Source organism: Numida meleagris, chromosome 3 (assembly GCF_002078875.1).
Source record: "Numida meleagris isolate 19003 breed g44 Domestic line chromosome 3, NumMel1.0, whole genome shotgun sequence".
Lineage (NCBI taxonomy): Eukaryota > Metazoa > Chordata > Aves > Galliformes > Numididae > Numida > Numida meleagris.
In genome coordinates this window covers 91613033-91757211 of record NC_034411.1, presented here as the reverse complement: position 1 = coordinate 91757211, position 144179 = coordinate 91613033, and the positions used below count along the sequence as shown (strand labels likewise).

The 144179-nt window shown below is 38.8% G+C and overlaps 1 protein-coding gene across 1 annotated transcript; it reads left to right on the top strand.

Moving 5' to 3' along the window:
• Window positions 30253-138771, top strand: DLGAP2 (DLG associated protein 2). Its single transcript, XM_021392508.1, has 11 exons — window positions 30253-30319; window positions 45273-46342; window positions 63291-63502; window positions 78580-78727; window positions 82361-82580; window positions 101971-102314; window positions 112784-112869; window positions 114092-114507; window positions 123300-123391; window positions 128919-129071; window positions 131408-138771. The coding sequence occupies exons 2-11, from the start codon at window positions 45341-45343 to the stop codon at window positions 131624-131626; spliced, it is 2892 nt and encodes a 963-aa protein (XP_021248183.1). The 5' UTR covers window positions 30253-30319; window positions 45273-45340; the 3' UTR covers window positions 131627-138771.

Genomic DNA, 144179 nt, shown 5'->3' with positions numbered 1-144179 from the left:
ACAGAACTCACTTGGATTTGTTTGGCAAATAAATAGAAGTTGGAGTTTGGGAAATTTTTTTCTGTCTGTCATCCTCAAAGAAGTAAACCCTCTTTTCCCTAACGACTGATATGAGTGTTCTGCCTGGGGAATAGGTTGGAGGGAAATGCGTTTTTCAGTCTTGTTCCTTTCCTGAATTCAGTGACTAATATATTTAACCCTTTTCAAGTTGTTAGTCTGTAACAGCACAGCCTTCAGCAAGACAGCTCACCTCTGAGGGCCTGGGTGGATATCACTGTAGTATCGAGGGAAAGAAAAATGACTTTTTTTTTTTTTTTAAGTCTGCTCTAGTCAGCTGAAGTTCTTTAAAGCTGACATATCACCTGCTGTAGCAACTTGTCCAGCAAGAGCCTAGAGACCTCCTGTTTGCGATTTCAACCAGTTAACTGTGTTTTGCAGCTGGCTGCACACTGCTGGGCTTTGTAAGCATAGCCCGGAGAAATCAAATGTTAGTCTCTATTTCTGAAAGGTTAAAGCAAATAGTGGAAACTGAAGGTAGGGCTGTTTCATGGAGAGATGATTTTACTGTCGATATCCTCTTTGTCGCTAAGTGTAGGGACAGATTCTCAAATGGCATGCCCCAGCAGGAGGCTGGCCAGCTCAGCACTGCAGGTTGTGGGTGTCACCTTTCCTTCCTCTGTGCTTGCCTCCAGCAGTGGGTCAGAGGGGTGGGAGGAGTGCGGGACGCTGCCAGCCTCTCCATTCATATGCATTTAAGTGTGTTACTTTCCATTTATGGTCTCTGGTATCATTATGACTGGACACTTTTAGGAACTTTTATCTGATAAATGTTTGCTTCAGTCTTGTAAGATTGCTATGGAAATTCTGGAAAGTTCGATGCTAACTTTGTGCAGAATAGGGGCAGAAATCTCTAGTGCTGAAATATTGGCCCACTCTCCCATGCAAGGACAACAGGCCTTCTGGCTTCCTTAAGTATGGATCTCATAACAATGAAGGCCTGATTGTACTTCTTTGACATTATGCTAATGAAATGCATTACTTTAAAATTAATTCTATAATACAGTGCAAGTGTGTGGATCACTGAATAATTCCAATAGGACAAAATCACCTATCAGAGCCAATCTATTAATTTCCATCTCTTTATAACTAAGAATAAGATCTTTTTCTATTATTTTATTCTTTGATTACACCTCCATTTCATCTTGTAGAGAAGGACAAAATTTAATATTGCTCCTTAGATTTGAATTTAAATACAGATATGAGCTGGCTTAATTATTCATCGGTGCATATGACTAAACCATATAATACCTTCCAAATCAATTAAAAGATAGCTAGCACTGTCAAAGCAACTTGGGAAAATATAATGGGTGGAAAATAAGAATAAGGATATAGTGGTTGGCCCATAGAGCTTCTCTTGCTGTTTTGCATGCCCATTTTTACAGATAGCAGAGAATGCAGAGAACACCAGATGATATCATGGATACAGGAAGTATGCTGTCCCATCCAGGGACTGTGTCATGAATGGCTGGGTTTTCCCAGAGAGATAATGTGAGTTTTAAGATCTCTGCACTGACACTGCAGGCATGTAAAATTTTTAATTCCACTTTTTTTTTTTTTTTTAAATGAAGGAACAGGTATATAAAAGCTATGTATGTTTTTACATGAAAGGTTATATTCAGACAGATCACAATTTGCCTTCCATGTCCACAACCTCAGCTGGCACACAAGCTATATAATCCCCCAAAATTACTTTGTCTATCTACTCTGTTTGACAGTGGCACAAATAAACACTCACTATTTGGTCTTAAACGATGACCATTCAAAAAGCTGCAAAAAATAGTGGGGAGGGAGTGAAAGAAAGACAAAGAGATTGATTATCTCGTTCACATTTTTTAACTAGCAATTGCACACTGCTTTGGTGTCATTAGGTTTAGTAAGTCTAAGGAGAAAGTGACCTTCATGTATTTGTACATGTTTCTCTGGTGTCTCTTCAGCATGACAAGATTTATTGTAATGCTGAAGGATGAAATTCAGCAGAATCTTTTGTTGCTAATTAATTGTAAATGTTCCTCTGCAAATTCTGTCTTTTTTTTGGGCACAGGAAGGATTCTACCTGATTCTTGTTGCTATGCAAACAAATAGAACAAGATTGAAAAGACCCTGCAAGTCTCATTGAAATAGCATGGTTAAAGCACCGATACAAGGTGTCTTTGTATGAGGTAAAAAAATGTGAATTAATTGAGGTAACAGTTAATTCTGCTTCAGTGGACATTTCAGCCATGAATCTCCAGGGAAATTCAGTCCACAAAAGAGGCAGAATCAGCTACAAATGAGGTTTGGCTTTTTACTGTGCTTTTGAAAAGACTGAAACACAACCCCAGGTCCATGGCAGCCGGTGTGCTCGCGACTCATGCGGGTTTTACATACTGCAGCATGCTGCCATTCAGAAACAAATTAAATAAATAATGTGCAAACCCCAGCTTCTCTCCATGGCAACTGCTGCATCGCTCGAGCCTTGTGCCACCTCCTCAACAACTGCACATGGGGAAATAAGCCAGCGCCAGCACAGAGGAAAAATAATGAGAGTTTTACAGAACCTGCCGGGGCTGTCTGTCATGGGCTTTGCGTAGACTTCTAGGGCTGTATTATTAAACTCTGCTTCAGTATGTTTTGTAGGGTTGTTCTAGCTTGTCCTCGCTGCAGAATGGGAGCTGATTGAGTGGCCAGTGGGAGAAGTGGAGCCCAACTGGTGCAGCTCCTTCTGCCCATCAGCAGCCGTGTGCCGCAGCCTCACCCCACTGCAGATCTCATGGGCAGGGAGGAAGGACTGACTGCTCTGGATCCTCCTGGGATGCAAGCACCAGGTTGCTCCAGCAGTTCTTCCCAAGGGCAGACTTGCACACTGCACTTGAGACTAAGCCATAGTCACCAAATGATAAAGGAGGCTGTTGGCAGCAGGTAACATGGATCCTTGAGCTGTATTCAATTGTCAGCAGAGCTTGTCTTCTTTCACTGAGTCCATTTTAGCATGTAAAATGAGTCAGAATAATTGGCTGAACTCCTCCTGCTCCAGTCAGGGCCACCACATCCATGCTTCCCCAAAAGAAGGGACCCAGAATAGAGCCAGTTTCTGCCTAGTGAGGTGCTGGTTGGGAAGCATTCAGGCCATGCTGGAAACAAGTAGATGCCATAATGTCTGTGTGGTATATATATGGGCTATGCTTTTTCTTTTAACTGTTTTGCACTTTGAGCAGAGACACTGAAGAGATGTTGGCGAAATGGGGCATTCAGCGCACTGATTTGGGTAGGAGCAGGCTGCAGCCATGTGACAGTCCTCTATCAAACTTTTGGTCTTACCTCAGAATGTGGTTCTTAGCGTGTTTCTGATATTTTTATGTTTTAATGAGAAAGGGATTAAATATCATGGTACCTCCTGCATGAGCAGGGATCAAATTTCATGACCTGCAACTCGATTGCCCTTCAGATCTAATGGGTTACTCTGTGAAAACATTCTGAATATTCCTCATGATTAGTTTTTAGAGTCCTGGCACCATGTCAGAAATGGGAACTCTATACTGTAGACATGGTACAGTATCAATATACAGACACTGTATGCGTCTACTGAATAAGCATGCGTAAGTGAATGAAGTGAACACTTTTATTTACCCACTTTTCTATAGCCCATTACAAGAATGTCATGAGTAACTGTTCTAAATCCATTTCATATTATCAGAAGTATTATTCTGGTACCTTCTACTTTCTTTTCAGGCACGCATTTTGTGACACTTTGCCAATGTGCTGCTTAGAGACTTAATGACTTACTAGCATTGTGGCAGCCAGCAATAGTTGGTTATTTAGAGAACTAAAGGAAGGGAGTGGAAAAAGCAAAACTTTCTCCTTTTTGTTACATGTGAGTTGACTGTAGATGTCTTTGTGGAATGCTTTCTTACCATATCAACAGGTCAATTTGCCAGGAGAATGCCCTAGTCACTGGATTAGAGAGACATACTTCATGGGTCAGTGGATTCTTAATTATTTAAAGAAGATGGAACAGCTCCAGCTGGAGAGAAAATACCATTAGCCTGGTGGTTAGGATACTCAGCTGTCACTGAGAGATGCAGAGTCAAGTCCCCACATCAGGGCAAGCAGAGTATAGGCACTGTGCTGGGCATCTGACCATTTGCCTTTTGGCTGTTCTCTAATAGCAGCGTTTACATCTCATGTTCCTCATGACCAATTCTGAAATGTTTTGATTTGGCTCCAATGAAGATTAAAATTAAGATGCAAATCTCATTTCAAAAACGTTGTTTATGAGGAAGAAGGGGCTGCCTAGCTAGGCTTCCCGACCCAGTGTTCAGAAAGAGTTTTAGGTGATTTTTTTTTTTAAATGAACATAGAAATCTGGTAGATTTAGTCAGTTGAGCTTATTAAGGGAGTGCAAGTGTGTACATGTGTGGCTGAAAGAATGGGAGAGTGGGAGGGATTAAAGAAAATAAAACATGGTGGGGGAGAATAGACAGAAATGCCACTTTACTGATGCCATTGTCTATCAGCCTTTTTGGAATCTTTCTCATTTTAGAGGAATGTCCTCAGAGCTGAAAGATCTCTATATCCCATTTCCTATTGCCAAACCTTGAATAGTGTTGCTCTTCTACCATTCCTTGTGTTGGAGATGCCCTGTCACACTTAGGGACAGCCAAGAGCTTTTCTTCTTTTCTGGAACATCTGAAGACTCAAGTAAAGTGGCAGCCTGCTTGGGAAACAGAGGCAACAGCTGAAGACAGTATTTAAATGTCTTTTTGTTATTAACATGAGCTATTCAATGGTTTCTGGTCATAGCTGGATGGTATTTTTTTACATGTAATCAGGTACATGAGGTACTCTTAATACAGCCATTTTAGAAAGCTGTGCTATTTCAGGCTTATTTAGGCTGTGTATTTTTCGGGCTGGCTATGACAGCTCTGTGCTACAGCAAAACTCTTGAAAATTTTCCTAAAATAATTTCTTGTGGAATCAGAAAATATCAAGATAACGCATAATCACGGAGAAGCTTTAGAGATGTGTGTAATACCAGACTCAAGATGTGAACTCTTTTCCTTTGATTAGAGTGAGGACCACATATACACGACTCATGGACTTTGGTAAAGAATTGTATTTTTATGCCCAAAGGTGGATTTGACCCTTCAAAACATAGTTTATGTGTGTATCCTCAGATGGTTCCTGGAAATGGCTGTAATGGGTGCACTACAGAGATGAGTGCAAAAGCGCCAAACCACTTCAAAGGGTAGTACTCTTTGAAGTAGTCAGCAAAGGCTAATCACCTTATCAAAATTTGAGGTGACACATTGAAGTAGTCATTTGGATGCTACATCCAGATAATAAATGTTCAGAATGAGACTTATTCTGTGTGTCTGTCCTACTCTGATATTTTTGCCAATCATGTACACCTCCTGAGCCCCTGGTACTTGTGAAAGTGGTTATGTTGTAAGTGCTGGTTGCAGAGCAGCCATTCCAGGCTACCACCTTGTGTGCTTTACTTGGTACACCTGCAGCAATGCAGAAATGTTGTGTGAAGCTGACAGAGTCAGTTGTTGGCTCTGGGTCTAAAAGAGTGTTTTCCAGATAGGCACAGTCTTGCTGTGTTCTTCTCCAGGGCAAATGAAAGCTGCTTGAATGTGGCTAATGGTCTCCATCCTGACCCTCAGCTAATTTACCCTCCTTTGCAACCACCTTATTAGCTCAGACTCATCACCATGCTAATTGCTTTTTGTATCTTACAATCATAAGCTATGCAGGATGGACAAGTGAACATGTCTGCTTGTAAATAACTCTTCAGACACTGAACTTTTCCGACGGCAATGTGACTGAGACACAACCGCTTCTGAAGCCCAACTGTCTGCTCTCATTTTTCTATAGAGGTCTGAATTCTGTGCATCTCGGATAGGATGTGGAAGTGAACTGGGATACAGAATTATCTTAAGTTTTCCTCTGCCACTTTTTAATCTCAGTGGAAAGCATCCCAACTCTCCAGTTTCCATTTGGCATTAAATTGTTTTGTGTGTTTTGTCTATTGAAATAGAGAAATAAGTATGGACTGCTTGTCTATGAATTTCAACTCTCTCATTGCTTTAATAGTTCTTTTCAGTTTACAGCTTGTCTGAATAGTGTCCTAACCAGTGACTTAGGAGACCTGATTCTTAAAGTAGTGTGTTGCATTACTTTAAGCAAAAACCAACTTTCTTTACTGTTTCCCAGATCATGAAATGTGAATAATGACCCCAGCTACCACATTAAGCATTCTGACAAGTACTGATGCACTGATGAAGGGAGGTACATACTGAGAGAAGTGTTATTATAACCATCATTTTTTTCTTGATTCTCTGGACAATAATTGTTGGGTAATATTTAGTGCATCCTAAGTGTTACGATAGGAAACTTTATAGATGTGTTGAGCAGTCTCACAGTGCATTGGGAATAGAATTTGAGGGAGTAGATTAAATAGGTGAACAAATGCATCTCCTTGAGTCTCCTGAGGGGGTCTGACTACTTCCTACTCACTACCTAGTACAGTACGTTCTAAATGAACAAAAGTAATAAAAAGATCTTTGGTTCTGAGGGTGCATTAGAGATAGCAGCATGGATGATAGATGAGAGAGGAATATAAAATTTAAGTCTTTGGACTCTTGCCTAGATAGGCTTTCCTTAGACAGATAGGCAGGATTTATATTATATATGCGTGTAATCAGACAAAATTTGAGATCCTCTTGTAAATCTAGCCCTGAAAGTGACTTCTCTGAGTATGAAATAGATCTTTGTCAAAATGATTACTTGAATTCTCATGTCTGTATGAGTGCCATAACAAGGATCTGAACCAAATTTCTTTTCAGAAATGACTAAGTATAAGCAAACACATGAACTTCATGTGCATAATATAAATACACAGAGTTGTGCACAGAGAAGTAGGCAGCAAATCATGACTGTAGAAATAGATACTGTTGCACAGAAGGTTTCTGAGGACCTTTTTCATCTCTTGCTTTCGGTTTTGTATTTTTATCAGAGAAGAAAAGGCAAGAAACAAAAACAAAGAATTGGAGGGTACATTTTGGAACAGTGTGTAATTTAGCACAGCTTACCTTTATCTCCACGTTCATAATGTTTTTCACATGCTAAAGCATTATTTTTGGTGAAAAGGAAAAAGAAAATCTAATAAATGAAGGTTGGGAAGAGGAGTGGGAGAATTGCCTGATTTCTTCAGCAGTAGTTTGGTAACAGCTGTAGCACAGCTGAGTTCTCATAAGTGTAGTGGGGAAAGGCTACATTTGTAGAGTATTTATCTTATGTTGTTCTTCAGGCTCTGAATATTATCTAAGTGGTTTGTGCCAAATGTAATAAAATAACCAGCATTCTCATTATAGAAAGCATAAATTGCTGAAGGCAAATATATTATGAGGGAAACTGTCAATATGATAATCATGCACTACTGTCACTAAATAGCATAAAATATATGTATTTATGAATGTGATAACTCTGTAGAGCATTTACTGATGGAATAACTGGGAGAGTGTCCATTGGGAATATTTTATTCTTTTTGTCATTTTTTTATTGCTGCATAGCCTATGGAGATTAGACATTACACTGTATTTGAAAAGTATTATAAATAGGTCAGAATGCCACTATTTGCCCAGCCACAGTCAGACACATGTAATAATATCATCTTAGGAATTACAAAATCATTTAAGCAATAAATTAACTTGCAGTTCAAGGGAAATGAAAATCAGTCAGTGTAAGCTGGGCCTTTGTTAAAAGTATAAAGTCATCTGGTTTTACTAATGAAATGCATGCTTCTCATATATAAATCTTTTAAATGAGTTGGGTGATAGTCATCAAAGAAATACTGGCTAAAATCATTTTAGCAGTTTAATAGTAACAAGTAGTTAGCTTGCGCACATCTGCATTTCAGAAGTAACTAATTATGAAAATCATTACAATAAGGTATTAAAAAACAGCACTTGTGTGCTATGAATAACTTGGGCTTTGGTATCTCCATCAGGAATACTTCCTAACTAGAAGGATTAAGACATAGTTAAGCAATCTGCCATTTCTTAATTTCAGTGTTGCTTGCAAAGAACATGATGCAATTATTATATGCTAAATAAAATAATGCATTAGAAATAAATTTCCCCACACAGAAAGTCTAGGGAAGAAGGATAGGACTGTAAGGTGGAAGGAAGAAACAGAGAGCAGGAAAGGTAAGGACTCCAAGTTCTTCTTGGCTATTGTCAACGAATGAGTTCTGTGTTTTTCATGTTACACTCCTAGCAACCAGGAAGGAATCTGCAATGAAAATATTGAAAAAGAGAAATTAGACTTTCCATCCTGACCAAAAGGGAGAGAGAAGAGGGAGGTACATAAAGGGTCCTGCCTCCCCCCTGCTTTTGTTCCTAGGCATTGATAGGATCTGGAATATGCTTCAGGCCACGTTTTTAATGAGAGACACACCTTGGTTGATCTATGCACGCTAACCTGCCTGCCTTTACCATTAGCCAAGATGTTGGAGCAGTGGAGAAGGAAAGAGATTTCAGCTATAAATTTAAACAGTGCTTTGTTAACTTTCTGTTTTTCAACTTCACTTATGATATCGAAATAAAGAACATTATTCTGCTTTTCTAATGCCCATATGTTTTGAATGATGTTAGGTAATGATGGCAAACAAGAAAGTCTTGAGCAGAACTCATTTCAGAATTAAAATGTCAGTGCTAGATGTTCATGCTCCCACTATAATCTGTGAAGGTCTCACTGGTAAAGCCTCAGCTCACACTGAAGAATCCACTGACCATACTGAATAAATCTCTTTCGGGTATATGGCAACTCAGATGCCTAGCACACATGTAGACACCTGCATCAAATATTCAATTAGGAATTAGGTTGCCCCCATAAATCTTCAAAAAAAAAAAAAAAAAAAAAAAAGGAGCGTGACAGCTGGGTGTTAAGAAATTGAATGCCTTGATAGAACAGAGTCAAGTGGCTGTCAGGGCCATTTATTGCCCTTTAACATTCAGGCAAGGAGTGGATACTGTGGCTACATACGTACAAGTGAGCTATACATCCCCAGGAAGGGTTCTAAGCAGTGCTAAGTAGCAAAAGCAAAAAGCATGTCATAGATCAATGTAAAAATGTATCCCTATAACTAGGTAAGACACCAGAGCCTGGAAATGTCCCTTGTAATTGTTTAATTCGTGACTGAAGTTACAGCTTGTAGACAGCACTTCTTAGCTGCATAACTTGCAGGCTGTTCCTTTCTATCCATTGTGATACAGCTGCCCTGGAAGAGTGTTGCAGTGCTGCGAATGAAATATAGTGATTTGGTTATTGCTGAAGGTAAATAAATAAATAATCAGGCACAGATCCAAGAAAACAGGGAATAAGGTTCATCTTCCCACAGCTTGTGATGATGACTCAGTGTTGGTACAATGATGCAACGTTTCTCAGGATTTTCTAGTAACACACACAGAACAAGTAGTACGGGAAGATGAATGGTGTCATGGAAACAGAATTTAGATATTGCCTTGAGCAAGATGGTAGGGTAGTGTAGGACTAACAAAAGCATATATAATAATTATGTTAAATATAATCTAAATGTGAATGATTCTTACATGAAAACAGAAGTTAATACCTTATTGCAAGCTTATTTTCTAAATGTAAACAACAAAAATCAGCCCCCCAAAAGATGTAGCACACAGAACACAAAATATGAGATTCTGACTTCATAGTGACACATATCCTGGCTTTTAGAGGTAACTCGTGTTTTTTGAACTGTATTTGATTATGTGCTCCAGTCTGCTCTATTCCCATTACTTTCACTGTAGGAATAAAACAGCTATAAGGATGCTGAAAATCTCTCTTATCGCTGACTTCAGTGCAAACTGAAACTATGACAGCAGATAAAAAAACAAATTCAAATGATTCTATGTCACCTAGTCAAAGGTGAACAACTAGCTTTTATAGTAAAAAATGGGTTTGGTGAATAGCAACAATTTTTTAATTGTTACCCTTCTCTTAAAATTACTTCAACTTAAGTGAAAAGCAGATCATTATTTCTTTGTTTTGCACACAACTTTTACCCCGATTGTTGAAATGTTGCAACTACCAACAGATTTAAGTGTTTACATACAGCACTGAGTCTTCACATGGCACTATCTTGATTACCAAGTTAATCTCTTCCTATATTTTTAAAAATCTTACAGCCTTACTGATCTGTGAATAGCATCACTTTGGTGATAAAAGAAATTCTATAACTAAAAGAATTAAACTACTTTTGAATTAGGTGTCACATTTTGTCAGGATGCTCAGTAGTACACTACCATGTGGTTTAGGATTTAGGACACAGAAATGGAAACGCAGTGCATCATTTGCTTTGGGTTATATTTTATAAATATTATATTTGCAACCATTATATTTATGAGCTTGTGAACTGGAGAGGGGCAGGCAGAGCTCAGCAATGTGCAAGGGCAGGAGCTGTCTGGGTCTGTCAGAGCAGTACAAGGACAGGTGGATGTATGCCTTTCCATGACTGTCACTTGACTCCGTATCCTCAGCGCTGCTTTCAGTGGGCCCATTGAACCCACTTGGGTGAGGAAGGCTTGAATACAGTCAAAAATAGAAACTCAGGAGCCGTCTTTGAAGAGTACAGCTGTATTTAATGTTACAGAGATTGAGCAGCTGAGGCAGAAAGACTTGCCCAAGGTTTAAAATCAAACCAGCAGCAAAAACAGCAATTAGGACCCACAAGTTCCTGATTCACAGTTTTCACTTATTTTCCCATGTGCTGCCACTTCTCCATTCCTTTTTTTTTTTCTTTTCCTTTTTTCCTTCTTTTCAAGTAAGATAACTGCAATTACGAATTTTAATTCATCTCCCTTTGAATGACCAAGGCACAAGAGCCTCAACATGCACTGGAAAGCATGGCCAGTGGTACTAGCCTGGCTCTTGAAAATTGAGAATAGGATAGTGAGAATAGGATACATACAGTTTTACATATTAAAATGAAATATTTATCAAAGGAAATTTGGGGAAAAGGAGGCTGAAAGGTCAATTTTTCCATTATAGTCTAGCAGCAGAAAGGACAGCACAGATCTTCAGAGACTGGCTGAGGCAAAAATACTGCTTCATGCCTGGCAATCCTGTAGACTTTTCATTTATTCCATCAAACGGTGTCCTGTTGCTGTTCAACCTCTGCTCCACTGACATTCAAGTCCATGAGCCATGCTTCACATTTTCTACTTATTGTTTTTCCTTTCATTAATTCTTCATGCTTATAGGTGTGCCATTCTTTTTTGCATTCTCAACAGGGTTCTTTGGAAGTAAACTGTTTGCACAGTAAATTATTATGTAGCTTTTCAGCTGTCCAATTCACTATCCATAGATGATCTCTTTTTAAAAGATGTTGTGGAAATCTTCTACCCATTCCTATCTGATAGAAGTTGAAACTTTTTGGCAATTTCTAGCACCCATTTTGCAGCCAGTGGTCTGCATAAAATCCTGCAAAATGTTTTTTGCAATTCTCTAGTTGCTCAACCATAAATAACTTAAGTCTTCATATTTTTATTCGTTTGTCTTCTGTCTGTCCTTTCCTTGCATTTTGGTCTTTGTCATGGTCTTATAATTGTTTTTAGGAATGAAAGAACACCTCAGCATGAAGAAAGAGGTCTTTTATCATGAAATTCTCTTCTAATAACTACAGCAGTGTTCCCTGTTTCTTGGATTTCCCTTCATGTATTTCTGTAACTTACAGAGCACAAATAACTTTTTTTTTTATCTTACCTTCAAGATTTTGTAGTTCTCCTTGTCCTTTTTATTTGCAAAGAGGTGAACTCCCAAACCTTGCATCTTGCTCCTTGTGCACTGAACACCTTACACATGTAGAAAATCAGTTCCCTGTTACAAATGTGTCACTCTCCAAGAAGCAGAACCAGAGTGAGAAAGTTTGCAGTGCAAACATGGTGGTATTCAGAAAGCAAAACAAACCCAAATTCAAGGTCTTTTACTATAGAGGAACCTGTATGAATAATGAAAAGGAGTTATCAATAGGAATACCAGAAAAATAGGGGGAAAATACTAAAATGAGGAAGCCAAAAAGGCCTTGTAAAAGGGCAACATTTCGTCTCAAATAGAAAAAAATTGTTATAGCAGAAATAGGCCTCAAACAGATGGTGACTCAGATTAAGGGATATTCTGGAACATAGTGAGGCCTGAGAAAGCAGCAATGGAAAAGATACATTGCTTGTCTGGTGCGTCATTTCTAATGTAGAATATTATCCCTGAAGTTTATTTTCCCATTGACGTAGTTACTCAGAAAACAATTTAAGCAAAGTTTTTAAGTTTTGAAAAGTTGTTTCCTGTTTTTGCTTTGTTTTGCTTTGCTTTGTTTTTCTTACAAGGTTGGCATTGCCTAGAGAAATAAGAAAGCTGGCATATCTGCAGTCAAAAGTTTCAGGACTCCAGCCATTTAGTAAACTAAATTCTATTTTTATTGCTAAGAAGAAAATCAAAAAGCAGGTGATAACACCACCTACTACAACTTTGTAACCCACACAGAGCCACCAAAATGCAAACCAATTCACATTAATTCAGCAAACAGAAGTCATTGCCAACTGAAAACAATGACAGGTTCTGTTTGGCCAAAAACATTATTTTGTGGACTTGGTAGAATATTGAAACTAAAACAGACTTGAAACTGTTTAAAAACAAATAAATAAGCTTATCTATTAGTTTTTAGAAGTTACTATTTTACTTCAAAATGTTCAACTGATTATTGAATTGAGAATTCTTCACTATTGTTTGGCTTTTAATAATTTAAAGGGACTTTTTAACTAGTCATCAAGATAAATGAATTGGAATATAAATAAGACCCTCTGTTCCTTGTGCTGGGGTGGATTAGTTACCTATGTGTCCTAGCACATGACTGTCCATTTGTATTTACTTCTTGACTTTGTGAAAAGAGATGGAGAACACTGCATTATGCTGTGATACAGGGTTTTTATTATATGGACTGAAGAGGTAAACTGATGTCTCAATCAAGCTCTAAGGTATCAGTCTTCAGATTCTGCTCAAAGAACAATCATTTCAAAGTTCTTGAATTATTAGACTTATACCATTTCCTTTTAGAAGACATCTTTATTTGAATTCTGCATTACTCTCTGCCTTCTTTTTCTAGGTATATTTTTTGGCAAAAAATGGCAAAAAAAAAATTGTGATTTTTCAGATGGAAACATTTTACCAGCCTGGGCAGTTCCCATGTCGAGCCAGTCTCAGAGCTGCAGATGCCACCTGGTGGCTCTCTGGGCTGCAGAGGGAGAGATCCAAGAGAAAATTTCTTTCCTCTGCTGAGTTCCATTGGGATCAGTATATCTCCCCAGAATATTTGGACTCCAGTGAACAGGAACCAGAAAGTGCTGGTGTTAGCCAGCTTCCTTTCTGGTTTTGCCATGAAGGCTTGGCCTCATCCAAGTTCTCAATCAGTATGAAGTTTTTAATCTTTGGCATCCGTTCATGAACTACATTTCACTGCATATGCTATACTTTTAAAATACTCCCCGTACAAATGTTTGCCTTTCATCCATTCCAACTAATCCAGACAAAATATTACTCCATTTATTTTGCTGGTATTAACGTTTTCTCACCAGTGGCATGAACATAGACAATGATTGTAATAAACATACTGACTTTTGGGGTATATTGATACTTCATGTCATAGGAGACTCAGAATGATGAAATGGATGTGAGATTAATGGGGAGAAACAAACTACAGTGTTGATAGCTTATGAGAAAGTCTTGAACATCTTTAGATAAATAAACACTGATATAAAAAAAGCATTTTAAATGCCAGAGAATGTTAATTACTTACAGTTTAATGAGGAAATTAATTAAGGCACAGCATAAGTACAAAGTAAGAATGACTGTTGTTTTTCTCAGCAGATAATTGATAGCTTTGAAATACTGAGAAAAGCCAAGCTTGAGATGTAAGGCCTATTATTTCATTTAGAGGTGAGTTGTGGGCATGTATTGAAGAGAAAGTTAACTTCAAAAAGAAATCAGCAAGAAGAATTAAGAGCTGTAAGAAATATGATATGTTTAAACAAATCTAAGAAGGAAGTCAGTGAATTACATGGTACATTCAGTGAAATCCCAGCAATGAAAGTAGGCTGGGTGATCCAGGTGATGAAAGACCCTTCCAAAATCTTCTCAGAGTTTAGCTTCCTATTTTTTGACCTTATTGCCAGGGAAAGTGGAAAAGATGCACAGTATATGACATGAATTATCACCATCAGGAAAAATGCATTCTTGGCCAAAAAAAATGGGATAGCTGTGGGAAAAGCTAAGGATCAGGGAGTCTGCAGCAATTTTATGCATATCCTAAAATATTGGATATCTTAAACATTTCGGATGGGAAGGGATCTCAGTGTGGTGCTCCTGCTCAGTATGCTGTCTAGCGATTTTTACACTTTGCATTTGGCAAGCAAGCAGTAGGTTTCTTCCACTGTATGTGGAAAATTTATGTCTCATAAACTGCTGAACTGCGATGTAAGAAAGTTTTTGTTTTCAATCAGATATTTTCCTTTATGTAGATGTATGTTATTTCTCCTAATTATGGTCAAATACATGGAAGAAAGGGAGGGGGAAACATCCAAGGGGAGCATCAGAGGCTACTCGTGAAAGAGTCTCAGAGATAGTTTATAATAAAATAATAAAAACAATAAAACAACAAATTACAGTATTTTTCATGAATTACAGACTGAGATGTGGAAAAAATAGATATTTTTATTCATACTTGTAACAACTTGTACATCATGTAAGTACAATTGTTCTACTAAGAGATACTAGTAAAATGTCTAGCGCTAAATACTCCTACATAGATATACTGCAGATTTGGAAGATTAGTACTTGTAAATCGTAAACCAAAGATAAGCAAATAACGAAACACAGACTGAGCTTCAACTTGAAGATACGGTGTCAGTTCTACACTTGTGGGTTCTTTTACTGCAGTTTTGCGTGTTATTTATACACTTTAGTTGGCATTTGGGGAAGGAGAGATGCGTTGCTAAGTGGATAAACAAACGAAAATGGAGAAGTTTGAGAAACTTCTGGATCTGCTCCACGTGTTCAAAACATCAATACCATAACTTAGCAAATGGCAAAGCAAGTCCTGTTATACTGCTCTGGATATTATTATCCCTGGGCATATTTATACTGCAATCAGATGTGATTTGTATTGATTAGTTCTGCAGATTGGTTGATGTAGTGAGCTCCCGTACTGTTGGCAACAAAGCTGTCATTATTTAGGGTTCACTTAAGGTTTTACCAGGGACTCTGTGTATGTTCTTGGTCACTGAGGCCTGAGTTATTAATGCTTAGCAGCTTTTGATTTCTAACCAGTTTAAAGTTACGTGTGCTGTAGTTATTCTTAGTAAAAAGATGTATGATACTGGGCAAGTGTGTGCACGTGTGTCAGAGCAGAGGGCTGAAGGAGGTGGATGTAAGCAGTTAACCATATATGGGAAACGGAAAGCTACAAAAATGAGTTTGAGAGCAGAGGAGGCCTTGCCTTCTCTATTTGAGAGTAACATTTAGTGTGCTTTTATACCAATGAAAGCATTCCATTGAGATATGTTCACCTTTTATCCGTAAATAAGAAAGCATTTTGTGTTCTCCACATCCTTGGATAAAAGACCCTTTCTCCCTACATTTTATAGAATGAACTGTAAAATAACATCCTTGTATTTGTGCATTTTGGTGATGCAAGTAGTGCAGAGGATATGCAAACCGCTGCTGATCTTATTTGGAGGTCTGAACATTTGTTTTGCACTGTACTGAACAGAAAGCAGCTCTCCACTGTCACAGGACTTGTCATGATTGCATGATTTGCAGCATTGCAACAACACTGTGATGGGCTGAATCCAGCCAGCAGCCAAACACCCACACAGCTGCTTGCTCACTCCCCTTTCCCGGAGGATGGGGAGAAAATGGAAGGAAGGCAGACTCAGGGGTCAAGATAACAACAGTTCAATAGGTAAAGCAAAAGCTGCATCTGCAAACAGCGCAGGAATAGAAATTCATTCCCTTCCCATTGGCAAGCTGGTGTCCAGCCACTCCCTGGAAAGCAGGGTCTTAACCCCCTTAATGGTTTCTTGGGAAGAGAAACACCATAACTATGATTGTCCCCCTTCCTTCTCCTGTCTCTGATCTTTTATTGCCAAGTGTGATGTCATATTGTGTAGAAGATATCTCTGGTGAGTTTGGGTCATCAGTCCTGGCTGTTACCCTTTCCATAAGAGGGAAAAGAGAAAGCCTTGACTGAGTTCAAGCACCATTTAGCAACAGTCAAAACACTGGTGAGATATCACCACTCCCTTGCCCACAAATGCAAAAAGCACAGCACTACATGGACTGGCATGAAGAAGGTTAATTTCATCCTAGCCAGATTCATCCAGTACAAACTGAAGCTTCTCATCTTTTTTTAAATTTTTTAATTTCTATTTTGTTTTGTTTTGTTGTGTTTTTAATAACAAATAGAAGAGGGATATGGCCAATGTTGGCAGTATGGAAAGCCCAAATACAGTCTTCTGTTCTGCATACTTTTTATATAGGCAGATTCTGCACCTAGGATGGGGCAGCTCTGGATATATGTACAGACTGAGGGGCAAGGGCTGCAAGCAGCCCTATCAAAAGGGATCTGGGGGTTCTGGTTGGCAGCAATTTGAATCTGAGCTAGATGTGTGCCCTGGCAGCCCAAAGAGCCCACTGTACCCTAGGGTACCCAAGGCACAGCACTGCAGCTGGGTGAGGGGAAGGGTTGTCCTGCTCTGCTTTGTGCTGTGCAGCCTTACCTCAAGCACTAGGTACAGGTTTGGGTGCCTCAATATACGAAATATAAGACAATAGAGAACATCCAAAGGAGGGCTTCAAAGATGGGGAGGGGCTGCCCAGAGAAACTGTGGATACCCCATCCCTGGAGGTGCCCAAGGCTAGACTGGATGGGGCCCTGGGCAGCCTGATCTGGTGGGTGGAAGCACTGCCCATGGCAGGGGGTTGGAATTAGGCAGTCTCTTTAAGTTCCCTTCCAACATAAGCCATTCTATGATTCCCCAGGGCAGTGGTCATGGCACCAAGCCTGCCAGAATTTAAAAAGCATTTGGTCAGCATTCTCAGACATAAGGTTTGAATTTTGGGTGGTCCTATGTGGAGCCATGAGTCAGACTCAGTGATCCTTGTGAGTCCCTTCCGATTCAGGATATTCTATGATTCTATGATTCTGTTCTGTGATTCTGTTTTCTTGACTTTACTTGACTTTTGACCGTCTCCATCATCCTCTGTCTGTTTTAATAAATATTTACTCATTTAAGCTAATTGGAATAGCACCAACAGAAGCAACTAAGGAAAGATCAAGGCCAGAGCATCAGGATACTTTAAGCACTTGATCAGAGTGTGAGGAGCTTGCTGTCTCACAGCAGACCTGACGCAGGTAAAGTAACAGTTGACAGCTCATTTTGTGAGACTGAACCAGTGTCAAAATTAGCAAGTTCTTCTAAGGCAAATTTCCTTCTCTCTTAAGCTGGAGAGGAAGCCTTCATCAAAGTTTATACATTCTTACAAAAACGTAGGTTTCAAAGTGTTGTTATTTTCTAATAGCAAAAAGAGAATTATTCCATTGAGGAATAAGTCATGTAAAATTTCCTCAGGAAATCCAAGAAAATGGGATGTATACAATCAGGCATATTCAGAAGTTACGTTTTGAATAACAAACTGCAACTGTTGATTGTGTGTACAAGAGAACAAGCACAGAGAATAGCTCTGATCCCATGCACTCATGTCCTGTGGGAGGTGATTCCATATTTAAGAACAATGGATGCACTCCTCAGGTTTAACTTGCTAAACACTTTCAATGTTAGAAACTGATGGCTGGGAAGTCATTGATACATGCTGTTTATCAGGATGATTTTATTATTCTGTACTTAGTTTTAGCTAAACACTGTCATGTCCTTCCTGCTATATGTAAATACAGAGTGTGTTTTCAGCGGCTTTGGCATTTTGCTTTGGTCTGACTCAAAATAAAGTTTAACTAACTGAAGGTCTTGTATGAAAAGACTGCATAATTCAACTCAAATTAGCTTTTTGCTTAGAGTCCAGAGAATGAATACAAAAAGTTATATTACTTTCAAAATAAAGTCATTAGTAGTCATTAAAGCAGTAGTCAAATTCAGACGGCATTACAGCTGCATAAAAAAAAAAAAAAAAAAAAGGAACTGGAAATCAAACATTACTGCTAATCACTGCTATTGTCCTGAAAGAGCAGAAATTAAGCACAGATTTAAACCTATTTGAAATCCCATTACCGGGAGACCACATTGCTAGAAATGTGGAGGTCTTATTCATGGATTTCTATTGAACAAAAACAGCTTTGCATTCTGAAACACTCACAAATGTCCTTAAGAGATACCAGAATGACAGCCTAGGACCCATATCCAATTACATGAGTGAATAATGGGTATGTGAAGACAAAATTCCCAGTAGCGTCTTGCTGATGTGACTTGACTCTGATGGAGTGTCACATGGAGAGCTGACAGGTTATTTTATTCCCCTTACCCTTTCATTTTGAGACAACAAAGAGTAGGTGAAATTTTTTTTAGTGATGGACACTTCTCCTGTGGGAATTGACAGAGTTCTCTAATTCATTTTCAACCAATGAGTTTGCCACTACCAGCCTGGGCTTGATTTGAGCAATGCACCAGAAATGAAAATCTCAATTTTCAATTTGCAGCTCCCTGACCTTTCTTGTGGCCCTATTTATGGCTTTGAATAAACAAAGATAGGGAGAACTAAAATGGGCCCAAAAGCAATCACTTGTTTTCCTTTTATAATGTGAGCATGAAGGCTCTCCCACAAGCCTTTCTTCTTCTTCCCCTGAAAGGAGTCTCTTTTAAAGCAGCCATGGCTCATGCTGCTCATATACTGTTACTTTATCTAACATCCCAGAAAAAAGAAATTATTTATGGATGTCCTAAACAGTTATTAAAGATTGCAATGCAAAGATACTATGTTAAGGTGATAATACTGTCCAAAATATAGCCATAAATTCAATGATGTGGTAGTTTCCTGCATATTTTGTCCATGACTACCAGATTGAAATGGTGGCCCTGCCACACCGTTGGGTTACTGTAGCTTAGTGAGGGTTCATGTGTCTGCTGAGCATTGGTAGCTGAACTTCTTTTCACTGTTACACTATGAGAAAAATGAGCTAATTCCGGGTACTTTTACCCACACGTTATAGCTGAACTAATTTGGCTTCAGAGGAAGGTGGATAGGTACACCAGCAGAGCTGAAATGCTCAGGCATATTAAACCACCAGAATTTGATCGAATGTCTAAGCCTATATGATTGAACACTGTTTATCTTGAGTTTGTCAGCTGTGTGAGCTTCTCCAAAGAACAAGATGAGTATATTCCTGACCATGCATTGTTCCCTGGGCAGGAAAGGGCTGTATGGATGTCTGCCAAAAGTACTTTTGGTCTATTGCATGTATAGGGAGTAAAAAAGAGCCCAGGAATGTGCAAAATGTCTATGCCCTTTCCGTGCAGCAGCTGAAACATAAATGCAGATAGGGAAGAGAACTGGATAAGTACCATCTTTGCTGAGAGAGAAAATGTTTGTATTCAGATTCTCAGTTATTTTTTAACTAATCATGATAGTCTGGCTTCACGTCACTTTGCTTTCAACCCTCAGATGAGGAGGGGAGGTGAAGAGCCCAGCCACCCAACATGTCTCTTAGTCCCAGGCATGAAATGATTCTCCCTCACCTTTGTTTCTGTTTGCATCATTGGAAAAGTCCAAATAACCCAGGAGCAGCAGAGGTTGTAGCCAAGTGTCACAACCAACAAACAGAAAGGTCCACCTCAGCCCTGGTATAATTGGTTGTAAAATGCATGTCAGCATGTCTGTGTATGCTAAGTGATCACAGAAATACTTCCTATATATTACGCAGTTTCTAGAGCAACCAGAGAGAACCTGAGGAGGCTTGTACCCACTGTGTGGAGTGCTAAACAAATGCATTAGTGAGAAAGCTCACCCTGTGGAAGCTGGCAGAAGCCTTTTCTTTGTAAAGTGCAACCTTCCTGAAGCTGGAACATTTATGGATCAGTTTCAAACAAATCCCATCTATAAGTAAAAATGAGGGGGGGAAAAAAAGATTTTCAGTTGTTGAAATGCCTGTTTTAATGTTTTTAAAAGTTCCATTTTTCCAGTGTGAATGTGTGTTGCTTCTGGTTTCCTTTAACTTGTGAAAAATGTTTAGCCTGTATGGAAATATTTTAAAAATACAGAAGTTTCTTTAATTTGAGACTTTAATTTGGAAATTTTATTAATTTTAAATTGATTCTAAGCTGGGATTTTTTAATTTGCATTTGAAAATTGCTGTGGGAAGGAGAAGCAGTTTCTTTGCTGTTTCTAATTACTTGCAGTTCTTCATTAAAGACCTTGTGATATAAACAACTAGAACAGAGCCTGTAGTTGAGAGCGCACACACGTGCACAAGGTATTCAGGTGAGCCTTAACCAGTGATGTGTTACTTGTACTTAAGTAGTATTGCAGCTGAAGTTACAAGTAAATTAAAAAGATCAGGAGAAGTAGAATGGAAAGTGAGCTGGTTAAAGATGAGAAAGACGAAAGAAAGCAACACTTCCATCACATGACCACTGCAGGAATGAGGGGTGAAAATAATGGCCAAGTGCTTGGAAAAGACAGTAAGTTTCAGGGACGTGCTTGAGCTGCTGATTATAACTTCTGCAATATCCACAGGACACTGAAAATAGAGGACAAAGAAATGTGGCGTTGTGATCCTTCAGATTTTGCCCGCCAGTTGCTCCAGACCTGTGGTTCTTTCTAGGAAGAAATCTTGCTTTGGTTTCTGTTATTTTTTAGAGGAAAAAAATCCTCATTTAAAAGATGCTGGCATTCTGTGTCTGCTTAAATTGCCAAAAGAAGCTGCGTATTACAGTTTATGTAATCATATTTACTAAATAAAAAGCCACGAGCTGTCAATCATACCACCCCAGCACTTATGTGTTCACAGAAGCCCTCACCAAAATTGGCTTGTGTAGGAATGAATGTAGGAATGAATACATTTCAGCCCTCCCTCTGCTCTCCTTTCAACCCTTCACATAGAGGAAAACCCATACTCCCGCCTCTGGTATTATAGAGCTTCATCATCTAATGTCAAAAGGCCTTATTGAGGGTTTTCACAGCTGAAGCTACTGATAGCTAATTTCAGTTTTCAGTGGAAGTGCTGACTGTGCCCTCACATCCCAGCAGTCAAAGGTTTTTCATGCTAAATGTCTCCCACGTTGGTGAACTGTGATGGTTCCACCCTGATGGGCAGCTGAGCTCCACCACACCGCTCTCACTCCCTATCCTCAAAGGAAGAGTGGAAGAAAATATGATTAAGAGCTCGAGGGTTGAGTTAAGGACCCTATCTTCACTGGAAAAACAGTCAGCATAGGGAGATTAATGTAGTGTATTGCCTATTACTGATAGACTAGAGAACTAAACGCAAATCAAAATCACCTTCTCACCATTCACTCTCTTCTACCTCCTCTCACAGTGATGCAGGGAACAGAGAGTGGGGGCTGCAGTCAGCCCATAATGCTTCATCTCTGCCTCTCCTCCACGGCCACTCTCTGCCCCAGCTCCACATGGGATCCCTCCCATGGGATGCCATCCTTCCCCAGCTGATGGCGCATGGGCTTCCCACAGGCTGCAGCTCCCCCAGCCTTCCTGCCCCACCACCGCCTCTCTCCTCGGGCTGCAGCTCTGGCCCAGGCTGCTGCTGCGGGGAGTATCCATGGGCTGCATCCTACAGGCCTCATCCACTGCTGCTCCGTGGGCTCCTCTGTGGCTGCACGGGGAGATCTACTCTGCACAGATGCACAGGCAAGGCCTGCTCCTCTGTGGGCCTCTGCTGGGCTGTAGGGAACTTCTGCTCTGCACCTGGAGCGCCTTCTGCACTGACCTCAGTGCCTGCAGAGCTACTTCTCTCCCTCAGCTGCTGCTGCACAGCAGCTTTCCCTTCCTTAAATCTGCTCTCCCAGAGCACACCCAGCTCACTCATGGCTCAGCTCTGGCAGTGGTGGGTCCCTGTTGGAGAAGCTGGAGCTCTGCTCTGGCATGGGGTGGTACTGGGCTCTGCTCAGAGTCCTCTCCTGCAGCCCCCTGCTACCAAAACAAAGCTGTAAAAACAGAATACCAGCTACTAATATTTGTTGGATATCTGATTTGATTTTTACCAAGCAGTCAAGTAAATGTAGTATGAGCAAAATTGCTTCTCTAGATTTAGCTTGAAAATAGGAAGCTTATAGAAAGCATGCTCTGGAAAACATAATTTTACTTTGGATATCTCAGTCATTATTAAGAAGAGTCTTAAAGAAATGCTTTTCATTAAAATGCATTTGAAAAATGCATTATATATAATTTTACATTAAAAAGACTAATTTTTGCATCTGCAGGGGTTTCTTTCTAAATGTCCATTGCATCTTCTATGCATATGCAGAAGATAAAAATAAGTTCACTAAATACTGACATCTGTCCATTACAACAAAGATCCTGTATTTTCATATCACAAACCAGGAAAACTCAGGGACATTTTTTTTTTGCTAAGAGAGGTATCAGCCAAATTTTGTGACTTGTACATTCTTCTCTCACTTCTGGACCTTGTTCTACGCTTTGTCCTAGCATTCTTCCTCACTTTGGTCTCTTTAAAGTATGTTTTCTTTTCCGTTTCTATTCAATTTCTTGAGGCTTTTTAATAAACTCAATAAGCCCTTCACCTGTCTGACACTGCAGTGAAGCCTTAGCAGCTGTGCCAAATCATCCAAACTGTGGTCCTGACCTCCATTTTCTATTTACTCTCTGCAAGTGCTCAAGAAATGCTTCTTGGACCTCTTCAGGTACCCACAGTGGAGGCAGCTGCAAGTCTTTCCAAGAGCTCTCATAGCGGGTGGAAGACAAGTGCATACAAAAGGCAGTAGTTTCATTTAACTAGGGGTAAGAAAAAGAGAATGGATTTTCAAGGACTGTATCAGGAAGAGCTACAGATTTTTTGAAGATATTCAGAAGTCAGGCTCACAGAATAAGGGTCTTTATTTGCAGCTATTAACTGACACATTGTTTAAGTTTCATACTTTTTTTATATATAAGATTTGGCATTTCTCTCACAGTTCCTGAAAAGCAGTAAAGGGAAATGGCTCATTCAGGAGCTTGACACAGCCTTCCAGCTGTGAAAAATCAGGTAAGAAAGGGCTTTTAGGAATTTTCTAGGCTGTTTGAAGTGCATGATCACACAGAGCTGTGTCTGGCTCTCTCTTTTTGCTTCCAGACATTTGTTAATTTTGATAAAGAGAGATACAGTTATTTAACTGAGTTAGTCATTAAAATTCCGGAATGACTGAAAAATGAACCTGCTCTAATGCTCCACAGCATCATCCCACACCTTTTTACATTTATTGGTTGAAGATGGGCAGGGAAGATGGGGAGGAACTTGCAGATCTCTGGGGTAACAGGGATAAGGCAGCTCAGAAGGCTCCTTGCAAGGAGCAAAATGAATCTGGCTGACTCGGAAAAGGCTGCAGTGAGGAACCAAAGACTTTCAGGGTGACCACCCAATATTGCAAAGACAACCCAGGTTTTGTGGATGATTTTCAGCTGCCAAAAGCCAGGAGGAGAGAGTTGGTGCTGCCAAGACTAAGATGACCCCTGACAGTTACTGTGATCCCCTGCAATATATTTCATTTTACGCTTTTTCAGAGATAAGACCACAGGGATGCTGCCAGCTTCCTTGATTTAATAGGCTGTGTGCCTGGCTAGTTTCTCTGACAGCTGAAGCCTGGTTTCACAGTCCTGCTCTCTGGCACTGTGTTACATAAAAGAGGACAGATTCGATGAAAGCAAGAGACCGGGAATTCCTCAGTCCTGTTCTTCTGGAGGTGGCGGGGGAGGACTGATTGTCTGGTTTGAGCAGTCTTGTTAGTAGCCTGTGCTAAGTAAAATGCCTGGATTCTTCAATATTTATTAGAGCAATATATAAGAAAAATGTGTTTGTGTTTGGGAAGTCAAACAAGTTGTGTCTCTTGGGTACAACTTAATATGAATAATGAATTCTCTGAGTTATGAAATGGACAGATGAAAATATTAAGAAAAAAATAATAAAAAATAAGAAACAAAGCAGAGAAGTACATCACGCCTCTAGAAAAACCCATACCATAAAGCCATTTGCATTTCTGGCATTTGTGTCTGAAAATGACATAGCTGAGCAACAAAAATATACAGGGAATAGTGAGAAGGATGATGAAAGATTTAGAATGACTTCGCAATGATAAAATACTAAACAGATTGATTCCTCAGCTTGAAAAGGAGATGGCTGAAGCAGGGACATGACTGATGTCTACACAATTATAAATGATATAGACAAAGTGAATAGGGATCAATGATGCATTATTTTTCACCATAGAAGAACTAGGGGCACATAATTAAGTTATTGGGCATCCTGATAAACAAACAAAAAGGAAATTCTTTTTCAAATAGCACATAATTAAATTGTGAGGTGCATTGGCACAGGATGCAGTGCAGGCTATCAGTATAAATGGGCTCAGAGAAGATTAGATGAATCCATAGAGGATAGATCCATTGGTGGCTATTAAGAACGATGATCTAGAATAAACTTCCATCTCAGGATGTCCCTTAAGCGCTGATTGCAGGAACTTGGAAGGGTTTTCTAGGCAATCTGTGTATGTGCCCTGTTCTTATGCTGTTTTCTGTAGCATCTACTTTGGGCTAGCGCTGGAGCCAGTTCTGGTATGAATGGATCTTTGCTGGATCCATTAGGGACACTTTTGTGTGTAAGAAAAAAATAGGAATAACAGGAAAAAAAAATTAAAAAGAGGCAGTGATGAGAAAAAATGAAAGAATTTAAACAATGAATTCTACTTATTGTTACTGCTTTTCACACGTGTCTTCCAAAGGAAGCCTCAATAACCTTAAATAGCCTAAGATCATCTTTATTCTTTACTTCAGTCAGAAGTGCTTCTGTGTATTTACTGCTTACCAGCATACTTATCAAATTAATGCACAAGAGTATTTTGCTGTTTAACAGTACTGCCACATGGACTGCATCTTTAGCAGTCAGTAAAATAGCGGCAAGACAGAGGCCCAAGAAATAGGGGGTTGATTATTTATAATTTTTGTTAGAGACCCCTGTCTTAGTTTTGACCTTGGGCAACTAATTTACAATCTCCCAAATAATTCCCAAGCTTCACTGGGGAGTTAAAACCAGTTTGGTTGGAGTTCTGGAATATATGACGGAACCATGCCAGCTGGCCTCATGGCTAGAGAATGGGCCTCCCCCATGCCTAATTTACTACATAGGTGTTGTAGTAAAGATTAGATGTGAACTCTTAAGAGACTGGCCTGGAAGAGACTTGCCACAAGTGAGTATGGCCACCCGGGGATGGTCCGAGCTAGTCCAATTAGTCGTCTTCCGGGAGATAACATAACAAAGGAAAATCCATGGAGGCAATTCTCCTAGGTCATTAGCATAATGACAGTTCTCAGTGATACATACCCTGTAGCTGACTAGGAATGTCTTTGCTTAGGATCAAAGGACACCTATAAGAAATGCTTTAATTGGATAGCAGATAAGTGGATTTTGAGTTACAGCAGGTATCTTTTCTAGGTATCTAGGTATCTCTAGTCTAACAGGTGATCTGGTTTTCTGTGATTGTGGAGTGTTACAGTGCAAGTCCTCTATTCATACTCTGGATGCATTTTATGTTTGGTTATTATGTGATCAAATGAAGTTGCACCTGCTGTTTAATCCAGACATTTTAGTGCCTCTGTTTTTTGTCATGCATTGTCGCAGTTAATATGCCAGGTGCTGCTTTAAAACAGAAATAAAAGAACAGTTACAATAGGAAGCTTACAGGCTGAAAGAAAAGCACACCGAAAAAAAGATCAGTGGGAGGTCCACAGAAGCCCAATAACAAATTAAAATCCAATAAATGGAGGAGTTCAATATCAGTTGTAGTTCTGCCTTACTCTCATATAGAGATGGAAAAGGCAGTTAATTGACTATAAATCTTGCTTATATTATCCTTTTAAAAAGGTGAGCAGCCAACCCATTGAGACTGATGCCTCTTCTGGGTTTGGAAGGGTTATGGAAGAAATATATTTTGGAGATGGAAACAGCATGCCTGTTTATTGAGGGCAGAAAGAATGCATAAGAAATGAGGGCCAACATAGAGACATATCTTGGTGCAAGACTTGGGAGGTGAAGAAAAATAATTTAAACTAATACATCGGGCTTAGAGAGCAGACTGAAAGGTTAAAACTGAGATGATAAAATTTGATGGATGGATAAGGCTGAAGAAAAGAAGTGATAGCAGATGGTTTCCGCGCAGTGCCTGTCAAGATACTCACTTAGAACACAGGAAAATGAAAGGGTACAGGATAGAAGAGACAATATCTTTGTTAGCTCATACAGAAATTTCACTTTCCTGACCCAAAACTCCAAGTAATATCCTACTGACCTACAGTCATGTACCAAGCACAGCTCAGGCACAATGAAAAATTGACCCCAAGAGATCAACTGCATCTCCTTTACCCAGATCTAACATGAATGTAATTCTATGGCCTTCAGCAGTTTTATTTTGGACTTACATTGTATTTCAACCTATTCTCTACACACACACAAAAAAAAAGCAGATAGAAGAACCTAAGGCTGCCTCTGTGCTTGATAACTCATTGGAAACATGCTGCACTGCAATGGCACTCAGTCATCCCCACCACACTCCCTTGCTCCTTCAGTCTATGCCAATGAGCACTTCCCCAGGCCATGTCTCTTCAGCAGGGTGAGAAAAAGCTGGAGCCAAGGCACATTCCTAACAGAGAGACAGCCTGTTCTGAGGACAAAAGCTGATCTCAGGCACTGACCCATTTCATTTCTCACTGTAGTTGTAGCAGCCTCGGGGTTGAATAAGCAGTCTGGGTCTGTCAGGCTTCCAGCTCTGCCATGTCTCCTGATATTCTGAAGCTTAAGTCAAGAGCTGCAGCTGTGAAAGCTTCCTATCACAGTCTCGAGTGTTGTCTGCAGTGTTGCACTGGAATGCAAGACAAATCCATCAAGGTTTTCAGAAAGAAAAGGAGATATTAGATGTAAATGGCAGTTTGCGCTCTCTTCTTTATGCAGATCACAGCATCATTTTACTATACATTCAGCTTTCACAGAATCAAATGTCTCTGCATTTTTAAAGCCTATCATTTTTTGTCAGTCTTGTGAGTTCTATTGAGAGTGAAGACATTCCCTACTATTTTTCAGTTTCAGTTTCAGAGACAGCTTTTTGATGCAGATGGTGTACATGTAGAAGGGATTTTAGCTAGTAATTGTGTTCCTGGTCTGGGCTATGCGCTTTTTACATTGTCTGAAACTGCAAATTGTAAATCATCCTAATTTTGTAATCTCATCATTCTTTGCTATTCATTGTCAGTCAAAACACTCCATACTATGACTATCATTTTCCTATGTGTTCGATGGTGTAAAACTTTCTATCAGCAGGGCCACCTTGAGCAATAGGCAAGCTGAAATACTACTGATCTATGAAACAGAAGGGGTGAATGAAATAAAATGAAAGCGCACATTTTATGGCACATGAATTATAGCATGCAGGAGAATTTTGTGATAATGTGACTGGCTTCATTGCCATGAGATGTGAAGGTTACTGTAGTGCTTGTGAGTGAAAGTTACACTTTTCATTACCATAGTCTGTAATAAGAATGGTAATTCCTAGGAAAAACAGTAAGCTGAACAAACAAAAACCATGTATGTCTATTGTTAAAGGAATAATATGACTTTGAAGTACAGTTCAACCTCACACAGAGATTGTCTTTGTAATACTGAAATAGCCACTGAGACTTCAGATTAATTTATGCTTCATAAGAGCAGAATACAAAAATTAAATCTCTTCAAGGGCTGAAGGTACTGACAGTAGCCTTTTGAGAAGATAGTCTAAACATCAAATTAGTGATATGAATAGGTATAGTCATAAAGTATAAAGAAATAAGAAGTCTTCAATTTAGGACTTACTTTCAGTTTAGGAAGTAAGCTAATCACTGAGAGCTACTCAAATCCATCATGCAGACTCTTTTTTTTTTTTCCGAAACACATCAAACCTGTAAATGTCTGTTCTACTTTATCCTATCCCTAAAATTTTAGTCTAGACTTCATAGAATTGTAGAATGGCTTAAGTTGGAAGGGAGTTTAAAAATCATCTAGTTCCAGCCTCATGCCATGTGCAGGGTTGCCACCCACCAGACTAGGCTGCCCAAGGCACCATCCAACCTGGTCTTGAGCACCTCAGGGATGGGGTATCCACAGCTTCTCTGGGCAGCCTGGGCCTGGGCCTCACTGCCCCTTTCCTATCCTTATATGCCCATGTAAAATGTTGGTCTGCTTACTGTAGACTTGGACAGTGTTTGTGAGAATAATGCTGACATCTTACATGGGAGAAATAATGTTATGCATTTTGTTTTCTTCAGATCATTCTATAAGTGTTCCTGAATACATGTACATGATGTAACTTTGGAATCAATCCAAAACTATTCTTTTTCAAAAAATACAAAACTACTGTATCAACATAAAGCTTCTTTATTGAAAGTTATAAGTGAAACCTAGTAATTTACATGAATTTAAAGAATCCTTCAGAATATTTTTAGTTTTAACTTTCATTTGCTTCGTTACCCCTGTGCAGCCAAATTAGGGGATGCACATATGAGTTATACAATATAGCCAGATCATGTGAGCAAAGTCTCCATGGAAACTGCCTAATTTGTGCTTTTATTTAATTAGTGTTGTCCATTACCTCTCTAAATTAAGTTTAATTTGAATTCATATGCCAGTCATTTTAAAATTATGTATGACTTTTTATCCATCACTTAACGAGATCTCTAGTAGGCTGCATTTTAGCAGAGTGAGTTTATTTAACAAGTGAGTCTATAAACAAGATGTTTGTTTGACAGATCAGTTTTTCCAACTTTCTTGGCATCTTCAGGACTTGTTTTCAATGCAATATCTATGCATCCCATTAGTATCTATTGTATACTCTTAACCTCAGGAATTGTCTAAACCAGGAATAATATTTTGAGTGTCTACATGAATGTATTCAGTCATTTTCCTTACTGTGACATAATTGGTAAGAAGACAAATAAAAGTGCAAGACCAAGAAATGTACAAAATGCATTTGTATTTGTTAAATAGAGCAATAAAACAAGCAAAATGCTGTGTCTTAAGCTGAACCACAAAAACTGTTGTATCTGATACAGGTACTGAGGTACTCAAGAAAAATTTGAGTTGGTTCCAGCTTGCAGGCTTGTCTACCTGAAAGTTAGGAATCATCAATCCTCAGTTGTGCACAACCGAAACAAGATCTGCAATACCCGATTTTGCCTTTCTCTGAAAAATTGCTGTTGAACACATAGCGATGGACTAGGGAGTGCTCCATTCTTTTGCTCTTTTGAAGTGTCTATACTTGTAACACAGGCAGTTCACAGTACAGCGAACGGCTGCTTGTACTCAGAACAACTTCCATCTAGCTAAGATACCAAGAAATATGAATAGTAGGGCAAAAACATTAAAAACAGCGTTATCAGAGCTCCAAATTGCAGGATTGAATAGGTGGTGAATGAAAGGTAGAAAAAGTAGCCTGAGAATCATGAGTGACATTATTGTCATCAGAACTCGGAGGTACTAACAGTACAACTGGAGGACTGATAACAGTCATTCTTCCTGAAATAAACATACATTTAAAAGACAAAAAAATACCAAAAAACACCTACAAAACCAGCCAACCAAAAACACAAAAGCAAAAGAATTCAGTGTGACTAAGCAAAGTTGAAAAGAACTACATAAGAGATGTTTAAAAGGTACTTATGTATATTATGACCCTAGTGATGTGGAAAAGTCTGGCAATATTTTTTCTTAAAGTTTAAAAACCACTAGAACAAACGGCAAAAGAAAGAGTAAATACTGCAGGTAGCAGCACATGAACAGAGATACTGCATGGTAAGAGGTATCACTGGGATGTGAAAACCAGCATAGAGTTTATGTCTGGGTATGTAGAAATATCAGCGTTGTTAAATAGCTACTTTGTTTCTGTCTTTTCAGAAGACGAGGGTGGCGATCTGCTCAAGTCGAGCTTCAGTTTTCCAGGGACGCCAGAGGAGGAGATAGGTACAGATGTCATCTCTCAGATAACTTGCTCTGCTTGTGCACCCCGAGGCTGGGTGCAGCCGTGGGGGGGGCAGGAGGCTGCTCTGCCTCACAGCCTTCCCCTGCCACAAAACCCACAGCGAGCACGGCACCACACGTGTTCATGAGAGTGGCCACAAACCTCTCAGCCCAGTAATTCCAGGGATTTCTCACCTGCTGCATCAGGTTAGAGAATCTGAAGCAAAAAACGTCAGATCTGGCAGCCAAGAATTCAAAAGAAGGTGTTCAAGGAAATTATCAGCCTTCCTTCTTTTGTTGTTTTCTTTTTATCTCTACCCTCCAGACAACATAATAATTACAGAAAGAGTTTTTAACGTCACCTCTTAAATTTAAAAAATAACTGCAGCAAAAAGAAATCAGAAACCCATAGAGCTCATGAATGAAATCATGATGCATCCCAAAGCTATTACTAAAACACCCCACTGGCTTCACTGTGTCCAGATAAATGCTTCATATGTTGTGCAAAATGGAGTTTTTGTTCACAGAATTTCATTCAGCTTGTCGTTGTTTTATGTGAAATCCATCAAAATGTTGTTTTATGTGCAATTGCTTTATGTGGTTATTTTTGGAATAGAAATATGGAAAGTGTTTTTTGTGTGTTTGCTAGTTAAAACTCCCTTCATTCAAAATGAGCACACATTTTAGAACATAGTAGTTTTTCTCTTGTTATGCATATGCTTGTATTAATACATTACAACAGGTTATTTTGCATATTTCGATATGTTTGTATTTGAAAGCAGTGGTATAAACCTTAATATTGCATGTTGATAGGAAGATAAGCCATAGTTGCTATATTAAAGGGAAAAAAAACAGCTTGAAGAAGGAGCATGAATTCAGGCAGGGAAAACCATCATGTTTAAATAAACTCTTAGAACAGGATTTTGTGAAACACTTCATGTTGCCATGACTCAGTTACACTCAAGTCAAGGTTTTCTGTATACCTTCATTGTAAAAATATTCCTATTGGTCTTGTTTATCCACTTAATATTGAAAACTAAGAGACAAAAAATGTTTGGATTATGTTCCAAAGATTGGACTGAAGTATATGTTAAGGAAGACACTGGAGATCCTTTAGTTTAGTTTCCCAGTTTCTGCCTAAATTGTAATTGTGTAAGAGAGAAGATGTAATTAAATGTGAGGCTCCATAGGAATCTCAGAGGTCAGTGCTATAGATAAATCATGGAAAGAAGGACATCTCTTGGTGTTACTGGATATGTATTTATTTTTGCCCAGCTGCCCCATTTCACAGCACATAGGAAGGAGTTCAGATACCTTGGGACAGAATTCATTGCATCTAACAGCTGGAAAGTAAGTTCAGATGTAAATGTCTAAACTAGATATCTAGATTTCCTTTAGAGTCAATGAAGACTTTTCTAGGATGTAGCAAATTTGACCTATTTTAGAAGTTTAGCTTAGGATGAGATGAATCATGCCCTAGAAGTATGTCAAAACTGTTCTCCTTCCCATTTGGTTGAGAAAGAACTGAACAACTTCTAAAGACGGAGCAAATGACATGTAAGTCAGTGACATTAAATGTTAGGTGTCTACAGGAGTAAGGAGCTTCATATGAAATAGATAATCAAAGATTAACACAAATGGGTATAATAAACTGATCAATTATCTAGCACCCCAATTATGAAGAAGGTAGGGGTGAGTCAATACAAATGAGGAAAAGGAAAGTAAAAAACAAGAATAAAGTCTCAATCATTCTACAAAAAGAAACTAAACTGCTTTGGAAAACTTCGGTTATTTCTGGCTGGAGGACAGAAAAATGGTAATAAAATCAATGAAAGATCTATCCTTGCCCCTAGATTTTGAGTCCCTTTTGGAGCCCTCCATAAGTATCAAAATTTGCTAGATAATGCATGGAGAGAGGTGCATGCCCATAGTATTTCTGGAAGGAAATCCTGTTCTCCTCACTCAACTGTGAAACTGTAGATGCCCAAAACAGGTAGACCAGATCCATCAGATGCGTAAAAACATGTGATATCCCCTTCTCCCTTTTAGAGAACTTCTGTAAGAAAAGAAAAAAAAAGGAAAAGGAACATACTATGGAAGGTAGAAATTGTGAGGACTTCTATGAAAGCTTTAGAATAGTTAGCAAAGTTCAGTGTAAATAAAACTAGCCATGCTGTTGATGAACACCTTTGCAGACAGCTGGGATGTAGTTGTCTGTCTGTCTCTTGATGTTGCTCCTGAACACTTGAATTCAAACCCATGATCTGAACATAAATTACAGACCAAGCTACAAACTATTAGATCTTTCTCAGCCTCAACTTTTTCTTGCTGTTGCACATGTATAAAGATAAGCATTAATTGGAGAGATGTCTGAATGTGGGTGATTAATCTAGTCACTGAGCTATGGAACTGGTTCCTCTCTCTTTATCCCAGTGGCTATTTAATTTTTGTATGAATATCCTCTATCTGAAGGACTGCTTGAGGCATCCACTCTTCAAAAGAACAAAAAAAGGGCTTCCCATGAGAAGTACAATAATTGTCCCAAGTCAAGGCACAATAGAGACAATATTACTTATGGTAGCCCTAACTGCAGGATCATTCATTATTTTAGACTCTCATACCTGATCAGTGTCCCAAGGAGCTTCAAGTTACTATCTTACTGGTATTGAAAGATCTCTGGCTTCAGGCCCTTATTTGTAAAATGGATTTAATGTTTCCTACCGAGGTTTCTGGGCTTTGGTGGGAATTAATTCATGTTTGCATAGTATTTCACTGGAGTGAAAGTGCTGAATAATCACTAAATAATATTAATACAATGATCCCCTGCCTTAACTGGGAAAAGATATCAAGGGATGGGGCTGATCTCAACTGTTACATTATTGATTCTGTAAAAGAGCTCATTAGTTAATGCAGGAAGAAGAGTGATGAATTCTTTTAAAAGAGCTTGCCCAAGCATTCGTAGTCTTTTCTCAAGAAGCATTTCACAGCTTTTCCATTACCATTTCTTTAACGGAGATCAGGGTAAGCATTTTCATGACTACAAGTTTACACTCACACCAAATATTCTGAGAGAAGCAATCTGATAAAGGTAGCGGAACATAATAAAAGGAACAAAAGATCTGGCATGCATGGATTCAAGCTGCTTACTCTGAATCACTGAGCATGTAAACTGGATTTCTTCCAGAACCAAGCTTTATTCCATCAAGTAGTTATACAATCTGAACAATGTCATGTATAGAACTACTCTTTTCTGTACAAACTCAAAGCGTTCGCAATCATTCCCTTCAGGCATATGCAGAGTAAAGCAACAATTTGCTTTGGGTGTGTCGAAAACAAATAGCACAATTTTAGCAAGAAGCATATGGAAAATGAGCTATGTTTAAATGGCATTCAGTTAGGAAATTTAAAAAAAAGAGCACTTGAATACAGAAGATGGGATGAATTTTTCTTAAAATACAGATTTTAATAGATGCGCACAGTAAAGAGGGAAAAGAGATTATTGAAAAAATGTTTTGACTCCTTTTATGGGCAAGAAAGGCATTTATTTTACCACAGTTAAACACTTAGCAGCTCCCAATGTTTTACAAAGAAATAAAATTTGCATTAAAGAATTTTGTTTCAATAAATTTCTGTTTTGTCTTCAAGAAAGGAAGGAATATTGAGTTGATGTTAAGTAAAAGGTTAAAACTTGTTAAATGAGTTGCAGTTGCTAATAATGCTCTTAATCTACCCCAAATGCAAGGTAAAATGCAAGGGAATTTAAAAGCAGGTTAGAAAAATATATTTTTGTTTCACAGTAGTTGCAATCGTGCTTTTGATTAATTGGTGTGGTTCAAGTGCGAGACAGTAACTCATAGTTATTCAATCACTTTTGATTGCATGATCATGCCTTTATGACCTTATGCGTTGAAAGGAAAAAAGGATATAGCCATTTATGAAACACACAAAGAAACAAAAATGCCTCACTTTCCAGTTTGTCTGTCTTTCCACCTAATTATCCAGCCTTCCTCAGTGCAGTCAGTGTCTGTTTTTTTTTTTTTTTTTAAGGCTCCAGCATACTCCTAAATAATTCCATTTCAGATCCTTGCTTTTCCTGTATCTAGAAGGTGTAGTGCAGTGCAGAAATTCACGGATATGATGAAACTTGTCAGAAAACAAATTCTAAACTTTAAATACCCTATAGTTATGTTTGAGAGCTGATCTGTGAATCACTTGCATTCATAGAACAGAATCATATCATATGTCCTGAGCATCATATAAAATCTTACTAACTATTGTGCATTTTAACTATAGGCTTTTGGGAATAAAGGCTTGCAAACAACCTAGAGACCAGAAGCTGTTTGTAAAAACTAAACTCATAATGTTAGATAACTCTGCAAAAATCCCATTAGGCCCAAGGTCAATTCACAAACACGAAAAGATCTTTGTAAGGATGTAAGATTAATCAAGTGGGTTATTTGCTATGAATTATTCATCCATTTCTACTACTGAATACAAAGGGGGTTACGCATTTGCTACTTTGTCAAAAAGGACAATATTTTTGGTCTAAATGAGTCATGTATTCAGACAGGGCTGGCCAGATGAGAAGGCTCTAAAGTTCAGTAGCAGAGGAAATATATTTTTCCATACAGAAACTTTGTGCCATTGTTAGACCACATCTGGAATACTACTTCCAGTATCTGCACTGGAACAAATGAAAGATCTTTCCAAGGAAAAGAGGGAGAGGATGTGGAGAGAAGGTGAAACAGCTTTAGTTATGCTTCACTCTTGGATTGTGGGATGTTAGCAAAGGAGGAACTTTTTTCTCTTCCACATGCCCTGGTGAGTTCTGTGACAGCTGGATACATAGCTGATCCTCAGCACTTACTTCCCTATAGGAAGCGGAAAAGCTCCAATGGAGATGAGAGACGGACTCATTTCAATGCTTTGCCATGCTTGCCTTCTCCACTAAGTGTCTTCATTGCATTGTCTCCTTTTAACAGGATCAAACGTACAGCCTTTGAAATGTATTCCCATGATGGGCAGCTTTCATGATGTAAAAGTCTCCATGCTCTGCCTCCATGCTCATTACAGGCTGCTCAGACTCTGGAGAACAGTTCAGACTGGCAAAGCCCAAGTGGTGTAGGTACTTCCAGCATGGATGTGCATGGCCATGGCAGTCTCACCGTGCCAGCCATCGATTCAGTCGGTCTTCATTCATAATGGGCAGTGACTGTAGCAGGATCAGCACCCCCAGATGTTGCTAATGCAGTCCAGATTTTCAGTAGTGAGTTCAGTTTTCACTTTTTATCACAACTTTCTTCTGCAATTCTGTTTCATTTTTGCATATTTCTACAAAGTCATTTTCTCATTATAAGAACATGCTATGATGTTCTGTGTCAGATTTGTCAGGGGTGCATGGTACTTACACCACCACCTGGTCCCAGGAGCAGGGTTCACCTTTTGACCCGTCATCTGGGTGCTGACGGTTGGAGGAAAAGACCACGAATGTTTTCATTCTTTCTCACAGACCCCAGATAGAGCTCAGCCAGATAGAAAAAGAGACAGCACCCTGATTTGAAAAATTCCCAGTCTGAAGGTTATGGAAAGAGGGAGATTGTCTGCCTGTTACTATGGCAACATGTTTAAAAGGGAACATGTCACCAGGCTGCTGTTTCTTCCTGCACCCCATAGGAAAATCAGGATGAGACCTCCTCCATCTCAGTGGGTTGAGCAGAGCAGAAAAGTTCACAATACAATGGCGAAACAGCAAGAGGCAGCACCAAGGGGGTGCAGCAAAGCAGATAATGATGAACTCCTAAAAGTAAAAGAAATAATTGTTTTGGGTCACACCAACCATGAAATGTTGAAATTTTTGGTGAATCAAAAGGCTGCAAAGAACTGATGCTGAAACAAGTGACAAAATCAAATCATTTTCTTCAGTTCTGACAATGTAAAGATTTTATTGAATCCTTTTTAAAAAAAAATTGGAAGGTATTTTGAAGTAGAAGGGTATTTTAAATTGAACAGTCGTATGATCTCTGGCAATAATCAGTGCTTCTGAAAATTAATACTTCGGTTATTTCTTTCTCAAAAGCACTCAACAAAACAAGTCTTTAAAACATGCCCATTTTTATGGAATAACAAATATTTCTGCACAGACATAGAAACATAAGTTCTTGCAGTTCACTTAGTATTACAGAGACTGGTAAATGTCCTGTATCATGAATCATCATAAATAAAGTGCAAATTACGAGGAATTTCAGAAACAACAAACAAAAAGAAAAAAAAAAAAAGAAAAAAAAAAAAAGGAAGAAGCTCATAAATGCCAGCATTCTTTCTGATCTTTATTTTTCTTCTAATAATCAATGAAAAATATGTCTTACTAGTAAAGAAACCTCAGAGATTTGGTAGTTTGGTTCAGCTGAATAGTTGGTTCAAGTGGTTTGGATCCTTGGGACTAAATCTTGGTCCCACTGACATCCATGGCAGGATTCCAGCTGGTTTCACCCCTCCATTCCATCCTCTTCCCAAATGGAGACCCTTCCAGGCTTCTTGTACATTTATTCCATTCCAGCATGAGTTGGGACTTCTATGATACAATCCTGATTAGAGGTGATCCTCTTCAAGTGACAAGATTAGTTGGTAAACTGAATAAGAACTTTTCCTAGCAAATGTTTAGGATTAATTCCAGTTAATCCATTAATTCCATTAATTCCTAGTGGAGTTAATGGGAGATCTATCATTGCCATCAGCGTGACAAGGATTTCCCCTTATTGTGTGTAGATTCTTCTCTAAATCTTTGAGCTCTACTACCCAATTACTTTAGTTCTCTTTAATTGCTGAGGTACAGCAAAACAATTGTTACAGTCTGATGAGAAAATGGTTGCACTTTTGATGGTAGCAGGGGAATCTGATTGTCTCCTGTATTTGACCTGATAGCTACAAGCAGCAACATTTTCTCCTTTGGGAAATGAGTCCATAAAGTCAGGTAGAAGAAGGATCAAAAGAAGTTTAGTAGTGTTAGGCTGGCTTTTCTGGTCTGTATTTGGAATCATCACCAATTTTCTTATAGCCAATTATTAAATAATAGTCATATGAAGAAGCCAGATTGACTACATACTGCTGCATTTTTCCAGACTACAGGATAATGCTTACATATTGGTTAGTTTAGGTTCTGATATTTTATATTTTTGTCAACAGCTTCACTAAGCAGACAGAGTCTGTGAGAAAATGTCAGTAATAAGTCATTTTGTGGACTTAACTCTGTCACAGTGCTGTTGTCAATGTGGCTAGCAGTGATGTACTTTGAACCCCAAAAGCCCTGTGCAGAGCTGTATGTTACATAAATATTAGTGTTACAACATCATACACTTCAAAGCAATGGAAATTAATTTAGCATCACCCTGAGGGCTCCTTGCATCCCTCCACTTTAACCCCTGGAGCTTCTTGCAATTCCTGCATTGTCTCTCTGGGATTTCCGTCCTGTTCCTTGTTGTGGTCTGGGAGCAACACTGTGCCTCATTTCTCCCATACAAGCCATGGTGCCCATTCTTCCACCTATAAGATGTGGGGATGGTGTCACTCCGTGCTTCCTGTCTTTCCACATTTCTCCTTTTTCACAAATGATATGCTCAGTTCTCTGTGCTAAGAAGTCTGTGTTTTAACCCTGTTTCAGCATGCCGCAGGTCACAGCCTTCCCCAGTGACTGGTACTTTTTCTCCACTGTTGTGTATTTTCCCTCCCAGTGCGTCCCACCTTGTGTTCCAAAATTCAGTATCTCCCCCCTCAATCCTTCCACCTCCATCATATCAAAGATCCCATTCTCACTCATGGGCAGCATTACTGTGCACTCCTTTCCTATACACCCTTATTTATCTCAGAATTAAATATTTTGTGATGTTGGATTGCCAATCTACTAATCTCTGTTTGAAAGATGGATGGAGCTGAAATAAGAGAATTGTTGTACTGAAGGATATAATTGGGTACCATCAAATGTTTGTTCCACCTGCAGGTATCTGCATCAGCACTCAAAACTCCGGATGTACTAAGTAAATGGCATCACTCCATATGCTCCTTACTTTTCCCTTTGGGTTTTCTGACTTTGCTCCAAATTAGTATGTTCTGGTCACTGATGCTGTTTTAGGAATAGAATTTGCATGCCCATTTTTATCTAACACAGGAGTTATAAAAAACTTCTTATCCTTGGACATTATTCATCATGTAGTTGCACTGAATTAGCTTGGGCTGTCAAATCATTTTCCATTTTTTAGCATTAGACATGTGCTTCAGATCACCTACCTTTAGATATTTATGTTGTAGTTTTCCGCATCGGAACCTGTCACCCACAGCTTTCCCTGTAGTCAGCAGAGATAAATATGTACTTGAAGGATGGCATTCATCCGACATTTTTGAGACATATACTTTAGACTGAGATGAATCATGCTGTTTTCTCACATTCTCAAATAAAACCACATCCAGATGGCCTATTTGCAATAACCCTTGGCCCATGCTATTCCTGAAATTGTATCTGTGTTTTGGTTGGAAAAGTCTGATTTACATTGTCCGAAACTACAGTGGCAACAGTTTAACTTTGGACTGATAACCTCCTTGACTTCTTTTTAGTCTACTAGTATAAGTGCTGCCACGTACACCTATCATAAAGAGCACTCAGGATACTGAATAGACAGGCATTTATTTTTCAGGCTTGTGTCGGGTGCTTAAGTGTCAGAACAAGACAGGAATTCAAATGCAGCCCATGACTGTGTTTGTTTGATAGCCTTGGGCATTTCGGTGCTTGGCTTTATGTCCTCAGAACTGCCTGTTTCTCTCCTTTGAGTGCACAGGGAGATTGGATGCATAGATGACCTTGTTGTGATAGCCTTGATAGAGCTGATTATCTATTTTTGAGGAAATGCTACCCCTCAAACTTCAATATTTCAAGTAAGCAGCCTGAGGTGTTAGATGGGAATTCGTAGATAGGTAGCACTGCGTATGGTGCAAATGCATCAAGTCGGTGTAACAGAAAATATAAGCCTTCTTCAAAAGCTGGAAGTTAAAGGCAGGTAATCATCCAATCTTTCAATTTTAATGTAAATTTTGTATAAGGTATTGTGCTACATAGATAGGTTAGAAATCTCTTGAGATTAGAATAGCAGGTTAAGGCGCTTCAGAATTTCTTCCTTGCTCTTGATGGGTTAGTTAGTCTACTCAATCTCTGAAGAGATTCCTTTTCAAGGTTACAATAAAGCAGAGAGAAATGTCACAAGTTAATGAGGATACAGTACTGGTTACTGCAGTCCTTGGACAGACAAACATCCAGCAAAAACATTTCATAGAAGCATTTGTAATACCTATATATTATATATTATCTATATATTATCTATATATTATCTATATATTATATACTTAATTGATTAATTTACTTGCATTCATAACATTCAATATTTCTATTAGCTATAGGCTAGGCTGTGAAGGTATTTTTTCTTAATACATTGCAGTACTAATTAAACTTCACAGTGCAGCAGTCTGGTTTTCTATACCACATCTTTTCCAGTGCTAGATTGGGTATTCCTTTTCACAATGCATTTTATTGCTTACACCATCCAAATGAGCTGCTGCTTCTCCAATGAAAACAGCAAAAATATTTCAGATAGGTAAGCAGCTTACCAAAGGGCTTAGAAGCTTAAAGCAATTTAAACTAATTTCAGAATAAAAAGAAGTGTTTTGCAAAAAAAAAAAAAGAAAAAAAAAAAAGGAAAAAAGCAGAAATCAGGAACCATTTAGTAGTTCCAGGTATTACTGTTGTGCTCCAAAAGCTTACTTTCAGTGCATAACAGATAAAAAGACTTATACAAAAAATAACTTGTGGAAAAATGCACTTATTCTGAATGTCAGAGATTTCCAATGCTCTTCCATTGATTCCCTTTAGCAAAGAGCAGTGTTCCAGGAACTCAGAGATGCACAACCTTGATTTTTCATTGTTTAAAGGTTTTTGGCCCTTTTATCGTAGCACATTCATACTCAGTCTAAGTCATCATTTCAAACAATATTCTTGGTCATTGCACCTCGCTTTTTCCCCTTAATGCTGACTGACACAAGAAGCTTGAATGCTTTAAAAACTGTGACCAGTCCCTGAAGACAGGGAAACTAACATCTGCTTGGAATATGAGAGCAGCTGTTTTAGCATCAAGAAGTACAAAAGAATAACCAGGAAAAAATAAAAAAAAAAGCAGAAAAGGACAGAGCATAGCAGAGAAAGAGCTGCAATAGATGGGAAAGGATGCAGGGGTCCTTGCAACTGTCAAGGTTAAAGACTGACTTATATCTGCACAGTAGTTTCTGGAAATAAGAGTTTTAAGGGACTTTCAGGATTTTGGAATTACCGGATTCTCCCTGATTTGCCAGTCTATGTCTTGGTCTAGGTTCCACGTAGTCTTTATGTGCTGGCCAAATATCCACTGAAAACAATAGAAAGATTCCATTTAGCTTCGAAGGAACCTAAAAAGAGAAGGCATTGCTGTACCCACCTGTATTTTTTTTCTGATTCCATTCATCTGACCACATGGGGTTCTACTTGCTTGTTCTTCTGTCTCTGTTCAGTAATTTGGTTCTGATGGTGGCATTTTCTCTTAGGGACTAGACATTAGTAGTCTCAATTACTTTGATATTTTTAGAGTATTATTGGATACTTCTGGCATTAGTTATTTTTTATACAAAATTTTATGATCTCAACTTTCTCTTTAAACATTTCAGGAGAACAAAAACAACACAAACATTAATATTGTTTTTGTGAATCAACTGAGCTCTGGGCATTGACCATAGGCACATTTCTAGCCCCCTCCAAATGCTTGAAAAGCATGTTAGCTTAATCAAATTTCAAGCTAGCACATTTTTCTTTGTATTTCTGGCAGGCTAAGAGCTAGCACATGGTCAATTACACTCTGATCTGCTATCATACAGTAATTCATTCAGCCATAGCTCAACTGTTTCATTGAGCCCTGAAACAGACCTCCCCAAAAAACTTGAATGAATAGTGCAAAGCACAGGTGACTTGACCAATATGTCTATAAGGCAAAATTCTGAAAATTTTATGGAAGCCTATAAGAAAAAGTAGTCATGCCTTTGACATTGAGCAGGTTTGATATCCCAAGCAGAGCCCGAATGTAGAAGATACACGTGTAGTAATCTGGGACTTTACTAAGTATCACTTCATCAGTGACATTGATGACAGGCTCAAGTGCACCGTCAGCAAGTTTTCCAATGGCACCAAGATGAGCGGTGCGGTTGACATGTCAGAAGGAAGGGATGCCATCCAGAGGGACCTCAACAAACTTGAAAGGTGGGCCTGTGTGAACCTTATGATGTTCAACATAGCAAAGTACAAGGTTTTGCACTTGGGTCGGTGTAATCCCTGGTATGTATACAGACTGGGAGAAGAACTCCTTGAGAGTAGCCCTGCAGAGAAGGACCTGAGGGTCCTGGTGGATGAAAAACTGAACATGAGCCACCAGTGTGTTCTTGCAGCTCAGAAGACCAATGGTATCCTGGGCTCCATGAGAAGAGGGGTGGCCAGCAGGGACAGGGAGGTGATTGTCCCTCTCTACTCTGCCCTCGTGAGGCCCCATCTGGAGTACTGCATCCAGGTCTGGGGCCCCCAATACAGGAAAGATGTGGAGCTGTTGGAGAGGGTCCAGAGGAGGGCCACAAAGATGATCAGAAGGCTGGAGCACCTCCCCTACAAAGACAGACTGAGGGAGCTGGACTTGTTCAGAAGAGAAGGCTGCAAGGACACCTCTTTGCAGCCTTCCAGCATTTAAAAGAGGATTATAAACAGGAGGGAAATCAACTTTTTACAAGGGAAGACAGGGATAGGACAAGGAGGAATGGTTTTAAGCTCAAGGAAGGAAGGTTTAGATTAGATGTCAGGGGGAAGTTCTTTACAGAGAGAATGGTGAGGTGCTGGAACAAGCCGCCCAGAGAGGTTGTGGATGCTCCGTCCCTGGAGGTGTTCAAGGCCAGGTTGGGTGGGGCCTTGAGCAGCCTGGGTCTAGCACCAGATCTGGAGGATGGTGGCCCAGCCTGTGGCAGAGAGGTTGGAACTTGGTGATCCTCAGGGTCCCTTCCAACCGAAGCTATTCTATGATTCTGTGATTCTGTGATACTCTCCCTGGCAGATTTAAATGGGAAAATTACTTTTGGAAAATGCCCCTTTTTTAGTTCAGTTTTTAATTACTTTGATTATGCTTATTAAATGCCTATAGCAGTTTCTAGTTTCTGTATTTCAAAAAAAAAAAAAAAATTAGAAACTCCTTGAGGCATATACAGTGAAATGTCTGTAGAAGCAACATACGGAAAAATGCATTTTTTCTATAGTTACACTGAGCTTGAGTCATAGGGAGCCATGAAAGATGGAAAAGCTGTTGTTACATTACCCACTGCAAGCAAATCAGGCCATCTTATATTCCTAGGGATATATCAGGATGAAAACATTTGAAGCTTTCTGAGCTGTGTTAGATGGTGTGTGAGGCCAAAAGAAATCACCAAGAACTAGCAGTTTTGTTCTATGGAACATGTTTAAATGAGATTCTTCCTCCTGGCTCTTTCTTTTCTTTTGCATGTCTTTCTTTTTTTGTTGTTTTTCTTTGTTGGTGGTTTTTTTTTTTTTTTTTTTTTGGAGGGGGGGGGATTGTTTTGTTTTGTTTTGTTTTGAAATGCTTTGGCAAGAGTTACCATCATTCATAGATATTCAAGATATTAATGAAAAGGCTTGGGGAGGGCACTTGCTGTTGTGCCTCTGTTTGATGGAAGAATTTCCATCCACCTCCCTTTGACTCATACAACTACGAAATGAAAACCAGCAAATCCACAGGCATTTTGAAAAACATTGCTTCTATTCCAGTTCTCTTTCCTGTAAAATGAGAACAGTGAGAACAGTGCCTTCTATGTCTCATGAGACTGTAAGAACTAGTGCAGTAATTTCTGTCAGGTGCTTTGGAAACCCTTTATGAGAAGCACAGTCTAAGTTCAACATGTGGACCATTATTATTCCCTTGATAATGTTTGGTAATATGCTGGGTTAAGTGCCATTAATTACAATGCTACTTATGTGGCGGAATCCCAATACACTGTTATAATTTACTGCTTTGTCTATATATAGTTGAACTTTTAATTGGATAATCAAAATTATGTTATTTCCTTTTTGTAACTTCATTTATGAGGGGTATTATAAGCTAAATAGCACAACAGGTTGAGTAATGAACAGTAATAAATTTTTATTTTAATGTGAAATCCAAAAAACTAAATTAAAAAAAAAAGTTATAAAAACAAAATAGAAGCAGAAAAGGATACATACACACAGGTATCAGCTTCATGCCATGATAAAATGTAGAGGTAACATCTGGACACAAGACCATCTTTTATTTTAGTGCAGCAGCACCGCACCCAGGATGAAGAATATTTTATTGTTTATTAGTTTAATCCTACAGTAATTTTAAAACATTACGTGGAGCTCTATTAAAATTAAGATGTAATAAAATTAACTAAGCATCTACTACTATGGGAAATTTAGAACACTGAGTTATAAGACTGCTGATGCTAAAGACCTGCAAAACTTGCTTTCTCTATTGAAGGTATTATAACATTTATTAATTGGAAAAAAAATAGATATTAATTTGTTTCAGGACAATATGCAGGCATTCAGTTTTCACCAGAAGTGGGAATATGATACAGACACCTCTCAAAGTGCTCTTGCTTACTGTGTTATCTCTAGAGGCTGACAATCCGTGTCAGATTATGTTGCTATATGTAATAAATGCGTATTCTCTGGCTTCCATTTTGGACCAGGCCTTCAGCTTCTTTGTATCAGGCTACTGTGCAAGATGACTTAGGATTTTTAGAGCATATTTGCAGAGACTGTTGGGTTGTAAGCATAAACACATATGTATCTGTCTGATCCTATAAAGAACTGTCATGCATCCTATATCTTTGTCTGATTTTGAATTATTGTTTAAATTAGCTGAAATTGAAAAACTGTTTGATTATTTGTTTGTAGCATTTGACAGCTGCTAGAAATTGCATGAAAGAAAAAGATATCAAAGGCTTGAGTGTCAAAATCTTTACTTACAAGCTACGTTTATTGAGTAATCGTGCGTGTTTAATAACCACCACTTAAAGCATATGACCCACAGGAACAAACAATTGATTGTATAATAACCAGTAGCTTCTACCTAACAATATTTGTTCTATCAGGAATAACAGAGGGGTTTAGAATATTTATTTTTTAATTTGGACATCAGAGGAAAAAAATGGCCTAATAGAGAAGATAGTATGTATACAGAAATAGTGATAACTAGAACTATTGTATGTATAACTAGAGATCTGGACCAGTGATAACAGATGTTCAAATAGTATGAAATGCTTATTCATAAAACACTTAATGATACAAAAATTAAGCTTGATTTCAGCATGTTCATATTCTTTTTCTTTGTGCTTTTTCTTTGTGTTTATGAACAGTGAAATTGAGATCCTGAAGATGGGATTCATTTAAGAAAATGAAGTTGAGTGTAATAAGAAAATGACTTTATCTTTAGATTGAGATATCCAACTGAGAAACCCCAGAAATAGAAACGAGACCCATATAGTTTAAATGACTAGCCACAAAGCGTGACATATGAATTCCAAATATCAAATCATAAACTGAATACTTGAATGTATCTGTTAAATGTATTTGAGTAAATTTGCATAATGAATAACTTCATAAAATTGTGGAGCTGCAGGAAGGAAGCTGCATTCACCTCATAAATTGCTTGCAGTGAATAATGTTAATGTTTTAAAATGGTGAACGAAATCCCATGGACAACGAGACTTTCCATCTAGTTTATAGAGAAAAATAGTTTAGTTTTTCAGTATGCTTGGATTTTTCAAGTTAATCCTTTAATCAGATAAATAACATGGGTTTTATGTGTTTTCCTGACAGACCAGCAGTACTCATGGTCGCCTTCTCACCACTTCAATGAAGAAAGATACTCTCCTGCTTCGAGGAATATGAAAGGATTATCTGGCAGTCGCAACCAACCACAGTTATGTTCAGCTCATACTTGTGGCTTAGCATCCCCTGAAGATTGTGAACATACCCACGACCATATCCACCATGGGCAGGAACCAAGGCAATCGTATCTTCTCAGCCCCACGGAGAGTTGCCCGATGGACCACCATCGTTGCTCACCGCGCAGCTCCATTCATTCTGAATGCATGATGATGCCCATGGTAATGGGCGATCACATGTCAAGTAGCACTTTCCCCAGAATGCACTACAGCTCACATTACGACACAAGAGACGACTGCGCCATGTCTCACGGTAACCCTAAGATTAACCGCATTCCTGCAAACCTTTTGGACCAGTTTGAAAAACAACTTCCTCTTCACCGGGATGGGTTTCACACTTTACAGTACCAGAGGACCTCAACAGCTGCAGAACAACGCAGTGAGAGCCCAGGAAGAATACGCCATCTCGTTCATTCAGTCCAGAAACTTTTTACTAAATCTCATTCTCTGGAAGGATCATCCAAGGGCAATGTTAATGGAACAAAGGGAGACAGTCGAGGGGATGACCATCATCATGGGCACCATTCCAAGCATAGCAAAAGGAGTAAAAGTAAGGAGCGAAAACCAGAAACCAAGCATAAATCTGGAATGAGCAGTTGGTGGAGCTCTGATGACAATTTGGACAGTGATAGCACTTATCGAACCCCTAGTGTGGTAAATAGGCACCATGCAGATCATATATCCCACTGCTACCCTGAGGCGCTCCAGGGACATTTTGGGGATCTGTCATTGAAGACTTCCAAAAGTAACAATGACGTGAAGTGTTCAGCTTGTGAAGGGCTAGCAATGACCCCTGATAGTAAATATATGAAAAGGAGTTCTTGGTCCACACTTACAGTAAGTCAGGCTAAAGAAGCTTATCGCAAATCATCACTGAACTTAGATAAGCCTCTGGTTCATCAGGAAATCAAACCTTCCTTGAGGCCATGCCATTACCTTCAGGTAAGAAGATTTTCTTAACATTTTTAATGGAAAAAGCAACACAGTTGAGGCACAAAGTCATCGTAAAAATGCAGAAGTCATGTTTGTGTCTCTCATAAGATTATCTGTGTCTCACCTAATGCAGACGTTCCATTACAGTGAGAAAACTCTCGCTTTAGTCTTTGTTTATAGGGCATAGACCAAAAAATAAATAAAGGAGATGTGATATAAATTAGTCTAAGGTCAGAGAATTTGTTGTCATCTTCAGAGTTCATGCTGCATGTCCCAATTAAAATCCAGATGTCAGACTAAAGAAGAGGCAGTTCTGCCAGCAGTGTGGGGCTGGAGATAATGTGTCAAGTACAACTGTAAATGAGTGATTTTAAAAGAAGGTGATGTGGAATCCTATTTTTGTGTTAATTTATTCATTTCTCCAGGTTGTTTAAATAACAAGAGAATACATTTACTGGCATACTCAATTACTTTGTCTTGATGATGATTACTCACAAAGTTCCTTTTAGTGACTGGGTCAGTCAAAATCATATTAGAGCTGAGCTTCTTTTGAAATCATACTATAAGCTATCCTTGTTAAAAATTACAGAAATACCTTGGGAAGATAGGTATTTCAGTCCTAGCACTCAGACGACTTCACTCTTGTTTTCTCTAGCAGCTCTCACTTTCTCCTACATTTAAACTCTTAGACATGTTGCTTGCTGCCATTTGCAACCTCGGAATCATGCTGGTGTAGCCGTTTATGATGCTGCACAATGATCTGGATCCTGAAGAGATAAACATTTAAAAAGTAGTTCAAAAATATTTCTTTTTGGATATTTACACCACTTACATGGCGTAGATACAGCACAGTACCATGACAAGTACGATTAGCACCTCAGGGCATATGGCAAACTGCACTGGGAGCAGTGTAGAAAGAAGGAGCAGCTGGGAGGGGAACTTCTTTAGCTGCCATTGCCACTGGAAAAAATATATTATACAAATATTCCCTTTGGTAATTTTTCCAAGTACAGCCTGCAAAGCCAAAGTTGTTCTGAGTACTTTCTTTTTAATTTCTTTTTAATGAACTTTCTCCAGTATTTAACTGGTTCTCACATCAATGCAGGCAAATTTCCTCTCCAGATTTATGTATTTAGAGATCTCCAGTTCCTATGGGCTCTGCAGAAGCCAGCAGACACAGACTGCTGCCTACTTCTGTGTGGAACTCTTCCCTCTGAGCAATAGGGGACCAATAGTAATGAGTCACACTTGAAGGGACAGATCTTTTGAAATACATATGCAGCCATCCAGGATCAATCTTCGTACTGAAAGAAGGAAAGTTCCTCACTGAAGAGAAAGGAAAATAAGTAAGTTGCAACCTTCATAGCATTTTGATGCAAATTGGTTCCCATTTAGTCTGACAGCTGTGATATTGTTTCATATCCAAGTACAGTTCTCATGCATGTAAAATGATCTGCCCTTCCCTGGATGTTTTAATCTAGTTCAATGAGCCAGAACTGGAAGTGCATCCTGTGCAGAGACCTCCACTTCTGTATGTATTATAAAATCAGGAATATGGCTCTGACATTAAGAAGTAGTTTAGGTTTCATGGGCTTTTTCCTTACCATGACATGCTCATACTTCCACTCAGAGAACTCTACGTCTTCTGTATCTCTGTTGGGTTTCTTGCTTTCCTTTTCATCACATTTCAGCTCAAACAATTATGTGATTCTATGTTTCCTTGTTGTTGTTTTTTTTTTAGTTTCACTTTTACAACAAATTTTCTCCTTGCAGAAGCCACTATTTTTCACTCATCATGAACCCTGCCCTTACTTCAAGTCTCTATCAGCATCCTCGAGTGAATGTGAAACATGGAGTTCACACATTAACTTCATTACTGCTGAGTTTTGGGTCAAGCCCAGTGGCAGGCCTAGGAAACAGGAAAACATTTTTTTTTTTACTTTTTTTTTCAGAAGTCTTTATTTTATGCTTTTGGTGAATCAGGAACAACTGCTGGAAAGAAGTTTCATCCAGAAATTAGGAAGGTTTGTTAACTGATAGGTTCATCCAGTTTAAAATCTAGAAGATATGAATTTAAATTTTTGCTGCACCAGAGACTTCCTCTGTGATCTTTGGCTTTAAGCTTCTTTAAAAATGGGATAGTAACCATTCTCTAATTCACAGAGATGCTATAATGGCAATCTGTCTAGACTTAAGCGCTCAGTTACTACAATAAAGAATTTATAGCTGTGTCCAAAGCAATAATACAAGGAATTATATATCATGAATATTTTCTCTGCAAAATTTTCAAATAAAATATATGTTCTGTAGAATCTGTATTCAGAACATGGATATCTTTCAGATTGATTGGCTTGCTTATTCACTAGACCAGGGTCAGCAAACAAATGAAGGGACCCCATTCTGTCAACACTGTAGCTAAATGCAAGGGTTTGAAACTTCTCCTTTGAGGGTTGCTGCACTGTCACAATGTAATCATTAAGACCAGGGATATAAATCCCATTATTAGCTCTGCTGTGAACTTTCTCTCTGACCCAGGAAATGTAATTTGTTAATCAGCACAGATTTCAATGAATCTGTCTGCAAAACCAAGGAAGGATGTTTAATTTTTTTTTACAGCAGAGAAGGAAGCATCACTAAATAATGACTGGATGAAAATAATCACTAGGTTGAGAAATTGAGGAAGGTAGAGAAATGTCTCAGGATCCCTAGCCAGGAGAGTTTACTGCCTCACTCCACAATATCTGGAAATGAAAGTGTTCAAGGGATTATGAAGTTCACTGTACAGCAGCAGTTTCCCTGAGGTGCATAAGTGAGCAGATAAGTGTGAAACCCTCAGGTCTTTGTTGGATCCTTGTGTTTATAGAATTACAGCACATGTCATTAAAAGGCATTTCTCATTAGTAATGTCAGCTGGATCTGAGCCACTTTTCTATCCAGTGGCCTTATTTTTTTCTTTCTACACCCATATCAAATATTGCTACTTGCTTTTTCCACTGGAGAGGTTTGGCAAACATTGTCTCAAACTGGAAGTGCATGGCATTGCCTTAGGCCTGTACTTGAAACCACATTCAGTCTGTCTTGCTCTGAGCTTCCATTTTCTCTTCCATAGTAATTACTGAGCTGTAATTTCCTTAAAACCAAACCTTTAAAACTAGGGAAATTGCTTTCTAAGAAGTGAGCTTCTATTGGATTCACAGATGACTGAAAACAGGAGAAAGAAGATGGTAAAAGCATCTGTGCATTATATGCTTGAGTCATGTCCTAGACCAGAAAGCAGGCATTTCTTTAACCTGTTAAAGCTCCAAGCCTTGTCTCTGTCTCTCTCTTAGGGTTTCTTACATTCCTGCTCTGCAGACCTTGTAGCTGGAGGGCTTCTGCTCAGAGAGTGTCCTGGTCCAAGTTAGGGGTGGTTCATGTGGACATATATATGGTCATACTGCTCTCCACACCACCCTGGCCATTTCACTTATTCCAGTGTGGCTGGAATAGTCCTAAGGTGGCCAGTTTAAGAGAACTAAATTGGTAGACATAAAGCTGTATGAAACCGATTATTGTTGTGATCTAAAACTATGCATTACCAGACCAGACTTACGTCACTCCTGCTACAGTGGAGAAGGCAGTGGGGACAAGTGGGAGCCACTTTGAGCTCCAGCTAGCTGCTAAACCACCTTAGCTGTAATGTGAACCCAGACCAGCTGGCTAGCACAGCAGTCAGTTCAAGAGCAGAGAGCAGTAATTTTGTAACTGAATACTGATAGCATTTATTAAATTCCTGTGAATGATTAGCAAGTTTTACCCGTGGGCCTTCAATTTCAGTTTTGAATGCAGACAAACTGAGCTACAAATGCATTTCTGGGCACCAAACGTTTCTGTCATCTCACTCCATGGGCAGAATAATCCATGGAGGTCACACACACATTTTAAGCGTACTTTTGTGAAGCTTTAAGTGTAGTGGCTGTTACTGTTCTCCATGTCATTTTAATTTGAATGTAAAATATGTAAGAAAAAAGATAAATGACTTTTGAGCTCTCTTTTATCTTCATTGGTTGTTATGGCTAATTAGGTTCAACACATACATAGTGTGATGACAGATTAATTTTAACTTGACATGAGTGAGGAGCCAAGATTTTCAACAGAAAAAAAAAGTGTATGAACTATATAGCTTTATAAAACTTATGAATACAAAAGTGTTCCTTATAGTTTCCAGGGCTGAAATACCTGTGAATGTTAGTTGAAGAAAACTAATTCCTATAATAAAGCCAAAACACAGCCAAGAGCATAGCAGTTACCATCACTGAAGTTCTGGAGCACAGTGCTACATGTCCCTGATTAATATTCCTCCCTCAGCCATTCAACAGCCTGTGAAGCAGCAAGCAATCAAGGTAAACATACCACAAGGTACAGTGAGTGAGTCAGCAGTGAAGAAGAAAATAGCATGTTGTTCTAAAAATGGCTTCAGCCCACTCCTGTCTTCCTACTGCATTTAAGTACTAGCGTCACCCATTACAGCACTGGGACTGCTAAGCATGTGGGTAATAATGTCAGCTGTGTACTCCACAGAATGAAAGAAAAGCTCAAGTTGGTCTCTTTAAAAAGAAAAAGGAAAAAAAAAAACAGCAGTTTCAACAAGGCTCTTTGCTGGTTTAAGCTATGCCTATATGGAGAAGAGTTTTGAGGACAAGCTAATGGAGCAATAGGCATTAAGCTCTCAGTTGCATTTTTCCAGGAACTCATCTGGGGAGAAGGCATAGTCCCATGAACTCAATTGCTGCTCTGGAGAGGCATTTGCTGCTCTACACTCCTCCCCTGGTGTGCGAGGATGGATTTGAACCCAGTGCACCTTTCTCAGCACTTTATCTTTGTGAAACGAGACTGTGTCTGTAGGCCCAACATAGCACCCATATATGAGCTACAAAAATGACATCCAATACTCCACCTGCCAAAGCTAGCAGTTTTGATACTAATGTCCGAGCCAGTATCACCCACGCTGCCTTCACTACGATTTATGACCAGACTAACTGGGCTGTTTCCACAGCAAAAAAGGTTGTGTGGATTGCAGAGCAGTCTGCATCCTCAGCCAGCATGGACATGTGCTGAGCTGTTTGCCTCTCTACAGCCCAGTACTGTCCCACAGGGATGTCTCATCTAGCCTGGTGCCTTCCCAAAGCAGGAATGGAGCGTGTGCCCGAGTGGGCTGCATTACATGCTCCCCAAGCAGGCAAAAAAACAACCAACAATAACATTTGGTCATTGATGGTGTAAAGTTCTGACTAAACGGTTGTCTTAGACTACAGATGTCTTAAATTACTGTAGCAATCAGTGATACAACAGTGCACTTGCCTTCATGTCTACGTACTAGGAAGTTCATATTGACTTGAATGAATTGCTGAAGCTTCTTTTTCTGAACAAGAATAGAAAGATCTCAGAGTTAGTATTTGTTAGCAGCCAAAACAAAGCCCTTCTACTGCAGAAACATCAAGGCTGGGAGCAGAAAAGGGAGGCCGTGATCCCACTGCCCTTTAATCAGGCAGAATTGTCCTCCTTTAAAATGTTAGTGCTGTGTGCTGCCAAACTGTTTTTTGACATTAACCTCAGCAAAGCTGAAGGCTGACCTTTGTAGTTGCTACCCAAAGGTGCTGCTGAAGAAATTTCCAGCCAGAAGTTAATATTTTATACACCTGGGCCAGTCGCATCTGTCAAATGAGAGTGCAGGCTTGGGGCCGTACTGACTGCACGCTCTCTTACGCTGCTGGTGGATGCCTTGGGCACACCTGGCTCCTCTCCTGGGAAGCCAGTACGAGTTTTCTTGCAAGAAGGTAACTACAAAAAAGGTGAAGTATTCATAAATATTGCTTTGACTTTTTTTCCACCTGGTGCTGTACTTATAGGTTAGTTGTTGTGGTTTTCTTTTCAAGTGGAGTTGCGTGTGTGCTTAAATGGCTGAAGGCCCATGTGGACAACGTCCCTACTAGGGGAAGTGATCTTTTTGAAAGTGTGCAGATAACTAAGTATCACCTAGTATCTAGACAGGATGAAAACCCTCATTTCATTCTGTACTCTGAATAATCGCAGTCATTTGGAGTTAGCTGCACAAAACACTTAAAGTTATAATGAGAAAAATGGATGAAAAACGTGTTTTATATATCCTTTAAAATTATTAACGTTTTAAAGACATGACAATTTTTTTTTTTCACTAGTAGCATTTTAACAAATAGGAAAAAATTAAAAAGTATCATTTTCTGCTTAGATTAAAAAAGGCACTGTTTACTACAGATCTTTTAGGTCAGGCCTGAGGATGCTGCCTTTTGCGTTCTTCTTGCATATCCAGCTCTATAGTTGCTCTGCAATGTCTGCAGTCTGTGGTTTTGGGGATGCCATGTGTTTTAAGTATGTAGGGAGCACCTCTCCTTTCCTTTATGGGCATTTTGTCTCTCACTCCATACTTCAGTGACAATGAGTTGTGTATTGTTTTTGCCCACAGGTAACAATAAGGTAACAACTCAACTCTGAATCTCCCTTTGAATGGTGGTAAAGGCAAAGACATTTGCAGAGGGATCTGGAGGTGATTTTGACTTGCAGCGTAGAGATGCTGCATTGCATGGACTGATGATACTTTATCTTTCTACTTCTGACTGTGGCTGGAAAAGGACATAGTAGTAGGAACATGAACCTCACACTGTGGTAGTCCGTGTCTCCCACACCTTCACTGGTCATAAAAAAAACAGGCTGTATGCTGCGAAAGTCAATGCTGGTGTCACCAAGTCTAGTGCATAGCTTTCCAAGTTAGCAGAAAATCAGGCCTCTTTTCCCAGAGCCCCTTAGGTGCAGTGGATGTACTTTATGGCTCCACCTGAAGGCCCTTCCAGGCCTCTTCTGCTTTAAGCAGTAGCTAAGAGGTAGCTTCACAACAGGGGACTTCTGTTTTTCTTACTTCTGCCTCACATTAATAGGGAAGATACAGTAGGTATCCCACAAATTAGGCATTATCACATATATATAAGCTTTGCACCTGCATACAGGTTTTTCTACATGAATATCAATGTTGTTTGGACTTCTCAGTCTAGGATAAAGGGAAAAGACAGAATTTACCCAGGATAGAAGAAATATCCACAGGCAGTCCTGCAGCTCTCAGGAGAGGTTAGCTTCCAGTCAGATTTTCCTCAGCTCTGCTTAACGTCTGACAAAATTGAAACAACAAAATATAAGACCTTTTAATTCTTCTTCCTGGCGCCTGTGGTCTTTAAAGCCATGTAGAACAAATAATACATAACCGGCCCATAATTCTACAGTGCTATAGTTTTGTGCTGAAATGATACAGCTGAAATACTGTATCATTCCTTTACCCCCCAAATATTCACAACTGTTATTTACAATTTAGTTTATTAGTTGTTGTAAATTCAACTCAGAGTTTTTTCCTTTTCTGTAATTTTTCTTCACTGTGCTGAGCAGATAGCTGATCTCCTTCCATTCTGCAGATATATTTCACTTAACTTAGTCTGCTTTTTCTACTTTTCCCAAAAGCATCTATCAGTAAAATTTGTAGTTAGCTTCAGTTGCTGTGGTTCTCTGGACCTTCTCTGCTTCCCTGTTTGCAGGTGTATTCCTGGCTCCCTTTCATCTGTGAATGATGAGCTGCAATCCAGTGTAGGTCTTTTAGCAATTTGATGCTTAGTTTTATTGGTTTTAGCAGAATTTGCATTGTAGTTCAGTTAATTCAATTCACAGAGAAAGATGTAAAGGAAACGGTGGCGATGAGCTGGCCCAATAAGGCAAGGAGAGAGAAAAACAAATTTGGGGTTGTGACTATGGTAAATTAACTGGCAGAAATGCTGCATTTTTTTCAGAAGTGTGAGAAGTTCCAAGTTTCTGTCTTTGGTGCTTCTGTAGCCTGTGCATTATTGAAACACTTGCTCCCTTAGACTGCATCCATACTAACAAAATCACCATCAGCAAGTTTGCTGATGACACGCAGCTATGTAGTGCCGTTGACACCCCTGAGGGATGGGATGCAATCCAGAGGTGGTGAGGCACTGGAGCAGGTTGCCCAGAGAGGTGGTGGATGCCCCATCTCTGGAGACACACAAGGCCAGGCTGGATGGGGCTCTGAGCAACCTGCTCTAGCTGTAGGACTCCCTATTCACTGCAGGGGGGTTGGACCAGATGGCCTTTAAAGGTCCCTTCTAACTCAAGTGAGTCTATGATTCTAAACTGAATAGTATTAGAAAAAGTTCCTTGGCATTGCATCCTGATTATCTATACTGTTGTGTTATTCAGCCTCTCAGGCACTGTTTTGATCCCAGCCAGCTAGTATTTCCCTAAACGGCTCCTGGGTACAGATCGGGACATACTGCAGATCAGAGACCATTCTGAGAAGTCACACTGCTTTGGAGGCAAAGATTGCAAAGCAGCATGGATGTGTGGCACTGCAGGCTAGTTTGGCCTCCAGAGAAGACAGTAGGTCTTCACCCTAAAGTAATCATCATACCATTTTTATTCTCTCTCTAGTACTGATGACTGTGCAGCAGCACAGCAAGTTGTAGCACCTCACCAGTTCAGATGAAAAATTTATTATTCTTGTTAGGGTTGTTTTCCAACCGGTACTCTAAGTCACTTTACAATTACTGGGATTGCTGAATAAAAGAAAAGCTGAATATTGGTTAAGGAAAACCTGTCCAGTTTACACTGATGGTAGTATATTTTTAATCAGCTTAGGCTGACCATGAGGCAGCATCCTGAGTCATTTACAAAAGAAAGTACAAAGTTGATCAGAACCTAGGCTTCTTGGTTGAATTCCTACTGTTTTTATGTCTTAGATTAACAGGCTGTGTCTATGTTCTCATTTAAGCACAAGCCAAGTCCTCCCTTCAGTCCAAGCTAATCTCATATTTATGATATTGGCGAGCTCCAGGCTTAGCAAGGAAAAATCATTTATAGTGAGGACAAGCTCACTGCTGACATCTGACTGCACCTTGGTTCACTGTGCTAGCATGGTGCAAGTCCAGAAGATCCCAGAGGGAACCAGCAATGTATCATAGGATTTGTGCAGTATAACATTTGCAGCTAGCTGAATGGCAAGTCTCTTTGTGGGCTGTACAAACAGTGTGTCATGAGGTGGGCATTTCCCCCCATTCCTGAAAACAATATAAACAAAGCCAGACTGTCCTCACAACCATGAGCTTGAGCAGTGGGCCCAGGTGAATCTCATGAGGTTCAAGAAATCCAAGTGCAGGGTCTTGCACCTGGGTTGAGGCAATACTATGAGCGCAAGCTGGGGGATGAAAGGATTGAGTGCAGCCCTGCTGAAAAGGATATAGGAGTACTGGTGGATGGGAAGCTGGACATGAGCCAACAATGTGCCCTCACAGCCCAGAAAAGCCAACTCTATCCTGGGCTGCATCGAAAGAAGTGTGGTCAGCAGGTTGAAGGAGGTGATCCTGCCCCCTCTGCTCTGCACTGGTGAGGCTTCACCTGAATTCAGATATGGAGTCCTCAGTACAGGAGAGGCACAGACCTGCTGGAGTGCATCCAGAGGAGGGCCACAAAAATGATCCAAGGGATGGAACACCTCTCCTACGAGGGTAAGCTGAGAGAGCTGGGACTGTTCAGCCTGGAGAAGAGAAGACTCCAAGGTGTCCTGATAGTGGCCTTTCAGTGTCTAAAGGGGAGCTACAAGAAAGAAGGGGACAGACTCTTTATCAGGGTCTGTTATGATAGAACAAGGGGAAATGGTTTCAAGCTTAAAGAGGGTAGATTTAGATTTAGGTTGGACATAAAGAAAAAGTCTTTTACAGTGAGAGCGGTGAGGCACTGGAACAGGTTGCCCAGTGATGTGGTGATTTCCTGTCCCTAGAGACTTTCAAGACAAGGCTGGATCAGGCCCTTGGCAACCTGATCTAGCTGTCGTGTCCCTGTTTATTGCAGGGGAGTTAGGCTAGATGACCTTTAAAGATCCCTTCCAACTCTAAGGATTCTATGATTTAACTATCCTTAGGTTACAGATTGCATAGTTGCTGGAAAATGAGTCAGGAAAACTATTGCTGTTTTTTTTTTTTTTTTTTTGGGGGGGGGGAGAGGCAGGGGGTGTGATAAGTATTACTTTAATGAAAAGAACACTGTTTTCTAGAAAGTAAAAAAGCAGTGACCAAACAATCCTGAATACGCTGCATCTAAGTCTTCTCATCAAAGACAGGAACTTTGAGTGGGGTCGCCTGTGGAAAAACTAAAATCAGGCAGTAAAGAACACTGGCACTGTTGTTCCTGTTTGAACACTTTCCAGCTAGAATATTATGTTTATGTTTTGTGATGTGCATGAGTGTTGAGTATCCATCGATTCCCAGATTCCTGAATTAAGTTTTATTGTTTTCAACCCATTGTAAGGCCTACATTGTTTAGTATCTATGTGATATTCTTCATCTTCCTGTCGTACTGTGGTTATTCATATCAAAGCCTGGAGAGAATTGCTGGCAAGACAGAGACATCTTGCATTCTCAGATTAGGTCCTGCCTTGATCCTGATGTTGACTGACTTGTGGAGGATGCTGAAAGAACTCTCTGTACTTCGGAGTTGTCAAGACGTTCAGGGAGTAGGGGGTGGCATATGAAAATTAAAGCTAATTAAGAGGATTGGCATTGTTAGTGGTGAGGAGGAGTCCCTGACATATTTTGTAGAAATTCTTGAATGGCTCCACTGTATAATTTGTATTCTTTCAAAAATGAATCAGCACATTAAAAAAACAAAATACAGGAAATGTAGATTAAAATGTGTACTGAGAATGGCGTTGAGATGCAAGCACAAGGTTAGCTAATGAGAAAACAAAGCTTTATTTTTAGATAATGTGCTCTTACATCCTGTAAAAACCAGTAGGGTTTAGCATCCACAGCTAGTAGAATGTCATTAATTTCAGAAGAAAATTCTAGTAATTAGTCAGAGTTCCTTCTTCAGTGAAGTTTTTGAAAACATAGATCCAACTCTCATTATAATATCAAGAAAACTCTTACCATGCTAAATACATTTCAGTCTGCCTTGCAAGATTTTCATCTGTTTTCACCTGTTTACAGCTGTGCACAGAGACTGTTCTTCTAAGGCTCCTCAAAGAAGAATTTATTTGAGAGAAAATCTCCTATCTACATTTCAGATTTTGTCCTGTTTTTGGTCATCTTGAAAGCATAAAATTACAATTACGTATCAGTTACGTGATGTTTCCTATCTTACCCTTCTTTCTATCATCTATAGTCTAATTTCGTGCACAGACAGCTTCTAGTAAAATGTGAAATTTATATTACTAAAATAAGATTTAGGTCAAAATGAATATTTCAGTGCATTTTAGATCTGCGTGCTAATTAAATTTCACAGGACTCCTCTGAAGTAGGTAATTCTCATTTTAACCTTTGAAAATGAGAAATACAAAGAAGTGATAGTCGGCTCCGTCAGCTGGAGCCATATATTTAGAAGTGTTTCATTTTAGATAATAAAACAATATGCCAGATTTTAAGCAGATCAGCAGTTCAGTGGTGGAACACCTTTAAAACTTTCGGCACTGGGAGCAAATGCCACGGAAGTGGGTGTAACAGCAGGGGCAGATCTATTTTGACAGGCCAGTGGCAGTTGCTGGTTTGACTTCTTAAGCTAAATCTTAAACTAAGATCATGATACTTGAATTAACTGTAGTCAGATTCCAGAAGAATGTATAATTCATTGATTCTTCAGGTTTTGACATCAGTATTCTTTAAAATTCAAGGTTGAGTATTCTGAATGCCAACACTGGTGCCTGAATGGGAGCCTACATTACCTTTCTCTGTTTAGATATAAGGAAACATTCTTCTACTGCAAGCATGGTCAAATGTTGGAACAAGTTGCCTGGAGAGTTTTTGGAGTCTCCATTCTTAGCAAAACCCGTCTGGACTACCTGCTGTACCTGACGCTACCTTGACAAGGAGGCTGGATTAGAGACCTCTGAGGACCCTTCTAAACTCAGCAATTCTATGATTCCAGAAGTTTGGTGAATTCATTCTTGTTTTCTGCATAAATGTACTTCTGTTTACATATGGAGAACGTGTCCAATTTGAGAATTGCAGCACACTTACTGCAGAAGCCCAATCAGGGGTCTGAAGGCAAGCCTCCTTCAGCCCTTATCTTCTGATAGATGTAAGCTAAGCAAAAGTAAGACACACCAACACAGAAGACTTCAGACAAAACACAAGGGTAATGGTTATTTTTCTAGAACAGGGAAACTGAAAAACTGTAGTCTAGAATACTCACTGTTAAGATCTGAGTTCAGTTTCTTCCTGAGCATGCCTTGCAAGATGTGGGTTCAAACACATTTTCCCAGTTCCCCAAAGAGCATTCTGAGCAGTGATTGATAAGGCAGCTTAGAATTAGGGCATTTCTTTCTTTCTTCAAATTCACCACAATTTTAATGCAAAAACTCTTGCGCATGAAGTTCATGTGAGTGTTTGGCTCAGGACTATAACTAAGGTCCCTTTTTACAAGGTAATTGCCTGGGTCATGATTGCTGCAACACACCCTTTCTTGTACGCTAAGTCCTCTTCTATCCAGCCCTTCCTAGGAATTTAAGGCATTTTACAGGGGGGAAAAAAAAAGTCTGAATTTGATTTTCAGAAGATAGGTTCTAAATAGGAAACAACAAAAGGATCTTATTGCTGCCTGTAACTGGATGCTATAAAGAAGAAAGATTTTAGATTTTTTTCTTTGTACTCTGACTTCTGATTGACTAACTAAAAGGACCTTTTGATTCCTTTTGGATACTACTATGAAGGAGCTAATTCTCCTAGATGCTTTTTTTTCTGGCAAATTCAGGCTCCTACCTAAGGTTCTGGAGTTCACTTCTAGGATCTGCTGCATAAAATGTAATAAGGTAAGTTTTAGGTACCAGGTGCCAGACGTCGGTAACAAACCAAGGATAACACTGTGAATCAGAATCAGAACAATTAAGAAATCCCACATTTCCTGAACATCCTTTTGCTCCTCACATCAACAGTGCATTAAATCTGTGAAAAACACTCGTGATTTTCTTCAGTATTTATAATGAAATCAGCAGCCAGTGACAAAATTAAAGGAAAAGATCTAGACCTTGTCAGTTCGTTGTTCTTACAACAGGAAATTCATATGGTAATATGCAGTCTAACTCCTCTGTGGATAAAAACTGCATACACAAGAATTCATGTTAACGTCTAGAACAGAAGGAAGACTTTTTTTCGACGTTATAAATATCAGCACTCATTCCTATATGCAAGTAGATAATTAGGGTAATTATTCCCAATTAGCAGCTGCAAACCCTGCAGATGGGAATTTCAGGGGCTGGTAACCATTGTAAGAAAGTATTTCTGCATGCTGTAAAGCACTTTTCATATTTTGGAAAATATATGTATAATGACCCTCACACTTGCTGTAAAACATTTTTGTTAATGCTTCAGTTTAAAGAAAACTCTTTCCGGTACTATTTCCTGAACTATTATAGTACTACTTTTCTTTAAAGCTGTAGTGCAGCCTGAGATTGCCAGGATTTTTCTGAATATTTAACCCATCAGTTAAAGTCATCGATGAACCAGTGCTGGTCAAACTGGGACTTGGATTTTACTTCTGTTCTTGCACCATGAGGACAAACAATGTCAATGGCCCTTAATTGCTTTTGAAGACAGCAGATGGACTCCAGCTGTTTTCATAGGCTGTGTATGAAACCTGAGAGAACATGCTGTGACACTTCCTTGCCGGGCTTCAGAGCCATCTCCCCTTTGCTTGTTGGGTTCTGCTCCTTTGTATGGCACAACAGTGAAAAAAAGCATACCTATTTTAATTGTATATAATGTTTCTATTTCGATAACAGGGTTCTGTGATAGTCAGCTGGTTATTCTGGTTGTAACAGGATTCTTGGTGTGTCTGTGTGTGCAGTGAGTATGTGACAAGCACAAATGGAGTGGGGATTCTCTGGTTCTTGTCTTTCTTCGGAATTCATTTAAGTTACGAACTCAGAAAGTATAAGAAATGTAATTAGCAAAAACAGTAACGCATGTAACTCTAAGATTTTATAAAGCTTTTTAATGTGAAAAACCAGATATCTTCTCTTTTAAAATAAGCTTTCACTTCCAAGAAACAACTAAGCTTGTGTGTATTCCTTTATCCTTATCCTATCCTTATCTCTTCCTTATCTAGTTATTTGAACATGGAATTTCAGTCAAAAAATGTTGGCAAAGTAGTTATTTTTGTATGAGTAACTAAAAAATCCTGATCAATGTCTTCTTAAAATTTCAATTTAATTATATTTGAGCTAAAAAAGAGAAAAAATCAAGCCAAAATAATTGTTCTATGAAAAAGTTATGTTTTTTGAACAAGAGTATTAAAACTGTAATAATTCAGCTTCAATACAGAAAATTACCCAGTGTACCTTGTTCATCTAGGTGTCCATTAAAAATTTTTCAGCATTTGGAGCTTGTTTTTAGCTTTGCTGACATATAAGTAATAAAGAGTGTTTAGAAGTGAGAGCCTGTTCACGTGATTTCCATTAATTTTTTGTAATATAACTTTCTAATTCTGATTTTTACATTTAATTGTACTGCCAGTTGTGGATAATAAGGCTTAAAATATTTATACTGTACATTTTAGAGGTCTAACTACTACAAGTATTACTACCTCTTAATTTTCACAGAATCCCAAAAATCTTTCCTCCTACATACATTTTGTATACTAGGTTTTAGAAAAGGAATGAGGAGGATGTGTCACATTTAGAGATTTTAAGTTTGGAAAAATTTTTCATGCTATTCCTCCAACCACCATCCAAAGCTGAATCATAATTAAGGTTTCATAGACTCTTAGAATTAAGGTTTGTTTCTTTGCATGATCTAAGCCATAATTCATTTGGATTCATGCTCCATCCTGTTACTTCATATAACTCATAATAATTTATTTCTCTGATATTTCCCTCTAACATTTTCTGTTCTTTGTGATCTGATTCATCTTTCTCACTGACTGCATCTTCAGTATCTTTTTCTCTCCTGAGCTTGTTTATTTAATATCTCTGTCTTTACTTGTTCACCCTCTTTTAAAATTTCATTTCCTCCCTATTCCCTTTTTGGGACTCAAAGCACCACTCCAGTTCACCTGTTGTGTGGCTAATTCATGTATCTTGAAAGGCAGCAAAGATGACAGGGAGATCATGTTAGTTCTTTAAATCTGAACTCCAATCCTGCTGAAATCAATGGGAACATTTACTGCAGCTCCACAGTGAACTCTGTCTGTAGGTCTCAAAAATATTTGACTTGAAAGTCTTTATCTGGCATCTTGCTTTGCAGAAACTCCTTAATATATGTTTAACTTGAAGTTCTGATTTGTAGTGTGTTGGTAAATAATGCCGTTGTACTATGTAATGTATAGGAAGTCATTATGCTGATAAAGGATTTGATGCTGCCACGTGCATCAACCCTGGTCTCCTGAAGTGTTCTGTCGCATCTTTCTTTTTAACTATAAATCCTTATAATGGATTTCAGTGAGTTGCTTATATCGTTTAAGCAAATCACAGACCTCTGGAGATCATTGAGCCCAACCTCTCCTGCTAAAGCAGGTTCACCATAATAAGTCACACAGGAAAGTGTCCGAGTGAGTTTGAACATCTTCAAAGAAGGAGCCTCCACAGCCTCTCTGGGGAGCTTGTTCCTGTGCTCTGTCACCTTCAAAGTAAAGAAAGTCTTCCTCATGTACATATAGACCTTCCTCTGTTCCAAATTGTGCCCGTTGCTCCTTGTCACTGTTCTGGGCACTGCTGAAAAGAGCCTGATCCCAGTCACTTACCTTTAGATATTTGTAAGCATTGATGAGATCCTCTCTCAGCCTTCTCATCTCCAGGCTGAAAAGTTCCAGATCTCTCAGCCTTTCCGCATTTGAAAGATGCTCCAGGGTCCTCATCATCTTTGTGGCCCTCTGCTGGACCCTCTTTAGAACTTCCCTGTCTTTCTTGAATTGGGGAGCCCAGAACTGGACACAGTACTCTAAACGTGGCTTCAGCAGGGCAGAGCAGAGGGGGAGGATCACCTCCCTCCACCTGCTGGCCATGCTCTTTTCAATGCACCCTAGGATGCCGTTGCCCTTCTTGGCTTCAAGGGCACACTGCTGGCTCATGGCCAACCTGTTGTCCACTGGGACACCCAGGTCCTTATCTGCAGAGCTCCCTTCCAGTGGGTCAGCCCCTAACCTGTACAGAAGCATGCTTGCTGAGTTTATATGCAAGTTTTTAAACAAGGCTGGTTTTTCTGGAAATTGAAAATACTACTCCTGTTCAATTCTCTGTTAGTTTGTAGTACAGACACATATCTGTATTCTACAAATGTATCATCTGACCATTAGATTTACTATTTGAAAAACTACCCCAACTGTATGAAAGCAGCTCCAGCTTCAATGCATTAATAACTGGCTGCATTCCTGATATGTTACAGTCTCTATGAAGTATTTAGCAGTTGCTAAATTAAAAAAAAAAATAGTTTGCCACATTTGCTTTTTTTTCTTTTTCAGAAGTTTGTCCTTAATCAGAATACTATCCATTTATGCATAAATCATGGCTTAGCTTAATTTAGAAACTCAGTGAGTTTTCTGTCTGAGACATACGATCAGCATGCCGTTCATCAGCTGAAAATCTGCATGCAAACTTTTAAGACGTTAAGATTTCCTGCAATTTAGAGCATACCTACATATAGACCTTTGCAGCAAAACACACAAGCAATGACTTGATCGTTTCTAAGGTTCTAACAGTGATAAAGTTAAAATTTCCCATCCTGAAATTGAAAGTAAGTTCCCAAATCATTTGTGGCCCTTAGAAATTTCTTTCTAGGTGATCTTTTTCTGAAGAATAAAAACTTTACAGCTTCTCTGTGTAAAATGGAAAATGGAAGGAAGTATTTAAATATATGAAAACAACTCACGTTTTGCATTTGTGTTTGATGATCTCCATTAGGTACCTCAGGATGAATGGGGAGGATACCCTGCCGGTGGGAAAGACGAAGAGATTCCCTGCAGAAGAATGAGAAGCGGGAGCTATATTAAGGCTATGGGAGATGAAGAAAGTGGAGACTCTGATACTAGCCCCAAGACATCACCAAAATTAGCAGTTCGACCCGAGTCATTATTAAAATCCATTGGACAGAGACCACTGGGAGACCATCAAAAGTAAGTTTTATTACACCATGTTATAACCCTTTCTGAAAATTTCCATGAGTAGATAATTTTTCTTTGTGTCTTATTGATAGTGATCAGTCTTCGTAAGAAAAGAATATACTGTAGGTAAAAAGCTAACTTTGTCTTACTTCGTTTTAAATTAGCTACAGTTTCTCTTCATTAGTGGATGAAAAACTGCTGTCTTCCTCCATTTGTGTAACCATCTTGTGCACCGTCTTGTCAGTACAGTACTTTCTCTATGTATCAGAGAAATTGTATCATACTCATTTAACACTTTGTGGATGGTTTGGTTCGACTGCTTTTTTGTTGTTACTTTTTGTTGTTGGTGGTATTTCGTTTTGCTTTGTTTTGTGCTTTTTTCTTCATTCATAGTACCTTTAATATGACCTATTAAAAAACTAATGCAATTTTAAAAACTATAGGAAAACATGTTGTATGTTTATCTTTATTTTCTCTTCAACCTTTCAATGTATCATTTTTTAAGTAAACTGTAATTCTTCTTTAGAAGACGATTGGAAAGTGGTAACCACATTTGAAATGTGCTTCTGTTAGTGCGGCTGGGTGTTTCTCACAGCTTAGAAAGTTGATCTTTTTGCCTGGGAGAAATACATAAAAAGAAGAAATGAAGAGTGAAACCTTTGATTGTTGTTTATTGTTCTCTTGATAATACCATGCATAGTATAGCATAGTGACTCATCCTTTCATAAAATAAAATGAAACAAAACAGAAACCTTAGGCAAAAAAATACTTTTGGCTTAATTAGATTGCATTATTTAGCTTGCAATCTAGAAGAAAAGCACCAGCTTTCCCTGCTACTGAAGAGAACAGTTGTTTTGTACAGTTTCTTATGCAATTCTATAGCTTCTATTCAGATGCATACAGAACAATGTTTGCACTGTGAGATGCTGTAAGATTTCTGAGATACTATGAAACAAGAGTGCTCTGATGAAATTTAGTCAGAACAACTTAAGGCATCACAAAGAATGCAAAAGTCCTGTGTTTAGGCAACTGAGCCAAATTCTGAATGTGAATCTGAAGGATTTGCTAAAATAGCTCCACTGGTGAGACTGTGGCCTATAATGTAAGTACTGCTGTCAGACCTGTACCTGGTTGATTTCCAAAGGTCAAAATATGCGAGCTTAAAGGTAGTGGCTGGAATTGACATTCAAATCTGTTATACCCATAGTTGTCATATCTGGGCTAAATTTTGATGTTGAGGCACGCTGGTTATATTGACTGGTTTAGTCAGGGTTTCTCAAGGTCTCTGGGAAACAAAGAGAGTGGTCAGTGCGTCAGTGGGTGAGTAGAGGTCTTTCAGGATAAGAAGCCCATAATTTTTCAGCAGTGGCAGAGCCTTATTTTCCGAATTCCTCTGAGTTGGATTTTCTTGTAAATGGCTGTGAAAGCTGTGGGTCCTGCAAAAGGTCAGATATCCCAGAGGGATAAACTGTACTAAGGGAGAGTGATCTAAAGTCCAGGGCATGCTAAGAGTGACCCTTCTGAAGGCAATGGGCAAAGGGGAGGTAGTCAGCTTTCACACATTGACAAGCTGTATTTCTTCTAGTAAATTAAACAGTGCCAGAGCAGAGGCATAAGCACAGAAACCTGATCACGTGGGTGACCAAGTTTTAGAGTGGTCTCCACCAGATTTGTCATTTGGGCCTATGAGTGCTGCCTCAACTAGTGCTGAGACATGGTCTGGGTGGTGGTGTAGCCCCGGGATCACTCCCAGAAGGCAGTTTGGATGCAGTCATCCTATTTTGAAGGGTAAAAGAGTATTACAATGTGGTTATGGCTGGACAATGCCAGTTGGCTTCAAGGGCAGAGAACAGGCATTGGCATGGGTTAATGTATTTGTACAGACATAGCCACTGAGTCTGAGGAGAGCAGCAAGGACTGCACCAGTTAGATCCCAAAGTGTCAGGGAGCACCAGTGTTTTCTGATGACAAAAGGGGAAAGCCAAGTGCCTATCAGAGCTTAACTCTGCATTCTTGACTCTGCCTTATCATGTGCTTGCCAACTATTGATAAAATAATCCCTATGCTGCTCTAAAGTCGGCCCTCTTGTAAAAGAGATACTGCATTGTTATGCTGGTTATCCTGTCAGATTTAACTTTCTGAGGTGACAAGGATAAAGGATCTGCTAGATCAGTAGGTAATTTGTCAGTGAGTAGGTGGATTATGGGATCCAGCTCCAGATGAACTGGAGATGCAGGCATTCTGTCACGGATGGAGGTACTTGGGGCACTGTGCACAAACCCAGAAGATGGTTCATCCAGAAATCTTTCTATCTTGTATCATATCTATGAGCTTTTTCACTAGTAACACAGGCTAAAAGCTTTGCTCAGAGACAGTTCAAACTTGCCAACTATTTAGACCAAATAAAATTTTTCTTCTTCTGCTCCTGTAGGTAGAGCGCTCCCCCAGGCTAAGATTGAAACAGCAGAAATATTCCTGTGAGCAGCAGTTTCAGTGCCTCCCCTAGACAAGAATAGTCTTGGGGATCTTGAGACATACTTTTTTTTAAAAAATATTTGCTTTAAAAGTTTGCTTATTTTTTTCTGATCTGTTAAATCATCAAGGCAGAGGTCTGTATCAAACTGTTTTCTGTCAGTTGTCCATGTGTTACAAGAAAACTGATCAAAACATAGTTGATTAAAACCCCAGTGCAATACAGTTGCAGTGTAGTGAGGTTGACAGCAATGCATGTTCCTGGCCCCAAAGGATCTAACGGCATAGAGACCACTAACTGCAGTAGGAAAAGGAGGATAGTTTTTGTGATACTGTGAAACACTATTAGGAATCTGCTGACAATTTGTCGTAAACGCTGCATTAGAAATAACTGAGCATCCGACCTGTTGCTGATGTATCTTTAAAACCTCGTTTTTGCTTTAAACTGAGGACAGTACCTTGAATCTGCCAGCCTGCTATGTACAGTTTTTTTCTTGTGACATTCAGACAGAAATGTCACAACTATCCTTGTTCTTGGATCTCTGTCTTGCAAAAACCTGCAAATTCCAACAGCCCTTGACATTATGCAGTACTTTGGGCAAGCTGGCAGACAGAAAATTTCTTGTTTCACAGAAATACTGATGAAATAATGATCCTAAGCCTGGGATTTCACCAGAAGCTATCTCCTCTCAGTCGTTCCCTGTCACCTTGTCAGTGTGGATCCCTGTTAAGTCTGTTGGATCGTTATGAAGGGTATAGCAAGTGGTGATGGCCATGGAGCCTGCCTCCCTCCTTCCACATGGCTCAGTAATCCCCCTTGCATGCTGAGTGCCCTTTGTACTGCTGATCTCACTGCTGAGCCAGAAGTGAAGGTTTTGAACAGCATTCTTGCATGTATAGCTGGACTGAATAACATTTCTGGCATGTCTTATGAGAAATTACATAATTTGAGATATCAGCTGTGTTAGCTTGCTTTTTAGCTTGTTTATAGGGTGGAGGGAGCTAATGCACAGAAATAAAATGGGGCTTTTAGTCTCTTAGTCCTTTGCTTGAATGGACAGGATAGCTCAGAACTGAGATCTGGAAGAGAACCAGTAAACCTGCAATCTGAATGCTGATAGTTGGTATAAAAACAAGCTTTTGCTTCAATAGGTGGGTTTCATAAGAATGCACCTAGTTTTCTATCACTTTCCTGAATAGGGTAAAATGGAAACTAGACAAGTTTTCACTTAACCTTAAACATAATGTTGCTGTGTGTGCATGTTTCTCCTCTGAGTTTTATCGGGCATCTTTGAAAGGAATTATTTCCTATTTAAATTCCATTTCTATTTTGACTAAAGTAAGCCCCTGTTTTGTTGGTTCATGATTCAGAAAATCAAACATTAAAAATTCATGAACAATAAAAATGCATATTTGTATCTGAGTAAATAATTTTATGTAACAACATAACAAGTAGGTAAATGTAACTGATTTAACAGGACCATTAACATTCTGAGATCGTTTCTTTTAAGTAGCTCTTGGAAAGAAGCATATTTTAGTCCAAGTGGAAATGAGAAAGAAGTTTAGGGTCTGCTCTCTGCTGTTTCACACAGATGGTAGTTGCAGGGCTTGCACCCAAACACTGCCATCTGATCACCGCCGCTATCAAACTGTTGGCACAGCCAGCATGATCCCAGCCCGCCTGCAGCCCAGCACATGGCTGGCTGCTAGGCATCGCCCAGGCATGTTGCATGGACTCACCCTGCTGGATGCAGTCACCCTCGATACAAGATAAGAAAGTTTAATCATGCAGATCAGTGGGCCGAAGGGTCAGAAAACAGATCTGACTTATTTCTGATGTAGTCTAAATGATTCAAATTTTGCTGGATTTTTCAAAAATTAAATGCATCCAGATATCTATGGACTACTCACTGAAGATAAATGCAGTTCAACTCTTTCTTTGTGAATGCAGTTTCGAAAGAATAAGTAGCATGTCATGCTATTCGCTACTATAGCATCAAGTCAAAGGCCAATGTAATTTATTATTATTATGAAATTGCATTTGAGTGAAATATAATACAATAAAGCTTGCTGTGCTGGAGACAGAACACGTATTTGAATCTGCTTCCTTTCCAACTTTTTGCTTTCTTGGAATTGTGCCAGAAGTGCCATTTATTGTGGAAATTACCTAGAGTCACAGGGAAAACATGCTTAATTTTTTTTTTTAACATCTTTTTTAGTATTTTGTTACTTTGCTTTATGATTAGGCGTAGAAAATCTTCTGGATGTCAGCTTTGGTGTCCTTTGAGCATATATATGTGTTTTGGAGGTGAAGCAAACCTTTTCAATTCAGTCCATTGTTTTTTGCTGTGTTGAGATGCTGTTGGGGATGGAGTTCAACTCTGATGGAAGACAGAATATTTGCAGAATATAGATCGTAGAAGGTATGTACTGTGCTGCCAGGTATTTTCATTTATAGTAACAGAGCAGAGAGCTGAACAGGTAATGGAACTGTTAGCTGAGACAAAGGGAATGTCTATCCTGAACAAGTTCCATGGAACCTTGGAAGAGAGACTGCCCCACATGGTTTGTAACCTAGTCAATGTCATTTTTCAGTATTTGTGACAAAAGCAAACAAAGCTGAGAGATGGAACCATCAGACACGCTGGGTTCTGGAAAGGAAAGCTCAAAATAAAAGTTTTGGACTATGTGATGGAAAAAAATGTATGACTGAAGACAATATTCTAGTTATTTGATGCTTCTCATATACAGGAACAGAGCACTTAATATACTGATTATGTAAATGAACAGGATAGCCCTGCAGAAATAGCTAGTTCCGTTTTCAGTATCTCCTTTTTGAAGTGTTGTGAAAGACTGAAAGCTGTCTAACCATTTAGTCAAGAGGGATAACAATAGCACTCAGCCCAAAGTTAACACGCTCCATTTGAAGATCATACTGGTATCACTTACACAAATGAATAATCGTGCTGTGCTGAAGCTTTCCATTATGCTCTGACTCATGGGAAACTAGAAACTGCATGCATAAAGATAAAATAGATTAAGCTACAATGAAATAAAAACATTGACAGCAATGTGTGCTTTTGTTTCTTGATCCTCTAATGGCAGATGTTATTGTGGTAGCTGGTAGTCCAGATACATTAAGTTAATGGGTGAGCAGACAGAAAGGTATGTAAATAGGTGCTACAGGTACCTATGTAGATAGGTACTATGCAAATGTAGTGTTTCAGTGAGGAAGGAAGTCTGCCATGGCAATAATTATTTGGTGGATTGCTGCAGTAGATTAGCAACGCTGCTAATGTTTTTTGCCTTTGTTTTCTCTTGGCTACGTTCTCCCTCTACTCACCTCTGCAACGTTGTGGACCCTTATGGAAGTGTTTCATGAAGTGCTTGTTTATTGTGAAATGTTGTTTATGGGGAAAACAGCATTGTTGGGTGTTATTAAAGCCCACAGCACACTTGAAGAACACTGTGCATGTCTACATTTCAGCCACTTTCCTTTGCAGTCTGATTCTTCAACATTAAACCAGTTTATTTAGCAGTTTCAGCTGATGTGCCTAAATCTGACCCAAAATTGTTGACCCACAAATGTTCTCTGGGCTTAAGGTTACACCAAATTAAAGCAATGATCTGAGTTAAGAATAATTTTTCCCTGCCCTTACACTTTTTTTAGATTGAGAGATTTCACCTCTCTGTGCTCATACTGATTTATGCTGACGTGAATATCTGGACTATGACTCATGGCAGGTGCACATGTTCTCTTCTACAGACTCTGTTTTGGCATCGTTTTTCTTGTCAAAGTACACATAAAGGGGAGTTAAACCGGAACAAGATGTGATAGCACTCATCTGCCAGAGCGCTTCGTTCAGCAGGAAGCATGGAATATCAAAAGATCCTCTAAGACAATGGGAAATCTCCATTTAAAAATACAATCTTACCACCTATAATTATGTATGCTAACCATAGCACACTTACAACAGGAGGAACTGAAAACAAAAGAAAAGCAATAGGGATGCTGCAAAGAACTTCATAGTTGAGAGGTTAAACACAGCTTCCTTGCTAGAGAAATGTGTCATATCTCTATGGTAGTTATTGTGGCAAACCATTGAGGCAAGGCTTTTTTGTTCCAATTTTTAAGGGTAAACTTAAGTTTACCCTTAAACCTTACGTGTTTTAAAGTAGGAATGGTTTAGAAGCTGTTCCTGAAGAATGTTTTGAATAGAAGTGATGGGGAAAATCACTAGAAAAGTAATCCTCACCTTTTATATGCTTTTTATTTATCTTTTTTTTCCCCTCGATCTTCTTTTTTTCCTCTATCTTCTTGTGTTTTTCCTCAATCTTCTGACTCCAAAAAGCCTCATTACACACTTCATTAGCAGCTTTCTGAGGCCCTGTAGTGTACTAGCATCTACTCAGAGTCTCTGAGGGGTGAAATTGGAGATTTACTGAGGAGGGTTTGAGGCCTAATTACAAAGCCTTATCAGCTAATAATGCAATCAGTGGGCCACTGGCACAGTGATAGTGTTCTCTGCCACAGTCAATAAGATCTGGGTGAGATTAGTCCACAGGGTTAAGAAGGAATGCTGATGAAGGGCAACTAGTCATCTGCCTACCTAGGAGGCATCTTTTATGGGGTCAGAAGAAGGTCCCTATCCTTTCTTCCTTGGCAGAATAATGGGTAATTCTCTTAAGCAGCGTAAGACTCCTTGTTCTCTTAGAAGTAGCAGAGCTGCCTTTCACCAGTGTCTTTTTGAAATCCAGAGAGTAATTGAACCAGATCACTTGCCTTATTGTAGTGTACGCAACCTTTATGTTGTAGGACTGAAACCTACTACCCTGGATTAGGGACAGAAAGGGAATTCTGAGGGTCTGAACAAAGTGCAGAGTCTTCACAGGAATAAATCACACTTTTCTCAGAAATATGCAATTATGTGATGGATTGTGGTGAAACTATGGTAAGATTTAGTCCAATCTTGCAACTGCAAATACTCAGACCCAAGAGAAAATATATTTTTATTTTGGTTTTGTTTGTTTGTTTCTTTTTTTGGTTTTGTTTTTTTTTTTAATAATTCCTGATTTCAATGAATATGTTGTTTCTGTATTTCATTTGAAAAATTGAATCAAGAGCAGCTTTTCTCATTTGTTTAGTTTTTAGTTTAAAAAAAAAAAGAAACTAAGGTATGTGTATAGAAACACTTCTATACTTCAGGCATGGATCTGAAAAATAAGGTGTTTTTGTTAGCACAGATCGTGTATATTTCCATTTCTTAGAGTTCTACTGCATGGTTTGCTTAAATTTTTTTTCTTTTCAGAAGTTGCATAGTCTCGTAGTGTTCTCCAACTCAGTATGAGGAAGTCACTTCTTTGTTTAAGGCCTGTTGGCTTCAACAGTCTTACATGCATGCTTAAATTAAGATGCTGATAGTGGTACTTTAAATGCCTCTAAATTTTTGCCATAACATTTGTCTGACTTTCTTTGTTGCTGACCAGTGGTCTCTGGGATAAGCTCAATAAAGGATGCTGGGACAAGACTTTTACAATTAAGTATATATGCACATCTGTCACCTCTTACAAACAGTAGCTTTCAGTTCAGACTTCCCACGCCAGACCCTTTTTATTATATCCATATTTTGCAAATTTTGGAGAACAGGCTTGATTGAGCCTACACCTTCTGTACTTTTGCAGAGAGTGATCAAACCATCAGACTGTTTAACTGTTCTAGATGATTTTCTCTTGTATTCTGGTTCATGTGGTACTAAATACCTAACTACTTACTGGCAGGAAAGCTTCTCTCCTTCCAGTGATTAGTAGATATTTCGTATTTCATAAGGAGGGCAGTGGCAGTCCCCAACTCTTTTGTAACATATTCTTGTAGTAAATCAAATGTTTGATATCTTTCAGACACCTTTTTAAGAAAGGCTAGGTGTCAACGATGAAATACGTAGGCCTGTTAAGAATTCATTTTGTCCCAAATTCTAATGTCTATCACTGATCAAAGAGAAACTCCAGTCTGACAAATATTAGAGAAGAAATTCTTCACTGCAAATAAATTCTCCAAATTTATGTGTACTTTCAGTTTTTCAAAGAACTGGAATAACTGCATTATTCCAAAGGGAGAATCAGACTTAATGCCTATGCTCTGAGTTCTCCATTGCACTGCGGGCAGGCACATCTGTGCCCCTGTGCAGAGCTCTATTGATTTCAGCAGGGATCCGCAGAGACGCAGTGTGACTCGCAGCTGCTGTACAATGGTGCTGCTAGCTAAGCTTAATCATTAGATTCTGGTCGATGAGTTATTTCACGTACCTACTGAGACATAGTTAAGACAGATACAGATAGACGAATGAATATCCATTGAAATGCAAATCTCTCAATAAAATAGGTTTTGATAACTTACGCTACTTTGCTAATCCTAATGCACCTGCCTTTTAGGTGCCCGAGATGAATTCTACAAATTTTTTCTTTTTGTCCCAGAATGATACTTCTGAATCGCATGTACTGATTTAAACAGAGGTGATTGTACCTTCCTTAATGTTCCCATTCATTCTTAGATTTTCTGACAAATGAAGGCATGATCATGCAAATAAAAACGTGAGATTTTAGAATATTACAATTCCAGAAGTTAATTTGATGGAAAATGGACTTTTTTTATATCCGATGCTCTCTTAATAAACTTGATAGGCCCTTTCAGAATCAGAAGGTGACTTTGTTACTGCAACTTTTAAGGGCCTGTGAAGACATTAATTTACTTTTGGTATCTCCTTGACCCAAGGTGCACTGGAAGGTGAACGTTCTGGGGGATGATCACTGTCTTGAAAGTGTGTGAGTAGATCGAGGAATAAACTTGACAAGTATATCACATTTGCTGTATTGCTGGCATCATGTTCATGTTTTTTAAACAAAGGTATCGGTTTTATGACAAAGTATATGATACCATAGAATCATAGAATTAGCTAGGTTGGAAAAGACCTACAAGATCACCTAGTCCAACCATCCACCTACCACCAATAACCCCACTAAACCATGTCTATCAACGCTTTATCTATATGTTTCTTGAATACCTCCAGGGATGGTAACTCAACCACCTCCCTGGGCAGCCCATTCCAGCGCCTGACCACTCTTTCAGGAAAGTAGTGTTTCCTAATGTCCAGCCTAAATCTCCCCTGCCGCAACTTGAAACCATTCCCCCTCGTCCTGTCACTAGTTACAAGAGAGAAGAGGCCGACCCCCAGCTCACTACAACCTCCCTTCAGGTAGTTATAGAGAGCGATGAGGTCTCCCCTGAGATTCCTCTTCTCCAGACTGAGCAATCCCAGCTCCCTCAGCCGCTCCTCATAAGGCCTGTGCTCCAGACCCCTCACCAGCTTCGTCACCCTCCTCTGAACACGCTCCAGGGCCTCAATGTCTTTCTTGCAGTGAGGGGCCCAAAACTGGACACAGTACTCAAGGTGCGGCCTCACCAGGGCTGAGTACAGAGGGCTGAGTTCAATCGCTCATTAGTAAATAATATACAGGTAGAAAAGCACAAGAAAAAATGTGACTGAAAACCCTTTCTCAGGCTGCATATACCATGTTTTTTTCACTGTCAGGTACTGCTGCCCAGCAATATGAATTTGCCAGGAAAAGTTAGGGGCTTCGTTTGTTTTACTTGGACTCTGGCATGGCTATAAACTGTAAGATCAAGTCAGTTGTTAAATCTGGCATTTCAGAGTGTCCTAAAAGGAAAACGATACTGTTTTATTATCATACATATCAGATATCTTTTAACCAAATGGCCAAAAGTCGTCCCTTCTGTAGAATATCCATTTGTTATATAAGTCACTGTGTGGTACTGAATGCTGTAAGTCCAGTTTGCAGAAGTGCTAGTCATAGAACATTGACACAGGCTCTGGGAAAAAAAAGAGCCACATCAGCATCTGAGCTCAGCAATGACAAAGCATGAGCTCAATGCTGCACAAAGTGACAAACCAAGTGAGTGGTGCAAAGGGCTGTAGTAAAGACCACAGCGAGAACACCATGAATCAGCCAGCACTTCATGCTGAAGTTGTTTGTCTGCTTCAGGCACTATGCACAGTTATTTAAACTTTACAAAAGTTTAGGTAAAACAGTGGAATTCAGGAAAAAGAGCAAAGGAAGTTATTTAGTGTAGCGTAACTTAAACATTTTACTCCTCTTAAAAATGCAGTTAACAGAGGAATTAAATGGCTAAATAATAGATGGCTAAGGATGAGGAAATAAGAGTCCTTCCCTTACTGTTAGTTAATGCTTTACTGCAGTTATTGCATTAGCTTACACGACTGTTCCATTAATTAAAGCATGTTCTAAATAGCTCTTCAGTTTTTCGAGTCTTAGTTCCAATAGGATAAGTGGGTAAAAAAGGTAAGGAGATATAGGTATGCTCTTCCATCTAATCTAAAGATCACCTAATGCTTTTTGATCATAATAAGTAAACTTAAATTTCTTCCTACGTTTTTACTGTTTGTAGTCCTTTTAAGGATGGCTACAAGAGATGGGAAAACAGAAGAAAATTTGGTTTCTGAAAGTCAAAAACGTCTTTTTTTTCTTTCCTTTTTTCTTTTTCAGTATATCTGGTTGCTTTTAGGTCTGAAGTACCGGAGGTTACTGGTTTCTGTGATGATGTTTTGAAAGTTCTGAAACAGAACTGTGAGCTGGGAATTGAGAGGGGTCTAGGGAGCAGCAAGGACTAGGATCTGGGTTGGTCTAGAAGGAAGGAGTGCTGGATGTGTGGGTTTGGTAAATGTAAACTCAGGGGCTGGAGGAAAATGCAGCTTTCAAGTAGGAGCAGCAGGGTGTATGAGGTCTGGGTATGGAGGCCTGAGGCTTTGCAGGCTAGAGGAATGCAAGAAAAGGGAGGCTGTGATGCAAGACTTCTAGAAACTTATAAGTACTCTTTTTTGGACTATTATCTCTTCCCTTATTCTTCATCTTTTTTTTTTTTCCTGTTGGAATGTTCAGTCTAACTTCTTCCTCGTTCACTCTATATCAGGGTGATATGTATGAGACGTACTATCAGTATACTGGTATACTATCCCAGATAAGCATGCCATGCTATAGTTGACTTTATGTGGGTATAATACAGTGCTTTCTCTTCCCTGAATACACTCACACAATCTGCCAAGCACTGAAAGTGCTGTTGCAAATTTGGCTATCTTCATTGGGACTCCTAAAGCTTTCCTCTTAGAGTAGGCGTTGTCAAGAGCTGCAAGGTCAGTACACGAGATTACCTTATATCCAAAAGTTTGTTGAGGCTTTGAACCTTGCTTTCAGATAAGGGACCTCTCAAAAAAGATTTCCTCCTAGCTTTCGTGGACTTCCTCTGAAGCCAATGGAAAAGGGAAGGCAATCCTTGAGGGCAAAAATAAAAAAAATAATAATAAAAAAAAAGCTTTTAAAGGGGAATCCATTCCTAAGAACTCGTCTGTTTCGAAAAGCAAGTGGAAAGTGGACTGACCTACCAATTTAATTTTTGCTTTTAATGTCTTCCTCTTCCTTTATTTCCATAGTACCAAACTTTGCAGTCACCTTTTTGATGTTAATGCATGTATTTGTTTTGTGGTCCTGGAGACTGTCAAACCATTTCACGTGTCCATGCTTGTCTTCATCAGCAATTAGCTGATAACACCATCTACTGCAGAGCATAGAACATCATTTTCTTTTACTGAAGTTGATAGAGCTGTGGTATTTTGGAAATGAAGGTCAAGAAATTTGTTCCCAAGCTTATAAACAGAGTGGCTGCCGTTAAAAAGCCAGCTTTTATCAATGTCACATGTGGTATGCTTTTATAGCATTATTGACAAGCATGAAAGTTTCTTGAGCAATGGATAATGATATTTGGAAAAAAAATTCTATGTAACTTTTGAGTTCAAAGCATTTTGGTTCTGGATCATGGTTATAACACAACTGTCATTTTTACTGTGCATTGAGACATTTATCCTAAAGGATTAATTTGAATGTATATCTTAAAAATGAAAATTAATCATTTCTTTTTATCAGAAAGGAGTTCAAAGTATTAATTGGAAGAATGTGAAATTGCTTTTACAGCCTAATATATGTAACATTTCTTTTATTTTGTTACAGTCCTACAAATACATTGCTCTCCTCTGATAAATGAAAAATTATTTAACTACCATATAATGTCCAAACTCATAAATCAAAACTCAGCTGCTTAGGAGTACCATGGCATAGGGGGCTTATTCTCCTCACAAATTATTGTGCTGAAAATTGTTGATTGTATTTAATGATAGGAATACTGCACAAGGAACCGGTATCTCCGTAATGAAATACTATGTTGCTGAACATCACTTAGTAAAGGAGCTAGTTATTAGGAGCCAGTTTAATTCATTTTTTAAAATAGTTTATAAAATAATTCATAATTTAATTATTTTACCTATTTTCTTAATTTTGCTCATGTTTTAACAGAAGCCTCAAATACCCCTTTCACAAATTGTTTCTGAACTCAGAACCTATGATTTTACCATCTAATGACAAGCAGAGGGTCCAGAAGTGACTTATCGAACTGTTCTGAAAAATAATAAATTAACAATACTAGACAGATTTAGTAAAGCATATGCAAAGAATCAAGATGACACAAAGCAGATGACAATCATCAGCCTGCTGCCTATAAAGGAAAAAAAGGTTTAGTTACATCCAGCAACTCAGTATAGTTAGGTAGGCTCTATATCACTTTGCCTAATCTGTTGTATTTGTCTTCACACCTATGGGAACAAAAAAAAGTGACTACAGTTCCTGTTTTCATAATCTGAAACCAAATCAGATGCACTATCAGAGAGCATCCTTAATCTGCAAATCACTTTGACAGTAATGATTTAATTAGCCTATGTTCAGGTGCCTGCATCAATCTCATACATTCTCATTTTGATTCAGCAGTTATAGCATAGTTTCTGCATGGTTTACCTCTGTCTTGAGGTTAAAGAGGTATTCTGTGACAGGCATCAAACAAAAGCAGGACGTAAAAACTGTATTGCTTCCAGGGAAATGTCTTAAGAATTCAGAAAATAAAGCCTGCCTCCCATGAAGATTTAAATAAATAAATAAAATGACATTTTCTTTTTCTTTGAAGAAGAAACAGGCAGCCTGTTTTAGAGAAACAGACAGATGCACCAAGGAAGTAAAGCTGTCTGTTTTGAACCTGAGATGACCAAGGCAGGAATAACACATGGATGTGCTTGAGAATAGATCTCCCAAGTGTAAGGTCAGGAGGTCTGTAAATCCCATCTGTTCTTGCAGCTGGTGATGTGAGGGATGTTGGGTCATCTCATGTGGCTGACATCAAAGGAAATGGCTACATGGGGAGCTGGAGCTCAGCACTACATGCTGCTTTAGTCAAAGCCATGACAAAGGGCCTGAGATTCCTCCCTGAGCGTTCTTCATGGATTGCTCAAGTCTGGGCCCACTCCTCAAGGAAGTCTGATGAGTCCTTCCTCAAGCACTGGTCTATGGTCATGCTTAAAGTTTCATAAACATAAGAAGCTAAGTCATGGTTTATACCTTACTTTGCACCTGGAGTGAAACCTGTGGCTTTCTCATTTGCTTGGGCAGTCTGGACTTTCCAGAGCAGAAACTTCCCCTCCCATGGGGAAATTCCCAACATCCCTGGCACGTGTAACAGCCACTGCTGCACTGAGTGACTCTAAGTGCATTGCCAGTACTGATAGATTTTTCACTGGCACAAATCCATTTTTCACAGAAAGTATGTCTTTGTTAAAACTACCTTTAAGGAATAACTATAAGAGCTGCCTATTTACTACATGAAAAAAAAACAAATTCTCTGAAATATTCATTAATTTGTGCACTGCTGTTTAGGGAGAAGTGACACATGGCTCCTAAAATACGGCTTTTTTTCAGAGGTTCTGAGAACTCTGATAAACGTTGTTCGTAACTTTCAATTTTTTTTTAATTCTGTATTCAAAGCAAAGTACAGTTCTTTTCTTACACTTCTTTTACATTCCTGGAATGATAGCTAATCAATATATGTGATACATGAAGACTAACATAGCCTTGTAGTGAAAGCATATTGAAGGTGCTCCGTATGGTGTTAGGGTCCCAGGCCTCTAAACTGGGAGCTGTGTTGCAAGAAAGAGCATTTCTAGAGCTTTATACAGGTGCTCTGAGTACCTCACTAATCTTTTTACTGAACACAAGATATTTTGATCTTTGGTAAAAAGATAAAAGGTCTCTCGATGCCTAGCAATTGATGAAGAACAGATAACAAATAACAGATTTTGTTATCCATGAGGAGACATTTTTGGATACTTTGGTTTATGCTTTAGCTCTGTTTCTTGTTTCTGATGACCTGCATGTTCTCTTTGAGTATAGTTCAGCGCTAATAGTCAGGAGGATTGATGATGTTTAAGTACAGCACAGATACTTAAAATTTCAGGTAGCAGAACTGCAGACAGATTCTCTGCTTGTGTTAAAGCATTTCACTACAGCAGATCTATGACGTTTTACAGAGAGAGAGATTTTTGACCCTGGGGAATGGATTTGTGAGTCACATACGAAATACTGTCTTTAGTGTCCTAATTGATTCCATCTGTAGTTTTACATCCTTTCCTTTTTTCTTCCTCTTTCCTTTGTAGTCAGAGCTACCTTCAAACTGCAAGTGACGTGCCTGGGGGTCACAACCTGGATCCCTCTGCAAACTACAATTCCCCAAAGTTTCGCTCAAGGAATCAGAGCTATATGAGAGCAGTGAGCACGCTCAGTCAGGCCAGCTGTGTTAGTCAGGTGGGAAATTCTTGTTGTAACTTTTCTTTTAGGTTAATCACAGATGCAAGAGTTTTTACTAGTGGACGATTGTAGTTGTTTTTTCTTTGTTTGTTTGTTTTAACTAATATCAAACTGACGATATGGATTGTCAAAGTAATTCAGTTCTAAAGAATGTTACCCTTGTTCATAATTTCAACAAAAATAACACAATTTCAATACTAGAAGCAAAGGGACACCATAACATACAACAACAATATTTTCCATTTATTGTTTCAGAAAAAAAAATAAGTACCGGTATTTTCAGTTTCAGTGTGTACTAAATACTTAAGAAGATGCGGACAACATAAAAGGCACACTCTTACAAAACTTATCCTCTGAAAATACCACTCTGATTTCAGTAAATGTAGTTTGCCAGATTAAAATATTGATTAAAATAATTATGCTCCAAAGCAGCAGTGATTCATCTTTTAATTCGATCCCTTCATTCTTCTTGGGTCAAAGAATAAGTCCCATCAATTATTCTACGTACAGGAACTTCTGAAAGGTGACATTTTTCCATTCTGCTGGTTCTAGATTTGTTATTTAGTACTAACTCGTGATGAAGTGAGATCTGAATCCGGCCTGAAGTACAAACAGCCTAATAAAGTATGTGGATATTCTGTTTAACAGAGTACTTTACATACAATTTCCAATGTTTCTCATGTTCTTTGGTTGTGACATTTCTTCCCTGTTCTGCTTCATGAGAGTAGGACCTTGCCCTCTTCTCAGATACGTACATTATTTTTCTTTGAGAATTTCATGGTGCACCTAAGGGTATAGTAGCTAATTATGTGCAGTGCTTATGTTAAATATATATATATCTTTTAAAGCAATTTTTGTACTCATTCACATTCAATTTGTATTGCATGACTATTCAGGCCTGGATTCAGCTCATCTTACTTGAGGCTGTTAACTGAGGCAACATCTAGATCTTCCTCTGAAGTTAATGGAGTGAAAGAGTTTCTTCCAGGACAGTGCACAACCTAAGTGGGCTGAGAGCCCTCTGGAAGTGCTTGTCAGTTTCCACTGATTGTAGAGCGCTGGGAGGTAGTAGCTGCCTGACTAATGCCCTTCAGTCAAGTTCCTTAATTTATGTGGGATAAATCTAACTGTAATCTTGTGTTGCACGCATCAGCATTAGAAACCGTCAGTCAGTCATTTTCCAAACCCTTTTTCTTCTCATAGCTCCCTTGTGAAACCTGTCCCCATCATTTTCATGCCTTGGTTTTCATTACCCTGGTTTGGTTATTTTCTATGTTTATTAAACTCTGTTTTTTTTTTTTTTTAAAAAAAGATATTGCATTCAAAGCAAAGTGCTGTTGGCTGTCACTAAGATAATGCTATAAAATAGAACTACTCTAACGTCTTCTGCATTTTTGACCATCTCTGTGTATAGAGATGTTCACTGAACTGTCTGTAATGACTAGCTGGTTTCAGTAGAGGTTCAAATCCTTCATTCCAATGCACATCACCTGGCAAGATGTCCACAACAGATTTCATTTGCAGTTAGACTGCTCAATTGGACAAATTAACCAAGTTCTGCTTGATATAATTCTTTCTTTTTCAGTTTTCAATAACCGACATAATTCTGTGCCAAAAATGTTCTTTCCACCTTACACTCTGTTTCCAGATCAGTAATAAAAGCATTTAGTAAGTACTACATGAAGTAAATGCATTAAAATAACAAGTTTTGAACCTTTGCCTCGTTCTGTTCCTTTTCTACGACACCATCGCCTTGTTGTCCAGTCTACATAATAGCAGTTTGTATGATTCGTGATATTTCTGATGTCCTTTTTCATGAGATCCTCCTTTTTTTTTTTTTTTTTGTCCCTATTGACCAAGGATACAGTCAAGTAAGATGCTGGATTCCGTAGCTTACACTTCTAATTTAAGTTTTAAAACTTTTAACTTTTCCACTGTCAGTGACCCTAGTGTGAAAGAAGTGGGTTACTGAGTTTATGGACTACATTACCATAAATTTCCTAATCAGTGATGTACGCAAAATATTTCAGTGTAAGATTTTTTTTTCAATCTTTTTGAGATTGTGTTAGACTACTTAACTTTATTAGAAACAAATTTTATGAAGGGTAATGTAATTTCTTTCAGTGAAGATTTAGTAGCCCAAATGTCTTACATGAAATTAAAATATCAGTTATTCATTATCATCAGAAGTTCTGTATGAAATTTCCATTTACTTAATCAAAATCCTAAAACATTTGAAACATTTGCACTCACTGTATTTCCATAATGAATAATGTGCTAGGAACAGTAATAATGAAAAATAGACTTGTCACCCATATAGAAAAAGTAATATCAACTACATGTGCTGTTTAGTGACACTACTAATTTTACCTTGTATTCATACTGATTCTAGTTTCTAGCCCTCTCTTTTTAAAAATTTATTTTCAGGAGGACATATCAGGAGGTCATGTCTGTCTAGTGTTTAGCTTCCTCACTGTTTTTGATAAAAATTTTGGATTATTCCGATACAGTTAGAGATGGTCAGGACTGACTTTAGAGAACTTGTTTAAAATGATCTAGGTAATATTTTGGGACTCATCTTCACAACTCAATACATAGTTTCCTACAGAGAGCTTCCCACGTCTAGGGAAGCCTTCCTAAACCCTGTTAATCACGAAAGCTACCTAAAAGTGTTCAATTTTGTATCACACCCAACCTGCTGGGTCACTCTGGCCTCTATCCAAGCCCTGTGAGGATCTGGAGGGTGATGCTGAGACCTCCCTGAGGGCCAGCCTGGTAGATGGTGTCCATGGAACTTCCAGTGTGCTCTGATATGCAGGGTTCCTCTGCAAACATTCTGGTGGAAGCATCAGATTTAAAGTAATGCTTCTTAAGGAAAGACAGCATTCATGGCTGCATCTCATTTTTACGCAGTGGTCAAATGGCTAATAAGTAACTAGGAAATGAGTTTACTTTAGGGCCCTTCTCACATGAAGCTGGTCCAAGCACTGGTTTCTCATCTGGCCACTTTTCACACTGTTTTGAAGAATGGGTATTCTTTCACATGCTTCACTGGTCACAACTAGATGCAATATTTCTCTGAACTCACAGAACTTCAGGTATGAGGTATGTCCCTTCATAATGAGAGGAAGAAAATGACCTGTGCAGCAGGTCTGCATGAGGCATAATTTTGCTGGTAAGCGAGGAGCCCAGGCACTCCACCTAATCCAACTGATATTAGTGTAGCTAATTTCTGTTCCCCAGTGCTGACAGAAACAAAGAATTGTAGGGGTTGGATGGGACCTCTAGAGATCATCTAGTCCAATACACATTAACATGGATTTCTGTCAGCCTGTAGTGATCTTAGATTTGTTGGTTACCGTTAAAACATGTATTATAATCTTCTGAATATGCCAAAAGATATTAAACGTAAAATTAATTGTATGGCATGTGTGATGTGCTTAGTATATACATATAAACAGCTGATGTAATTTTAAAAAAATGTAAATGTGATCAGAAGGGATTACTAAATTTTAACTATTTGCTAAAACAGTTCTTCATCAATGTACAGGTGTCCATTTGAGATGTTGAGGCCGTGATGATCACAAAAAAGCAAGTCAAAAATCAAATGCATTGTTGTTGTTTATTCAGATGAGTGAAGCAGAGGTTAATGGGCAATTTGAATCGGTGTGTGAATCAGTGTTTAGTGAAGTTGAAGCTCAGGCAATGGATGCCCTTGACCTCCCTGGATGTTTCCGAACAAGAAGCCACAGTTACTTGCGTGCCATTCAGGCAGGCTATTCCCAAGATGATGAATGTATACCTGCGATGGCATCTTCCAACATCACCTCAACTATCAGGTCAACCACAGGTAAGCAAATCTACTCTGACCTTTCCACTGTCCTGCATGTAAAAATATGTAGTCTTGTTTTGTAAGAGGGTATTTGACACTGGAAATAATTTCCCTGAGTAGTGATGTTGTCTGATACCAGTATTCTTAGTTTTTTAACACTGTAGTATTGTGGCTGGGGCTTGGAATAAGCTCCTTCTGGGGAGGTTCCTGTGTACACAATACAATGGAAATGAATTTCAGCACAGATGTAATTTGACCTCTATTTCATTTATTTTCCAAGTACAAATATAAAATTGTAAGTACAAAAATATCATTTGCGTATTGCTATATATCAACAAATATAAGGGAGATCAATTATAAGGACCTTAATTTAGGTCCTTTAAGTACCAAAAGAAAAACAGAAGCAAGATTTTAAATATTTGGTCTAACCAACTTAGAGGCAATTAACATACTTTAGAAAAGGCATAACCAGTTGTATCAATAAACTGAATCATAAACACGATGTCTGCAGTAACCATTAGCATTTGTTACATCATTCATTTTTAGAATCTTTAATATTCTTGTAGCAATTTTCTTTTATATCTTATTAGTTACTTAGCAAAAAGGATAGCTTTATTCACTTTAGAATATCAGTATTTCGTTTGCACAGAAAGAAGGAAAATATTTTAAAAATCTATAACAAATATGTTGTATTAGGCATGTTACGGGGCATTTGGGTTGTAACGCGGAAGGCCCTTCCCCATATGCTTGCTATTGGTTCACCTACTTTACTTGAACCTGTGTCGTAACACAGAGAGGCTGTCCTTCTTTGTTTTCATAACAAGGTGTATAACAACTCCATATATGGCCTTTTGGAAGTGAGAGGTCAGAAGTGGGAGATTCAATATGATTGGCCAGGAGCCCGTATGAGCTTCTGGAACAGTCTAGTAAAAAGATAAGAAATACTATATAGTTTTGTAGCTTTTAACAATAAACGCCATTTTGCTGCTCATCATATTGATGCTATGTGCAGTTGCTGGCCAGGAACCAGGTTTTGGTTCTCTACGTGCAAGGGTAATACGTAAAGGGTTGCCGGAGTTCGGTAACACAAATACATATAATACATATTCTTTGCTAAGCGATTCAAATTCATTTTTGTGTTTCCAAATATGTTAGTGGCAGTTCCTAAACATGATATCGACCCTGAAATATGCTGTTAAATTGCAGTGCAGGCTGCTCATCTATGGAAGGTGAAAACATAGCTCAAAATGTATTGTGCAGAAATACTCTTGAAATTATTTGCTTGACACACGTTGCATAACAGATCGTCAGGAAGGAAGTAAATTAAGGTTAAATAACAGAAATTTGTATTCCAGAAGTCGTATAAAATGTTATTTCATCTTCAGCATAGCATTTTAATTTCTGTATATAACTTTGCATAAAATCAGGAGCTGTGGCTTACAGTGATACCCCTAGGGATGTTTCTGTCCCTTGTTTAATAGGGATGTTATCATGATATAAAAGGAGATTTTACTACTACCCCAGAGACTAATGTTTTATCTTTGTCTTATTGTAATGTGTGATTATTTCATGAAGAAACCTTCTATGGCAAAGGACAGTACTAAATTCTTATTTTGGTATCTGACTCCAATTACCAAGTCGGAATATTTTTAGAATTATTTTGGTTACCAAGATAATTGGTTTTCACCTAAGCTGTCTTGAATATATATGCCAGATAAGCCTAAAATTCTCAGCTGAAAAGAAATTATTCTCTCAGGAGTAACAAAGCTGAATAATAGAATATGTTTGGGAAAATAACTAGATTAGGCAATAAACATGTTTTCATCCTGGAGTTTTCATACTTATGAAAAATGTTTAGCATTGATTAGCAGTCTCCTGAATAAATAATGAGGTTTTGAAATCTATAACCTTCATTTCACTCATAGCTTTTGTCTCATTTTCAGAATGGCTTATCAGATGGAATTTCTTGCCGAAATATTTAATCTTTCTTCTTTGTTGTGGTGAAGTGATATTGACATTGAGAAGAAAAAAAGATCAAAAATAAGGATGATTTGAGATGCATCCCGATGCCAAAACTCTTTTGAAGCCTGTGAACTGCATGCAGTTCTGAGTGTGGTTCTGTATTCAAATTATTATTTCTGCGCCACTGTCCTCAGCTTCTATGATGAATAAATATTTGAATTAGAAATATTTATCTGATTTAAAAGAAGAGTAAGGATTATGTGATTCACTATTAATTGAAATTTTCAGTTGCCAAATAAGTTCTTGTTTAAGAACCCTAGGGGTAAACTCTTCCATATTTCTCGCTTCAGTCCTCGCCACATCAGAGGGAGATGCTTCATTTCCTATTATTATTATAATTCAAAAAATCTCTTACTTCTCCACTTCTCTCTGAAAACTGTAAAAGAAGCAGTTGCCTGAAATATGAAAATGGCATTAGCAGATATTTAATGTTTATACGAGCTTCATTCAAATAAATGTCAAAAAGGTCAAAGTTTCACATCAGCTTTCAATTCCAATTCAGCTTTTGAATTCATAGGAAAATTACATTGCATTAATTCCTTTTTAGCTTCTGATGTTACAGACTCTTCTTGGCAAAGAAACTAAAGCAATTTCTTAGCAAATTGACAGGCAGTACAATTTAATTATTCCTTGAAATTTTAGTGATATAGGTCATGACCACCTTTTATCAATGTTGTAAAGCAATCAAATCATAACATCCAGGCTTAGCTAAAAATTAATTCATGTAACTAAAAATGTAAATCTAAAATAAAAATAATAATGTTTGATCCATGAGTTAAATTACAAACCTATGGAATGTGTATTTACAACATGCATTTTCTTAAAATTTTCCTAGATGCTTGAACAGCTTCCAGAAGGTGGAAAGGTTGCAACTATAATAAATATTATGTGGGATGTTATTAGTGGGCTCTGTTAAGAAGGTTTGCTAATAGATGGAAAAAGAATTACCAATAGCTCTTCTTAAGTGTGTACAGCTTTCCAGAGAAAACCAGATGGTTCATTGGTAGTATCAAATGATGAGTTTGTAACTTTTGTGCAGACTCACATAGTTTAGATGGGTATGGAACTCTGAAGGAGAGTGTGTGACAAGGCATAGAACACTCTCTACCTGGTGCACCAGGGGTAAATGAACCAGACAGGTGACAATGCAGTGGGGCAGCCAGTGCTGGAAACATGCTGGAAGCTGGAACTGGGCTCCATGTGACCCCTGCAGAGGCTCATCGTATTTCTCTGTGATTAGAGCATTTCTGTCCATCCTGTCTCATTTTGTAAAGAGATAATGAACTCAGTAAAAAATACTTCATGTTAAAAGCCCCGAATGACAGAGTATCTTTTCAGTCTCTGAACTGAGTCCAGTCACAGCTGTCAGATGCACAGCTGAGAAAATACAGCTCCAGCTGCTGCTGCCTCCCACCTCATCCGTCCATCACAGACAACATCTAATTTCCTGAATGGGAGGCCACAAAGTGCAGGAGTCATCCTAACTACGGCTGCCTTACATATTGCTCTTGCAAGCCATGCTTCACTTTTCAGGAGTGCATAAAATCTGAATTGCTTTTCCAGGTAGTACCAGCTCAGTTCCCTGCTGCATGGGTATATCTGGATGTACGTATATATACACTCCACTGTCATCTTTAAGGCTCCTTACTGGTAGTGTCTGACTGGTGCACCAGAGTGCTGCGGGGAGGTGCACAAGTGACCTGTAGGACCATGGGATGTGGTTTAAGGGACACGGTTTAGTGGGGAAATATTGGTGGTGGGTGGATGATGACTGGATGATTGTGGAGATCTTTTCCAGTCTTGGCGATTCTATGATTCTGTGACCTGAGTGGTATCACCAGCTTGGTGTATAAGTGAGTGTTAGCCATGTAGTCCTGTTGAGAATCGGAGCCTGCTAGCTGGGAGCAGTGCAAAGGGGCATTTTATCCCACTTTGCGGTACCCGTCCCACTGAAAAGTAATTCAAATACCCTTGTACAACACTGGATTGTTGTAGGAAATCTTAACTACTGTTTCCACTTCACCTGAGAAGGCCACCTTCTTTTTGTTACATGTCCTATATGTGGAGATAGTCCTGTATTTGGCATACTCTGTATGCTATAGAATATTTCTGAATGTTTGCTCCATTTTTCTTGTTGTTTTTGTTTGGTTTTGCCGTGAGTGCTGAAATACTGAGTTGCAATAACACTGGAGCTACCAGTTTGGATATTCTGTAGTGAAGCAGCATATGTTGAAATTCCAGTCAGAGGAGCAATTTCAGTTGGAATTCACACCTCTGGCCATCCAGGTGGACACCCTAAACACCAGATTATCGGATATTCAAATGTGGAGGGTATACTAAGTTTCTCCTGATAGCGTATTATATGTAGCATAAAGTGTTTTCATCTTCACTGAGAGAGACACTGCATCTCTGGCTCACTTCTCAGGACGCCCATCTCTCAGGTGGGATATCTGCTCAGTGAATATTGCTTTTATAGACAAAGTGAGACAGCCTCAAAAGAAGATTCTACACATATTGTATATGCAGGGATTGAAGTACTACAGTCAGTTAGTAAATCTTTCTCTCAGCAAAAAGAACTGACTGTGACTTCAAAGTTAAGTTATTTAGCTTTGAGTCAACATCAGTTTCTTAAAACTAGTTCATATATTCCTCTAATCCAAATTATTTGGCAATAACAAAGGACTGTGTTTTTTGATGAATGGATGAATTGCAAAAAGACTTCCACCACCTACCTGTGGACTTCAGCCCAATGGGAATTGGGTCACGGCCCATGAAGCAACCCCAGCTTTCTTCTCCTAAAGTTAAGTGTCAGTCCAAGGTCAATTCTCCAGATTCAGGGATTTCCATAGAGAAATTTAAACACTGCTAATGTCAGAGGATGTAATTATTAAAGGCCGTGAGGTGGCCGCCACTGGCCCTAAGTGGCCAGCACACTCCATTTCAACGACTTACCTCATTTTTTCTCAAAAATGTAGCATTATAAAAATCTTTCTGATCGGTTGTATGTGCACCCCCATTCAGCTAATTCATGCTATAAAAAAAAAGCTTACTGAAGAGATAGCACTTCTGTGCATTTTACTGTTTTCAGCCAGTAGGACTCTGCTTGGCAATGAGTAAATGTAAGAGAATTCCACATTTACTGAACTACTGAGCAGTAATTCCAAAACCCAATTAATTCAAACAAGGTCACATTGCATGAGGGAGTTTTCAATTACAACTCATACCATTGCTCAGAATGCCTGAGGAATTGCAGGTTTCCTTTCTGGCTTAAAGCTATTTTCGGCTTTCCATTTTTGAAATAAGGGACTTTGCAGGGTGAATTTTTATAGTGCCTGTTTGATATTGAGCCACAAAATGCTCATTGTCACTAAAGTGATTGCATAGTCACGTACTTACAAGCATATAGGCATGAGAATGTGATAATTCATTTAGAGATTATATTGTTTCATAGCACTGTTGTTCCTACAGACCCCAAAAGGATGATTCTCTGGTTGCTGTCTTAACACTAATGAGAGTACTTACAGTTGCTTGGTTTTATTTCTCAAAGACATGAGGATACTGAGTGCAGGCAATAGTTCAAGTTATGGAGCCACTATATATGGAGCTACTGCAGAGAGTCCAGCAAAGGGCTAGATCATGTTTCCCATGAGGAAAGGCTGAGAAAGCTGGGTCTGTTCAGCCTCAAGAAGAAGAGGTTCAGGGGGGATCTTATAAAAGTATTTAAGTATCTGAAGGTAGAGTGTAAAGAGGATGGAGCCAGTCTCTTTTCAGTGGTGCCTAGTGACAGGGCAAGAAACAGTGGACATACAAACTGAAACACAGGAAGCTCTATTTGACTATCAGGAAACACTTAACTCTGAGAATGACCAATTGCTGGAAGAGGTTGCCCAGTGGATTGTGGCGTCTCTCTTCTTAGAGATCTTCAAAAGCAGCCTGGATGTGGTTCTGGGCATCCTGCTCTGGGAGTCCCTGCTTGAGCAGACATTGGGCCAGATGGACCCAGAGATCTCTGCCAACCTCAGCCAGTCTGGGATTCTGTGGCATACTGATTTTGACTGTGCAGTGACAACTCATTGCAGTGCTGCTGCAGACATCATACTCTATCCTCAAATACTATCCATGCATATTCAATTGCACTCTTCCGTTCCTACAAGAAAAGTTTGTTATGATTAATAAATTCATGTTTGTTTTTTTTTTTAATTTTCTCAAGAATTAGATACTTCATTCAGGTGACTGCTCAGATCTTCTTAACCTAACGCACTGTCTAGGAAAACCTAGCCAAGTGGGGAAAAACGTGTGTAAGTTATCATGTCCACAATTTTTGTTTTCTCTGTATTGAGAATAGAAATAAATGCTGAGTCTTAGGGATTGCAAAGGCATCCTTTGCTAAGTAATAGCTTGCAGTGGTGTCCACAAGAGGTGTATCTAAAACCACACAAAACCATAATTCCAAAAAAGATATAGAAGGCTGTTTTCTCAATTATAATTTACCTATTGACTTTATTTAATTACTGTTGGGGGCCAATGGAATTATCTGGCACTCGAATTCTCTGCAGGAAATATACCATATATCTGTGGGAGCACTTGAGGATCCTGAGTTAATGCTTTGATGCTGTGCCAACTTGTATGCCTATACTGTGAGAATAAATCTTATACTAACAAAGAATGAGCCCAGGTGTACACTTGCATATGCACACATCATTTTCATAGCTCTGGGTGTATCTAGGAGAATAATTAGTCTTTAATTCTGTTAAATATATTGGAGTTCTGATGCCATGCTGGCACTGCTATTTAATAGCAGTTCTACATTGTGAAAGTGGCCTAGGGAGTCACTGAGATGAAGGTGACACAAGGTCTTCGGTTTGAGAAACTCAACAGTGGATGGCCAAGGGGCCGCTGCAACTCTTCCTAACTGTGGGATTTCCTGACACTGGAGAAAGGCTGTGCTAATCAGGGCTGCCTGGCCTCTTCAGGCTGATGGAGCATGAAAACAGTTGGAGAAGTAGCCAGCAGCTTCTTATAATTTTCGTTCTCCTTGGTACAGATGATCTGCAGAGGCAAAGATAAAAAATGAGGTCCCCGTCTTGCGTTTATGGTTAGTTTAAAAAATGTGTAATGACTGCCTTCCCCTTGCTCCTGCTGTTCTGTGCTTGACATAATTCCTCCATAACCTATTAGATTTGCCAGACAGCTGGTTCTTCTTTTATTAAAAAGGACACCAATGTCCCCTTTCTAGGCAGAATTTGGCTTTCAAAGCTGTTCTGTGGGATGAGTTTTAAAAGAGTTTTCTCAGCTTCATTTTCTGAATGAGATTGTAAGAGAAGAAAAGAAAAACAGAGTGGGAAAGAAACAAAAAAATATCATGCAAGGAAGGTGATTCACTGCTCAGGTTTTTTAAGCCTTTCTGACATGATAGAAGCTAACAGTGGCAGAGGTAAATCTCAGCCCATCCATTTAGCTTAATGCTGACAGGAGGTTTTGTCTTGTGTGCTTGTGTGGCTGGGGGAAGCTTGCAGGATGGGTGGATCTTCACCAGCTGAAATATTAGAACTGCTTCCTTGTAGTAAAAGGGAAGGCAGGACCCTTCTCCTGGCAGCAATTCTCCTGCATACCTCAGTGAATGAAAAAAGACACCTCTCAGAAGTCTTCTCAGAAGCTTGACATATGTTCAGTTCTGGGGTTTATTAAAGGCCTATATGTCAGGAGCCATAATGTTGATGTGCACTGAAAATACACTGTTTTCTGTGCTGGCTGTAGAGAGGTCATTTTGAGTTCTGACATCTGAATTTTTACTAGCTTGCATGTAATATTTCATCCATCAGAGGTTTCGGTCCATTAGTTAATTTAATTAAGCATAACTGTCTGGAATTTGACCAGACTGCTTGCTGACAAAATGGCCCTCAGCTTTGTTATGTTTTCAGTACAACAGGGATGTGAGCTGTGTTCTAGCTTCCTCACAGTACATACAGTCTTCCAAAAATCATTGTGCAGCCACTGGAGAATTCTTCTCCTGTGGATCCCAGTGAAGATACAAAGACCTTTAAAGGCTGTGTGTGAAGTAAAAGAGTCCCTTTATGGCAGGGCAGGTCTTGTTTCCATAAGGTCCCACCTCTAGAATGCCCATTTGCTAGTAATGCTATTTTCAAAAATGTATTTTCAGACCTGTAGGGAAGCAAGTTTGAGTGCTTTCACTACTTTTCTGTCTCATGGTGAGGGTGTTCTGATTAATTCTCACAGTTTATGAATATTATTCTCCTGGGGGATATTATTCTTAACATGCAAAATTGCCTTTTCCAAGAAAATAGAATACTAATGGACAGGTGCCACCCAAATTCTTCTTAGTAAAAGATAGTCATGAAGGTAGAAGTCAAGCAAGTTTTTTGCAATTTAAATAATGTTGTATCTATATTTGACTGTAGTGACACAGAAGTAAAAGAGAAAAATTCTATAGTAATCTTTAGTTTACTTCCAACAAATTCTCATTTCCATTCATATGAAAAACCTCTTGGAATGCTTCAACATCTCTGTTAATCCTTCAGAAACTCCCATCCTCTATTTTTCTGTCTCTGAAATGGAGTTTGATCAAAGCTTGTATATGTCTCCATTTCTGTGCAGGGAATTTTGTTCAGACTTGGATCTGCCCTGGAAGAGTGATTGGTAAACTCGATATTTTATAACATTACTTAAGGATCATTGAAAATAAAGTTGCTGAAAGTGGTGACATTCCTAAGGCATAAGCACAGAACTTGCCTTTGGCCAGGCAGTTTAGCTGAATGATGGAGAATTTGGCTCCAGATCAAGTAATGTAAATATAGATGCTTTAATGCAAATTAGTTGTCTGAGTTCCCATGATAATAAATTCAGTTTCATTTCAAAGACAAAAGGCTGGTACCATTTGATATGCCCACATAGGATCTATGAGAGAATTGCTTCCTCCTGGACAAGGAGCTGCGTGCTAGACAGAAGGGCTTAGGACATCTGAAAAAGTATCAGATGCCTATGTTTAGGTGAGTTTAAGAATGAATACAGAAACCCCTACCTACACAGAGGTGTCTTACTCTTACCTTAATACCACACTGATACTTGCCAAAAAGCTCTGCACCTCTGTACACTGTAAATGAAGTGTTCAAGCACATGGAAGGGGCAAAGTTTAGTGTCAGTATATAGCCTATTAAAATATACACTCTGGAAAGTACAGTTTAGACAAACTCCAGAGCACTCTAAGCAGCATATTGCAGCTCCTTAAAGGCAACTAGAGGACATTCAAGAAGGTCTGGGGAAGAGATTGAGTTTGAAGTGAGTAACCTATCCCTTGGCTTTTTGAGTCTGTGAATGCAATATCAAGGGCATATCAATGAGTCATCACTTTTTATACGCATTTCTTTTTTCTTATATTAAATACAAATGAACCTTTTGGGATTGTTCTGTGTCCAGAAAAATACATATATTTCCACTCTTAGTCGCTTTCCGTCAATAGAAAAAAAACCATAAAATTTCAGTTTTAAAAATTCATCTCACCTAATACATATATCTAAAATGTAGCTGTCAAAGGCAGTCGCATTAATGTCCTATTATTGTCAATGAAATGTGATTTATCCCCTATAAGATTGGTAACTCTTATGAGATAAGTTGTCCTCTGGATGTTCCTATTTCTCCCTGTTGCCTATAAAAATAGTCTGCAATGATGGCATAGTATGGCTAGCTAGCTTTCAGACACCCGAGGTAAAAGTCAGACCTATTTACATTGCCTCATTGGGTAAAACAAAAGATTAAATCCTGATCCCACTGAAAACAAGAATAACTGAATTAGGGAGAGCCGTGCTCTGACTTGCAGAGTTGAGAGCTCAAAACCCAGCAACATCAATTGCTGCACCTAAATACAGAACCAGTAGCCTGCAAGTAGCTTTATGAGTATTTTTTTCCATACTGGTACTAACTCCATCTGTAAATCGGGTAACATGATTTCTTGATTTGACAGTTGCCTGTATTGTTGCCAGTCTCAAAAGTGAGCCGTGGGACTGTGTCCAGACTTGTAGATCTCTGTGGATTAAAATAATCATTTAAAGTTGTTCAATTATCCTTAATTAAAATATGATGTAATCATTTAAATTCTTTAATGCAGGACCGTTATCATAACATGCTGTTACAATTATTCTACAGTGCAACACTTCCTTAAGGTTAACTGAGCAAATTGTTTTTCTCATATTACTCAGTTTGGAATTCCTTACTGAAAGCTAGTGAAAATCACAAGCACACAGCTACAGTAAGAATGGGAATAGAAAATATACAAACAATATACAAACAAAACCAACGATAAGCCTACCTAATACATCCATGAGTGCATTTCAAGAGGCTGCTGGAAATTATTTGACTTGAGTGATAAGGGTTCATGAGAGGTCAAGTGAAGAGACTTTTATAAAGTACAGAATGGCAGCAGTATTGGTTTGATTCTGTTCTACTGAAAAACATTTACAAAATGTTTATTGCTTTCAGTGTGAAAACAGTAACCCAGTAACAGCAGCTCTTAGTTTTTGGAGCTCTTTTCTCTCTTTGCTTCTCACTGTTTCTGTGAAGTGACATGCAATCAGTAGTTCTGAATGTCTTACGTGCATTCTGTAAAGTAAATGGTATAGTTCAAGTATATTTTTCCTTCCTGCAACTGAAAATCTGAGATTATGCTTTTTAATGCAACTTCAGTATTTTGGAGGCACATAGGAACTGTTTAGAAGAGCAAAACAGCTGTCAGCACTTTGCTTTGCCATCTACAGGATGCTGGTTAGGCTATAATTTCTCACTAATTAACTGATCTAAAATAGAACCCTTTGTAACTAGTCCATCAGCAATCCATGAGGTTTGTGTTGCCCATGTCTCTTTTAACGTTGGCAAAGCCTTACAGTTTCTGACCTTGATGTCTTGTTTGATTTGCATTTCTGTTTTGAAACTAACATTAATTACACTGTCAAAACAGATTTTATCGTTTACGTAACATGGGCTTCCTACAGACTTAAGTTTCCTCAATATGGAGATAATGACTTATGCACTGAATGGCTTGATTACAGTAATTCCTTTTATACTGTTCTCCGCCAAGTTCTAACTGGGAGATTGCAGATTGTTTTCAGACTCCAGCTTTTTCCAAATTTAGTGGTCACATTTCCACTTAATTGTTGCTTTCCTGTACAAAATCAGATAGATGTACAAAACTTAAGTCTAAAAGAATTTACTATGATTAGTGGTCTAACCTAATGTGCACACAGATTTATAAAAATATCTCATCTAGAAATTTTGTCTTACCCTAGTAAATTCCCAATTGGGGTTTGGTGTCATACAAATTATTTTTTTTTCTCAGTGCTATAAAGGTTCTCTTTAGCACAGACAGTTCAGAAACAGATACTGCTTAAAAACAGCATTTTGTATGAGATTCGTATGATAGCAGTGTCTCAATGATGTCTCATCTTGAAAAGCACATTAAAAAAAAGCCATATATTAGAAGCACAAGTCTTGCCTCATCAATAATACGTTATGATAAAGGACCAGATCCCAAGTTTGTGTGAATTGGTCTGATTCCACTGACTTAAGTATCAGCTTCACCAGGGCTAAACAGCATGGTCTAGCTCGGTGTCTAAAATTGTGCAATCAGTTTAAAAACTATGGAAATACAGAGGGTTTGTTTTCAAAACTTTCATGGAGCTTCAAAGGGACCTTGGGCCAAACTACTACTAACTGCTATGCAGTAGCAAGGAGCAAGGAATTCAGACTAGGCCAGACCCTTGATGTAGGCAAATCCCATGCAGCCTTGCTTCAACAGCTTCAACAGAGAAGCAGATGAGATGAAGCTCCCACCTTTCCAATGAATGCAGGTACCAGAAGAGAAGAGACGTTATGTCCCAGTGCGTAACAGAGCCCTCCCAGCACTTTGATGGGTACAGAACAGCTGGCTGGAGTTTATCTCAACCAGTTAGGCATTTCAAAATTACAGTCCTGATCTGTGTTGGTTCCTGAGCTGATTCCTTTATGATTGATGGGAAAAAAAAAAAAAGCAAAAAAAAAAAGCAGGCATAGGATGATTCATTTCCTGGTCAAAAAATATAATAACAATAAAGCATCTAAGATGCAAGTAGACTTTTCCCCAGAACAGAGATCAGACAACTAACTTACTGTGTCTTTTAAATGGCTAATGTGTGATGAGATGGATTCCACTTCATAGTTCTCAAATGCTGGCTGTGTCTTGTAGTTATGAAAAAACCAACTGCTACTATAAAATCCCACTTAAAAAATTGGCACAGTATAAATGCAGTCCTTTGCTCCCGTGGGCTATGGCAACATGAGACCATCATATTGAGACATGGTAGCATGTGATCACTTAACATCTGAGTTTAGTGTCTGAAAAATATCCAGGTTTACCTAAACGTAATACATGTAAAATGACACATCGGGGATAAGAAGTCAGGTAGCTGGCACCTAGATAACACTTTGGGTCATGTAGCTTAAATAAAATGGAGCCTATCATATACATTGTGCTGATAAAACTCATCTGGGTGTAAGCAGTCTTTCCAAGAAAATATCTCATAAAAATATCATTGTAGATATTTTGGCTGTTTATTACTGTTTAATCTGAAAAGCAAGAAGCAGGATTCTTTTCAGGTATCCAAGCATAAAAATATTCTCACTCCATTTAGAAGTGGAGATACCTGGCTCCTTTATTAGCTAGGATTTACTGTGGAGGGCAGAACTGGAAAAAAGGAGAAGCAGGAAGATACGGCAACAACAAAAGTAGCCCTTTTGTTTGAGAGACATTAACCACAGATTAGACTGAAATTAGCAATTTATTTAAAAAACAAAATTCTCTCTTGAATTGCAAGCACCATATGACATTGGTAAGTTTTAATGACTATTTTTACAAAGCTTGAATCTCCTTACAGTTCAAAAAAACTACTATCATAATCTTGCAAATGGAGAGACTCTTGAACATGAAAAGCCCTCAGAAGAGGCAGGATCATTTGCTAGCAAAGCAACAAACAGAAGTGTGCATCCTCCCAGGGAGCAGCAAAGAGAAGGTCTGGAGGATTATACAAGAATGGGACGTGTCTTCCTTAACTGCCCTACACTCACATGCAGCCATTGTTTCAATTTAAGTATCAAGTGGCTGTCTGAGTACTATTTTGGAGGAGTGGCATTTATGTTCAGATAGCACTGCCTAGTGTCAGGTAATGGAGCAAAGCATTTCTGTGTAGAGCCTGAGCACATCCTGCTCCGGTATTGAAAAGATAAAGTAGGTTCAAATCAAAGATGTAGGTCTTTGAAGTGACCAGTGATGGCACATATCTAAAATAGCAGACTGGAGCACATCAGGCTAATTTACTTTAACCTTTGCCCCTTATTGCAGGTGATCACTTTTTCTTAATTAAGTAGCCAGAAGCCAGACATGGCAAAACTAAGCATTTCTAAATCCTCTCATTTTAAGTGAACTTTAAAGGTACAACTAAGCAACCAGGAACCCCTTTCTAACAGTTCAAAATTTGAATTTAGAAAAAGCAAGGTTTGCTTTGCAAAAAATTAAACTGACCTGCATGACACCACTTTCTTTTAATTATGTTTCTCCTTGGAGACCAGTGTGTAATAGGAGTTGACCGTAGTCGCATGTAAAGGTGTATCTATCTCAACATCTGCTCTTTTCAGTAGGGACTTGTATTCTTAATTTTGACTTGCATAGATCAGTAGAAAAAACATCCAAGAGTTCATTATCTTAGTGAGAAGTAAATTTGTTCAGCGGACTTCTCTCAGAAGTCCTTTTTGATTTCTTTTTGGTCTTGAAATGTTCATCATTGTTGGAGAACTAACTGTTACACAACCACAAGTATCTTTATATTTTAGGAGTAGATCAGAGGTCTTGTTGACCATGATGGCACATAATGAAGAGACTTCAGGGCACTTCAAGAAAAGCCATGTTAGCTGGGATTGTAAAAACCTGTTGCTAGAACAGTGTTCAGAGTAGTCAAAAGGCTATCTGACAGCTGAGTAATCTTTTCATACATGGTCAGATTTAGTTGCAGACTTTCATTACGAGAAGGACTCTTTTTTCTCATCTGAAATGATTTCAGGGCTAGCATTCACCTTCCCTGTGTGAAGCAGAAGACCTAGCATCAGCTTGGGATCCCCCGCGGCATTCCCCTCAGAGAGGCCCGGGCTGCCTGCAGCAGCGTGCCCTGGGGAGCTCTGCCTCCAGGGCAACTCCATGCTCCCCACAGAGCAATTATCCTCCTTCTGAATAAACCTCCTTACAAAACAGAAAATCCAGTTTACTCCTGCCGTGTGTCATAAGGGACAACTGTTCCCTTTAATTGATGGTGCTTTCATGTAAATTCATCATCCAGTTAACTTTGTGATCTCAGCCTAAATAATGTTATTTTGACTAAGTGCTTAGTGGTTGTATTGATTTGTGAAAACCCCTCAGGTGATTATATCTGGTAAATGGACCAACCGCGGTGATTTATTAAAAGGCTGCCTTTCGAAAGGTGTTCTGTATGTCACCTACAGCCACTGATATTTCATCAGATGCGTCAAGTCTCTCCTTCTTGCCTTTTGTCTCAGAATCTCTACGGATAACCTGAAGTTATATCTGAATTGAATGATTTTAGTCATTTTATTTCTAATACAAGCTGTGTTTGCACTGAAATATGGGCAGAGGAACTGGCTTATTTCCATGGCTGTAGCAACAGCAACCTAACACACATTTAGTCAAATGCAGTGCAGATTAAGAAGGATATTCTGCTTCCAGCTGTATCAGCTAAATGAAAACTTCGAGTTAGTTAAGAATTATCTGGAAATTGGTCTTCATCTTCATTTTGTCTGGCCCACTATGCAGCAGCACAGAACCATTTTGTTTTCTCTTCGTTTGTCTAGCAGTGTATTTAAAGGAAAATCTGGTGGAGCTGATTGCACGTATCTATACTGAAGTCAAGGAAGTGCCTGAACAGTTAATGCTTTGGTTCAAACGGAAGTCTGAAATATCCTTATGGTTAGAATTAGAAGAATGTTTTTGACCATTTTTATCATTTTTGTTGACAATTATTAGCTAACAGATGGAGACAGACTGTATCCTCTGATATCCAAAAATAATTTTTCCCACTTTATTAAACAAGGCAAAAAATAAGTTCTGCTTTCTATATTGAGACAGCCTTTGAATACAACAGGAAGGAAAATTCAATTTCTTTCACATAATTCCTTCTGTGTTTAGTTTAAATGTTTAAAAGATATGTTTTCCTCTTGTGCTGTCTACTCCTTTTATCTTTGCATTTCAGAGCAGCTGCAGATTTTACAAATTGATTAGCAGTGTGGTGGAATGGTGCTGCTTTCCTTTGCTTGAGCCTCATTACACAGCAGTAGGATTGGTGAAATATCAGCAGGGCCCACCAAGCCTACTCAGAAAATAGTGATAAAAAATTATAAAATCAGAAATCTCAGGTCATGTTCTGTGTGCCACAGAAACAACAGATTATCCAGGTTTGATGTTTTCCAGGACTGATGTATGTCAAAATATGAAGCTCTGCTTATGCTGATGTCCACAACTGAAATCAGTCTAAAGTCATACAGAGGCAGTTCTGCCCTCCTGGTTCCCCATCCTCATGCTGTATTTCATCCCCAGCTGCTGTGCTGGCCCTGACTCCCAGCTTGACCCTCCTGTGGCTAACAACAAGCATCCTTCATCCCAATCTTCATTATTCCAGTTTGGTTTTCTGCCTCCATTCCCTAGATGGACTTGGGTACTGTGCTTAGTGCTGGGATGGATGCACTGGTGTTTGTAGGCTGGTGGACCAAAACATCAAGGAGGCTTCATGTTCTAACTTCCAACTAATAACCACTAAGGCCAATAAAATTTGAAAAGTAGCAAATCATACAAAGCTGATGGGAGCTCCTCTCCCTCAGCATAAGAAAGGGATGAGAAATAAAAAGGAATTTCCTTTCGTATTAGGAAAAGGAATTTTTTTTTCCATGTATAATATATGGTACTTATGACTGCCAGAAGCAGATCAAAAAAGACATTGCAGGATATCAACAACACTCACTGATGTAGTAATTCATTGTAAATTATAAAAAAAAAAAATTGAAAGTGCTATAAAATTTCATGTTTCAGACCATAAGACAACAATTATTTATTAGAGACATAAGACTAAGCATGACCAGTAACCTATGGAATAGGCTACTTTTCTCCTGTAGCACTCTCCTAATGTATTAATCATCCCTTAAGCCAGTAACACATACCCAGTTTATCTAAGACCAGTCTTGGTCACATTATTCATCTAATTTATCTCATTTACTTCTCTGGAATCACTTGAGTGATTGAAACAAATAGAATTTGGTGTTAAGATTTGTCTTGCAAATTCATGTCTCCATCCTCTTACCTGATTTTGTTACAGTATCCAATTAGTCCCAGATTTCTGTGACTCTGAAACTGTTGTTCCAGATATGAACTCATTAACTGTGCAGAGATGGATTTTTTTATTCCCTCCTCAATATTTGATCTCAATGATTGTAGCTTAGAAATTAATCGGATTTCTTTCTGCTATATTTCACAGCAAATACATATGCAGTTTCTTCACAGACTTTCAGATTTTCACGTAGTTTTCTTCTCCATGTTAAGTATCTGGGTTTGTATGTGTGTTGGTTTTTGTAGTGTTTTTTTCTTCTTTTTTCCTAATTGCTCCTTAGTGTTCATGATCAAATCCTTACCAGAAAACTGCAGTTACTGTAAGACTTGGTGGATCTGAGATGTGTCATTCCACTAAAAGAATTGGAAATTTCCAAATTTAAATACTCAATCCCAGGGGGGAAAAAAGAGAAGAAAAAAAAAAAAAAGAAACAGAAGCAGAGCAAGTAACTCTTTCGACTTTGCCACAAGGAGAATCTTTCTTTTTAAAAAATGTAAATAAAAATTAAGTAGCTATGAAGGGTTGCCACAGAATTTTAACATTTTTCACATTGATGTTAATTAGACAGAAGAGTGATAAGCAGTAGGAATACATTTCCTTGTGATGATTCAGTATCACGTTCACCATATGTTTCATTATTCTGCTCTTCTTTTGGATTAAGACAGTTGGAAAAAAACAGTAGACTAGTTATAACATTGACAATTTGTCTTATGCTGTAGATAAAAATAGATTCCATATCTGGATTTCCCTGAACCCGTTTTGTCCCATTTTCTCCATTTCTAATGGTTTGCAGCATTTTGTATACTTGCATCTACATTTGCAGGGGGAAGTGAAGGAACAGTATTACGGCAACTCACTAAGTGGAAACATTACTTAGAGGCATTGCTTAGCATTGCTTATGCTCATAAGACACTGTCTTAATTTCACAGCTTTACCGCCTCTCCCTTCTTTCATGAGCTTCTGTATTCCCTAAAGTGGCTGAAAAATATTGTTTTTTTCCTTCTTCTTAACTGCTGGTTACAAAACTGACAGGAGATAAGATTTGTGATAGAGCAATAAAACTGCACTTCAAAAACACACACCATCCCTGAATCTGAAGAGCTTGCTTTTGCTGGTAGAGCAATTTAGCTAAGAGCAAGATTCTCTTTAAAACTCTATCAGAATTGAGCTGCATCTGTAGTAATTCAATACGTGCTTCAAATGAAGGTTTTGACTTCTTAGTTCTGCCTCACTCTCTTTTATTTATGATCACCATTTTATTTATTATTATCAAGAATCAAAATTTAAGAATGGCATTCTGTAGGCTCAGTTTTTCATGTGCTTGCCTGGTGATTCAGGCTCAGCAGTCCCAGGTACTAGCAAATTCCTAAAGCTGCTTCTTCCCTCTAGAGAGCTGCAGTGTAGCCTCGTGGTTCAGCATGACTGGAAAGGTGCTGCTTCTGACTTCATTGCTCATCAGCTCATGTCTGTATAACAGGAACATTTTTAGGATCCCTGTTGGACTCAATTAACCCCTATTCCAAGGTTGGCCAAGTCACCCTTGCAATGTCCAGTGTGTTTAACGACACCTGAAAAAGGCAAACCTATTTGTTAAATCATTCTTTATCTTGATCTCTATGTGTCTGCTACTTCAGATTTTTGATATAGGGAAAGCTAATTATTTTCTTTATGTTTCTGTAATTATATGGGATGTGAACTGGGTTTGATTTTCCTGGGCAGGAATGTGGAAAAAAAATATTACAATGCAATTTTGTACCAGTCACTAATTTTATGAATTCTGTGATCATATGTGCTTTGGGGTAAAAATGCTTTCATCGCAGAAATACTCATATGAGTACAAAAACAGTATAGCAGGCTTAGGCAATAAGATACTATAGGGTGTTGAGCAACCTGGTCTAGTGCGAGGTTTCCCTGCCAGGACACCTGCAGGGCAGTTGGAACTAGATGATCTTAAAGGTTCCTTCCAGCCCAAACCATTCCATGATTCTATGATAACACAACTATGTGATATTAATCACTAAATATCTATGATATTTCAAAGATTTTGTAAGGTGGCAATATTGGCATAATCCTGCATCCTGTATAGCTCTCTCAGATACCTTATGGGCTCTTCTACTTCAAGACAGGATCCACACCAAAGCAGCTTCAGACCTGCTCTGCTCATCATGCTAAAATTCTTAGTTCTGCTCATCTGCATCCAGTTCTCTCCATGTTTCAGGCCAATTCTTATATTTCTATATTCTCTGCATTTAAATCTATCCTTCTTCAGTGTACATTCTAAGGACTTAAGATTTGCTGCAGGATAGCAGATAGAGTGTCACTGCTTTGGGTACTATTTATATTTATTTGTTGTTGTACAAGTATCTAGTAACTTTTCAGATATTATGAAAATGTTTACATGCCTGAGTTTTGTTGTATTAAAAAAATCATGGATATTTTTAAAACACAGGCTTCTTGTCCAAGTAGTCAGTCCTACTGGAAGTACTTTTTGATGATGTAGTGTGGCATGAGGTAGAAGTTTCTGTTCTTTTCCACTATCTTGACATTACTTTCTTAATGCACTGTATCAATAACAGGACACAGTTCAGATTAATATGAGAGTAGAAAAAAAAACCTCTCCCTTTATTTCTGTGATCAGTTTTACCTGATGGCGGAGGCACCTCAGCAGCACCGCACATCCCTACCCAGCCCAACCTTGAGGCTCAGATAGATACATGCATCCTCCCTAACTCCCTTTCATCTTCACCGTAACAGGAGTCCCAGTGCCACCTGGTTGAAATGAAATGTTGCTATGGATACCTGTCTGCTTAACAGTGAGGTTCACAAGGAGCACTACTTTGCACTGTCTTCAGTAGCATAACCTTAGTGTTACGGTGAAAATGTTGTGAATTTTGCATCTGGTTAATCTTGAGATCTCCTTTTTCCCCCCTCCTTTTTTTTTCCTTTTGTTCTTTCCATAGCTGTAACTTACACAAGTTACAAAAAAACCCCGCCGCCGGTACCCCCGCGTACCACATCCAAGCCACTGATCTCAGTGACGGCCCAGAGCAGCACAGAGTCCACCCAGGATGCATACCATGACAGCCGGGCCCAGCGGATGTCCCCGTGGCCCCAGGACGGGCGAGGAATGTACAACTCCACAGACAGCTTGGACAGCAACAAGGCCATGAACCTCGCCTTGGAGACTGCAGCTGCCCAGCGCCACGTGTCGGAGAGTGCCTCCATCCGAACCAGCGACAAGGCCATCCTGGTGACTAAAGCAGAGGAGTTCCTTAAGAGCCGGCGTTCCTCCATAGGGATCCAGGTAGCCTATCATTAACATCTGTTCAGTGATGAATTGCTTGCCTTCTTCCTCCAAGTAGCATAGAATGAGTCATTCAGCTTCACCGGCTCTAATAATCTAACAAACAACCCCTGGCTGCTCGGCATTAATTGTAATTCACATCATGGTGAAGTGGCTGCGCAGGGAAGTCTTCAGCTGATATGCTGTACCTGGAAGAAAATGAATGAATAAATCTCTAGGGAGGTTACCTGTCATTAGCACTTGATATGAAAATTATACTGCAGAGCTACAGGTGAACAGCATGTTCATCTCCTTCCCTCCATGAATTCAGTCCTTTTTATAGAATTATGCCCACTTTAAAATGCTTCACTGTATTTTTTCAATTATCTTTCTCTCTTGACTTTGGAAAATGTGTGATGCTGCTGGATCCTAATTCTACCTAAAAAGGACACCACCACTCTCCTTTTAGTAACAGGTGTTCTGCTGGGAGAAGGTACCAAGTAAAAAAAGGAAACTTACCGATGTAGTTACAGCATAGGCCTGGGTGCCCTGTGAGGAAATAACATCGGTAAGGACAGCCTCTGAGTATTCCTCCATTTGTCCACCACCTAATCACATCTTACAAAATGTCTCTCAGACTAGGGAAAGTTCAGCCATGTGGTGCTATGTCCAGTGAATGAAATGATTCCCAGTGCAGATTTTGCATGGTATTCCTTCTACTAAATTGAGAGCACTAGATAGATCATAGTGGTAATTTATTAAAATATCCAGTAAATGTCAAGTACTAATAAAAAACAGAAAGTTGAATTTGCAAAAAAAGTCAGCTGAGACACGAGTGAATGGAAATTTAGGTTTCTACTCTGCTCTTAATTTCAAGTATGTGAACATCCCCTTTAAATCACTGGGTTCACTTTTGTGCTTAAAATTCTCTACTTTTGTGAGATCAACTACAGCAGAAATGCCATGTGTTTTGGCATAGTTACAGATATTGCATGTATAGGAAATAATTATTATTTTCTTAAGAAGTAGGGATTCCATTTCCATTAATTTCAATATGAAAGCAGAGAAAAATATTTGGCTTATGCAGTCCACAGCTACTGATTGAACTTTAATATCACAGTGCATTATAGTTTCACTGCTCTAGAACATAGTAGGCAGACAGGAATACCTAGGCTTTGTCAGCAAGCTGCTTGCCCACTTCTCAACATAAAAGCATTGGCTTTCATGCAGAATTCAATTTAAAAGCAATGGTAAAATATGCAGATGACTACTTTTTAAATGTTTTACAAAGTAATTAGTGTATCCTAAATTGTTTGGAGAAGGGGCTTAGAAGATAACGGTGAAAAGATGAAAAGAGCAGTGAGTCCTTTTTAGTAACTTTTACCCCCTGACCTGAAGCTTACTCTTCAGAAAGGAATTGTATCTAGTGTTCTTCTTATCTCTTCTTTACAGCAGCTGTGTGCAGCAGCGGTATTTAACAATATTGTGCCTTGCTTCAGGCAGTCCTGGTATTGCAACAATTAATTCTAAAACTTTGATCACATCCCTTGATCCTGTTTCTTACTGCAGGTGATGACCAATAATTTTCACTGGGCTCCAACTCTCCTTGTTTTTGGTGTGTTTAATAATAAGTGCATGTAGTCTGCAAAACCATCTGTGCAATGATTTACATGGAGGCAGTGGATCTTGTGTATCAATTTATCAGCTGAGGCCTGGCCCATAATGCCAGTCCTCAGATGTGCAGACCGAAACAGTCAAGCATCTCAGAAGGATGAGCTGTACAAACTGCTTGGGTGCTGCATTAGACAAGGTTAAAACTGTGAAATTAGTCTTAAAACAATATCCTGGTAGTATATTTTAGTTTAGGTTTGGGTTTTTTTTTTCACAGTTTCAAACTTCACAATTGTGCAAAAAAAAATGCCTTTCTGCAGCATTTCTAAGCAGAAAATGCATTTTGTCATATTATTGTAGCTTAGTGGGAACAGAATAAAAACACAGGGTAGTGTACCTGAACTTCAAACTACATGAATAGTAATTTGTGTCCCCAAAATATGGCTCAAGTATTTCTTTTAGACTTCTGCATCAAAGAACCTCAGAAAAGGATGTTTTTTATTTGCATATTTCCTTGATTGACTAAATGACTTGTTTTCTCATTAGCATTCCATGCCAGAGTAATGCATTTGATTTGCATTTATTTGCATTAATTATTTTGCTATCAGGATGGTTAATTTGTGGGGTTTTTTTGATGTTTCATTCCTTTAACACATTCATGTTAGGATGCTTGCCAATGGAGCTTCACTCAGTAAAAGCAAGGCACAGAGAATGGCCAGTGCTGCTCATGGAATTGCTGCAGACCCAGCCTAGGGCTGCTGTGTCCTTGGGATATGTGATCTGTGTAGTGTGCATGTCATGAACAGAAGTCCTTTTATAAAGTCCCAGTGACGTAGGATTGGTCCGTACAAGCTCAGGTGCCCAACTCACTAGGAAAGCATTGGAATTACTGTAAATTGACAGTAGCATCCAATTTACATGGACAAAGAACAACACAGCCTTTTTGTGGTGTTCATCTCAATGGGATCTCATCTCATGGGATGTTAGCCCTATCCCAGATGAGAATTTTGCACAACAAAAAGCTTCAGAAACAAAGCTGTTCCAAAAAATAGCTGTTGGTTTGGATTTTTTAATTATTATTTAACTGCCATATTTAAATATAGAGGAATATTCTCGGACATAGCAGCAGGAATTTGAGAAAAACTGTTGATTCTCAAATTCAAGCAAATGGCAAATTACGATTCTGGGATTAAAAATATAGTCAACATTCTGAAGAATATATATACATATACAATAAAGAATTAAATTCTAGTAATACTAGTAACTGTGATCTTCATATCTGTCTTCTATCATGACAGCTGAAGACTCATCAAAGTATTTGAATTAAAATGGAGGGTAGAGATTGCCTAGAGTAACCAGTAAGTCAAGAGAAAGGTTATTACTGATACATACTTTTAGGGATTATTCTTTGCTCTTTAGCACACCCTTGTATTTATGCTAATGATTCACACTGAAAAAATGCTCTGGCTATAAACTATTTCAAATTAAAAGCATTTGGGTTGCGCAAGGGATGCTCTGAAAGTAATGCCTCCAGTTTTATTATATTGCCCCTCAACATCCAAGGCAGATGTTGGTGGTATGGCAGTAGGGGATGAACTTTCCCACCAGTATTCCATTACATTTTGTTGCCGTGTGAAGCAATGGCAGCAGAGGGGCAGTCTGACAAAATAGTGTCTGACATGGAAGTGCATACAAAACGAAAGTGTGGGATTGAATTCAGATGGCCATGCAGATTTTAATGAGAATGGCATGCAGGCTCTTGTTCAGTGCTGAAAAAAATTCATAAAATGCATAGCAAGTGGTGGTGACTATGTTGAAGAACAGTGTTTTGTAGCTGAGAATTTGCTCTATCAACTAGTGTTATTCTGTTCTTTGTATCTGTTTTAGCTTCCATGGAAGTAAATAAGGAGGCATTGCTTTCGGAGCCACCTAAGTAAAATGTATGAGAAAACAAGTCAGGAAATTACTTTCTATTTCAAATATTTCAAAATATGCCTTCCTTTGTTTCTTCTCTATTTAAAAGATGTCAGGACTTCTCCAAATTATCAGAAACCATGCAAGTAGACAATATGGGAACAAATTCTATAAGTGTGGAGACAAGTTCATGATGATATTTGTGGAGATGAGCTCTAATTATAGAGAATGGACTCCATCATCTTCATTTATTATCAGAGATCACTCTTCAAAGTATCTAGGGTGCACATATGTGCTTGTTGGTTTTTTTTCCCCCTCAATGATCTTTATTGAAAAGTTCTTGTAAATCAAAACCTTTTTTTCTGGAGAATTAGTGCAACAATTTGACATCTAATTTTTTTGTGTTGTAAGGCAATCTTCTGCATTATAAGTATATGCATTAGATAATGTTATATATAAAAGTATATATAGATAGATAAATAAATTGTATCATTACCATCTTACATTAAAAACTTTGTTTAAGAAGTTCCACAGTCCCAAACTAAAATTTCCCCTTCAGGCATAACATTCTGATTGTCCATGGCATACTTACTGGGAAGAGCATCTGCATTTTCCTTGCACTGTTTAGGTTATAAAATTCTTGCAGTGCCTTGTAGTGTACACATATCAATCAAAAGAAATATTCCCATTATTTCACAGATCTTTGAATCATAAATGATCCAAAGTTTTAGAGGTTATCCTAAAATTATTGAGATTCTCTTAAAATACTTGTCAGACCATGCTTTTGTGGGAGGTCCTTGGCTTGCAGAAGGTAATGAAAATTATTGTAGCACATGCATGGTAAGAGGCCATAACTTGACATTTGAAGTCAAGACTTTGGTCTTATGCTTAAAGACCTGTATATATATGAGTCAGAACCACAGGGTTATTCCGTTAGTGGATTTTCCAGCTAGTGGTTGCATTTTAACATCCTCATTTGTTAAAAAGCGTAGTAGTTGGAGTTGTAGTTAAAAAACAGCTATGGTTGTTTTAAAGGCATCTTTATGTTTACTCTTTTCACAGATTACTGTTGCTTGTTTTTTTTAACTGCCACTTAACACTATAAGACATTCTAAGTGGGGAAGGCTCAGAATGCTGCCTTCCAGAACGTTTGTTGGTTCAGCACAATTTGCCAGAAAGTATTACATGCACCAAAAAAAGTTATGAGTAATCACTTTTGTGTGCATTGCTCTGTTGTTACTATCTCATATTAGCTTGACATGAATCCCATTTCTAAACTCCGGCATGCATTTTTAGCACAAAGTGCTTTCTTAAAAGAGCTGTGGAAGTTTTCAGCCTGTTGTGCAGTATTATTGTGTAGTTAGCACTTACCTGTTTTGCACAAGGTATTTGTCTTGCCCAAACGTTCTGGTGGGAAGTACTGGAATAGCAGATTGGGTCTTTGTAGTAAGACAAAAAATCACACGTGTGTAAATATAGGTATATTTTGGTGTGTTTCTAAAAATTTATTTGAAAAAGTATATACTTTTTTTCTGATAAAAGTATTCCCTCAGTTAATGGAAGCAGTAGTTGTTAGTACTGTAGTTTATTTTAAGCATTTTTCTGGCTTTGAAGTCCCTGCATACAAATGAGATCTTTTTACCTAAGTGATTTTCTGCATTCACAACTGAGTTTACTTGATCTATTATCAAATGTAGTATTTTCTTCCTCTTTTCACTCATTATCACTGAGAAGCCTATGCAAGACAGAGAAGAATTATTTTCATTCCTGTGCATCATCAGAGAGATTGTTTATTAAATTCTAATTATAGAACACGTAGACTACAGCAGTGAAAACCCATTGTTTTCCCAATGCAACCCAAATTGCATGGGGAGAGATAATGTGGTCTGAAGGACTCTTATTATTGATGCTTATGAGAGAGAAGCAAAAAAATACCAGGTTAAAATCTCTTTTCCCTCAGAGACAGTATGTACTGAAGCTTAGGCTGTAATTTTTAGGACACTGAAATGTTTTGTTGAAATGCTTAAGTTTAAGAGCAGAATAATACTTTAATAAAAAGTAAGGATTTCTCTTAAGTAGGCAAAAATTATCAGCTAGGAAAGCTTACCAAAAGCTTGGAGTAATAATTTAGTCAGTGCAGACATCCCTTAATAGAATGAGTGCCTATAAACAAACAAAGATTGATTGTAACAAACAAGTTATTTGCAACACCGATTTGCATTTATTCAAATAATTTTGTGTAAGTATAACTTGCTTGTGGATCATTTTTTACTGTCAGTGCCAGTATCTGATACTTAAGTTTCACATTTTGAGCAGGCTTAGTCAGCAGTGACTGATCACAGAGGTTTCATATCATTAGCTGCTCCCTGTGTTTGCAGCAAAAACAGTGGAGAGGAGTTTTGTTACTTTTGGGAAAGATAATTAATACCGAAGTTATCCCAAAATGCACCAATACACCTACTGTGAATGTCATACTGTTATCCCATAAAACATTTTTCAGATCACAAAGGGCCATATTTTTAAAGAGATGCTAATTGTTTATTTGCAACGAGAGGGAAATTAACCTGATAGATTAGAGCTACTCTCATTCTTCTGTTTTTGGACATTTTCTGGTGATTTTTTTTATTTCCTTTCCTTGTAAGATTCCCTCATGACCAGACAGACAAACTATTTGTCACATTTTGCTGAGATTGTAGCTCATTTTTCAAACATTAAGGCTTTTAGAATCAATGTGGGTATTAAAATTATAATGAATCGCGGATAATAACAACAGATCTAGTAAAACCTTTTTAAGCTTCTGGAGCCACACAATAAAACCAAACATAAGACTTTTCATCCTCCACTCACTTGAATCTAGCCTGATTGTTAGAATATTTGCAGTCCTAGATTGCACAAAAAGATAACATTTGGCTTTCTCTTGCTGTTACAAAGAGCATTAAGGATACGAAAGCACTGAAATATGAAAGGAATCACCAGGTCGTTTAGTCAGTGTCACTTTTGGCAAGCTGGAGGTAAGGGTAATTTGACACGAGTTTATATTTAGAGGTAACTAATGCTCTTTCTATTTTGATACCCGGGCCATCATTTTCCTGATAATTTTGTTTAGAATAAATTTTTAGAGTAGATTATTTCCTTTGTGCTTCTAATTCTAAGTGTCAATTACATCTTTGGCAAATTATTCAGGATATACTTCTAGGTGTAATACCAGTAAGAAAGCGCTTGAAAACAGGTAAATGAAAAGAACTGCTCCTGGACATGTTACATCAATAGAAAGACACCAGCCCATCCAAAATATAAAAGTGAAATTAGCCTCCACACCTCAGAAGCTGAGCTCAAAGGAAGACATGGTATCTGTTATTAAACCAAACAACATAGCTGGCAAAGCAGATATGCTTTTGATATGCAAAACAGAGGAAAAGTGAGTGTTGCCAGTTTGCCTACTTCATTCCAACAATATCAATTGGCCAAATTGATCTTCTCCATATGGACCTTTTCTTGTTTATGGATCCAATGTAGTCATAGCTGTGGCCCAGAGCAGTCCAGGTGCACTGACCACACTGGGTCTGGCTGGGACAGAGGTACCTTCCCCCACAGCAGCTCATATACTGGTGTGTAACGCACTTGTAGTTAGGACAGCATTGATATTGCACTTTTGTTTTGCTTATTTCTGGGCAGTGCTGGCACAGCACCACAGCCAGGAGGCTGGGGATGGGCAAGAAGGGGAGGGGACGTTGCCAGGGCAGCTGACCGAAACCAACCATAGCGATATTCCATACTGTATGGTGTTACACTCAGCAATAATATCTAGGAAAGGGGAAGGAGAAGGGGGAGCTTTCATTACGAAAATATCTTTCCTCCTAGACAACTGCTACACTTACTAAGCTCCTGCTTCCCAAGATGTGGCCAAATATTGCTTGCTGATGGGAAGTAGGGAGTAATTGTTGTCTCTGTCTTTGCTTCCACATAGCCTTTGCTGCTTCTCTAGCTCCTTTATTCCCCTTTAATTAAATTGTCCTTATCTCGACCTGTGAGTCTTTTTGTTCCATCGAATTCTCACCCTCTCTTCCTTTGAGGAGGGAGAGTGAAAGAACAGTGTGGAGGAGTTTAGTTGGTCATCATTGTGAAACACACTGACTTCATTTATGCCACGGGTACCTGGCATCTTACCTGGTTTGAAGAAGCCTCAAGAGCCCCAGCAGAGCAAATGACCCTTTGTACGCTATGAGAATTGCAAGTCATGATCGATTGTACTGTGACGCTCCTTAAGACTGCCATTAGACCTTGTCAGAAGTATTGCCATTGGAGGCTGTGCAAAAAGACCCCGTCTCTACTCCTGTCTCTGCCTGGCTGTTCATGTTTGATATCTAGTTTCGCCTTCCAAACTGCCAAGTGCTTTCTGTGTTTAATAATGGAAATTACAGATTCTTTTGTCACACTTCCCTCTTTGAGGGATGGGGGAATGCCTGGGTGTGTCTCGTTCTTGTCCCTATTCAATTCACTTCATTTTCTGATGAGCATTCTCTATGAAGAAGATAATTTATACCCAGCTTATCTGAAAACCCTGAAAGAGCTAGGTGAGTCTTGACTTCTTGAATTTGTTTTAGACTTTCTTGGGGCTCTTTACACTATAAATAAAGGTATATTTCCTGATAGCTATCCCTTGATCTAAGGAAGGACTTTATGGCTGTTCTGCCTACAGCAATGTTCTTTTAGGAGCTGGTAACCCTCCAAGCACAGCGCAGACTTCTCACTGGCATGGCGGCCAAACCCACCTTGACTAGAAAAGTAACTTGCCTGTTTTGCATTGTGTTTGTTTGTGTGTGTTTTTTCCCAAACCAGCTGCCTCTGTAGTTGAGGCTATTTTTCACTGCTGATGACAGGAGGGATCTTTCTTTTTATACAGGCAACACCAAATCTTGGAGACTGCTACCAAGTTTCTGATATGAGCCGCTCCTTATGAGGAGCGGCTGAGGGAGCTGGGATTGCTCAGTCTGGAGAAGAGGAGGCTCAGGGGAGACCTTATCGCTCTCTATAACTACCTGAAGGGAGGTTGTAGTGAGCTGGGGGTCGGCCTCTTCTCTCTTGTATCTAGTGATAGGACGAGGGGAAATGGCCTCAAGTTGCGCCAGGGGAGATTCAGGCTGGACATTAGGAAATACTACTTTTCCGAAAGAGTGGTCAGGCGCTGGAATGGGCTGCCCAGGGAGGTGGTTTAGTGGGGTTATTGCTGGTAGGTGGATGGTTGGACTGGATGATCTTGTAGGTCTTTTCCAACCTAGCTAATTCTGTGATTCTATGATTCAATATCATAGAAAAAGAACAGTTGTCTCAGTGTGCTGCCTGTCCAAGTGAATGTAGATAGCTTCTGTGCAATTCCTGAGGTGGGAACAGAGCGAACTCACGCAGAATAGATGGAACTGCTGGGAAATGTTTATTTCCCTGACAGTTACTCCACTGATAACCAGAGCTTTCTGCAAGCCTATGTGTGATGCTACACTGAACAGTTAAATCTTGCTAAAGAACTCCATTTCATAAAAATTACCAGTACCTCTACCCAGGTAAATCCAAACGTAAACTGATTACTGGCTGGAATTCCCTTCAGCATAAATTTTCATGGAACTCCTGCTTGAAAAATGAGTGAGACGTAACCAGCAACTGGCTTCTTCCAGATATAGAGTCCATATGCACGTTCACATCTCACCCACCTTCCACATTCTCTCTGCATCCTTCCAAAATGCTGCTAGGATGGAGACCATGCAGCTGAGAGACAGCTGCAAGGGCCATTGGGCTCCTCCCAGAGGGGAAAAACTATCTCACTTTCATCATCAGATACACACTTTGACCGCACCCATAGATTCTGCATGTTGAAAAACTTCTTACTGCTAATATTTTTTAATTTAACAGTGAACATCTCATTCAAAAAAGAGCCCATTCTAAACTTGCTGTTTCCTGGCACTCCTTTCTTCCAAGAATACAGTCTGCATACTGCAGCACTCGCTGTGTCTGTGTCAGAGACCCGGGGTTGTGTGGTAGTGGGGAGCGTTACATAAAATCCCACAGAAACTTGCAGTAGCAATGTGGATGAAAACTGCACCATGAATGTATTTTGGAGTCTGTATTTCAGGTGGGAATACCATAAAAATGCATAAATTACTTGCTTGATATAGCATTTTTGGAACCGTGTTATTAAAAAAGGTTAGGGCATTCTGCTGTATCCTTCATGTCATTTAAATGGCTTTATATTTGTCAACGCAGTTGTCGATAAAATTTCATTGCAGCATTTCTTTTTATCACTTGCAGGTTTATGGGGCTACTTGAGTTTTTATTTTATTTTGTAAATCATTAACTATAATGAGAGACTGTTTTATTATAATATAAAAAGGTACTATCCTGTGGATTCCTTGTTCTAAGAACAGCTCTGCCAGGCCAAACCTACTCCCTGCTTCCACTGAACTGAGTAATTGCATCTGCTTAGGTTTGAAATAAAGAATTGCGTAGCAAAACAGAAGTAATTGTGCAGAGATTTACACAGCACCAAAGCAATGATACCAGCCTGAATACTTACTTATTTCATAGAATCACAGAATCAGAAATGACCTTTAAAAGCCATCCAGTCCAACCCCCTTGCAATGAACAGGGATACCTGCAGCCAGATCAGGTGCTCACAGCCCCGTCCAGCTTGACCTTGGGTGTCTCCAGGGCCAGGGCATCCACCACTTCTCTGGGCAACCTGTTCCAGTGCTTCACCACCTTTATTGTTAAAAACTTTTTCCTAATATGCAGTCTAAATGTCTCCACCTTTAGTTTGAAATCATTTCCCCTTTTTCTATCAAATTTTACCTCGTTTATTTGTTGTTGGATGTTTCTTAGCAGTAAGAGAGGAAACTTAATTTATTTTAAATAAGAGTAGGTAGTGTTGTGTTTTTGGTGCTCACTCTGCAGATGTATCTTTTCTCTTGAATTAGGTGGAAACAGCAACCGATTCAGATACTGAGAGCAGAGGCCTGAGGGAATACCACTCTGTTGGAATACAAGTGGAAGATGAAAAACGGTAATTCAAGTGCATTCAAAAATCTGTAGTCTTTCATAAAAGTACATTTGTAAACAGCGTTAATAACAAACATCTGGCAAATGCTGCCTCTAAATAATTCAGAAAGCCAAATTTCTCATTTGCACGCCGGTCATTTGGCAAAATTTGTAGAGAATGCTTAACACTTGCTTAATATTTAGTTAATTTTACTGTTTTTAATTGGAGTGAAGGAAGCAAAAGTTTTAAATTAAACTAATGGATTAATACCCTTTCATATTTTCATAAAAAAAATACACCGAGATGTATATTGGGATCTTGTGCTGATTTAGGCTTTCTCAGTCCTTCTAGCAATGGTTAGGATGTAACCTGCGGTAACTATCGTAAACTGGAATCTGCTTTTATACTTGTTCACTCTGATCTGGTTCTGTAGCGCTGTCAGCCAGTGTACCAGCCCACCAGTTAGGTTATCCCTGGCAGGCACTGCCTGTTAAGCACGAGCCTGGGACCATTATCTCATTTCACGGCAGCTGTCAGATAGTATTTGACTGCTAATTGCCTTTTACCATCATTGACTAGAAGTAATTTGAAACAATAGGTCTAGATATGAACAGATTTCACAAATAATCTTTCTTTGTCCATATAACTTTTTAAAGTAAATCTTTTCTAAAATGTTTTTTGTGGCATACTGCAATAAAAAGTTTAACATATAATGGTCGTCCTATGAGGTAAGTAAAGAAACAAAACAACTCTTAAACCTGCTGCTAGTATTTTTCTTTTTTAAAGAATTCTCAGAAATCCTAACTTAGCAGACTTTCAGATTTTATCAAATTATGATCATTAATATTTGAGTTTTTTATACATTTATTTAACAGTCTTCCACCAGGAGATGCAACCCTGCAGTTCTGCTAGTTATTTCTAGTTCATTTAGTAATGATACATGGTATTTTGTAGTATGAGAATAATGTAGTATGAGAATAAATCAATATTTGCTTCCAGAGATAATTTAAATGATTTTCTTTTGTATCTTTCCTGAGATCAATGATGCCAGAATGCATTTTGTTTTTCCTCTTTGTTGTTAACCTCTGTCTTATTTTAGTGAGATGTGCACAAAGAACATACTATTTAGCATAAAGGAGAAGGATAGAACTAGAACCTATTCACTGAAGCATTATTCTGCACCCCTATATCATCATATATTCATTTGTATTATTTAACCTCTTTTGTTTCTTCCCTCTTCACTAAGACATGGACGATTTAAGCGCTCAAACAGTGTGACAGCAGCTGTCCAGGCTGACCTGGAGCTGGAGGGCTTTCCAGGACACATCACCATGGAGGACAAGGGACTTCAGTTTGGATCATCCTTCCAGCAGCACTCGGAGCCCAGCACCCCCACCCAATACAGCGCAGTGAGAACTGTACGGACGCAGGGACTGTTCAGTTACAGAGAAGATTACAGGACCCCAGTTGACACCTCAAACCTTCCACCTCCAGAGCCCTGGCTGGAGCCAGCCATTGAGACAGTAGAGACTGGTCGGATGTCTCCTTGTCGACGGGACGGTTCTTGGTTTATGAAGTTGCTACATACTGAAACTAAGAGAATGGAGGGATGGTGTAAGGAAATGGAAAGAGAGGCAGAAGAAAACGATCTTTCTGAGGAAAGTAAGAACATTTTGCTATCTTTTCTTACTGATGTTTGCTAATACCCACTAGGATACATTGATGGTGTGTGATTTTTCCTTATTCTTTTTGCAGAACCAAAGATGTTCTACAGAACCATTAGATGTAAGAGCCCTTTCAGCTGATTGTGCAAGCTGGCTTTTGACAGGGTGGGGCTTTAGGGTTGTAGCTGAGGAGCCAACTGCATCAAGTACAGGATCAAAGCCTGATATGGCTCAAGTGGGACAAGATCTCCATTCATAGCTCCAGCTCTGGCACATTTGTTCCACTCACTTCTGTGTTTCCAGTGCTTGAACCTTTGCCAGAACACAAAAGCTTGTCTTGTGTTTACCTTTTTTTTTTTTTTTTGCCATTTTCCCGAATCCTGAGAATCTGCCTCTTATTTTGAAGCCATTTTAAACACGTTTTAATTCCTTTATAGGCACCTGAGCAGAACGTATCGTGAAGGGACAGTTAGAATAAGAAAGAGGGGTAGGCAAGAACAATAGTTAAAGTACTTCTACAATCTCAGATAGTTTGGTAGCATTTTCTTATTATAATTTTGTCAAGAATCATTATTATTCTCTCACTTCTTGTGGACACCTTGAAAGAAATGATGGGAAAAAATGAAAAATAATGTAGACTATTTTGGAGCAAGATCCAAGCCAGCACTAATGATGGTAATATATCAAAGTGGTCCTAGCACTCAGTAGCCAGCTCCCTGTGATTCCCTCTGAGGTCAATTATCCTTGTTCTCCAGTCTTAGTTTTATAAATATTTCAGTCCCTGCCAATCTGAATTACTCTCTCAGCTCAGGTTTTCTCAAATCACAAATTAGTTCATATTAACTTTTCTTACTAGTATCTTTTCCTACACTCACAAATCTCATGCATAGTCTCTGGATGTACTTTCCTGATTGTCATTTTTCCCCCTCAGTGAGCTCTTCCTTATGATCTGCCCTCAAGACTTGGGCCAGACCTGCATGGTCACTAAAAGGCCAATTTCTCTTTCTTTCACTGACCTTTTAAGAGGAGGGAACACCTGCATTTTTATGTCATTTGCAGTCATATTTCTGCACTACATTTTGTGCAAGTCTGCTATGTAACAACATAGCTTTTAGGGTGGCAGAGATCATAAGGCTGTTTTCTTCTTTAAGCCTACAGTGTTTTCTGGAGTTTAGGTTTTTGTCATCATTTTCACTATGGCAGATACGAGCTGAGAATTTTCTCTTTGCGTTGATAATGTGAAGACTTCAATACTCTCTTAGGTGCTGTTTAAGCACTAACAATAAAATATTTTGCTTTGCTTAGCATGTGTTAGGATTTCCAAAACTACTTTCACTGCAGTTATTTTTTAATGCTTAGTTTTACCATATACATCTTATTTTTCTATCCCCCAAATCTTTGCACTGCTAAATGCTCTGCCATCAGTAAGTGTCCCAAAGCAACAGCTTTCGGTGTTGGGAACATCAGTGCTTGCTATCGGAAGCAGAAGTTTGAAGAGCAAGACTTCAATTTCATTGGAAAAAGTAAGATTATCAGGGAGCAAAGGGGAGAATTGCAGTTAACCCACCTCTTACCCTACGAGGCCAGTCAGCTGTCTTCGGGCAAGGCTGGACTTCTGCTACCTCCTTTCTTTCCAAGCTCTTCCTCATGCACAGCCACAACTGAATCTTCAGTCACAAGAAGTGAGCAGTGGAAATTCTCTTGTGTCAGCTGTTCTTCCTCATACAGACAGAGGTAGGGAGCTAGTGGTGCTCTCTCAAATATGTAGCTGTTTGTATATTGTGTTAGGAAAAGCTGGAGGGGCTGATTTTAGCTGACAACCAATTCCCAGGTCCAGACCCACACTCCCTTCCACCACATGAAGCTATCTATGCTCTTGCAGTCCAGAAATACCCTAAAACACCTTGCAACAGTTAGGAAGATCATTTTTTTCAGAAAAATTAGAAGGACATGAAGAGTGGGACATGAAGACAAATTGAGCCTCAGTAATTTTTTATTCATATTTGTAGTTTTTGAGACCGTACCCTTTTAAACTAGAATAATTTCAGAGAAAACAAAACGGAGTATCAGGATTTTATGTTACCTTACTTGCAGAGTCACTCTGTAAGAGAAAAAGAAAGGGCAGTTCCTTGATATAGAGATACTGAAATGGACTCTTGCAATTCCCATTTCAACCTAACCAAGACAAGTTAATTACCTATGTTTGGGAGAACCCTCTGACCTCCCTTATAGGTTAAAGAAATTACTACAGAAGGGGTCTGTATAGCATAAATGAAGTCAGATGCTTATCTTCAGTTAGATGTCAAACGTGACAGACTCCTGCTTTTCCATCATATGTACTCATTTCAAGAGATCTTCCTCAAATCATTTCCAAATCTTTGGAATAGTGTTCCTTTGTTTATTATAACTAACATGAACTAAATGGAAATTATCAAAGAATTATTTTCACTGAGGGAATGAGCTTCACAGCATTTAAAAGTTTTTGCATGAATAACTATTTCCCTGTTGAGCCCCTGACACATTTTGTATACCCAGTTTGAGCTATGGAAGTTGGAAGATATGTATCCACAAGAACTAAAGTTTAATGATATCCCAGCATGAAATGTATCTTGGCATATTTAAGCATTTCACAGTTCTCTGAAGAAAATGCTCACAAATGTGGGAGCCGGAAGCAACTAAATATGTTTTTCCATCTTCCAGCAGCAGCTACTATTCCCGTAACACTTGACAGCAAAGTTTGCACATTCAAACTGTCACTGTTAATGCTAAATTGTTCTTTGTATTGGCCAGGGTATACTAATTGTACCTGAAGAACAAAGGTAGCCTTGCATCTCCTGTGAGAAGGCTATCTTTATCCTACCACTTCAATTTTGTTTTAATCAAGGGAAGAGTTAAAATCGAACTGTATTTTAGAAAACAATTTCATTTTCTGTGTTAGCACAATAGCCCTGAGATCACAGAAAGCTGTCTGATTGCTCTATTGATTTTTTTCTTTCACTGTAGCTTTTCTCCCATAATGTTGTTCTAAGATCTTCACTCATCAGGTCTAGGAAAGGGAGAAGATAATCACTGCAACAAAAATAATCTAACCTCTCACGCTTTCTTTCTGCAGACATTATTTTTTTTATTTGGTCAGTAGCCATGAATCATATTTCGGAGTTTCCATGAAGTTCATTTATTGTCTGTGTGAGCAGTTATTTGTGTTCATGGCCTTTATGAGAATACATATATATATGAAATATATACATGGCTGGAAGTGTTCCCAGGGTAAGCATGTGATCATTTGCACTGGCAGGGTGCCTTCCAGCAAAAATATGTGTTTCTCTGGGGTGCTGACTGGAGTTGCAGTTTTACACCCTGAAAATTGTATTTGGCTACTGCTGGTGTGTAGGTGATGACAAGAAAAACACTCCCAGTTATCACAGTGCTGTTGAAGATGCAGAGGGCCAGGACTCTGTATGCTGAGCCCAGCTTTCCTGAGCTGTGTGATGGGAGCAGGGGACTTTGAACAGGAGGGCAGAGACTGCGAGCCCATAGGGGAGCCATGGGGTCAGATGTGATGTGGCTCAGGGAAGCGGAGGGCATCCCAGGCTCCCAAATGCCAAAGATTTGTCTACTGAAATATTACAGTACTGTGTCAAATGGAGCAGCCCCCAGACTTCATTCTCATGTCAAAATCCTAAGATAACACAGTGTAAAAAATTTTCCATTGTTACAACAGAGCCTTTAAGCCTGGTATAAATCATGCCAGCAGAAAGAGTCTTTTTCTAACATCTTCTGCATCACTGTTAGGAGCTTTGCTGACACAGCTATGCCCTGTTGAAGTAAAGGGATCTCTGGTGTATCAGGCATTAGAGAGAGCTCAAAATATCACCTTTGTGTCCCCTTACCCCTTCATTCCAGGAATGATGGATTTTTCCTTGCTAATCCTCTGGCCAATATGTCCAAAGTTCTGCAAGGGCTTTAGTAACACAGAAGAGTTGTAACAGAAACAGTAAAGTTAAATCTCCCATATTTTGGAGGAAAGAAACCTCACAACCAATTTGCTTTAGTACGTTCTTCACTTAATAATCCACAAAAGCTTTTTTAGGTGTTTGACCAAATATAGGTTATCCTTTAACCAAAGAGAAGTTACTGACATAAATTCCTAATGCTTCTCACAACTCTACCCTTCAGGAACTATTGAAATTGACATTTGGAGTGTTGGAAATGACTACAGAATGTCTTAATTTCCCTGAAATGGTAGTTAAAGTCAATAAAGGGGAGTCCCATAGTGAGGAATCAAAAAATTCCTCCTAGCACATGTGTTGTTGTGCTCCAATTTTCCCCACTCTGAACTCCATTTAGGTAAAAAGTGAACATACACAGTCTCACAGTTCACAAGGATCCCATCGCCCTTCCTCCTCTCTGGAACAAAGCTGACTGATAGCTGTGCTGTCCTAAAATGTCATCTCAATCTAAACATAGCCTACCTGTTATGTTGATAGTGGAAAAGACATATGTTTGGGGCAGATTTAGGTTTAGGTTTAGACAAATATAGATTTACAGATTGAACAAACATTCTGGTTTGCATGTTCTGCTTTGAATTAGGATGATGACCTAAATGACAGTTAAAATACATTTTCAGGCGTATTTCCTCAGATTGTGTATGGGACAAGCACAAGCATGGGAAAAAAAAAAGCAAGCAAATGAAATGAAAATGTAAAACTAAAACACATCATTTAAATAACTAATGAATGCCAGAAGCAGATTGATTGTCAGTAGTTTCTCATTGCTTGTACAGCAGTGGCACAACTGAGCAAAGCTTTTAACCTATTAAAAATAGAAGAGTTATAGCATCACACTGGTCACATCACATCTTGGTTTCATCAACACAGGTCTAACTTTTCTCCCCCTGCATTTGTGATGTGTAACAGTATTCAGTTCTAGGTTCTTTGAGCATTTCTCAAACAATGCAACATGTATAAATATATATTATTTACAGTACTTCTTGTAATATGCATATTGCTGGAGAAAACATACCATTCTGTTAATTGTCCATGCTGTTTACAGGGAACTTGCACAATCTGTATCAAGAATTTAAATCCTTAGTCTGTATCTGCTGCAGTCACAGTCAGGGTGTTGTATGTCTTTAGAATAAAAGCCGTACCTACAGGACCACACAACAAAAATAGAATGTTTCATGTGCATCAGGGAGCAGAATTAAGGTTATGTTACTCTTTCCTGAATTTCAAGTAAGTGTAACAGTATCTTAATGGTGAGGAGGTATACGAATTATATTAGAATTGTGTATGTTTATGAATGGTGATTGATTTTATCGTCATTTATTTACAAGCAGAATCTTCTAAGCATCACCAAACATCTCAGTCTCTCCAGTCTCTAACATTCATCATTCTTTCATGGAGATAATCAATCTGCACTCATCAGAATAATTCCCCAATGCATGAAATTAATGACAAGGCTTTGGCTGTCTATTAATATTGTGCTAAAGATTATGAATTGAAGTGTTTTAATACTTTAATTTAATTACAGCAAAGCAGAGTAGCATGAATATGAGAGATTCTAACTTCTATGTTTTATTAAGTCTGATTTACTTATTGAAATGGAAATAGAGTTAGATCTTTCTTTAGTAAATGGTAGGCCGGTAATACATGTGTATCACCACTTTTAGAGCCTTTTTGAAAGGCTGCTCACCAGCGCTGTGGGCTCCTTCATAGCAAACCTTATTCCTGGCCAGGGGGCCCTAGTTCTGCAAGTTAGTTAAACTCACTGTCCATAGAGTAGCTCTGGCAGTCCTCTCCTCAAGTACCGTGGGGAACCTCTGTGCTTCACGAGGCACAGGCATCACCCAGACTAAGGTTGCTTCTTAGGAGTCTTCAGCATGTGGTTTGACTTGGTGGCACATGCAGATGGCCCAGAACCACAGTGTTTGACATCTCAAACGGAGGTTGTCACACCAAAACACTGCACAGCCAGTGCCTAAGTCTTGTCTGGCCTGGCTGGGGTTTCAGTCACAGGTGCCTGTTAATGTGGTTCTTCATGATAACGAAGATCAAGCAAATGTTTGTTTAATTTGGGGTTTGGAGTAACTGTGAGATTCATTAGAAAATATCAGTCAGATCTAGTTTCTGTCAAGTTTCTGTGGTAGGGCCAAAGCCAATGACTTTTTTATCAGGCTATGTACTTGAGCTGTGAGCTACAAATTCAATGGAGGAAGCTAAAACTGAGCTGTATTCCCTATGAGACAAGCACTACAACCCTCAGCCTACAGAATTGTTCTGTGGGTAGCTGAATAGAGTGTGTAGTGTTCGGCAAGGCAATGCCAGGGATCTGCTATGACAGAATTCCTCACCTTGGGAAAGAAGGGATCCTGACCCCACCCTGATAGTTTGTCCTGTGTCCTGCACTACAGAGCATCCAGGGACAAGGGAGATACAAGCCTGGGTGACACTTACATCTTTGCCTTTGTTAAAAGTTCTGACAAACAGTGAAAGCAATTCGTTTCAGATCAAGTGAAACAGTTCTTCTTTATTTAGATTTCTACGTGTTTGCTCAGGTTTTAGACACCCAGATCATTGCTTTCCCTAAGCCAATAACTCCGTAGAGGAAAGTGAGGGGTTTGGTGATCAAAAACCCCAAACCAATTAAAATGTTTTATTTCACTTGGCCAACTGAACATAAACAAAACCCCAGTGAATTACTCATGCAGCCCTGAAACACTTAACCCCTTCAGAAATGGGTAGCACAAGGGACAGATGAATTATGCATATTGCTGTTTAATTTAGTATTGTGGCACAGCTGTAAACTGTTTGTCTAACAGAAAGCAAAATAGAGTTTGAGAGCCACAGCTCTACAAATTTATTTATGCTTTTAAGGTTATGAAATATGTATGCATTTATAGAAACTGAGCCTTAAACTTTTAGATTCTCTCAGCAAGTGTTGAATGGTTTCTATATTAAATGTTGCAGTTGAGTTCTGCTGTGCCATTGTAGTTTCATTCAACCCTAGGCATCCCATTTTAATTATCATCAAGTTGGTTCCCTGAAATGATGAGAATGTTTAAATTAAAAGATGTATGAGCATTTACTATGTCATCCCTACACCTACCTTTCCCCTAAATTTTATTTAAAGATCTGGACATTTTTTGGAAATCTCAATCTTCCACTGAAGCCTCAGTTTATTGTGCTTTTTAAAATGTTGCTTTTGCAGCATAGAGAAGGAAGTGCAATTTGATGTGGAAAGTATACTGCTAAAACTGAAGTATGGTATTTATCCCATAAAAATGTGGGAGTCCAAGAGGAGCTGGTTTTCTCAGGATAAGCCAGTCCCCTTAGGCACTCTAGTCAATAGACATAGGCATCTTTAGGAAGAGATACGTCTCATCTAAAAATAAATGCCTAACATGAGCAAGCTGATGAGCTGACTCTTTCTTTTTATAGAGCATTGAGAATTTTTTATTTAGACAGCTGATTCTTGGAAGCAAAGTCAAGTAAAATGAATTTGGTCTCTTCCCTCAGTGCTTCAGCACACTGTAAATGGCAAGTACTCTGGCAGCAGGGAAAGTCCAACAAACCATCACAGTTGATAACAATTCAGCAGAGTCCTGGAGCACATGCTTGTGTACCCCTCTTGTCTGAAACTCCTGTGCTTAGGTCTTCATGTATTTTCCAGGGTACACAAGCTGCAACTCCTAATGACTCCTTCCACAGAATGTCCTAGAGACATGATTCCTCTAAAGATCCCATCCTTATGGTAGGAGTGTCTTACATTATAATTTAACGTGTTAACCGTACTCCACAGTACAAATAGACTAAAGAGACATCATCCAGGGGTCATCCACAATGATAGAAACTATTTGAGATAGCAGAATCAGAAGATATAACCTAAGGTACATTTAAGGCTCCCTTTGACATCAGAGGAAACAGGCACCCACCTGCTTCTTGAGGCGAGATTATTTCAACAGCTCTCAATTTGCAAAAGCAAGTCTAGTTCCAGCTTCCATTGCGACTTCTCTTCTGTATCCATTATGCACATAGAAAATGCCTTCATGGGTTTGGATAAATAAAGCATTACTTGTGTTCTTTACAGAATATGATGCAATGGTAGTAAGGTTAGTTTCAGTACCTACGTAAAGAAAATTTCTATATTAATTCATTTATCATACCAGCTGAAAAATAAAATGGCAATACTGAAGGAACAAAATAAATGATGTTCCTGGATCAAGACTGTAATGTTACTTTTGTTAATTGTGCCTGGTGGTGCGTAAGAAATAAGTCTAGAAAAGCTGATAGACTGTTAAGTTTGGTGATAACTTACTAGTCTCAGCATCAGTAGTCCTACTGAATTATTTGCAGATAAGTGCTTTGGCAGGTCAGAACTAATGCATTTTCTAATAACTAAATAAATAAACAAAAATCAGGGTGATAATGCTTATCTCTAAGCTTTTTTCAAAAAGATATTATTTTCATTGGAATTCAAGATTATTCTCAAAACTGTATGTCCACGTGCCTACTTCAGGAAGCTGTCTGCGTTCCTTTGATTTTTTTTTTCTACTTTCTTAAGCATCACAGTCTTGGTAGTTCTATGTTACTGACATATCATTTCCTATTTACAAAAGGTAAGATGCCATACAGCTATATCTTAAAAAAATATTTTATGTGTATAATCAGAAGCAGCAAAATATTTACTTCCATTACAAACTAAGCCGTAATTTCAGCTACATGTTCTTTGAGATGGCATTTTCATTTATTATAAAAACATCTATTGATAATGACCTCTTTGTATACTTAGTCCTAGGCAAGATCCGAAGTGCTGTTGGAAGTGCTCAGCTCCTCATGTCTCAGAAATTCCAGCAATTTTATTGGCTCTGTCAGCAAAATCTGGTAAGTTGCCACCTCTGGCCATCCTTGAAGAGTTTATGCCTACTCATACCTAATATTCCACAGAATTTAACAGAAAATTGTAGAACTGAATATTTTTACTTCAAAGGCAACAACAAAAAATGTAGTGTACCTACGCAGTAGCATTCTCATTTTCCTGGCTCACATTTGTCTCACTGCTCCTCTTTTCTTTTTTTAACTTAATCCCTAAGTATAGTGTTAGTACATTTTTTAGCAAAGCAAATGTAGTTTCAGTAATTTTAGACTAGCTGGGTTTTGTCTTTTCTTTTTTGCTGTCCTTATTAAAGACAGAAAAATGAGAAGGGAACAAATGAAAGTTTTCTTAGACATAATATTATGGCTTATTTTTGTAATTTCCTAAAATAGTAACAGTATTTCTGGTAAGAAAGGAGACATTTTTCAAATTACAGTAAGCAGAGAATAGTAGGAGACATGATGCAACTTTCTACCTACCTGAAAAGGGGACTGATCTTGGAAATGAGAACATACATAGTGTTCATAAAATTGGGTTTCATAATTTGCATTGCCAATTATATATAAGATGTCCTAGGGCGAAAGGAACAGATGCAGTATATTACTTGTAGGAGTTACTGCTATTGTTCTGGAAGTTCATTAGACACTAATTCGATTTGAAATGTTATCTTCGTTAATATGACAGCAGCCATCATTGATATAAACGTTGTGGTAAGATGATACTAAGCAATAGAAGAACATAATGCTTCTAGCTAAGTCTAAAGGTAGAACACCTACAATCTCGGGCTCACTTGAAAATCAAGGGTAACCTTTGACTGTCCCTACCTCATACATTAAAAGTGCTGAATTTTGCTGCATATGTTACAGCAGATGTAAGCTATATGTCTGATTAGACATTTTTCCTTATTTGCTAGTATTTACTGCACAGTTTTTTAAGGCAAAAGTCATTGTGCAGAGACCCATGTGCTGCTTTCCATTCATAACATTACGTATTTAGAATTCCTGAAACTGTAATCAAATACTGAGAAAGTCATGCCAAGCATGTCCTATCTGCTGATAGAAAAGGATAAGATATATGGTCCTCATTAGGAAAGAATCCAATTATCCACTTCAAAGAGTCTGTCAAAACAAGAATTTTAATAGCTCTTACAGAATGACAGAGGAAATATGCAAAGTCAGGCAAGCAGGAGATGACCAAGTTTATAATATCAAATATTTCATGTGTGCTACTATTTGTTCATTTGTTTGATAGTGAAAGAAGGAAATCTTCGTCAAAGTCTAAAAGTTTCATACTGTAAATTTCAGAGTGCCCTCCATTACCTGATTGATTAAGCTACACAAAATAAGATTTGGAGAGCCTAACCTCCCCTGCACTTCATTTTTCTTCAAGTGGGTCCAGAAACTGTGCTTGAGAGCGTTACTGTAATAACTAGAGCAGCTCCTGCTCTGCACAGCCGCCGGCTGTTTGGAAGTGCTAACATTTCATTACTGGAAAAGCAATAGGAGAAATCTATAGCTTTGCAGACAACATGATCAAAAAAAAAAAAAAAGAAAGAAAGAAAAAAAAACCTGGCAAGATTTTGTTTCTCTCATTCTTACATGGATAATAAACCTTTGAACTCCATAACAGCAGCTTTATTCAATTCTGGAGATTTCAACTCTGAATATTCTTCAGCTTCATTAAATCACCAATGGGCTCTGCAGAAAGGAGCAAATACAGAACTGGACTTTTAGGTCATTCATGATTTGAACTTTTCTTCTTATGCTTAGTAGTAGTATTTGTTCTCAAATAGTCATTTAGCCCACATCTACAGCAGGCGTTCCGTATTCTCTGAAGGCAGCATCTTGGTCCTCCATGGGAATGCTGACAGATAGCAGCTACTGGAGTACACCTGGCACTTAGAGGGCTACAGCACCTCGGTTTCTCTAACAGTATTCAGCCACAACAACCATAAATGTAGGACAGAGAACAGCAGCATCTACTTTTGCCAATTCAGAAATGCAGCAAGGTTTTAGGAAGAGGAACACACTCAAACTGAAATGTCTCCATGGCTTATGGATTTTTCTAAAGGATCATAACAATTTCAAGGATCACATTTGATGATGCTGTTGGTTAAGATGTCTCATTCAGGATAAATTCATAAAACCAACAGCTTCAATGAAATTATAAGAATTGAGCTGACCATCTCTTACAGTATACAATTCTCACTAACTACTTGAAAAAAAGCATCACTGATTATTGACTACCTCCTGGTGAATTATTCCCATTATCTTTTGTAATACCCTGCTTTTTCTTTGAAGCGTCCTCCTCCATACTCCAGTCAGCGAAGATTCTGCTCAGCTCTTGAGATCATCACTAAATATGTCACGGTTGCAGGCAAAACCGGAGCAACATGAGCATCGGCTGGGTACTTTTTGCTTGCTTTAGGCTGCCTTCTGAAGGAGAGCTGCAAAGCTGAATTCCAAATACAATAAAAACAAAGAAGCCACTTCTGAAGAAAAAAAAAAGCAAATTTAAGCCAATCTTCTCAAAACTCAGTTAGCTGTAGTAGCAATCATTTTTACTAGCATTCATCCATGAGCTGCAGATCCATGAGCTATAGCAGCAGGAGGCAGCCCTCTTGTGTCCATGTAATGCACCGCATGCTCCTCTTCCAGCTGTGCTGGAAGCTGTGCTCTTCTGCAGCAGGGATGAGTGGAGCGCAAAAGTACAGAAGAGAGATTACCCTCAATTCAGAAGTCATTGGCATTTCCACGAGTGGCATCACTTTCTGGCTGTTCAGAGGAAACTGGGGAGAGAGACCGAGGAGACCAGAATGGAGAGACCAGATAGCAATGTAATATACGTTGCTGTCAAATTTCACACTGGGAGTCAGTTCTTGAAGCCTGTAATATTGACCTCTCTAGAATAATTAATATCACTGATACACGTTAGTGCTTGTGAAGTAAATAGGAATCTACCCAATATAGTCATTTGCAGTGAACACTAATCTGGAGTTGTATCATGTTTTCCAGAAATCTGTTACAATCTGCATAGTAACTTTTAGTCCTCAAATTCCCCATGAAACAGAAACTTTCTTCTAGCAAATATTTCTGCCTGGCTCTATTTTAGGACTAGTTCTCTTTAATGTTTTCATCAATGATTTGGATACAGGACTTGAAGGTATACTATGTTTGCAGACAATACTAAATTGTCAGGAACTGATTATTCCCTTAAGGGTAGAGAGACCTCGCAGAGAGAGATCTTGACAATCTTGACAAATTGGAGGGCTGGACAATCACCAGCTGCATGAAACTTCACAACAGTAAGTGCCGGATTCTACAGCTGGAGTGGCGCAATCCTGGCTATATGTACAGACTGGAGGATGGGAGGCTGGGGAGTAGACCCATGGAGAGGGATCTGGGGATTCTGAATGACAGCAAGTTGAATCTAGGTCAGCAGCATGTCCTGGCAACCCAAAGGGCCAACCATACCCTGGGGTGCCCCAGGCCCAGCACTGCAATTGAGCGAGGGAAGGGATTGTCCCACTCTGCTCTGTACTATGCAGCCTCACCTCAAGCACTAAGTGCAGGTTCGGGCACCACAATATAAGAAGGACAGAAAACTATTAGAGAGCATCCAAAAGAGGGCTATGAAAATGGGGCAGGGTCAGGAGGCCAAGGTGTGTGAGGAGGGACTGTTGTCATGCCCAGCTCCAGTCACTCAGCTCCCACAGTGGAGGAAATCCAAATTTAAGTAGCAGTTCCTACTGTAAGACCCCTAGGAACATGCAATTCAAGTGAGGAATGTGAAATAAATGCTGATTTATCTCTTTCCCAGGTTTTAGGTAGCTATGTGAGGCTGTGCTCACTACCTAGAATGCCTTCATCCTTTAGATTCTGAGTATATAGGATACAGAGCCTTGCTTAATCAAAACACCGCTGTTTATTTATTACTCATTAAACTAGTCATTACAGCTTTGGCTTGGGAAGTGGGGGAGATCATGAGCATCTTTGGGTAGATTTCAACTATGTTACTCCCAGCTCCATTGTGTAGACCTTCTTAACTACAAGGGCTGCTCCAAATGTAATGCCTCCTAATTCATTACATTGGTGCATGATGTCAGAAGCATATAACCTTTCACCAATATTCCATTACATTTTGTTGCCATGTGACAGATGGCAGCAGAGGGGCAGTCTGACAACATGGCATCTGACATGGAAGTGCATAAAAAGCGAAGGTGTGTCACTGAATTCCTCTGTGCAGAAAGAATTGCACCTACTGACATTCACTGATGCTTTTCAAACATTTATGGAGACCAAACAGTAGAAGTGAGCACAGTGAAGTGATGAGTGGTGCGTTTCAGCAGTTATGACAGCAACAGTGGATCACCTCCACTGGTGCAGACTTTTACAAGTGCAGCATGCAGGCTCTTGTTCATGGCTGGTGAAAGTGGTGGTGACTATGTTGAAAAATAGTGTTTTGTAGATGAGAATTTGCTCTAATAGTATCATTGTGCTCTTTGTAACTGTTGCAGTTTCCATGGAAATAAATATGAGATATTACTTTCAGAGTAATCTACATACTTCCCTGGTAGACATTTCTCCATCATCTTCACAGAGATATTTGCCAATTAAATCCTATTTCACTGAAGTGACAAACTTGTCTTCTTGAACAAGCACCAGGGCTCAAGATACAGAGTACAGAGTCCGTACAGAGTCTATATGCTACTTTTTTAGGTAAATTTTATCCAACATTGACATTCAGTTAATAACCAGGTGGTTATATTATATATAATTATTATATATATATAACTGAATATATATATATTAACTGAATTATTACCACCAGGTTATAATATATACATATATATTATAATAATATATAATATTTTATATATTATTTTTTATTATTTTATATATATTTATATATATATATATATTATATATTATAACCTGGTGGTAATAATTCAGTTAATAACCTTAGTAACTGGGAATAGTACCTGCCCAGTTCCTGAACATGATTCAACCCCAGGGAAAGCAAAATTCTAACAAACATCCTCATCCAGATTTTATACCTTACATGTCCATTTGAAAACCTAAGACAACGTAAACGTCAAATCCAGCATAAGTTGACAACTTCATTGCAGTGTCGTTTTATCTGTCATGGTAGCTCAGCTACCATGTCTGTAATTTTTAACCATACAGACATCAGGATGCCTAGAGTATAAGCCACGACCCATTCCCTTTAATAATCAGCAGACACAGTCTGTCAGCATGCTCATTTTAGAAATGCAGGTCAGCACAGCAGATGGTGTTGAGGAGCTTCCCACGATGCTCAGATCCAGAAAGGCCAGCGCAGGATATCTCACTTATTCATATCCGAGTTGTATAGGAGGCACAGCTTTTCAGTCACAGCTCCCAGCTGCAGAGCGTGTGTAGCCTTTGCCCTGAGCAGCACTGTAGCAAAATGATCTGGTGTGGTTCGTCTCGTACCTCAAATCACTTTGTTTACAGCCTCCTGCTCTATTCATGTTCTCTCCTTTGTGCGTGACAGGACCCGAGTGCCATGCCAAGACCAACTTCCCAGGACCTGGCAGGTTTCTGGGACTTATTGCAGCTCTCAATTGAAGATGTCAGCATGAAGTTTGATGAACTGCACCAGTTGAAACTCAATGAATGGAAAATAATAGAATCACCTGAAAGGAAGGTAAGCAGACCATGAGCAGTACCATTTACTTCCCATTTATAGTTCCATAGTTTCCATGTTTTAAATTCAGTAGGAAAGTGTGGTGGGTTTCTAACCCAAAGATGGAAAACATCTAACTGTCATGGCCCAATTTGTACATGGAAACCTTCATCAGACATGAAGGTGTGGTTGTTTTTTTTTTTCCTTTTAACAATGTTGAGCTGAATTGTGTTACAAACAAAATGGATTTTGCAAAATCTTGTCTCTCCGCTCCATAACACTTCTGTTGAATTTATCTGAATTCACATTTAAAAAAGCTAGAACTTAAATATGTTCTGACTAATTCAGATTGAGAACAGTAGCCCAAGAATTCAATCAAGGTAGACTGCAGTATGTTGTTTCTTTTGGGCCAGCTCAAACCTGAGCGCTACAGTGATCAGTCTGCTCACAAAAATGATTGATGCTGGTACAAGTGACAAAACATAGTGTTGGTCAAGCTAAAGCTTGGCCTATGGAAGTTTTGGGGGGAAAAGAGTGCTTCTGGCAGACTGCCTGCATTTCTCTGCTGCAGCCCCACTGCCTGGGAGATACCCCTGGCCACTAGGCTTGCAAATCGGGTGGCACCATGCCTACAAGCATGTGATTCCCAAACTGCCTTCCCCTTTCCCGGAGCTCTTTCCCACACCCGAATTATCCCACTACCCTTGCTGATTATTTTATCAGTCAGATGATGGCAGCATGTGGTTTGAGTCAGTACTGTTGGCCTCAGGTGAATACTTGCTTGGTTCGGGAGGAATTAGGAGGCATTTTGACAACTCTTTCATTTCTTCATGCTCCTCTTGGATTTTAATTTTCAGCCAACTGGTTGGTGGATGGTGAGTTTGCAACTCTTGCTTACTAGTGACAACTGGAAGTAAGAAATTATTATAGTGACAGCAACAGTGATGTTCCTAAGAGGAAAGTAACTAAAAGTGAAAAAATAATAAGATGGGACAGCAGGAATGGAGCCCTTATGTTCTTGTCTAAAAACAGGAAAAAAAAACGAAAATAAAGACTGGAAGTGCTGTCTGTCATGGAGAATAGCATCTTAGGCTGCTGCGCTGTTTTGCTGTGTTGAGAACATTGATGTATATTCTTAAATTTAACTCTAGTCTTGGCCAATGCATTTTGGTAGTAGATTCAGAATTTTCAGAATTAAAAAAAGAAAAAAGAAAAGAAAAAAAAGATGATTCTGCAAACCATAAGTCTGTCAGTTCACTTTTTAATATTTATTTGAATCCTGCTGTGCCTCAAATTAACTGTGTTCTCCATAAGGAACAGCCCATACTTTGGACTATTAAAATCGCTGTAAGAAGTGATCTAGCAGAAAGATATATCATAATAACCATACTATACATATGAAATTTTGCACCTCCATCTTTGGAGATATTTGGCCAATATTAAATATGATGTTGAAAAACCTGTTATAACTTCAGTCTTGGATCTAATTTCAAGCGGCTTTTGAAGGAATGTTATATTGAATTGCCTCCAGAGGTCCCTTCCAACCTAAACTATTATATGATTCTTTGATTCTACAGTATCTTTTTAAGGCTCTTATATGATATTCCACAATCTATAAATGGCGTACAATATCAATTTCATATTTCCAAATAGTTCTTGATATAAAACCTGTATAAGCCATTGACAGCTACTTCAGTAGCAGATCTATTGACTTTTGCTTTATAGTTTGCCAGTTCTTCAACATAATTTTCTTTAAAATGGTCCAGACTGGCAAGGAGAACAATTAGCTTATGTTCTCTCTCTCTGGCTGGTGCTTGCATGTTTCCATTTAGCTATTCATAGAGGAGACTAAACTAATAGATATGTATACACAGCTGCTATTTCATATCCAGCTGAGGCTAAACTCAGTATGATTAATTTAATTAAAAATTCTGCCCTGCTAATCTTAGAGTCTTTTCACTTGATCAGACCACACAGATGCGCTGAATCCTTATTGGAGAGCCAGTGTGTGTTTCTGTTTATAATGAGTGTAATAACGTGTCAGATAAAACTAAGCAAATTCATGTGAAAGTGAGAAATGTAGATTGCATGTGTAGGATATCTGCAAAGACAGTGAAAGGAAGTGCAGGCTTTTTTAAGACAGAAGAGTCCATAATTTGTGCTGAAATAACAGGTTATCAGTGTTTCTGGAATGGATAGCCATTCACGCAATCTATTAATCAGCCGATATTAGAGCAGAAACTGAGCATGCTTGATGTATGTAATGAGTATTTTGCATTGTATGTCTTCAGTTTGCATGTTCTGCTGATGGTATCTTCCGTACACCATTTACCTTCAGTTTTAATACCCTATTTTAGGAAGAAAGAAAAGTTCCTCCTCCTGTACCAAAGAAGCCCCCAAAAGGAAAATTCCCCATCACAAGAGAAAAATCTCTGGACCTACCCGACAGGCAGCGACAAGAAGCCAGAAGGCGGCTCATGGCTGCTAAGAGAGCGGCCTCTTTCCGGCAGAATTCAGCCACAGAGCGTGCAGACAGCATCGAGATATACATCCCAGAGGCTCAAACCCGGCTTTAAAGACAGAATGCTGCAGAGTTCCTTTTTTAGACAAAATGCTTGTACAGTTTGTCACTTACCTGGTAATTTTTGTCTCATTCTCTCCATAAATATGCCCTTGCTGTTGTGTTCTTTGTGCCATAAGCACAGTGGAATGCTTTTGATTTCCTCAGAATTTGCTGAGCTCACCGCAAGAACGACTTCTTTTGTATTTATTGTCTGACTTACAATCAGCTACAATGGATAGGGCTTGTTGAGACCTGACTTATCCAGTATATTCTCAGAGGACAACAAGAAACACCTCTTGAGATGGAACCCAGCTTACTTTTTTGTTATTTATATTTTTATAAAATGTGTGATAATTAGGGATAAGAATAACAAACTATCAATGGGTGCATCTCACCATTCACTAGAGGCATTAGCTTATCCAAGTAGAAGGTGCTACAAATGTAAAGAGCAGGAAAGAAAGAACCCATTTATCTCTCTGACCTCCAGTTTATTTTCCCAGAACCCAGCTAAAATATTTACCCATGTGCTCTGCCACTCTTCTCATCTTTGTTACCGCAAAATAATATTAGGCCTCTCATGTCACGTCAAGTTTCTGGAGATGAACAGGGATATCCAGCCATTAAAACTCCAAAGTTCATCAGAAACAAGAAGCATACAAGTCTGGTGGTGTTGGGAATGCCCACTGAGAAACATTTGCTGTTAGCAGTATAACGACACTCTGAAACCTAAGCAAAATTATAATGCAAGAGGACTTGAGTGATGGGTGAAAGGAAAATGGAAGCCTTAAAAAGTTAGATCTTCTGTAGCAAGATGTGTAAAGAAAAAGTTATACTTACTCCTTTGGAACACTCATCGCATTTTTAACAGTTCTTTTATGTGTTAACATTTATTTTATAATCCTCTCTTTTATTTCAAGAGCTGTGCTACATGTAATACTTCAAACTCTCAAAATGTTCTATCAATTGAGTTTCCAGGGTATCCTTGAGAAGAAAAGAAAAAAAATCTTGCTTGTTTAAATTGCCAGTTGTGATGTTGTAAACAATTTAAGAAATATGAATGTGAGTGGTGAGTAAATTCTAAGTTTAAATGGTTATGTTAAGGTAAAGGTGAACTGTGGTTTACAGTTGTATTTTTTTTAGAACTATTTTTCTATGCAGTATCAGTTACAGCAAGAAAAAGCTTCTTGCTTGCTTCACATGTAACAAACATGACTCAAGAGATAATTGATTTCCAGCCATGGAATATAAGGAAAATAATATATTTTCAAGCCTCGTTATTACTAGAGAAGTGGTGACTACCACAATCAAGAGGCTTTAATTTAAAATAAACTAAGATAGAAATATTCCACTTCACCTACCTTCCAGAGCCACCGAGCAACCCAGCACTTAGAAGTCTTCAGGTGAAGACGCAATAAGATAAGTTACCCGTAGACTCCGACTCCAAGGTTTGAAAACTACTCTATACTACTTTAGGTCAATACAGTGTTAACACATTGAGACAGACAGCCTCATCTACCACATTTCCTGTTTACCTGCTTTAACAAATGCAATGTATTTAATGTATTTAGCCATAGGCAGAACAGCTATTAAATTATACTCTAGCACTTTGGTTCTTCACCTGATGAGCACTTTAAATCTGTGTCCCACACACCCTGCATCCTGACAGATGACTGAAAACATGAATTATCATAGGTTATGCAGATCTGACATTGCTTCTAATCTGTTTTGGTTTGGTTCTATTTATTTATTTTTTCCTTTTCCTTCATTTTTTTCCTACGGTGTGTAGTATGAAGCATGAGTTCTCTCTTTGGAGCGCACCTGATAAAGCATGTTTAGCTTCAAGATGGGCATCTTTAGAGATGAGGTTTTGAGATGTTTCTGTGAGGAGAAAGCCCTGTAAGTTGAGCCTGATATCTGGTATATACTTTACCAAATAGCCTTAAACTATGTTTGGAAGCAAAAACCAAGACGAATGTATATCCCTCAAAAATGGAAAAAAAAGAAAAAAAAAATCCCTGAAATATTCTTCTATAGATAAAAAACACTATCTTTACCATCCCTCGTGTTTTCAAGGTATTTTCTATTTAAGGAAAGAGCTGAATCTTGGGTAGGGTACAATATCGATGCTAATTCCTGTATTTGTTTTACTATTTTAAATACAAATGTACTTGCAGACATTGGCATCTTTAGTGTTGAAAAGTGATATATTATTTAATGTGGAGCTGCTAATTAGAAATACCCACATAAAACTAGAACCTTTCCTAGATTGAGGAAATTTAAAATAGGCACACACACACCTATATATATATATACATATATATATACATATATAGCTGCTGTATACATATATGGCAGCTGATACGTTTTCTCTGATTTCCCTTATACTTCACTCGTGACTTACTTACTTGAAAACTCCCACCTGCAGGGACAGATCATGCTATTAAGACAAGTTAAATCTGATCCTGCTGGCAATTAGACTTTATGGAGACAAATTGTGGAGGAAAAAAAAAAAAGATTACAGATATATTTAGATCCCAGTTGACTTAATAATGCTGATTTGGAGCAGTCCATATAAGTTTTTAATTGAGAATCATATTTTGATATTTTTTTATATATTACCATGATATTGGAGGTTCTCAGGCAAAAATAGGCCTGCATAAATGATGCCCACCCTGTATTTTACCATATTTCCCATGCCATTATGAGAAAATGTTCAATATAAGTTTTGGGTACATGTGAATTCTTTTTGTTCCACCTTTGTTCTGAAAAAGAAGAAAGAAAAAAGAAAGAATCAGAATTCAATTAGATGCTTACTGAAAGATTTGATATTTCCAAGTGCAATATATTAAATTCTTGTACAGGTAGCATTCTATCATTACAGGCAGATAAGACATTTCTGTCTACATATTGTACATCTGGTTAATTTAGAAAAATAACATTATGCTTATCATACTTGTGTTGCAGATAAATCAAATTGCTCCAGTCCCCTACATGAGAAACACAGCACATGGTATCTTAACATAGAAACAGTTCTATTGTAATCTGACTCCCCGGAATCAAAATAAAATTTAGTTACAAAACCAGCGTAGGAGGAACATAACTAAACACAAAGAGAGAAAGTAGAATACTTTCTGCTAATGGATGTCATGGAGTACATCCACACAGAACAGCTGGAAATAGCAAAACAGCATTTAATTGAACACTAATTGGACTAATACTTATTTTCACTGATTAAAATTACAGCAAAGTCTCCGTTCATTTCTTCATTGCCTGTAAAACACAAGTATAATAAACAGAATTGTGAAGATTTAAATAAAGAAAAACCTGACTGGTAAAATGGTTGATATCTGCCATACTTATTTTTGCTTTGTATGTTTTTTTCAGATTTGAAATTCTTTGTAAATTGGTGAAGTATATTATGGAGTGTTTTATTATTTCTTGTCGACCTGATCGGAATGGCCTTTGGCAGCGTGCAAAGACTAATCATGTTGTATAGTTTAAAACCAAAAAATTACATTTTAATTCATGCTTCAACCTTGTCACTATGTTAGACTTGAGATTAACCAGGAAGGAATTAAAGCGTGCATAGGAAGTTGTGTGGATTTCCTGTCTATACAGTACATTTCATATAATAGAAATTATTTGTTTTAAAATAAGCCCATGTTTCCTGCTGTATCAGTAAATTAATAATCTAGTTTCTACTCCTTTGGCACTGCGTCTAGAATAAAGTGGGGGAATTTGGGGTCATTTGGTGGTTTTGCAAGGAGAATACTTTCTCCCTAAGTGTTCACGTGCCATAAGTGACCTGTGGTCTCCCCAGGGCCTGCTGCGATCCATGGGGTGCATCCCCCCAGATCCGCTCATCTCAGCCATTGCGTCCAACCCCTGGAGCTTGCCTGGGCCGGTCAGCGGGTTTGGTGTTCTCACTGGCATTACAACACCAGTGCCAGGGACGCATCAGATTCTGACCCATCACAGGATGGTTCATGCGTGGTCATGTAAGGTCTGAGTTTGGACTGGTAGCTCCAGGTGCCCAGGAGTGTGTGCTGAAAAGCTGTGACATCCCGTGGAGCAGGAGCCTTTGTATGAGGCAGAGTTGGAATGAAGTGTGAAGTAGTGTTACTCCCACTGCTGTTCGCAGAGCGATTACCTTGTGGTAATAGTGCTGGTGAGCTACATTCAAGGTGAGGAGTATCAGTAAACCCCAGTGTCCAGAGAGGTGCTTCCTGGTGGCCCGGCAGGTTGATGATGCTTACATTTACACAGTGCCTTTCATCCAGAAGGATCTCCAAGCACTTTATTAGAGGACATGCAAACTTCAGGCTGGGTTCCAGCAGGCAGCTCCCTTGCCCACAGCTGGATGCTGGCCTGGGGAGCTGCGGGGATGAGGGCCCTCCTGCCTGTCCCCATGCTGCTGGGGAGTTTCCTTCCACACCACCCTCCTGGCGCCCAGAGGAGACTCTCCTGGTCCACACGTATGCCAAATGGGTAGTGGAGACTCAATGAGCCAGGAGGAAAACCTGAGCAAAGAAGAGGAGAGGAGAGAGCAATGCTGATCATGTAGGCAGGGACAGAAGAACATCAAATTATGTTTCCAGAACAACCTTTGCCTTTTCTATTTGTGATGGCATGAGGTTGCGGCAATGAAGGTGCTCCACTGGGAGGGTCCCAGCTACTGGCAGGTGCAGGAGCTGAACTATGAGATCTTAGCATGTTTCTCCTTCACAAGTGCATCCCTCCGCAGCTTTTTTTGGCCAGAGAGATGGGCCTAGGGCATGTGATGCAACAGCAGCCTTCACGTATTTCACAACTTCTAAGTGCCCAATTCTCTCCTCCCCTTTTTCCCTCTAGCCAAGCTAGCATAAGGGATAACACGGAACACAGGAAGGACTTAGGCATAAGAATTATCGCTCTGAAGCAATGCTCAGCTCTAACGCTTAGGGTTCTTTGTGCAACAGAGCAATGGTAACACCTCTTAGCACTGTCAGGAGAGGCAGATTAGAGGCAGCTCTTTCACACTGCAGAGAACAGAATATATACATATATATATGTATATAATAATTTTTCAGTGTTCCAGTTCCCAGATAGTTGGACCCAGGAACCACGGTCAGTAACCACATTCTTGCAGACCGTGTCTCCTCCTTGCAGCTTGGCTGTGGCACTGCCAGTGTGCCATGTCCAATGGCCCACCTGCACCATGTTCACCTTCAGGAAACAACTTTCAGGAACAGCTGTTCTATGGCATACTCATATGCATATACCGGCTCCTGGCAAGAATTCAGCCCTCTGCATACACAGAAATTGCTTAATTTTTCTTTGTAATGCAGTTACCTCTGTGGTGTAATGCTGCAGCTGTTTAACTACATAATAGGCTGCTCAGGACAGCAACTATAAAACTGAAATTGAAATGGAAACTTGCCCAAAAGAGAATTTGGACAGAATATTAAAGTTGATTCGAGTCCCCTTAACAATATAAAATTCTAATAGCTGCAAGAGGCCATGGCATTCATTATATCTAAAACGATATTCCAGATCCCTTCTTATTAAGTGTATATTGCATTTCATAAATTATGATCACAGGAAAAGACTGCTTGTTCATGGCCCCACCTTTCCACACGTGGATGTTCCTACCATTACCATTCATTGCTGAAACAGAATGGGGCTTCTGAAATCAGATCATAGATAACATTAATTGGTGCGTCTACAGAGTTTGCACCTGAACTGAGCAAAGCCAGAACAGTTTTCATCAGCTGGCAATTTAATTCTCTATTCTATTAAGGCCAAACTGTTTTTCTTCTAAATTGGTGTTGTTGGAAAGGATTTTTTATTTCTCTAATACAAAATACAAATATAATACAAATACTAATATGAAAACATGAATATTTTCACTAACATTAAATGAGGGGGAGGTTTATTTAAAGGTATGGTCATGATTCACCAGCACAGCCTGCTAGTGAGGATTTTACTTCTCCTTTCATTTCTTCTCTCATTCAGCCCAGTGTTCCCCATTATTAAAGCTAAACTATTAAAGTTGTTTATTTGTGAGACGAATTATTGCAGAGCTTTGCCCTACATTCTGATCTCAGTTGCATTAGAACATATAAAAATCTAATGCAATGAAACTGGAGGGAAATGTCAGATTGGTCCACTATAATTCAGGCCAACATGTGACCTGGCAAGCCCTGCTGAGGTGGGAAGGACTGATTATGAGAGTTGGCTACTGCATAATGGTTCTGTAAGATCTTGTTTTTCCCTTCACATTGGTCACAGTAAAGCAGAGGGCTGGCTAGTAGGTTCAGGTCTCTGACTGTAGGCTTCACAAAGAAATATTAGCAGTATTTATAATTACCAATGGAATCCACATGCTGATATCCATGCTTTGATTTAACCTTTGGATGTTTAAGAGTATGGCCACCTCATTTTAAAAGGGCTCCACAAGTATGTATTATTTAGCCCACCCTAGATGTTAATTTCCTGAATTAACAAAATTTCCCCTTCAAGGAGCCTGGCTTATACTGCTCTAGAACTGTTCTTTCCTGAAGAAAAGCCACTACGAGCGTGCAGGATTTTCTGCACAGAGACAAATCTCATTATTTCATTTACCATTCGACATGCCAAAATAAACAAATGCGTGGCCTAAGGACTAAATTAAATGCCTCCTATAGAATTTCAAGGAATGTTAGAACCAGGAAACTAGCTGTTTAGTTATCATTAAAAGTATATATAAATATATATAAATAAATATATACATAAGAAATCATATCAACAACGAGGATGAACTGAGTGCCAAATATTCACCATCTGTATAAAGCTACACTTCACTAGAATTAAACTATTTTATGTAATTCTCTTTCTCATGCTTTTATGGTTCTTTTGATAAATTCTATTTAGTAGCATGCAAGATACCTAAATTGAATGTACAGTATGTTGTTTCATTGCTACAATAATTTCTCGCTTCTCAGTAATATCTTCTTTATCAGAATGTTATTTGTTATTTTGAAGACATATCTGAGAATTGTTTTATTACTGAGTTATTCTTTTTTCATGGTTCTTTACTCACCTCCAGCTGATTGTAAGAAAATGTGCTTCACTGTTTTGCCCCATGGCTCTTTTATGAAGCTGCCTCTTTCAATTGGTTTATGTATTCTTTATGTTCATCTCCTGTAAATAATTCTGCAATTAAATTTTTTGAGAAAAATAGAGTATATCCTTTATTATATTTAAAATTTTGCATTAGTTAAAATATACCATTTCCAATCAGACTATCTATAGATCACACTAAGTTATTACTTTAGCCATGTAGACTTTCAAGTATCTACAAATTCATTTTCAATAAGATACTTTTGATTGGGCTTCATCAGAATTTGAAGGAAGGCACTTAAAGTCTGAAGGAATTTGGCAAGGAGCAGAGTCAGCTATGCAACACTATTGTTATGTTTATATTAATATTTATTATTACTATAGGCAGAGAATATCATGCACTTGTTTTCAATCAGACCATTACGTGTCATTAACAGAAAGAATAATAGTCTCTTCTGTGTCTAAAAAGCATTTGTTCTTAGGCAGAAGTAACTAGAAGACTTTGCTCTGGAAAGATGAATCCTGGAGGGTCTGCAAAGATGTTTACTGTTGAATAGCCAAAAGGAGCTTTTAGTCCACTTTTTGCTTTTTGGCTCCCTCAAAAGCAGACAAGTGTCCTTTGGGGAATGGCTTGAGCATCTCAGCATAAAATTTGACCAATACTTTGCCGTGGCCACACTTCTTGATGACTGATGCCACAGTAGGCAATAAATGAAGATGTGTGAAGTCTCTGGGTCTAAAGAAAGGAGGCACAAGAAATACCCTGTCGAAGTGCTTCGTTCCTTGAATCACTTGATTTTTATTGCTCATTTATTTTATATATTATGATAACACTTAGAATCCCTAGCTGTGGACCATTAAAATATTGTACACTTGCAAAATAAAAAGATTTCCCTTAGCACAAAGAATTTAAAACCTAGCCGTTGGGCGAGCAACAGCAGATGGAGAGACATGGGAGAGAAACTGAGAGAAACAGTGAGATGCTATTCATTAAAATGAGGAGTGGTGGTTGCAGCACTCCCGCAGCCTATCAGTTGTCAATCGTTTCATAGCTTTCAGGAAAAAAAAAAGAGGATAATGAAGTGGATTGGAAAGTACCCTCAGGGATGTATTCCCCAGATGGAAGCGAGTCCAAGAAAGATGTTTGTTTTAAAATTTAACATGTAGATGATGAATTTTGGCATGAGTCAAGTGGAGGTAGGAGCTGACATCTCAGTAGTTAATAAGTGATGCTAGGTACACCATGGATGAGCAGCATATGGGGAAACTGCGAAAAGTTTTGGCAGTAAGGACCAATAAAATTAAAGATTCTGTACTCTGCTGGCTCGTTATTTGTATAAAAGAATTTTCATCATTAATATATATCGTGGAAGGCTCAAAATTTTCCCGCTGTATGTCAGCAATTCTAATGAAAATGACATGTAAAGAGAGAGGTCATTAGATCAGCTTAGCTCTTCTTTTTGTCTGTCCCTTAGCAGTGGTATTGTGATCTAGAACATCATTCATTGCAGTCCAGTGGTGACATTTTACAACTAAGAAAGTTTTAGATTGCTTCTAGCTGAATTTCCAACGATGATTTAGCTTGTCCTTGCCTTAACGAGTTCCCTAAAGTAGGATGATCCTTTCTGCAATCTGGTGAGGATCTCATGACTAACAAGCGAACTGTTTCTTGTACAATGGTATTACAGATGGTTCCACGTCAGCCTTAGTATCACAAGCATACCCATCTAAATGAGAACAATCATTGCTGATGAACCAGTAAGGTCAGTAAAGCCGGAGCATAGATGTGGCATATTTTATTTCAGTTGCTGAACCAAATAATCAGGTGCAGAATACATGTTCCGGAATTAGCATATTTATTCCAGCTGAACTGCATTGACACTGGCAGTGGGTTTGTGAAAGGCTGTTATTGTTTTAATCGTAGCAGCACAGCTGAAGTGTGAAAATTTTGAAATGTAGACAAGTGCCTTACATAACCTATTGCTGCTTTAACATAATCCCTAGACACATTCTGCAGTGAATTTTTAAACAAACAGCTTACAAATAGCTAAAGGATAATGCAATGATAAAAAATAGACAACGTTGATTTGCCAACATCCAGTCACAACAGCCAATTATTTTTTTCTTTGACAGGGTGAATGGTCTAATGGATTAGGAAAAAAGTAGGCTGTGATAGAGCTTCACTTCATTAAGATTTTTGATACGGGTCCAGCGTAACATTTTAATACATAGCCAGAAAAAAACATATCTAAATAAACTTGTAAAATAGAATCTGATGCAGCTTATATATATCTATATATACACATCCCTGATGCATTTTAAAATCAGACAGGCTTCTGAAGTGGGAGCAAAAGCAAGAATCCTACCCAAATCCAATCCAGTCTCAGTCAGTAATTTCACTGACTGATTTGATGAGTCACTAAAACATATAATATTCATTGATGAACATACTGACCTGGGAGAGGTTACAGTTGATGTAGAGGATACGATCACTATTCAAGGTGATCTCCAACAAATGGATGCCTTTTCTAAATCTCTGTACAGAGAAAGTTGTGATCAAGCTCAGAGGTGACAATATACAGTTTAGAAAAAGCACAAAGAAGATGCGTCGTGGTGGATCACAAGCAAAATATAGAGTTATCATGATGCTAAATCCATGCGAGCTAAATCTTATGCTCTTAAGGAGAGAGGAAATCTAAGAGTGAATGTATTTGCATATCATTAAATTAGTGTGGCTTAACAAATTACCGAGCTGTGTAATCATCCTTCTACACACAATCTTAAATTGTGGCACGCACATTATTGGACCAAGTGAAAACAAACTACCCATAGAAGGAATAATTCTTCAGGCATAAAAGTCAAAGCTGGGTAGCTGAGGTGCGGCTCTTCCTCCTCTATCCAGGCTGCTCGGTAATAAACTCCATGGCCACTGCATTTTGCTGAATGTCAGGTGTCTGAGGACTTCTAACAGGCTGATTCCTTTAGGACTCCGGCAAGGACTCCACATGTCTCTGTGCCAGGCTTGGAGCACAGTAGGGCTGGGCAGAGGGCAGGATGCATTCTGTGTGCCCGCATGTAGGAACCAGACTGCTGTGTGTGGGCAGTGGCAGGATGCAGACTCTCAGTCTCAATGCCTTCAGCTTAGCCACTTCCACCCAACTGCTCTCTGAGGACTGAAATACCTGAAATTATCTACTGAATCTCCAGCAAACACTCACATGCAAAACGTGAACTAGTGAGATAGGCAGAAACACATCAGAACATCTGAAAGCAGCACTAAACAGCTGAGCCATCAGGCATGGGGATGGGGGGACATCCTCTGCGTGCTACAGACACAGAAGTGGGGTGAGCAGCTGGGCTGAAGTACTGCCAGGCCCGGGATTGCACCACTGTCAGGAGCTGGTGCAGGCCCAGCACGGTGGGTCATGCTGCTCCTCTCACTGGGCAGTGTGAGGCTGCCAGGCCGTAAAGGAACGAAGTGTAGCAGCTCTTGAATAAAAGATCTTAATGCAAATTAAAGGAATTATCGGAAAATGGTGATGGTGGCTGACTCAGCAATGTTCTTTCCTCGGTGCTAGGTTCATATTCCTTTTTTTTTGGTTGTTTTATTAGCTGGCACCGGGCCATGTGAGATGTTTTAATTATGGGAAAAATCAAAAGGAGTTTTCTGCTTCCCATGGGGATTAACATCACCTTGGCGTTCACTGCTGTAGGGAAGCTCAGATACCGATCAAGCTAGGAACTAATGAACATGCTCAGTCAAAATGCCTTAGAAGGTCCTTCTGGCTGTTGTGAGGTTGCTGCATTCTTCCCAGCTCACAATGCTCCTCTGCATAGGCCAGAGCTGTTCAGACAACACAGGAAAAATTCAGGGAGTCTCATTTTTCTCTGTCTGGTGGAAGAAGGACTGATTGCAATGGAATCTCACCCTGCTCCCTGCAGAACTTGGCAATGAAATGCTTGATGAGGATGAGACTCATGTCAGTGGCACAGAAAATAATGACAAATTAATTTAAATGCAGATCCTGGAGGAGTATATGATAATAGACTGCTTCAAACACATTTAAAAAGGAAATTGGCTTTGGTAAAAATCAAGGATTCTAAGCATTAAAAAGTGACATAAAACCAATCATAATAGAAATGATAAATCAGTTTTGCCAGATAGGAAATCTATCACGAGTGAATAGTGAGGGACGCAGATGAGCGTTATGCTTTGGGATTTGAATATGTCAAAGTAAATTTTGTAAAATATTTATAAATTTATGAAACATTGACAACATCTTAGGAAAAAATGGTATTTCAAGTTTTATGAATGTTTATATATTTTTATGAAGTTAAACATTGTATGAGGAGATACATTTACTTTCTTAAAATGACAAAACTGTATATTTGGTGCGGTCTGTGTGTCAGCTATCTGTATACTGGGAACAAGCCATTTGGTTGTCTAACTGAGAGGAAGAAGAAAATGAAAAGAAAGCTGAAGAGAATAAAGCTGAGGAAAGGGAAAACCTACAATGCAAAGTGAACATAAGTGGTATTTATTCTTTATTCTTTGCTTTATGGGAACATGCATTTAATTTCACTGTCATGAAACAAGATTTTCCCATAATTCTGCTTCATGGTGAAAAACCATTTCAGGGTTAATTCATGTGATGTGTCTATCTCTGCAGATAGATCTTAAGTCAAATGTACACGTGCATATTGCACCAGAGGTCTGTGCATGAGATGAGCTAATTCATGCTCATTGCCACCTTCCAGCCTGAGTTAGAACAGGTAGATGTATCATTTTGAGACAAACTGCTGTGTAATCAACGCACGATCTTGTATTCCTGCCCCCAGGCTCTCTCTCCTGTCCCAAGAGAATCTTTCCAAAATGCATTTTATCAGTTGACTTATTTAATGTGACATGGAAAAAAATTTTGCAAGAGCCTTCTCACTGGTAACAATGAGGAAAGCTGCAATTGTCCATCAGATTTTACTCTCTGAATGTATTAAGCCAAAGAAGAAAAAAACAAACTTTTGCGTTGAATTAACGATTTTGGAAGGAGGTGGGGTGATATGAGAAGAGGTGGCATGGGCAAAGGAACTGTAGTGGCAGACAGCAGCGCTTCATGGGACCCCATCAGTCCCTTGAAAGACTGCTTGTAGGACAGACTTACAATATTTGACAGGAATTTCACTTCAATGATTTTTCCATTGTGAAACCCAACCAGCTTTGGCGCTTCCTTGCTTTCTTTCTGGGACCAAACTCTTTTCTTCTGGAAAGCAAGTGGAATAGCTGACCTATGAGCTGCTTAATAGTCGTCTTTGTTATCACAGATGAAGTTCCTGTAAACGCCTTCTGCAATGATGTGTTTTGCAGCATTGTGTCAGATGGCACACAGGATCTTGACTTTTTGACGGAAGATTAAGTGCATCTATTGAAGCTTTCAGCTGTCAGAAAAGGCCAGGTGAGGTCAGGGACAGGATGAGTGATTACTCTGAGT

Coding starts and splice junctions, on each gene's coding strand:
- DLGAP2 (XM_021392508.1), top strand. CDS start 45,341: ATGAAAGGATTATCTGGCAGTCGCAACCAACCACAGTTATGTTCAGCT. Junction 114,508..123,299: donor AAACGATCTTTCTGAGGAAA/GTAAGAACATTT, acceptor TTGTATACTTAG/TCCTAGGCAAGATCCGAAGT. Junction 129,072..131,407: donor TAGAATCACCTGAAAGGAAG/GTAAGCAGACCA, acceptor ACCCTATTTTAG/GAAGAAAGAAAAGTTCCTCC.